Raw genomic sequence first — 143,446 nt, 5'->3', positions numbered from 1 at the left:
TCCACCTCTAATCTTTTACCGAAACTCCCTTGCCTTGACTGCCCCCTCCTTTCATCTCCTCTCTTCTTAAGATCTACATTTAAGTCATAGCTTAAGTCCCACTTCCTCTACAAAGCCTTTCCTGCCTCTTACTAATCCCTCTGTCTCAATTTATCTGGTACCTTTCCTCCATAAAAATAATTTCTAATTTTTTTAAGTATCACAAACCACCATGGGCCTTATTGAAAGGCAATATGTATGGTGGTCAATAGTGTGAGCTTTGGGCTAAGCGCTGTGGCTCACACCTGTAATCCCAGCACTTTGGAAGGCCGAGGTGGGAGAATAGCTTGAGCTCAGAAGTGTGAGATCAGCCTGAGAAACATAGTGAGACCCTGTCTCTACAGAATGTTTTCAAATAGCCAGGTGTGCTGGCAACAGCCTATGGTCCAGCTACTCAGCAGGCTGAGGTGGGAGGATTGCTTGAGCCTTGGAGTTGAGGCTGCAGTGAGCCATGACTATGCCACTGCACTGTAGCCTGGGCAACAGAGAGATAACACACTCTCCCTACCTATTTCTCTCTATATATACATATGTGTGTGTGTGTATATATATGTATATATTTAGTATTAGTTCTCACATTGCTATAAAGAACTACCTGGGACTAGGTAATTTGTTTAAAAAAAAAAAAGAGGTTTAATTCACTCACTTCTACAGGCTGCACAAGAAGCATGGCTGGGGAGGCTTCAGGAAATTTACAATTGTGGTGGAAGATGAAGAGGAAGCAGACATGTCTTACGTGGCAGCAGTAGGAGAAAGAGAGCAAAGAGGGAGGTGCTACACACTTTTAAACAACCAGATTTCTTAAGAATTCTATCACAAGATAGCACTAGGGAGATGGTGCTAAACCATTAGAAACCACCCCCATGATCCAATCACCTCCCATCAGGCCCCACCTCCAACACTGGGAATTACAATTCAACATAAGATTTGGGTAGGGACACAGAGCCAAACCATATCATATATATATGGTGTGAGCTTTGAAGTCAGTTATATTTGTGCCCCCATTTGCCTACTCATGACTCTGGAAGTGTTATATAATTTTTTAAAAATCTGTTTTCTTATTTTACAATGGAGATGATAATAGTACCTACTTCATTTGTTCAATAAATATTCTGAGCACCTATCATGTGTCTGGCACTGTGCTGAGCACTGGGGATTCCACACTGAAAAAAAGAGGTATGCTTCCTGCCATTGTGGAGCTTGCATCTCAGTGAGGGAAACAGGGCTAAATTATTACTGTGTATGTAGCTAAGTGCAATGGAAAGTAAAGTGCATATTATCAGTAATCCTATCTAGTCTGTGGGAGAGGTGCTCATAAAAGGCCTTTCCTTCACCTAAGTTGAGTTTTGAAGGATAAAGAGGAGTTAGGGAGGCAAAGAGAAAGGGTTGAAGACCATGCCGGGTAGAGGAAATGGTAAATTTGAAGAGGCATGCATGTTGAAGAAACAAAGAAAGCCCAGCGTAGCTGAGGTCTCATCAAATGTTATGGAGGTTAAGTGAAAGAGCAGATGGTTCTGGATATTAATTGGTACATAACAAACAACTTCAAAGCTTAGTGGCTTGAAAAAATAATACTTACTCTGATGATTAATTTGCAATCTGGGTGAGACTCAGTGAAGTTACCTCATCTCTGCTCCACTCCATGTCAGCTAAAGAAGTAGAGTGACAAACTCAGGCAGAAGCTCTATCACCTTTTGCAACTTAGCCTCAGAAGTCTCTTAGCATTACTTCTGCTGTAGTCACTGACATGCCCAGATTCAAAGTTGTGGCCATAGGTATTAGCTTACCATAGAGAAGTGTTAGCATCATATTATAAAAAGAACATGTTTAATGGGATATATTGGTATATTTGGTATATAATGGTATATATTGGTATATTTTTGGAAAATGCAGTCTTCTCAAAGACATACAGTATTAGTAGAATGCACATTCAGCCGGTCGCAGTGGCTCATGCCTGTAATCCCAGCACTTTAGGAGGCCGCGGCGGGATCACTTGAGGTCAGGAGTTCGAGACCAGCCTGGCCAACATGGTGAAACCCTGTCTCTACTAAAAATACATGGTGGCTCACACCTGTAGTCCCAGCTACTGGGAAGGTTGAAGCAGGAGAATGGCCTGAACCCAGGAGGTGGAGGTTGAGCTGAGATGGTACCACTATACTTCAGCCTGGGTGACGAAGTGAGACTCTGTCTCAAAGAAAAAAAAAAAAAGAAAAGAAAAGAATGCACATTTGCTGGGCGTGGTGGCTCAAGCCTGTAATTCCAGCACTTTGGGAAACCAAGGTGGGTGGATCACCTGAGGTCAGGAATTCAAGACCAGCCTGACCAACATGGTGAAACCCCCATCTCTACTAAAAAAAACAAAAAAAACAAAAAATTAGCTGGGCGTGGTGTGCGCCTGTAGTCCCAGCTACTCGGGAGGCTGAGACAGGAGAATTGCTCGAACCCAGGAGGCAGGGGTTGGAGTGAGCCAAGATCATGCCACTACACTCCAACCTGGGCGACAGAGTGAGACTTGGTCTTGAATTTTAAAAAATGCACATTCATAGTTTATATCAGAATTGTTACTTGGTATTATCACCACCATCATCACCCAACTTCCCTCATCCTCACCACATACTTAATATAGTATTTTGTTGCTTTGAGTTACACAGCATTAGTGCACATTTAAATTTTTCATATCCGTTGAAATAACATTTTATAAATTAGGAACAACAGGTTCATGCACTTACTAGACACTTGGCATATGATAGAATATATTGTTGTAGTTACTCCATATATTGTCTTTCTTACTAGTCAACCTTCAAGGTAAGGAGTTGCTGTTACATGCCTGTAACTCTGATGTCTGGGACAGTGTCCTGCCCAGAGTAGGCACTTAATAAATGTTTGTGTTTTTTATTGTTGTTGAGCTATAACTGTAAACTTGAGATTTCCTAAGCAGGTAGGTTTTCTATCCTGTATTATTTTTAGTTCAGATCATGCAATCTATGCCTAATATATATTTTCTATTTACTCTTTTTCAGTAACTGCTGTCTCAAAGTAAAAAATGGAAATCTTTGACTGAATGGACTGGTAGCAACAGATCTGAAATTCTTAGAAATGTTGGAACCAGAAGCTACTTCCCACACAATCCATGAAGTGGGGGAGAGAGAGAAAGAGAAAGAGAGAGAGAGAGAAACTGGGTCTTGCAGAGAGACAGAGACAAATACTACCCAGTTCTTGACCCTCACCAGGTTTTTGGCTTTAGGTTCTGTGCCTCTCTTCCTCATGCGTGAAATGAGGCTAATAACACAGCAGCACAGGGTTGTTGGAGGAGTAAAATGAAGCAACAAACAAGAAGATGTTAGGGATGGTAGAAAAATGCTAATAAATGTCAAATATGGATAGAAAGGAAATTGGATATGAGGTACAGGTCTGTTTAATTTTATTAATAATAAAATAATTATATATTTACCAGAAAAGAAACTGCTTGACAAAATAATTCAATATACTATAACGTTAAATTCTAAGGCTTCCTGTTGCTTTAACTTTTTTTAGTAAATGTTTTTGTTGAAGTATAATCTGATTGCATTTTGGAATAATTTAATTTACAATAATTTAATTTATCTTATAGCCTTTTAAGATCATATTCACTGCAATGGGTAAAGCAGAATGTATCCATAATTTATTGTCGGGGTTAGAGACTTGAACTGATAAGGATATCGTTATCTACTGTTTAGGGCAAAAGATGTAAAATGAGTGTGCATTAAGTGCCAAGGTTGTCTCTAAAAAGGGCCCACTGTAAAAGCCAGAAGCGTGCCAGTTCAATTCAACAAATATTTAATTAGCACTTGTGATTTCCAAGGCACCGTTTTGGGTACTGAGGAGGAAGCAAAAATGAATAGCTGCTAATGCCAGCGAAAGACAAGACATGAACCAAGCAACTAGACTGGAAAGAGTGGGGCGTCATGATGTAGAAAAGGCAAAGCACAGGAAGAACCTAGTGGCGCTTAAAATAATCCAACTTTTCCTGCCTTCCTTCTTCTTTTTAAGATTCTATTTTGGATCCCTTTTCGCACGTGCCAGGTCGCTTGTCGGCAGAGAATCCTCAACCCTGAGAAATCTCTCCTCCCTATTCTTTCTTTCCTCACAAATTCGATGAGCTCTTCTGCCATCAGCACTACTTTTGGAATGGTATCTATTGTGTGGGTGGTGAAACGATGGAAAGATATTTTTGTTCTAATTATGAGAACTGTTTTACTGGGGGAAGGAGGGAGAGGCTGATCTGAAGCGCTGATGAGATGCTCTGCGAGGATCCTCCGAGGAGGCGTTACTAAGGTTACTAGAGAGAGGACGGCAGGTGATAGGCAGGGTAAAACAAAATATATTTTCAAATGAGAGGCGTGGGCTGAGTAGCAAGCAGTGCCAGCAGTACTAGATGCCGGATTCCCTAGAGGGGAAAGGAAGGCGGTCCAGGGAAAAACTGGGAGCCGCGACTTGGCGAAAGCTGAGAGCTTCTTCGTCCCTTCCGGGCCGTTTCTCCCGCTGCCCTTGTTTCCCGGAGCTGTTCTGGCTGTAGCACAAGATCGGCGCACTCGGGCGACGGTGCCATTTAGATGTAACACATGGTCGTGTAGGACCGGAAGTAGTGCCCAGTCGGGACCCGTAGGGAGAGGCGGGTAGCGGGGGACGGCGGCGGCGGTTGTGGGGAGGCTGCGCGGCCGGGCGCTTGGGACCTGTCCTGCAGCGGCTCTCTCAGGCTGTGGGTCGTCGCTGCAGCTGCCGGGAAAGAAGGAAACGACGACTCCGGGGGCGAACTTGGCACACAGGGAGGAAGGGAAAGGGTGTGTGACGAGGGCTGTGGGTATATTTGGCATCAAGGAGAAGGACCTCAAAACTTGCTTTTCATATAGTACTAGTTGATTGTCGGGTTTTGTTTGGTTTTATTTTGGATGACAGATTCTGGAGACACCTGGCGTCTCCGTTCTTGAGTTTCTGCTGGCTCTTGTCAGTTGATTCGTAGCCTGAAGTGAGTGAGAGCTTTTTAGTTCAACCAGTGAGTTAAGAAAGGTATGGGTTGGATGGAGCGGCCAGCTAATAAAGAAATGGGAGAGTAGGAGCAAGAGTAGGAAGTGGTGTCCTGGGGCGAGGGACAAGATGATGATGATGATAGTTAACATTTACTGGGTTTCACTATAGAAGACAACGATAAAACCCTTTAGATGAGGTAACTCATTTAATCTCCATTCCTATGAGGTCAGTCATCTTACTAGCCTCTTTTTATAAATGAGGACACTGAGGCTTGGAGAGGTTAAGGAACAGGCCCAAAGAAAGACAAATGGAAAGTGCAGAGCCGGGCTGTGAGTTCTAGTAGGCTGATCTCAGAATATATCTCTAAACTCCACGCTACAGCTGTCCCCGATCAAGATGGAAAGAAAGTGAGGACATAGGACAAAGAGTGAGAGGACAATATGGCTTGAATAGATGTGATAAGACAGCTGGAGTTGACCTAAAAAAGGGTGTAAAATCCAGGTGTATAAGGCAATAACAGATGTAAGGGAGGGTAGAGTTGAAACTGTGGCTTTCTAACCTTCGTCTCCAACCTTAACTAGCATCTTCCTCTAGGATTTTAGTGGGACAGAGAAGAGAGGTATATACCCACACACCTAAGTTTGAAAGTGGAGTTACAGACTTTAAAGGTTGTTAAAGATTTAAACAACTTAAAGATTATTTCTCATAGCTACCTAATTTAATGGATGAAGTCCAGGGAGATGAAATGACTTATTCAAGGTAGCCAGGACTAGAAACGTCGTTTATCATAGATCCAATGCAATGAAGTTTAGGGAATTCTTTCCTCTTTTTCCTGCTGCACTTGCTGTCGTTATATTAGTTTTAATAATTTGATACATCATTTAACCTGGACTGCTCCTTCCAGCCATGTAAATTAGTTATTTGTGACATCAAATAGTCAAATAATCCATCCATCCATCTTAGTGTGTGTTCCAAATTCAGTGTAAAGCTGGAACCAGGAACTTCTTCCAATACAATTGAGTGACAACTGACGTCTTCCAGCATTTCTAAGAGTTTCAGTTCAAAAATGAAGTCCCAGCATTTTGGGAGGCTGAGGTGGATGGATTGCTGAAGCCCAGGAGTTCGAGACCAGCTTGGGCAACATAACGAAACCCCTTATCTACAAAAAAAAATTTTTTTAAAGTTTGACAGGTATGGTGGTGCATTCCTATAGTCTCAGCCTGGAGAGACTGAGGTGGGAGGATCAGTTGAGCCCAGGAGGTTGAGGATGTTGTGAGCCATCATGGTGCCACAGCACTCCAGCGAGGGCAACAGAGCAAGACTCTCCAAAAATAACTAGATAAATAAAATGAAACGAGAAAGTTGACTAGTCCAAAGGGAAAGGTGGTTTACCTTAAAGAAACTCAAAAGAAAATGGAAATCTCTACATATGTTGAAAAAGATTACAGGAAAATTTTCATCAATTGATGATATACTGTTCATAAGTACTGTAATTCTCCTGGAATGTAGTAAATCATATTCCAGAGAGGAAATCTGGAGTAGTTGAAATTGTGGGCACAAGAATCAAGTAGAGCAGATTAGCCACTTACTGGATTTGTAAAATAGATTTACTTTACTTTGATTACTTCTTTCCTAAATGAAGATAACTTTCTAACTTGCAGAATTAGAAGCATTGTTTGTAAAGTACTTAACACAAATGTCTGGAACAAAGTTGGTGATAAACACAGTGATTACTACTACTCTGAATCAAAAGTGAAGCATTGCTAAACCTTGTAAGCAGTCACTGCAGCTTCTAGGCCTGCTTTTCAGTGAAAAGATCAAAGAGTAGCCTTCTTTGTTCACCTAATGACAATTAAGGGTGAAAAATGTTGATGCATTTTCTGAAAGGTGTGTCTCTTATTTAAAAGTGAATGAAAGTTTTAGATGGCTAGATGGCCTGTGAACAGGAATCTGCCCACAATGATCCTTGAAAACTGTAACTTATTTTTTAATTATTCTGTTTCCTGGACAATTGGCAACCTAGATTCTAAATAGCTTTGTACTCCTTTACAGATGCATGGTCATGGAGGCTACGATTCTGATTTTAGTGATGATGAACACTGTGGAGAATCCAGCAAAAGGAAAACAAGGTAAGTAATTTTTTTTATTGATCTGTTTTTCACATCCTTTCTAGATTAATATGAAGCATAAATAACTAAGAGTGAAATTTTAGAATTGTGTTTACATGTGAAGACAATTGCTCTAGTGAAGTTTTCATTAAATTAATACATTGATTAAAAATTGGAGAACAATTGTGGGAAAAATAAAACATTAATTCTGCGAAGGGGTTTATTGAAAGGGAAAGAAGAGTTTCAGATTTCTGGAATCTTTTCAGAAATCAGTGAAACCTTTTCATTGCATATATTTTTCATTCAACTGTCAAGGACTGTTTATTTGCAAATGTAGCTCAGAAGGGGCTTGAATGGTGGTCTCTTGCCAGTACTTGCCTTCAAAGTGAAGTTAATATGGAGGATGAAAGTATAATGCAGCACAGTTCTTATGGATACATGAATGAGCAGACTAAGAGGTCATGGGAAGAAACTCAAGGAAGGTTTTATTGAATTGCAAGAAACAAGAACTCTTAGCACATAAAGCCTGTGCATTATAAGCAGGATATGTCTTGGTGGAGCTGCTGTGCGTAGGAGCATTGTTCTTAGCTTTCAGTGCATAGAAACTCAGTTTTATACTTTGACTCAGGAGTGGTTGACTGATGTATACTAACCAGACTTACACACCAGGCTGTTGACTAATTTTTGCTAAGCAAACTTAGAGAAATTGGCTTATCATTTCACACTGAGAGCAATATATTAGGCATACTCACAGTGTCTGAACATTTTTGTAGGATACTCAGTCTTTGTGATAACTCAAAGGATAGTACTAATTATAATAAATTACATTTTTGATGCTTTACATTTTCTAGATTTTTCATTCAAAAATATTACTTTGTAAGAACAGAATTTGAGCAAATCTAGTTGGATACTCTGCTCCAGGATTATATTCATTGCTGTAACTAGGGCTGATCGTCTATGGCAGGGTGTCCAATCTTTTGGCTTCCCTGAGCCACACTGGAAGAAGAAGAATTGTCTTGGGCCACACACTACAGTGGAGCACACACAATTGTGAGTCTGTTGGCTCACACTGTTGGCCTGGAGCAGTGCTGGGCCTGCATAAAATACACTAATGATAGCCAATGAGGTTAAAAAAAATTGTGAACAAATGTGTTAATGTTTACCAATTTGTGTTGGGCCACATTCAAAACTATCCTGGGCCACATGAGGCCCACAGGTTGGATGAGCTTGATCTATGGTTTGTTTTCTCTATAATCAGCCTTGCTTTTTGCTTATTATTAATTACCAGAAACTTCCTTATCACTATGTTACAGATAGAGAAATTAAGAAACAAAGAGATATATAATCGAGTCTTATTAAGATTAAAGTAGTAATTGACAGAATTAGGATTTGAATCAGGAACCTAGGTGATATGACACTAGAGTCCATGCTTTTGTTAGTTTCATCTTCCCCATGTTATGGGTATTAACGTTAACATATTAATTAAGCTATTTAAGGAAATGTAAAATATCTTGTTAAAGATCAGTGAGTCTCCTTAAAGCTAAGACTTACATTCTTTAAAGTATATTCCAATTATGAAAATATAAAGAATTAGAAAATAACCTTTGGAAAAAATGAACTCTTATTTTCTTCTTATATACCAGGACAGTTGAAGATGACTTACTGCTTCAAAAACCATTTCAGAAAGAAAAGCATGGAAAGGTGGCCCATAAACAAGTTGCAGCGGAATTGCTGGATAGGTATGGTATTTCAATGTCAATTCTATTTCTTGGTTTAAGTTGCTTCATCAACTATGGACTAAAAGATTTGATTATGTTAATTTGAATATAGACATTTTGAATTTTCTTTAAAAAATTTGTTTTAACAGGGAAGAAGCAAGAAATAGAAGGTTTCATCTCATAGCTATGGATGCTGTATCCTTTTTGTATTTCCAGATTTTTATAACTAGTAGAATATTTTAAAATCTGCTTTTTTGTTTTATAAAATTTTGTGAAGTCAAATAGGCCTTTTTATTTTTAAAGATAAGTATTTAGTGATGTAGGATTTTGCCATTTATACTTTTGGGTACAATTCTCTTTTACTAATATATAGGAAAGATTTAGAGACAAAAATGATGAAACATATTACTAGTACTCTATAAATAGGTTTATAAAGTACATGAATCTGCAAATATATTTTCCTAATTGTTTTTTCAAGCTTTCAACATTTCCTTTTCCTATACTTATCTTTAGTCTCATTTTAATTTATGCTTTTCCTACCTAGTTCTTTGCTATTTAAGGTCTCTACAAAACTTGTATTTAAAATTAGGTCTATCCAGCCTGTCCCTGGATCTAAGGAAAAAGTAGAAATAAAATGAGGCCTGCCTGTGGACTGTCCTCAGGCCTGCCATGGCTTTAATTTTTAGGCATGACTTAAAGCTATCTTTAAGATAAACCCTGCCTTCTGGTTATAGCCATTTCTCAACTCAGTTTTTTAATAAGACTGGCTAATGATGCTTCACTGCTACGCTGGCCATCCATACTGCTGTTGAGAATATTGGAGAATTAAAGAGAGACCAAGCAAGAACTGAAGTATCTTTGGGTATTTATTGCTGTGATCAGAATTGGGAGAAGGAGACAGTGTCAATTTGATACGCCCCCTACCTGTAATCATCTGTTTCACTGTGTTATTCCAATATTTTTCTTTAAGTTATAGAAGTACCATTGTGTCACTAATTGATTTATTCCTCTTATCTCCTAACCTAGTAGCTTAGCTTTTCCGTGGATCTCATCTGCCGTTTGTTCCTTTAGCATTTAAACATTTGCTCTGCCTTCTCTGACACCCACTGCATTGGGGGCACCTAGTTAGAGCCTGGTGAGAGTGAAAGTATAGACACTCCTTTTCTGGCATAGGTGGAGATGGAGCCACAGTTTTTTTGTTTGTTTTTTGTTTTGTGTTTGAGGATTTATTTTATTTTTTTTTCTTTATTTTATTTTATTACTTTAAATTCTGGTATACATGTGCAGAACATGCAGATTTGTTACATAGGGTATACATGTGCCATGGTGGTTTACTGTACCTGTCAACCTGTCACCCTCGCCCTTCCCTGCCCACAGGCTCCAGTATGTTTTGTTCCTCTCCCTGTGTCCATGTGTTCTCATTGTTCAGCTCCCATTTATGGGTGAGAACATGTGGTGTTTGGTTTTCTGTTCCTGTGTTGGTTTGCTGAGGATGGTGGCTTCCAGCTTCATCCATGTCCCTGCAAAGGACATGATGTCGTTCCTTTTTGTGGTTGCATAGTATTCCATGGTGTATATGTACCACATTTTCTTTATCTAGTCTATCATTGATGGACATTTGAATTGGTTCCATGTGTTTGCTATTGTGAATAGTGCTGCAATAAACACACAGGTGCATGTATCTTTATAATAGAATGATTTATATTCCTTTTGGTATATACCCAGTAATGGGATTGCTGGATCAAATGATATTTCTGGTTCTAGATCCTTGAGGAATTGCCACATCATCTTCCATAATGGTTGAACCATTTTACATTCCCACCAACAGTGTAAAAGCGTTCCTGTTTCTCCACAACCTTGCTAGCATCTGTTTTTTCCTGACTTTTTAGTAGTTGCGATTCTGACTGGGAGCCACAGTTTTCTTTGAGTTGTTTGACAAGAGTAAAGTAGTTATTGTCTAAAAGTTGTCTTGCTAAACTGACTCTTGGTCATTTGGTTAGAGAGAACAGGCTTTCGTTGAGGCTTTTTTAGTCCGTGCCTGTTGGTGTTTCCAGGTTGTCAGCTTCTTTACCTCCAAATCTAGGATATATGAGACAAAAAGAAAACCTAGGGAACTCGCTATCATGTCATACCATAGGTCTTCAGGAGGTCCCTAGTGGTATGCCTTCTTCCCTCTACCTTTTAGAGTCTTTTTATATTTGATATATAATGTACAAGGATTTTAGTTGTTGTTAGTATGAGGAATAGGGAGAAGTACATCTTTGCCTACTCCATCTTCCCGGAAGCAAAAGTTCCACCCGCCACCTGTTCTTGTACATAAAATTATATTGGAATACAGCCATGCTTCATTTATATGTTGTCTTTGGCTGCTTTCATGCTAAAATGGCAGAACTGAGCATTTGCAACAGAGACCATATGGCTTGCAAAGCCTGAAATATTTACCATCTGGCCCTTTGCAGAAAATGTTTGCTGACCCCAGCTCTAATAGGTTACATGACTTGCCATGGTCACGTGACCAGTTAGTGGTAGATCGAGAGCTAGAATCCAGATCTCCAGATATTTGGCTCTTCTTTCTGTCTCTCTCTCTCTCTCTTTTTTTTTCCCCCTGAAATAGTAACTGGTTTGTTACAATATGAAAATATCACTGTCTGATTAAATTGTCTATTAGTACACATTATGATGAATTAAATCACTGTATATCTTTAATGTAATAGTCACAGAGTATTGTAGGAGGCGAGGTTAGCTATTATATGCATGTTTGGCTCTAGAGAGAGAGCTGTTGAGCTTTTTAAAACAGTAAAATGCTCATATATTTTGTTACACTGCTTTGAAAGTAAACATGGCATTTTATTATTTGAATTTAAAAGACAATATAAAAACTGATTTTTTATATTTGCTTTTTTTGAAAGTTTAATGTTAGGATTTCATATTATAAAAGTTGCATCTTCTACTTAGAGGCTTTATCATTACTAAAATAGATAAATTATATTTTATGATAATGAAAGATAAATTCTCTGCTTTTAGAAACTATAATTTTTAAATTTTTCATATTGTGATTATTAGAATGAGTGGTGGTAGGAGGCTATATGCAGTTCAGCAATAGAATAAGAAGCTGTCTTTCTCCCCAGATGGAGATATATTTTTATCACAAGAGTAGTGTATGCTTGAAAAATATTCAAAAGAAAGCCTCTACTTTACAATCTTCACTTTCAACAGTTTAATATATACCCTTCTGGATTTTCTGAATGTATAAGCATGTATACTATGTGAATACTTTTATATTTTATTTTTATTTATTTGTTTACTTTTTTGAGACAGAGTCTCGCTGTGTTGCCCAGGCTGGAGCGCAGTCGCCTGATCTCGGCTCACTGCAAGCTCTGCCTCCTGTTTTAATGCCATTCTCCTGCCTCAGCCTCCTGAATAGCTGGGACCACAGGCACCCGCCACCACGCCCAGCTAATTTTTTATATTTTTAGTAGAAACGGGGTTTCACCGTGTTAGCCAGGATGGTCTCGATCTCCTGACCTCATGATCCGCCCACCTCGGCCTCCCAAAGTGCTGGGATTACAGGCATGAGCCACCGCGCCCAGCGGTGAATATTTTTTTAAAAAACTAAATAGACTCATACTATGCTTTTTTTACCCCCAATCGGCAATATATTATGACACCAAACAACTCCTGAGAGAATAAAATCCTTAATTTTTTGCATTTCAGTATCAAAGACATACAAAGTTTGTAAATGACTACATTTTATATTATGGTGGCAAAAAAGAAGATTTCAAGCGTTTGGGGTAAGTATCAGGAAGTTTACATAGAAGGGAATGTGGGTTATGGAGAACTTCAAAGACCCACAGCTACTGTGCCTTCTGATTCTGTCATTCTTCCCTGCTTTCTATTCCAGTTTGCCTTTTTTTTTTTTTTAAGATGGAGTCTCACTCTGTTGCTCAGGCTGGAGAGCAGTGGCTTGATCTCAGCTCACTGCAACCTCTGCTGCCGTGGTTCAAGCAATTCTCCTACCTCAGTCTCCCGAGTAGGGATTACAAGCTCCTGCCACCGTGCCTGGCTAATTTTTGTATTTTTAGTAGAGACGGGATTTCACCATCTTGGTCAGGCTGGTCTTGAACTCCTGACCTCGTGATCCACCCGCCTTGGCCTCCCAAAGTGCTGGGATTACAGGCATGAGCCACCGCTCCTGGCCCCAGTTTCTTTTTTATATTATAAGGTAGAGATACCATTCACAGGTACTAACTGAGTAGCTCTTCATGAATCCAATATCTTTGAACAGGCCTCAGGTAGACTCTATACATGCTGAGCCGGGCACAACCCTGGTGATAAAAGGATATGTGAGGTATACCATGTGTCTTCTTGGCAAGGATCTTTGAAATAAGGAAATTTTTAGACCTTAATGTTTGGGATTGCTTTTTAAAAAAGGTAAACAAGAAATCTCACTCTAGCATTTCTTGCACATCAAAGTCCTTCCCATGTTTGACTCTTCTGTCAGAACTTCTTGTTTTGTTTTGTTTTGTTATTGTTTTTGTGGGTTTTTTTTTTGTTTTTTTTTTTTTTTTTTGAGAAGGAGTCTCGCTCTGTCACCCAGGCTGGAGTGCAGTGGCGCGATCTCGGCTCGCTGCAAGCTCTGCCTCCCTGGTTCACGCCATTCTTCTGCCTCAGCCTCCCGAGTAGCTGGGACTATAGGCGCCTGCCACCACGCCCGGCTAATTTTTTTGTATTTTTAGTAGAGACGGGGTTTCACCATGTTAGGCAGGATGGTATCGATCTCCTGACCTGGTGATCTGCCCACCTCGGCCTCCCAAAGTGTTGGGATTACAGGCGTGAGCCACTGCCCCTGGCCTTGTTTTTGGTTTTTTAATTTTTATTTTTATTTCAATAGTTTTTGGGGTACAGGTGGTTTTTGGTTGCCTGGATAACTTCTTTAGTGGTGATTTCTGAGATTTTAGTGCACCCATCACCCGAGCACTGTATGCTATTCCTAAAATGTAGTCTTTTATCACTCACCTCCCTCCTGACCTTCCCCCGCCTTAAGTCCCTAGAGTCCATTATATGACTCTTTTGCCTTTGCATCCTCATAGCTTAGCTCCCACATGTCAATGAGAACATAGAATATTTGGTTTTCCATTCCTAAGTTACTTCACTTAGAATAATGGCCTCCAGCTCCATCCAAGTTACTGCAAAAGACAGCGTTTCGTTCCTTTCTGTGGCTGAGTAATATTCCATGGTATATATATATATATACACACACCACATTTTCTTTATCCACTCATTGGTTAATGGGCACTTTGGTCGGTTCCATAGCCTTGCAATTGCGAATTGTACTGCTATAGTGTGCACAGGTCTTAGAACTTCTTAGTTTTATGTGAGTTTTTTTTTTCCCTCTAACAATTTTCTGAGTTGGTAGCGCTCTGAGAAACTTTAGTACCATCTCATTTACCCCCAATTTATCTCCCCTGTCAATTTATCCTGTATCTCCCAATAATCACTTTTTTTTTTTTTTTTTTTTTTAACCCCCAGACTGTTAGCATTTTATTTTGAAAGATCAATCCCTTTGGCTCTTTTCCTCCTTTACTCAGTCTTCTACCTAGGAAACTGTAGTAAAATGAGATATGGAAAACTTTTCATATTTTTTAAAATTAAATCTCAGCAGAGTGGTGTTTTATAGACTTTTGGTTAGATTCTGAAACTTATTTTCATTCACTTTTCTTTATTCATTTAGTGTTTAGTCAGGTTTCTCATTCTAGCTTTGGTAACTTAGCACCATTTGTATAATTGAAACCAATGCTACAGACAGATTCCTTATCCATTTAACTTGCTTCTATAGTACTGTTTTTTATAAGTACCTTTTGAAAATACTGAAGTATTTTTATAAATATATGAACAAATATATATACTCACAAAAGAACTATATTCATGTATTATATTTTTAATAAAATTTTCCAAAACTCACAGAGCTATTTAACCTAAATTTGACTACTTTTGTTTTTGTATTAAATTGAAAAAGTTCTGTTTTCCAGGGAAAATGACAAGACAGACTTGGATGTTATACGAGAAAATCATAGATTCCTATGGAATGAGGAGGACGAAATGGACATGACTTGGTAATTAGCCATCAGAGGCATAATGCATCAAATGCTTTAGTCCTGTTTCTCCTGTTTTCTGAGTGGTTTTTTGTCACTTAGTCAAGGTGTTCAGCCCCTTCATAGAACAGTTCAGAATCAAGGACATAAAATCATACCTAGGATTATTTGATTCTTTTGGTAATTTTTGGCAGTTTTAACTGACTTCTCAGTGTTTGACTTAGTCTTCAAAAACATTATTTTTTACAGTATTGTGTGTTATCTTGTAATATGCTATTATATGCTGCTGCTTTAATTTTTAAAGTTTTGGAGAAAAGTCATACCTGAAAATGTTTTTTTAAATCCAAACATTACAAAGGGTAAACAGTGAAGAGTGATTCTCCTTCTCATTTGTGACTGTCATTCTCCAATTTCCCTCCCTGAGTGAACCACTTTTAATAGTTAGTATCCAGATATTCCATGCACATGTAAGTAATAGTTCTCTTAAAACTTTAATATTTACGTCGTATGTATTCTTTGACATCACTTGAAAGTAGCAAACCGTGGTTGAGTTTCTAAATGTATATTTATATTTTTATGGATCTAGGGAGAAGAGACTTGCTAAGAAATACTATGATAAATTATTTAAGGAATACTGCATAGCAGATCTCAGTAAATATAAAGAAAATAAGGTATGCTTTCCACATATTTATAGAAAGAGGTTCTTATTCAAGTAAAATATTAACTTTTATTATACTGTCATGTCCCCCCTCCACATTATTCTTTTAAAGATGCTAATTCTAGACTCAGTTGTCCTGCATTTATGATGTGTCATTTGGACCATTTAACCTCTGCAGCTGTGGAGTTTACAAAAGGCCTATGGAAATTTAGAAGGAAATTTATGCTTTTTTTCTTTTGTGAGCTGAGGCATGAAAAGTCTAAAATTAAACACAAGTGGGTATTGGATCCTGTTTCATCCTGACTCTAGTCTAGAGCCTCTAGTGATTGTGATGAATGATTTAACTCTACAGAATAATATCTTATTTCACAGATGATGTTTGAAATTGATAGATTTTAAAAATTGATTACCATTTATAGAGATCCAGATGTACATCTTCTATTATGTAAATGTCTATTCTAGTAAAATTAACATTTCAATCAGTGCTAATTAGTAATGTCAGATTTCCTTTCCCACTTTACATCTTACTTTAGTTAATATTTTTATTTTTGGTTGGGTATGATGGCTCATGCCTGTAATCTCAGCACTTTGGGAGGCGGAGGCAGGAAGATTGCTTGAGGCCAGGAGTTCAAGACCAGCCTGGGCAATATAGTGAGACCTTGTCTCCACAAAAACTGGAAAAAATTAGCGGGGTACCGTGGTTCATGCCTATAGTTCTAGCTACTTGGGAGGCTGAGGTTAGAGAGTTGCTTGAGTCCAGGAGTTTGAGGCTGCAGTGAGCTATGATCGTGCCACTGCATTTCAGTGTGGGTGACAGTGAGACTCTAAAAAATAAAAAGTTATTTTTATTTCTATCTCAGACGTCAAATTGTGGCTGGAAAAGGTGACCCAGGAGCAGATCTCAGTTAGAAATGTGAGAGGAGGGAAGGTTGCATAAATATGTGTTGTAGATACTGTATATTTGTATTAAGACAAAAACCTGTTTAAAAAGCTATCTTATATTTATGTATCATGAAGATTTCTTGTCATTTAAATCGTTTGATCTCATTAGAACCAGGTTGATTTAATAATTTTTTCAGTAGTGCCTTTAATAAGTGTGTTGCTTCACAGTTTCTTATAGAAAGTAGTAATAATGTTCATTTTGTATACCCTATTTATAAACCCATGCACTTAATATATCCCCAAAACTTCTGTTTCTTATAAACTAGTTGTGGACTCTAGTTCACAGCTGTCTTCTCTGTACCACATCTGATTCAAAAAGCACCACAGTAATTGGAGTTACCTAAAGTTACTATATTGTAAATCAAGTGTGAAAATTATCTCTTTCTAGGAGCATGTAACAAAGGAGCTTTTTCAGCCCTGGCTTATTCATGGATTGTTCTTAAGTTGTTGGGGTTTTTTTCTTTTTTTCTTTTATTTTTCCCCACCTCCTATTACCATCATAATTCTTCAGTATTTTGTTGTTGTTGTTCAGTATCTATTGAAACTGGACTAGGTACTGTGGATTAATAGTACTCTTAAGAAAAAACTAGTCTAGTTGAGGGGAGAAAATATACATAAATAAAAATTAAATAATTGAGTTCTCAGTTTTTTAAAAAAGAATACCACTAAAAATTGTACTTTAAAGAGAATAAGCTTGAAAAAAAATGTATTTTCCTGCTAGAACATGATGAGTGATTGTATTTGAGGGTAAATGCAGCAAGAAATCAGATATGACTCACAGCTTCTGAGCACGGATGCTGAGAAAAATACAGAATTTGAAGGGTGATTTTTTTTGCTGGGGGGGAAGATAATGAGTTTGGTTTTGGTATACCATGTTCGAGGTGTTGGAGAAAGAGTAATGCCTTTGGTTCGCTCACTAGGATGCATTTTCTCTTCCCTTTATTTATACAAAGACAGTGTATTATTCACTTAATTAAAAACAGCTCCTAATATATACAGTAGATTCTTTTAGAGCATTTTTAGTGAATTTCCATCTTTGCCTCTTACTCCTATTCCTTTCTTTATTGCATTTCCCCTTTTTAGTTGGATCAATGTATCAGTTAGGATTAGGTCCAGCTGCAGGGACAGAGAACACTCCCCGAAAAAAACCACTGGCTTGAATGAGCTGGAAAGTTTATTTTTCGTATACATAAAAGTTCAAGTCGATGGTCATAAAGTCAGAATCCTTGTTTACTGCTTGCGTACGTGACCTCATTGTGATGAGTGCAGAGTGAGAAGAAGAGGCTCAGCACCAAATCCTGAATAACTTCAACTTTAATCCAAACTAGGACATTTATGTCAGGAAAGAATATACAGTCTTTAACTAGTAGGATATAATGTAATTTGTTTTGTTACATTTATTATTTCCTCATAAGATTATAACCTTCTTGGTGACACACTATTTTAATAATCACTTTTTATCCTCAGTGGAATGCCAAGCCCATTAGGTAGTTGCTTCGTAAGTTATCTGGTGAATAGATTAATGAATGAAGAAGTTTGGAAACTATTACTGTTACACTTGGCTGTGCTTCAGTAGACATCCTCACATATGTTGGATGCAAGCAATCTCCACATACATATATAGGCTAAAAAATAGAATTAAACAGAGTTATCCTGAAATTTTATTTTTTCCCCTAGATTTGGAGGATTTTATTTTTGTTGGGTTTTAATCAGAATATTTTAAAATATTTTGAGCCTTTATTTGCATTTAAAATACAAAATTGCCAAATTCAAGTAATAGATTGATGATTTTTTAAAAAAAATAATTGAAATTGCCAGGCACAGTGGCTGTTGCCTGTAAAATCCCAGTACTTTGGGAGACTGCGGTGGGAGGATAACTTGAGGCCAGGAGTTCAAAACCAGCCTAGGCAATATAGTGAGACCTTATCTCTATAAAAAATAAAATTAGCCAGGCAGGGTAGCACATGCCTGTAGTCCTAGCTATTTGGAAGGCTGAAAACAAACAAACAAAACAAACAACCCACAACAAACTGAAGTTAGCAAGGCATTGAACACTTTATCTAAATCCTGTGTCTTACTATAGCAATCCTGTGAACTTAAGGTTGTTACTATTTCCATTTTTATACATGAAGAGGAAGTACAGAAGTTAAGTAACTTTTCCAGGGTTAAGACCTAATGAGTGACAAGAGCTTCTTGAGTTGGGTACAGGTATGCATGTTTCTAGACTTGAGTGGTTTTTTGTTTGTTTGTTTGTTTGTTTGTTTGTTTGAGACGGAGTCTCGCTCTGCCGCCCAGGCTGGAGTGCAGTGGCCGGATCTCAGCTCACTGCAAGCTCCGCCTCCCGGGTTCACGCCATTCTCCTGCCTCAGCCTCCCGAGTAGTTGGGACTACAGGCGCCCGCCACCTCGCCCGGCTAGTTTTTTGTATTTTTTAGTAGAGACGGGGTTTCACCGTGTTAGCCAGGATGGTCTCGATCTCCTGACCTCGTGATCCGCCCGTCTCGGCCTCCCAAAGTGCTGGGATTACAGGCTTGAGCCACCGCGCCCGGCCTGTTTGTTTGTTTTTGTTTGTTGTTGTTGTTGTTGTAGTTTTTGTTTGTTTTGAGACAGGATCTTGCTCAGTTGCCCAGGGTGGATGGAATGCAGTGGCATGATCATGGCTCACTGCAGCCTCCACCTCCCAGGTTCAAGTAATTTTCTTAAGTGTATTTTTTGTTTGTTTTTAATTTTTAGAGCATTTTTAGGTTTACAACAAAATTGAGCAGAAAGTACAGAGTTCCCATATACCCCCTGCCCTCATGCATGCATAGCATCTCCTACTGTCAGCATCCCACACCAGAGTGGTACATTTGTTACAATCAGTGAACCTACATTGATACATCATTATCATTTGAAGTCTGTAGCTTACATTAGGGTTCACTCTTGATATTGTACATTCTACCGCTTTGACGAATGTGTGATGATGTATGTCTACCATTACAGTATCGTAGAGAATACTTGCACTGCCCTAAAAATCCTCTGTGCTCCACCTATTCATCCCACCTTCCTAATCCCTGGCAACTACTGATCTTTCTACTTCATTCATAGTTTTGCCTTTTCCGGAATATCATATAGTTGAAATCATATATATGTAGTCTTTTCAGATTGGTTCTTTGACTTTGTAATATGCACTTAAGTTTCTCCATGTCTTCATGGTTTGATATTTCTTCTTACCACTGAATAATATTAATTGTCTGGATGTACCACAGTTGTTTATCCATTCACTTAATGAGGAACATCTTGGTTGCTTCCAAGTTTTGGCAATTAGAAATAAAGTTGCTGTAAACATCTATATTTAGGCTTTTGTGTGGACATTAGTTTTCAGCTCATTTGGGTAAATACCAAGAAGCATGATTGTTGGAGTCTACTAGTTACTATTCCAAGTGCTTCATATGTATTATCTCATTTAAACTTCTTTAAACCTCTTTGAGTACCAAGGAAGTAGGTACTCATATTTCTACTTTACATATATGAGGAAGCCGAGGCAAAAAGAGATTAAATAATTTGCCCTGTACTGTACAGCTGTTAAGTGGTAGAGCTAAAATGCAAACATAAATAATCTGACTCCAAAAGCTGTACTTTTTGTACTAGAATATACTACCTCTTTACTATACCATAACCTCTTTTTTTCATGTCAGTCTTACAGAACAGGACATCTTATTTGTTAACTTAGGTATCTTGTGGTCTGGCACCTATAACTTTTAAGCTATCTTAAAGTCGGTTGTTCTTAACAGATAAATTGCTAATTGTTCAGTGTATTTTCTTCAAATCCTATAAGAAGAGAAAAATCTGTCATGGGAATTACATTTATTTTTTAAGTTGGTGAATGTCATTGTTGGTTCCATGTTTAGATTTCTGTATAATTTAAATTTAATTTAAATTTACATTGACATAAACGTAATTTTTTTATTGTCAGTTTGGATTTAGGTGGCGAGTAGAAAAAGAAGTAATTTCAGGAAAAGGTAATTCTTTAAAATTTTTACTTTTTAATAGGATAAACTTATTTCGTTAAGCTTCTGAATTGGAGCAAGAAATTCTTATCTACAAAAGTAAAATTAGAGAAGGTGTATTCATGGTACATTATTAGCAAAGGACAGAATATAATGCTTTAATAATTATTAGCTTTATAATTTTGCCTTTAGAACATTCAGTTGAATGTTCTACAAATTTCTAAATATGTAGAAAATATTTAACAAATTAAAGATTTCATAGCAAGACAACTTTCAACAAAAAGAAAGCATTATTCTTTTCCGTTCTTTGTTAATTTTTGGAATAATGAATTGGTATTACTGTTTTCAGCCAAATCCACATTTTGAAAGTAGAAGTATCATTTTAAACCCAATAGAATTTTGGGTCAGGCTAGTACTCATTTTTGGAAGTCCCTGAGATTGAGCCCAAATACTTAGTCTAATAGCAAAAGACCAGACATTTGGTAGGCAATCAGTAAATGCTTTTTCTATGCATTATTGTAAATCTATTCATAATATTTTTCCTGGAAATTGTGTATCTCCATACTGTCTCTTGCTATAAAATTAGCTCCTTACTGAGTAATTGCATTTTAAGTGTTAAAGTACTGAAAACTTTGTAGTAGCACTAAGGAAATAATTTTAAACTTACTTTAAAAAATATTTTAAATGGAAAGATTACATTTTTAAATGATTAAATATTTATGCTATCATTGTAGCTCATATATATCTTCCATAAATTCGATATGTTAGGTGTGAAATTGGATATGCCATGAAACAACATTAAGGAAAAAGAATAAATTTAAAGCTATTTTAACTTTTCCTAAGGTTATACTTTAGTGTATGTTTTTATCTAAAATAATGAGAAATCCTGAAATGTCTATCACAATTTTAAGATGTTGTACTTTTATTGAATGAGATTTTCAGGTGAGTTTATAATGTTACCTTTTAAAAAAAATTGATGGGTAGTCTCTACATTCATATAACTGAATAAAGGACTAGTTAGGGAAGGAAAAGAAAGCTACTGTTGTGATTTCTTTTATAAAGTTATAATTTTGTTACTATTTTAACAAAGCCTTACCTACTAAAAATATAGATTTAATAAAATACTCATTTGGAATGAGTTTAAAAGGCTGATTTAGAAATCAGTCTTTTTAGGGTATAATTTTCTAAATTCATTTTGATAATTTCTTAATTTTTATGAAAAAAGATTTGCTGGTTACAGATTTGCTCCTGTTGGTGCAAATTATTGTGATATAAATTAATAAAAGTTTGTCTTGTCTTTTTGCCAAAGTAAATTACTGTTGAGTTGTTTCTCTTTTTTTCTCTCAGGTTATCAGTTAGTCTTTTTTTGGAGGTTTTAATATATTGTGGACGTGGTGATGTGGGTGATGTTAATAATAGTGTCAAGTTATACTAAAATTTAGAGTATCTGGTTTGACTACATATTGTACTTTGCCTCAAAGTGCTAGAATTTTTAATTGTGTTTTCAAGGCCATCTGTGCTAGTATTTAAATGTCATTATGCTAATACTTAAAAATATTAACTTTATTATGACCATTAAATATTGAAAGGTTTCACCCAGCTATAAGTGCGTGTACTTTGGAAAGTGTGTTTTTTTCTTTTGGGGTATTTGTGAGTACATTTTTTTGTTTGTTTGTTTGTTTGTTTCCTTCAACTTTCTGAGAAATATGTCCATTCTTTAATACTGTCTTTCCAAAGTGTAAGATTCCCTAATAGGGAGTCCCTAAAATGTCTATCTAAATACAGTCTATCAAGCAAGAATTCTGTGACTGATTTTTTTGGTAACAGTACTTTGATTCGATACTTGTTTACAAGTTGGTTGAACGTATTACTCTGGTCAGTTTTTAAAGGCTGACTATGGCTAAGTTACATACTTTAGAAGTGCATTTTAGGGATAATACTAGATCATATAGATAAATATTGTCGCCAACTACCATAGCTAATATTCCTTTCCTTTCTGCAGGTCAGTTTTTCTGTGGAAATAAATATTGTGATAAAAAAGAAGGCTTAAAGAGTTGGGAAGTTAATTTTGGTTATGTTGAGCATGGTGAAAAGAGAAATGCACTTGTTAAATTAAGTAAGTTGATTTTAGGGGGGATACGATTGATTCTTCCAAGTTTGTCTTTAATTTAAAATTAAAAATATATAGACTTTAAAATTCGAATACAATTTTTAACGTATCTTTCTGGAAGTGCTCTTTTTTCTTGGAGCTTCCCAAAGTGTCAACTTTTGAACCTCAAATTTTTACATTTTTAGCATTACAATGGTGTTTCAGTAAAAAGAATTCTAATGTCAAATGTAAACTGGTAATTTGTAGAGTGGGGCTCTGTCCCCATTCACGTGAGAATGCCACCACATTACATAGCTAAGAGGCACAATATCAGAAAAGGCAGTGTAAAATCTCACATTAGCTGATTACTCAGTGATATTGTTGTAGCACAGATAATAAATAAATTCACTCTGTTTGACAGTATTAATAAAGAAAAACTTTAGGAAAGCGTAATTGTTCTTGACCTCAGTCTTAAAACCATAGGGAATAAATACTCCAGAATATAGCAGTTTCCCTTAGGATGCATGTTTTAGAGTCTGTCATTCTTTTATTTATTTTTTAAGCTAGTCTTCATGTGTCAGCTGTTTCTCTCCCTCATCATATTATTGCCTTTAGCCTTCTCTGGGTTCTAAGTAAATGTGCCTTCAGAGTTTCCTGCTTATACCTAATAAAAGTCAAGAACGTCCCCACATGCTACTTATGCACGTCAATACAGGCTGGTTTCTGAGTTCCTTCTGGAAGTGCTCAAGAGGAAAAGTCAGCCAGTGTGAACTGAGATTAAGGCAAAAAAAAAAAAAAAATGGAACTATTTGAAACGTTCCTTTGCGTTTGAAAGTTCTTAGAATACTTCAGAGGAAATGACTATATCCACATTATTATTAGGTATCTTTGATGTGAGACACATGTTAACGTGCCTGTGGAACACAGTTTGTTTTTAGAACAAATTGACAACACATTTTTCTAAAATAGTGTTAGAATGTTTTCAATTCCTCAAGCAATCTAGTATTTTTATTGTATGTATGTGTGTATGTATTTGCATTTTTGAGGTGATGAAGGTCGGATTGTTTTCTTCAGATTGTTTCCCCTCTTATAGTAATGGAATATAAAGAAAGTGCAAATTTATGATATTAAAACTAGATTAGCAGTGTGGTTATTCAAAATCAACCATTCATTGGTGTCTTTTCTTTTTAGGGTTATGCCAAGAATGTTCCATTAAATTAAATTTTCATCACAGGTAATGTCTTTTAAAATGCCATTCTTAATATTTGGTAATCCAGGATATAGTCATTTACCTGCACTAAGTGTCTAAGTGTAGACTTGGGTGGTTGATGGTTGAATTGGTTGATCATGTAGAAAATCTGGCATTGTCGTATGGCTACATAAACCAGGAGTTTAGAAGTCCACCATGCCCTATTCTTGCCAAGCAGTTTTAAATGTAAAGGCCTATGTGGGGTGGTATATGGATGTTAGAGTTTTTAGTTTGGAGCCAATGTCCTGACACTTTAATGTTAGAAATTACGTTGTAAAGCAGACTTCATAAAGCGGTTCTTGTGTCTCATTTAGACAGTGTTTTAGCTGGAGTTTGCTGTTCTTACAAAGGATTAGACACCTCTATACTCATTTTAACGTAAAAATCAAGGACAGGCACGGTGGCTCATGCCTGTAATCCTAGCACTTGGGGAGGCCAAGTTGGGTGGATCACTTGAGGTCAGAAGTTCGAGAGCAGCCTGGCCAACATGGTAAAACCCTGTCTCTACTGAAAATACAGAAATTAACTGGGTGTGGTGGCAGGTGCCTGTAATCCCAGCTACTGGGGAGGCTGAGGCAGGAGAATTACTTGAACCTGGGAGGCGGAGGTTGCAGTGAGCCGAGATTGAGCCCCTGCATTCCAGCCTAGCAACAGAGCGAAACTCTGTCTCAAAAAAAAAAAAAAAAGAAAAGAAAAGAAAAAAAAGTTAAAATCAGGCTTTTATTGAATGAGCTTTACTGTATCTGCCACATTGAATGTGTGGGAATACCAGTGACCTGCAGTGATGGGGTTTGAAATCAGACCTGCGTTTTTAATCTCAGCTTCTCCACTTACTAGGCTTCCTCTTGGACAAACTGCTTAACCTCTGTAAGATTTAATTTTATCACCTGTAAAAATGAGGCTACTCAGGCTATTGTGGGGAATAAATGAAAGTGCATGTAAATTGCTTGCCACAGTACCTGGCATTAAAGATGTTCAGACTGATTCTTTGCAACTTGCCTTTGTGATGGTCAGGTTTTATGCCCTGAATAACAGTTAAATTAGTTCAACTTTTGCAACTTTATAAAATGTATACATAAGCATATTAATTTTAGAATAGCTTTCTTTTTTTTCAATCACATGGGTTGTCAAAAAATAACAGCTTTGTCATAAATGTGCCTATATAGTACTTTAGCTGTTAAAAATAAATGTTAAATAATACTTTTAATTCTTAAAATTAGCAGAATTATTTTTATTATTTTCATTATTCTTTATTTTTTTGAGACAAGGTCTCACTCTATTGGCTGGGCTGAAGCACAGTGGTGTGATCATGGCTCATTGCAGCCTCAGCCTCCTGAGCTCAAGTGATCCTTCCATCTCAGCCTCCAGAATTGCTGAGACTACAGGTGTACATCACCACACCTGGATAATTTTTTTTTAAGTTTTTGTAGAGATGGTGTTTCCCTATGTTGCCCATGCTGGTCTCAAACTCCTGGACTCAAGCAGTTCTGCCTCAGCCGCCCAAAGTGCTGGGATGATAGGCATAAGCCTCCACACCGAGCTGGAACTTTTTTAGATTACTAGAATAGCCTAAACCTTTATTTCCCCTTCCTATCAGTGATATTGAAAGAAACCAGAGATTTGTTTTGACCTTGACTTTTGAACTTCATTTCAAAATGGAAATGATTCTTACGAAATAGGCAAAAGTGATGACTGCATTAAATACTATTATAGCATTTGGTATATGTACTTTTAACTTGGAAAATCTACTGAACAAGTTTTTTGAAAGTAATCTTTACCTTTGTCTCTATCCTCCTTGCCAGTCCCAATTTCAGCATTATCACCTTTTCCCATTTAGTATTTCTTTTTTTAACCTATTAAAATTAAGTAATTGCTTGCCAACCTTGTAAACCTGGCCTAGAAGAGATAAAACTGCAACAATAAGAGTATAAATTATAAGTGGCCTGATGTTGATATATGAATTAACAATAAGACCTTTCCGTTTTCATTCCATTATGCTTTTACTATATTCCTTTATTCTTAAGAGAAGAAATTTCTATTTACTGGTGGCTTAGAGCTGTTCAGCAGTTTCACCTTATTTGTGCTTTTTTAACATGTAGGTGGATATGGATTGTGTGAAGAGAAATGAGATTTGTTTTTGTAATTTCGTTTTAAAAGGCTAAGTGATAGAATATAGAAAGAAGAAAACAAATACAATTATAATTTGTATTTACTATAGTTGTATACAGAACTTATAGAAAATAATTATTTGTCTCAGTGTTAAGACTTTATTGTCTTACAGAATAGTTTTAATTAATATACTAGCCTAAAATATTTACAGACTCACTTAACATTCCTTATTATATAAATCACATTTAAAAAATAAGTATTTTAACTGATTTTGGTTTTTTGTTCATATGATGGTTTTTATTTTTGAAAAGGTCAGTTGGAAAAGTTAACTTTAATTTTATATTGTTTAACATAAAGGAGAAAAGAAATCAAGTCAAAAAAAAGAAAAGATAAAACCAAAACAGATTGTGGAGAGTCATCACGTAAAAAATCCAGATTATCCTCTGCAGAAGAGGCCTCCAAGAAAAAAGATAAAGGTAAAAGGAAATTAAGATAAAGCATCTACTCACATTTATGAGCATGAAATATAATCTGCCGTATTTCATTCATCTAATTGGTGAATGCAGTTAGAATTTCATTTTATGGTAATTGAGAGGAAACTTACTGAGAATTTAGATATGAACTTAAAGTGACTTATAGGAGTTTTAAGAACTCCTCTAAATTAATTAAGAGGGTTAATTTTAGTTCATTTTTGGTAGATAGTATAATATTGCCAACAGTTTTCTAATTCCTGGCTTTGTCACCTACAGACTTGTTACTTTGGATAAGTCACTGAACTGCTTTACTTCTCTTATGTGTATAGGGGTGAGGTGAATATCTCATGCTGGTCAAGCTTGTTGTGGAAACTCAAATGAGAATGTGAAAGGCACTTTGATCAGTGCCTTTAAACAGTCTGTAATCTATAAATCAATATAAAATTATAATACTGATTTTATTTATAATGGCCTCTGTGATTTTTTCACTAGTTTATGAGGTTCTAGAAATGAGAAAGATTGTCATGTATCTGTGTTCTCAGAACCTAGCATAGTGCTGTGCACATATACTTAGAACTGCCTGCTTTTTCCTCAGCAGTCCTTAAGCTCTCTAAGACTCAATTTCTTTATGCGTAAAATGGTCATGATTCCTTTTAGAATTGTTCAGAAGTTGAAATGAGATAATTCATTAAGCAGTTTGCATAGTACTTGGCACATATTAGCTATTACGAAGGTTACTTCTAGTTGCTTTTTTTTGTCCATAATAAAGTAAAGTCAAATCAGCTGTAATTTATAGTGAATCATACTTAATCTAGATAGGTAATTGAATTAGATTCAAGCCAATGTTAATACAATATTTGGACAGGAGAGGGCTCTCTTGCTCCAGCCATGAAGATCATTAGATATGTTGCATTCTTAGAAGCATTTACTTCTTCTTGCACATCATGATATATTCATTATGTAGCAGAGTTTAAATCTACATGCCCTTGTGATACTGTCTACTCCCATAGCTTCAAGTATATGGTGTCACCAAGCTTTAGTCTTCGTAAAATTGATAGATGGTGAGAGGAAGATATTGTCATTTTATTGCTTATTGAGAGATGGCATTTGTAGCAGAATGCCTTTTTGTCTCTATGTTAATTATTTTCCCCTCTAAGGTAAATTTTAACCAATAAATGTTAAAAGTATCTTTTGAGTCTTAAAAAGTTATTTATCCTTATATGCTAGTAAAATATTTAATATGTCACTTAAGAAATTTGTTGCCCTCATTGTATTATATGTTTATTCTTATCACAACTGTGATACCATGTTAATCACTGCATATTCCAAATGAAAGAACTAGTCTCTACTTTATAAAATGTTACTCAGTACAATCAAAATAGATGAGGTAGATGAATACTAAGGTTCAGGGCTGGGATTGGACCCTTCATATTATGCATAGATATGCATGTGATCTTCCTTATAGACGTTTTTCCTTTAGTGTTCCATCAGTAGATGACACCTATGTTGACCTAAAAACTAATATCAGAAATCTGGGGATTATCCTTGATACTTTCTTTCACCTTATTATTTATGTTTAATTTGTCACCAAGTCCTGTGAATTTTACCCCCAGAGTATGTATTTCTGAAGTTCTCTCCACCCTACTACAAACCTCTATATTTTCTCTTATAGGCTACTGTTATATTCTCCTTACGGGTTCCGCCTCTGTCCTGCCATTCCACCTTCCCTCCTCTTAATCCATTCTCCATAAATCAGTTATTTCCTGTTGTTTTTAGGCTGATAACCAAAATCCTGGACAAAGCTAAAAGGTTCTGTGGGATCTAGAACTTGTGTACCATACAAGGCTTATTTCTCACCACTCCATACCTCACGTTCATACTCCCCCCATGTAGTCTTTCAGTTTCTGCAAAATGTCAAGCCTCTTTCAATTTTAGGGGTTACATGGATGCTGCATCTTCTCTTCCTAAAACCCTCAGTTCTATCCCAGCTCATCCTTCAGGTCTAAGCTTTTAAATGTCTTTTCCGATCCTTTCCTGATTTCATCCCCCACCTTGAATCTAAATTAGGACTCTCATATGTAATGCTGTCATGGCTCCTGACACTTTCCATTATTACACATATGACGATGTAAAAGCCAAAAAGAGGCAGAGATTCTTCCTACTTTTTTCATTGCTATATCCCTGGCACCCCACTAGCTCATGTTCAACATAAGTAATAGTGAGAGAGTAAAAGACTTTGAAGATTCTTCAGGGATAGAAGACCAAAGCCAGGTGGAATTGAGACATCTCTTTCCTATGTATTCTCTATTTGGAGTGCCTTTGAAAGCAAAGTCTGTAGAAATACAGCTTTTTTACCCCCAACTTCTATGGTATATAACAGAAAATAACAAAATTTTAGCAAACTTTTAGGAAAACCATGTGGAACTCTTTTATACCTTATCTGGGATCATCTAGAATTAGCTTTATCATTAATTTGATTCTTTCTTGCCAGACCACCTTAATTTGGACCAGACTTGAAGAGTAATTAATAAATGCTTAACATCTCAGCTGCGTTCGGACTGTTGGCATGCCTCAAAACAACTTCCTTTAGTTTTATTTCTATCTTGCTGGCCTCTCCTTAGCTGAAGCTTTTTTTTTTTTTGGAAGACAGAGTCTTGTTCTGTCATCCAGGCCCCAGGCTGGAGTGCTGGAATACAGTGGCATAATCTTGGCTTACTGCAGGCTTAACTTCTGAGGCCCAAGTGATCCTCCTTTCTCAGTCTCCCAAGTAACTGGGACTACAGGCCCACATTACTACACTCAGCTAATTTTTGTTTTTTGTTTTTGCATAGACAGGGTCTTGCTGTTTCCCAGACTGGTCTCAAACTCCTGACCTCAAGCAGTTCTCTCACCTTGGCCTCCCAAAGTGCTGGGATTACCAGCATGAGTCACCACACCCAACCTCCTTAGCTGCTTTTAACTGAAGTTCCTTCTCAGTCTTACATTTAGCTGTTAGAGTTCCTCGGTGCTCTTACCTAGATTTCTCTAGTTTCTCTCTGTACTCCCAGTGTAATCCCATCAACTCTCATAGCTTTAGGTTACTGTCTTAGAAAATGTTAAATAAGTAATAGATGGATGAACTAGGTAGTTGAATGAATGGAGAGAGAGAAAAAGTAAGAAAAATCAATAACTGACTTTAAGGACCAGTCCGCTTTAGCAGGTATGGAGAGAACAAGATATTGAGGTAGACTGTCTTGGCAAAATGTTCAGAATCTTATCTGTCTCACCATCACCCCTTTCCCAAAAGCTACCTCATCCTTCAGGTTTCAGCTTAGCTCAGTTCCTTGGAAAGGCCCATCCTGGCACCCTTTCACCTCACTTCTCCAAATAAGATGATGTTCCTCTTACATATTCCAATAATACCTCTCACTTCTCCTTCAGAAACACATAATATCCTTGGAATAATTTGTTTATTTTCTGTAAGGGAAGGGACTATGTGACATGTTTACTTTGTTATCTCTAATTCCTGATAGTGCTTGCTCCCATAGTAGGCATTCAATAAATGTAAGTGAGTGAATCAGTGAATTCAACCACATTTTCTCAAAGTCAAAGGAACTTCAGAGATCAGTTCTGGAATCACGACTGAAAGGATATTCTTTAGTTTTGCTTTTCAAAGTATGGTCCTCTGGGCAGCATTTGGGAACTTGTTAGCAACTCACAGTCTCAGACCCTTCCAGATCTACTAACAAGTTCCCAGGGCGAATCATATGCACTAAAGTTTGAGAGGCATTGCTGTGTATCATGCGATTGTTCTGTGTTGGTTCAACATTTCCAGGGAAAAGGAACCCACTACTACCAAAAATAATGCTTTACATTTTCAGGTAGGTGTAATTGCTAGCATGTTTCTCTTTACATTCAGCCCAAATCTATAGCTTCCTCCCTTTGGTTCTAATTATGTCCTTGGGCCTCCAAATTAAGCCTAACGTCTTTTTTACCTGTAGACCTTTGGATATTGGGAAGCAAGTATCATGTTCCTCATTAGAGGATGACAGGAAAGAATACATTTCCTATTTCCTTACCCTGTAGTTCTTATACTCTTCACCTGGTCTAAAGGGGCCAAAAACTTTGGGTTATGAGGCCTCCTATCCAGGAACATTGGAGGAATTGTTACTGTCTATCTGTCACCTGCCCTTTTTTATTTTATCATCCTTCAGAAATATTTTCCCTGAGGTCTTATTGCAGGAAGCTCTGTATCATGGTGATTTTTTAAAAAATTACACTGATAGATCTTTAGTGCCTTTCTCTCTCTCTTTCTGTCACTGGATGACCATTGTAGAGCTGAGAATTTTTGTTTTATGACATAATTGTATGTGTTCTCATCAGTTACTGAGAACTAATGCTCATCTGCGTATGACTTTAGAAAAGATACTATAAAAAGCAAATATTTATTTGTAAACTGCTTTCAAATGTTGAACATCTCTATAGATAATAAATTATTACTTATATTGCAGCTAATCTGTGAGGTTTTCTTTTTAGCAATATGAGGTTTTTTTTGCAGGTATTCATTATTTTTTAAGTTTTGTGCTGGTTATTACAGACCAATGAGAACGTAAGATATGATCCCTGCCTAAAAGAATGCAACATTTTAATTAGGGAGATAAGACTAAGGAACATGAAAGATTAGAAAACAGTGAAGTGCTTATCTGTAAGACTATAAGCAAACTAGAATATTGCTAAGAATTCTGGTTACAGCTACAATGATTGCACTACTACAGGATGATACTTAATCAATGATGTTTCCTTTTCAGGACATTCATCTTCAAAGAAATCAGAAGATTCTCTAAAGAGTAAGTAACAAGTATTTATTTAATAAAAATATGCATTTGAGGTATTTGCAATTTAGATTTCCCATGAATTGTATCTTGCTCTGATGTGAATTATTTTTTGTTTTTGTTAATTATTTTTATACATGAGAAAAACTGTAGAAAAAAGGCCAAAGGTGTATAGGATTTATTCCCCAATTAAGGGTGTTAAGAAGTTTCTTATTTTAAGTATAGAGAACATTAAAAATTTTTCCAGTAAATACAATGGATATATCTTTCAATTTCATATTATAAAATGTGAAGGAAGAAAGATAAAGGGATGAGGTTGAAATGGATTTAAATTAGTCCTATGGTTTTCCCTAGTTTGGATCAAAACAGATTGGATTTTGTTGAGTATTTACTGCAAATTTTATAATTTTTTTCCCTGAAATATTCCAAAAAGTATTCATGATGACTTATAAAAACATATACAATACATTTTTTTAAGGTTAAAAAAGTCAGAATAATGGAAAAATAAGGTAGAATAGCAATGTAAAGCTACAGTTATACACACAATTGTATTCCAAAAAGTCCTGCATAATTGCAAAGATAGATCACAGATTTGTCAGTGTTCTTCCTAACAACCAAACCTAAGAGCGAAACCAGCAGTAGAAAGATTAATTGTACCCATAAGATAATAATGAGAACTCCTAGAGTGTTCAGCTTTTTCCTGGCAGTTTTGAGAGAAGAGTCTTCTATGGGTTTATAAAAGGGTACATCCATTTGTGTCGTAACAAACAGTAGCTTTGAATCTAAACAGTAATACAGTGTTGAATTTTTTAAAGACTTGTAGTAGGCTCAAGGCCTAATAATAAGGTGTAGTTCAATAGCATATCTAATCCATTTTATACTGTCTAGACTTATTTCATAGAAATTTAGAAACTTGAGATTTCTAGGCTTACTTGATTATTTTCTTTTATGTTTTTGGAGACGGAGTCTTGCTCTGTCACCCAGGCTGGAGTGCAGTGGCACGATCTCGGCTGACTGCAACCTCCGCTTCCTAGGTTCAAGTGATTCTTCTGCCTCAGCCTCCCAAGTAGCTGGGACTGCAGGCACCCATCACCACGCCCAGCTAATTTTTGTATTTTTAGTAGAGACAGGGTTTCATCATGTTGGCCAGGCTGGTCTCGAACTCCTGACCTTGTGATCTGCCTGCCTTGGCCTCCCAAAGTGCTGGGATTACAGGTGTGAACCACCACACCTGGTCACTTGGTTATTTATAAACCTAAGAATTAAGAAAAAAATTTTTTTATGACTTTAAGATTTATTGTGGCAAACTCAGGGAAAAAAAGTTTGATAATTATTCCAAATTCCAAAACTCAAATATAAACATTATTTGCGTTTAGTATAATTCTTAAGAAATTTTAAATATTCAATTATCAGAAATTTTGCTCTGAGAAAAAATAGAAATTTTAAGATATTTCTTGTTTAAAAATTTAGTGGAGAGGGAGATGATGGAGGTATTCCTCTAGCTTAGGAATATAGTATATTCCTTATAATTATTTTGCTTGTACCAACTTTGTTTTCAATATATTTGAAGTATCTTAAAGCACTGACACTTTCTCTAATTTATCAGGAAGTAAATTCTAATTTATCAGGAAGTCCTTTCCTAAATTAGGTAAAATGTAGTGACAGTTTCAAAAATACTGCCAAGTATAAGATCAGTGGACCAATGTTATCTCAGGATGAAATCGTAGGTACATACTTCAACAAAGGTGTACACAGGCTAAAGTGGGAAGGTGTATTTTAGTTTTCATCCATTTCCAACAGTGAGAGGTGTGAATGTTTATGTAATATAGAAAAAATTCCCCTTTTTCAGTTCTAATTTTTTATTATTAAAAAATCTTTTGGGGGAAATTCTTGAATCACTGATTTATATTATTATTTTATTTCTTCTGCCTGCTTTCTCCCTCCCACTGTCTTTCACTCCTGCCCTCTGAATCCTTCCCTGCCTCCTAGAAGTAGCACTTAATGCTCTTTTACCTCTCCTCAGCCAGGTCAAATTTTACTAGTAGAAGCAGGGTGAATACTGTGAAGACTATATCCAATCTGAGAAACCTGTAGCTAGTTTGGCCTTGAAAAAGCAAATTATCCACTTCAAGCTGACCTGCTGTTTGGCAGCCAGAAAGTTATTTACCATAGTAAGCAGGAAACATACACATTGTTATGGTATGCCAACCCCAGATATCCTCTCAGGCGGTCAGTCATCTGTATTACATGGTCTTGGCAATTTCAGACCTCACATTTTGCTATTTATTTTATTTCCATTTGGACAATACTCAGTTACCTTCTTAACTCATTTGACTTCTGGATTATTAAAACCAAATCCATGGAGAAAAACTCAATTTCTGTTGGCACAGTAACAAGTGCTTTAGATATGTTACCTCATTTCATCTAATAATATGCATATAATATCCTCATTTTGTAGATGAGAAAAATCAAGACCTAGAGAATGTCTTTAAATGAATGAAGAAACTCAGTTTTTAAAAATTATATATTTAAAGTGTACAACTTGATGATTTGCTGCCCTTTTAACAAATTTCAAGTATTGTTATCTGTGGTCACCTTGCACATGAGACCGCCCAAGAACCAGAGAATTGAAGCAAAGTGTCCAAGGTCAAATAGTTAGTGGCAAAGCTGGGATTAAACAGAAGTTTATAATTCCAAAGTCTATGCCCTTTACCTGTATCATCAATCAATAACTGCTTATCAGTGAAATCAACTGTATGTCTATTCTTTATACCCCAGTTTTGGCATATGCATTGTACAGATCCACATTAAATGATTTCATCTGTCTATGTTTCACTTCTGTCTGTAAAATGAGTATAAAGAGACCTACTTTGTTGGATTATTATCAGAATCAAATGAGAAAACATATGTGTAAAGTATGTGCCTGACTCAAAGTAAGTCCTTGATAACCTATAGTTATCATCGTTATCGGAGAAAAGAAAAATACAGACATATAAATCCTGTGTTTGTTCTCTGGAATTGATGAAATCAAAAGTTAAGTCTGTAAAAATCTGACCTGTCCATTTGTTACCATGATTATTGGAGAATTTGCCATTGCTTCAGTAGGGCAAGTTACTAGTTACCATATAATATCCACAAAAACCAAGATGATAGGCCTACTCATTATTCAAAATATGTAGGGAAAATTGTGTACAATTTATTTAGGCACCACACTCTAAAGGGAACATTGAAAACTTGAAGCAGGTCAAGAAGAAAAAAACTGAGATATTGCGAGAACTTGAAATTATGTTGTAGGAAGAATGTTGGAGTAACTGCAGATGTTTACCTGGGAGAAGAGTGAAGGGATGGGAGGGAAGAGATGAGGAAGCAGACATGGAAATTACTGTATGGAAATTACTGCAAGGCTTCTACTATGTAGGAGACTTATTTTTTATGACTCTGGGTTGGCAGAACTGCCCAAAGACAGATTTTTGCCTTAATTTAAGGAAAAACTTGTCCCTTAGAACTGCCTGACAAAAGAAATGGAGAAATGGGCTGCCTCTGGAGTAGTGAGTGTTCCAGCATGAATTGAATTGGCACTTGTTAGTGGAGGTGTTGCAGTGAGAGGTTCATTCATTGGATAAGTGTTGGATTAGATGACTTCCAGGTTCCCCTTTCAACTCAGAAAGTCAGTGACTTAAATTCCGATCCCTACTTACCAATAATTACTGAATAGATTTGACAGTGATGCATTCTTTTGTGTTGCCTGTTCTTCCAATTGTTATGTCCTTAGTAACACCCCTCCCGCCCCTGGCAGGTTGTAACAGTTATGATAGCAATGATTTGTAGTGACTGCCAACCCTCAGGGAACCAGGATACTATAGATTCATAGGGTTATAAGGGACTGTAAAGGTCATTTAGTCCAGTCTTGTAGACTTGATTCTTTAGGGCTATCTGGCCACTTTTTTAATGGGTATTTTTTAAGACAGTTATTTTATAATGTTACTCTAAACTGACTTGATTTTTTAGTAAAATTGATTGACTGGTATCAGAAAGCTGGTGTAAGAAAGCTGGCATGTGGGAAGTACTCTTGGAAGAGAACAAGATAACAGCTGTCCACTTCTAAAGGCCTTGTAGGTTTTGTTCTCTGGCATCATTAACATTAGCAGAGTAATACACTAGTAATAACCTTACTAGGCCTAGTTAGTTTTTCTCTGCTTTCTTTATCTCATATTAGTGAGTTTTCATAAAAATAAGAGAAGATTTTAATTCTTCTTTTCCTTCACATTATCAATTTGGGACACTGGCCATTCCAGTGATAGCTGTCATTGAGCCAGGAATCTTGTTTTCAAGATTAAAATTTTATCATTTGTATGTAGATCATTAGAAAACAAAATGCCCTCCCCCCTTTTGCCATTTTTGCTGGAATTGGTGCCAGAATAGATTCAGTTAGGAGCAAAGTTCAGACACACATGTTGATTCAAGGATCGGAGTCCAACAGGTAAAAGGCTAGATCCACCGTAACAAATCAATGCTCTTTTATTTTTATGTTGTGTTTAACTAAAGGACATTCTGTATCGACAGGCCACATTTGTGCCACTTCTTTTTTAGACTAATAATCATTATTGGAGAGGAATTGTTTGCTAATGTAACTACTTTGTGGATTATAGTGTTACTGCATGATAATTTTGCCATATTTTTAAAATTTTAGTTGACTAATAAAGGTGATTTATTTGAAACATGTCTATTTTGTCATATTTTTATATATAAAGTGTCTTTATTGTTTTTACTGATTTTGAAGGTAATTCGTGCTCATTGTTTAAAATACAAACAATTTGAAAATGTTTAAAATAGAAAGTAAAAGTATTCCAGGCCCACAGGTAATATAATCACTGCTAAATTTGGTTGGCTTTTGCAAACTTACAATACATATATAAAATTACATGTATGTATATAATGTGCATATGTTTTTAACATATATGTTATACTATGCATACTTTTTGTAACTTTTTAAAAATTTGATATAGAGTGGACATTTTTCTATTGCAGTACATACAGATATGCTAATGTTTTTAAACAACTGTACAGTATTTATTTAACCAGTCATTAATCCCTAATTGGTGGGGAATTAGGTTTTTTTTTGTTGTTGTTCTTATACAATGTGCATCTTTGTACATATGTATCAGAGGTGCTTATTTATATATATAAATAATCAAATTCCTAAAAGCAGCATTGCTGGTCACAGGGTATGTGTTTTAAACTGATCTATATTGCCAGATTTTTCTCCAGAAGAAGGTTTACAAAATTTGACTCCCAGCAGTGTGTGAGAATGCCAGTTTCTTCACTGAAACAGGCTTCCTCTCATTATGTAATCAGCATTAGTTCTTTAAAATGTCTGACAATTTTTTTTAATAATTTAGCTTGTCTTACATACTAGCTCAGTTCTTAAGGTGCTAATCTTAATGTAAACATGTTCTCTACAAATGTAAATCTTAACTTGCATGTCTTCTGTTAACCAAGAAAAAGAAGAAACTAGATCAGAAACAACTATATTGCAAGAGATAATTCACTTATAAGAGTAAATATTGGAATTGCTACTTTAACTCAGTGTAACTTAGAGAAATTTCCATGAGACTTAAAATCCTTGGCCTTTTTGCTGTGACTGTTTGTATCCCTTGGCCTATTTATATATGTTTTAAAAGAATTTATTGTACATGTGAGAGTGAATTCCATTTTTAGAGAGCCATAAAAGTTGAAGCTGAGTTAAATAAAAAGTTAATTATTGGCGAATAGTTCAAAATGTGTTTTAAGTATAATAGATTTTTAAAAATCATCTCTTTTAAATGAACAGGAAATTCTGATGAGGAAGAAAGTGCTTCAGAATCTGAACTTTGGAAGGGTCCACTACCAGAGACAGATGAAAAATCACAGTAAGTGCTGATATTAATAGATAATATGTACCTTTTCAATCAGTTTAGGAAGCTATAACCATGGCTTTATTAATGGAAAAATACAACATCATGGTGATCTATTTAATGCCAAGGACTGCGTAGCCTGGTAAGATTAGAGCTTATTTCCAGCCATTGTCATAAGAGCCAACACGTCCAGCTTCCTCCTGGTAAATAAATCTTTAATCAGTTCACTTTAACAGATGACCCTCTGGTCCTTGCTTGGATTTCTTCAGAGATGGCTGTTTCCTAAGCTTCCAGAGAAGCCTATTCCATCATACTATGATTATCATAAACCTATGCCAGGGAGCCCCTTGCATGGGAAGTACACTTCTACATTGCTACACTACTATCACACTGGTCTTTTAAAAGTAAAATAGTATTTACTGCTACAAATACATAATATATTTACTATGCTCAGTGTAGTAAAAAAACTACAGCCTAAGGAGATTTACCCAATTCCCCTTAGTCATTCCCCGGTATATCTTAGGCTTACATTTTTCCTTAAAAAGTTTCTTTTTTATTCACTTCTTGAGCAGACTATAATTTAAAATGAGAATGAACAGAGAAGTTATAAAGTAAGCCCAAAAAGTAAAGAGAAGCAATGACATTTCAAAAGTATTTCAAAGCAAAATTTTAGGTAATACATTTAGGGAGAGGTACCAACATATGAAATATTTTTATTTTAATCAATCTGGGTATAGTTATGATTATTCTAGAAACTAAGAATTATTTGATGGCTGAATCATGGGAATATATTGATATATAGCAGAATCAGCCAATGTGTTGACTTATTTTATTTTTTTATCGATCTTAATATGTATGCTTTTTTTTTTAAATAGGGAAGAAGAATTTGATGAGTATTTTCAGGATTTGTTTCTATAAGACGAGAGAGACTTAATGTGAAACTTCATGAAGTTTTAAACTTCATGCAATTTGAAATTCCATGTAAGTTTTTATCTGCAAGTTACAGCTTGTGTGGTGTCTTTGGAAATAAAAATCCAGGTTCTCTCAGAATGTCAGATGCTTTGGAAATTCGTTAGTTCAATTAAAGACTTTCCTGTCCTTTAAATATCTTTTCAATTGCTTATCTACAATTCTGTTTTATCTAGCTCCTAGAGGACAGAGCTGGACAGTTTCCATTGCTCCTACGTTTTGTAGGTTTTTTTGCACTGCCTTCATTATTTATCTTCTCTTGCCTTCATTATTTTATTTTATTATTTTTTCTTTTTCTGTTTTTTAGAGCCACCAATACTAGATTTGTTTGTTTTTAATTTTTTTCTTTTGTAGAAACAGAGTCCTCGTGTGTTGCCCAGACTGGTATTCAAACTCCTGGCCTTATGCATTCCTCCCACCCTGGCCTCTCAAAGTGCGAGGATTGCAGGTGTGAGCCACCATGTTCTGCCAGTTATTTTAAATTACTAGGATTAAAATAGATTATGTATGTCTTTAACCTCTTTCTTTCCCATTGATAAATTGGCACCCATCTTTTAAGTACCTGCTTTCCCATTACCACCTATTTTCGGCTGCTTTTTGAGGTTTTTAGCTAGCCTGTCTCTTGCTTCCTTCTTAACCTCTACCACTTAAGAGAGTTTGTTATAATCAAATTTGACCTCCTAGTCTGTGGATAATTTGCTGTTAAGTAAATGATTACCACAGGGAGCCAGTGAGGTCCTAGTAGTCTAAAACAGTTCATGTGTTCACAAAACTGACTCCCCAGCAGAGATTATGCAATAAGATAATAATTTAACTGAATAATACGATGTGCGTGTATCTTACCTCAGATACACTCATGCAAATATGAATATAATTCTGATATAGTTTGGCTCTGTGTCCCCACCCAAATCTCATCTTGAATGTGTACTCCCATAATTCCCACATGTTATGGGAGGGATCCGGTGAGAGATAATTTGCATCAAGGGGGCAGTTTCCCCCATACTGTTCTTGTGGTAGTGAATAAGTCTCATGAGATACGATGGTTTTATCAGGGGCTTCTGCTTTTGCATCCTTCTCATTTTCTTTTGCTGCTACCAAGTAAGAAGTGCCTCTTGCCTCCCACCATGATTCTGAGGCTTTCCCAGCCATGTGGAACTGTAAGTCCAGCTAAACCCCTTTCTTCCCCAGTCTCCGGTATCTTTATCAGCTGTGTGAAAACGGACTAATAGAACTTCTATGCAGAAATATATTATAAAATGTTAACTTCTTAACATAAGATCCTACTTACAAGGGTCTATGGAGGTACTTCAGGAGATCCAAGCCTTTTTAGAATCTATGTGTAAACTTCTGTGTATGTTTTTTGGAGGAAAAGTACATAAATTTCAAATTTTCAAAAATCAGGTTTTCAAAAGGGTTTATTGATTTCTGAAAACAGGTAAAGATCTGCTTTTATAAAGAGCAAATGGATAGATATAGGAGAAGATGCTTGACTTGATGAATAACAGAAAGGACATATAGAAAATGAACTGAACATAAGCAGGTATTTTATTGAAGATATACTATTTTAAACAACATTTAAACATGGAATGATTGGCATTAAACTGCAAAATAAGTAATTTGTTATCTTATTTTAAAATGGTTATTATCAGAGATTTTCCTTTTATTAAACAGTTGTTATTCATTAATTCCACAAATATTTATCAGGCTTCTATTATGTGTGAGGCACTGAGCTGGGCATGGCTGTAAAGGAACCATCTAGGAAGTAATTAGGCAATCATTTCTGAACCTGTTTCAGAAAAGTAAATCAGTGTTGGGTTTATCAGTGTTTAACATTGATAGTCCTCTCACTTCTTGAAGAAATTGTTTTTTTTAACCTAACTACTTGTAGTGTGTAAAAATGAATCTATATTTTTGAGGAAAAAGTGTTTGAAATGTCCAGCAGCAAGACTGATATTAGTTGTATAATATATGCAGTTAAACATTCTTATGGTAAAAATATGTCCATTGTTTAGTGGTTGTCAGAAAATAAAATTCCTGCAAAATTAAAATTAAGAATTTAGGAAGAATATCTAAAGACCTTTTAAAAATAGATCAGTGTATTTGATATTTCAAGTAGGTTTATGACATCAGGCTCATTTATAAATTTATATAAAATCACAACACTTAATCCACTCGTGCACAATGACAGATAATGGGAGTCATGTTTTTAAGGAGTCTTGAAAAGGCCTCTAACACGATGAGTTTAAATAGTAATTCTCCTACCTACCTGTCTCAAACTTCGCTATAGTGCAGTCAGTAGTAGTCAGCAGACCACTTGTCTGGGGGTATTGAAGTTAGGCCTTCTTACACTCGCTCTTATACAGAGTTCATGTATTTGGCAGACATTCAGTGGTCGACATCTCTAACCTCAATACAATTTCTGGTGACTAAGGAGGGGAAGTTGTTTGAGCTGACTGATATTTTGGGGTCCAAAATTACATAGGGCTAAAGGAATAAAGTTTCTTACATGGTTTTTAAAATAATAGTGATTCTGGAAGTGGAGTTTCACAATTATTTTAAGCAGTGGAAATGAGGGAGCATGCATCACTTAGCTAAGTTGATTACTTTAATAAACAATACTCATTTAATAAAAAATACTCATTTAAGTATGACTTACTGTCATACCTTATTTATATCTGTTTGTTGTAACATTTATTCACATAGTATTCATTCATATTACTGAGTGCCTGCCTTGTGCCAGGCACTGCTCTAGGTGCCAAAATAGAGCTGTGAACAAAACAGACAAAATAGACAAAAATCTTTCCTCATAAACTTTACATTCTAATGTGAGAGAAGCTGTCTTGCAATTCTAAATACCTAACTTATAAAAATAAAACAAATGGTGATTCATTTCTTGGCTGCTCAAAATTGAACGTGGTCTTGTCTGTTACAAAATATATAGGTTCATTGATCTTCAATTCATTAGAATGTAGATAGCTTGTGACAAAAAAAAATCTACAAGAAAATATATGGCATACTATATTATTATTCTGTTTTCTAATTTTATCTATGATTATAGATAACTAAAGGAAGAAATCTTAAATTTCTCTAATATCTGGACAGACATATACCATGCAGTGGAAGTAGTTGATTGCCCTTAGTTTCCCTTAACAATTTAATATTTAGAATGTTTGGTAGGTAGTTCTATTAATCATTTTTAGAAAGTCATCTTGGTTGAAGTTTTTCCCCACTATTTTTGATAACAAGGTTCTTGCATAATCCAATCACATACTTCTTAATGCATAATATTCATTAGCTGCTTTAACTTGCATTACGATTATCCAGTTAGTATCTTGTGCATTGATACTCTTTTTAATGAAAAGAATAGTTCTGAACCATAAAAAATATTCTTAGTTACACCCAAAATAATTGATTTCAAACTTTGAAGGCGGAGTGTAGGACAAAGGCATAGTTTTAATAAACTGCCAAAAAATAGTTTGGTCATCATTCCATTCTCAAAGGTAAAAGTAGAGGAAAGAGAAAAGCATTTCAGATGGAATAACATTGAATAAAATGACTTCATTACTTTATTTTCTATACCATATTTACAACACTATATATTCTGTATTGCGGTTACTCTTTTATTAAGACATGTTGTGAGTTTTTAGTTCAGGGAGTGGCTCGAGGTGTGAATCACAGTTACAAATGTTATGGGTGAATTGTGTTTCCCCCACCCCTCACCCATTTCATATATTTTAAGTCCCAATTCCCAGTACCTCAGAATGTGACTGTATTTGGAGATAAGGCCATTAACGAGGTAATTAAGACTAAAATGAGGTCACATGGGTAGGCCCTAATCCAGTCCTACTGGAGTCCTTATAAGAAAAGGAGATTAGGACACAGACACACAGAGGGAAGACCATGTGAAGACACAGGGAGGAGATGGCCATCTGCAAACCAAGTTGAGAGACCTCCCAAGAAGCCAACCCTGCCAACTCCTTGATCTTGAACTTCCAGCCCCCAAGACTTTGAGAAAATACATTTCTATTGGTTAAGCACCCAGTCTGTGGTACTTTGTTATAGCAGCCTTAGCAAATAAATACAATTAATGTTTTAAAAAAGAATTTGTGACTAGTTTCAGGATTGCATATTTTTTAATTTAAAATAAATTGGCACGAAAAATGTACCCATTTTTGTCATATTTTGCACTTTTGTTGAACTTTATTTTGCCCTTGGGGTTTTTGGGCTAGCAATATGTATTTTCTTCATAGTCACAGGGTAGTTTTTCTGAAGATCCTCTTACTCTGTTACTTGATGATTTGTTGAAGTTCTTTTGAATATTTTCTGGTTTTCTTCAAAGGTAAAACGATATTTGAAGTTTAGACCAGTTAGATTATATTACAACATTAAACATGTTTTGGACTTTTTGTCATCACCACCTCCTGAATCTTCAGCAGCTAGTAAAATCAAGGAAAGCAATATTATTAGGAGTTAGTGGATATATAGTGTTTTTATTCTAATACTCCCATGATAGTAGTGTCAATTTTATAGACTAGTCAGTCATTTTAACCTAGCAAGTACTATGGATTTGACCATGTAAAAACTTGAATTCATATTCAGAGTTGGTCCATTCAAAAAATAGAATCTGGGTTGGGTGCAGTGGCTCCTGCCTGTAATCCCAGCACTTTGGGAGGCCGAGGCGGGCGGATCCCTTGAGGTTAGGAGTGCGAGACCAGCCTGGTCAATATGGTGAAACCCTGTCTCTACTAAAAATATAAAAATTAGCTGAGTGTGGTGGCATGCACCTGTAATCCCAGCTACTCAGGAGGCTGAGGTGGGAGGATTGCTTGAATCTGGGAGGCAGAGATTGCAATGAACTGAGATCAAGCCATTGCACTCCAGTCTGGGCGACAGAGTGAGTGAGACTCCGTCTCAAAAAAATAAATGAATAAAAAATAGAATCTGATAAATGGTTGGCCAGTTAACATCTTAGTTTCTCACTGAGACAATGCAATCTGGAAATCTGAGCTTGATCCACAAAGCTCCATGCCTGGCAATACAAAATAATGATCTTAGTCCACAAAGAATTCTCTATGTAGTAGAAAAAAACTCCGAAGTAAATTTTTATGCAAATAAAGTATAGAGCCATATCCAATGTCAGGGGTCACTTAAAGGACCTGATCATCTCTTCATAATAAAGTTGAGATAAAGGTTAAATGCAATAGTACTAAGAAATACCCTCACTTTTCACTTGCTGGGTAAAAATCACTTATCTTTTTGAAATGCAAGTCATATCTTACTTTAAATCTCTTGAATGACACATGAACATTTTTAGCCCAGCTTTCAAGGCAATACAGTATCTGGCAGCTACCTGCACTACCAGCTTCATATGTACTTTGCACTCTTTGCTCTCTAGACTCCAGCCATATCAGCTTAAAAATTTTTCAATTGCACCAAGCTTATTCCTACTCCAAGCCTTTGTACGTATTTTCTTACTTTTCCTCCCCATGCCTGTTTTCAGGAAAGCCTTCTCCATGCCCCATATACACACAAGTGCCTTCTTTGAGATCATTAATTGTGCATTGGTTCACAATGTTTAGTTCCTCCACCAAATGGTAAATTGTTCAAGATAAAGGATCCCATCTTTCCCCAGGGCCTGCCTAACATAGGGCTTTCTAGAGATAAGACGTCTGAGTCACATAAGTGAATGGATATCAAGGAGTCAGAAACTCCTGTTTTTATTCTGTTGAAGGACATCCTTAACTTTGTTAAGAAAAGTATTTTCTCCTATGAATTATTTAAAATTTCACTAAATGCAGTAGAACTACCTAAAAGGAACATGTCAGGGCCTTTCCACATAGAGATGATTTCTTTGTTAAGCAGTAACAATTGCTTACAAAACCTTTAGAGTGATTAACTTTCAAGACAGAAATTAGCATTCCACTTTCAAGATGATGTTTTGGCTATTTGATGAACTAATAGTTAATCGTAAGCATTTTAAGAATCCAAAAACAACATTAAACTTGACAAAGTGGCTTTAGGAATAGAAATTTCATGCCAGAAAAAAATGGCACAGGAATCTCATGCCAGAAAAACATCTCCCAATGTGGAGACATTTGGGAGACAGGCAATTTCAACCTTACTCTACATGTAGGGCTTCCTTAAGCTGAAGATCTATAAAACCACCTCATTACATGGAGAAGAATATTAAAGTCAGCGAGGTTAAGCAAGTTGCTCAAAGTCTCACAGCTAATGTGTAATGTTGGGACAAAAAGTTTTTTCTCACCTAACCCTAATCCCACAGATTCTGTAGTTTTCATATTATTCCTAAACACCCAGTGTTCTGTAGAGGAGCCACCTTCTAGAAGGATGAAGAAGCCTAGCTCCAACCTCTACTTCAGCTGGACCAGTCAGTTCTATCTGGAGTTATACATAAGATGTTGTTTCTGGTGGGGCTTGAGGGGTGGGGGTGGGGGGGGGAACCTGAAAACCAGTAGTCAACCTCTTAAAATTATCAGTCTGCACCAGTAAAGCAGGTTTTCTGTTTGTAGTGACTCTTTATGCCTTTGTCACGTGCCACTAAGCTCAGCCTAGCTTCTGGCTAAACTACAGGGAGCAAAAACAGCCCATCTAACCTTTTTCGGCTCCTTCTTCTTGCTTTTTTGCCTCCTCTTCAATGACCTTCATCTTTGCATCATACTCATCAGCTAGAGATTTCCATTCTACTCTGTTATTCTGAAGACCACTCAGCATAGGTGTGATTTCTTTGTGAAACCGTGAGAACTCCTAAAGAGAATTTTAGGTCAGAAACTACATAAATCATACAGTTAATTTTCAGGATCTTTCAGATGCAGAGAATGAGCTGTAAGGAATTGTTACAGCACTCAGAGCTGCTAGGATAAGTTTAACCCCAGGCCTGTGAAGTTTGGGGAAGAGACAGGTGATGTCTTTCCTGCCTGCCTAACGAAGTGTTCAATTTGCTCACATCTGAGTTCTCTCCTTTTATTCCAGCCCTTAGGGTAAAACCTCAAACTGCTTTGGAGAAACAATGACACCCCTGATGGCTTTCCATATGGGTGACTTTTAAATTTTGGTGACAGTTTGAAAGAAAAATTTTCATCCAAATGTTTATATATTTAATTCAAATAATTTGCTTACTTACCTTATATACAAAAGTACAAACAAAATCAATAAATCCAACTTGAAGTTTAGGTAGTTCATCTCTCTTGTTTCTGTCCATCATAGGCTAGAAAGAGAAATAAATCCTTTTAAGACAGGTTTCTAAGATGTAGTGAACAAAACAAACTGATTTGTCCTGATAACTTTTGTTTTTGTTTTTGTTTTTGAGACAGAGTCTTACTCTGTCTCCAAACTGGAGTGCAGTGGCACGATCTCAGCTCACTACAACCTTTGCTTCCCAGGTTCAGGCGATTCTCCTGTCTCAGCCTGCCGAGTAGCTGGGACTACAGGCACGTACCACCATGGCCAGCTAATTTTGTATTTTTAGTAGAAACGGGGTTTCACCATGTTGGCCAGGATGGTCTCAATCTCTTGACCTCATGATCCGCCCACCTCGGCCTCCCAAAGTGCTGGGATTACAGGCATGAGCCACCAAGCCCGGCCTGTCCTGATAACTTTTAATAAGTAATGCATTTTTATGTCAAGGTCTTACAATGGGTTGTTGCTGCAATACTGTTCTCTCCAGATCTCCTTGTTCCCAAAATTCATTTGCAACCATAAGTGCTACCTGCAAATGAGAAAGGCTTGGTTCACTAAATCCACTTATGAATAGAGAACTTGAATTATATTAGTACAAGTGACATTTAAGGATCAAGTTTACAGTCAGTGCTTGAGGCGCTATCAAACCATATGCTCTTAAGTTTTAAAAAGAGGTCATTTACAGATTATATTGAAATGGGAAAGGGGAGCTTTTTCTTCCTACTTCAGTGTTCTAGGCTTATTCTGGGAGTATCTATCTCCCATTTACTATTGCCGCCACTTCTCACCAATGAAAAGGAGAAATAGGAGGATTAAATATTATGCTTTAAGTTCTAATGCTTCCCAAGTTCTTCTTTGTCCTGTTAGCATCTAGTATATATCTGTGAATGCACATGTGACATACACCCATTAGTATGTAGCTTTACCTAATTACAGTGTGAGGATATTCCAGCATTAATTTATATCACTAAAAAAAAAATTTATCAAGTTCATTGAACACCTGCTAGCTGCCTTTACATTGGCATGATCCAGGCTTGCCAAGAGGAATATGGCATGATCTTTTTCTTTAAAATGTTCACAGTCTAGTGAAGACAGTCATGTATACAATGTGGTTAAGTGCTATAACAGTAATAGTGTAAGTGCTATGGGCCAGGGAGAAGGGAGTAAAGATAAGTTTCATGAAGGAAGGAGGTAGCATTTATGTTGTATTGTCAAGAATAAGAGTAGTTTTCCAGGAAAAGAAGAGGGGAAGAATATTTGCAGAGATAAAATGGAACGTACAAAGCTTCCGTGAGTACAGTGTGAAGCAATGACATGGGAGAAGGTGATGGGAAATGATTCTGGGAGTGTGAGTTAAGGACAGGCAGTGACAGTCCATGTAAATTTTGCCGGGAAGCTTGAATTTGATTCTCTAGGCCATTGCTCTTTACTCCTGGAGCCTAGGGTTCCTCTGAAGTGCTCTAGGACCCAAGAAGGTGGAGGCCAAGAGAGATGAAAGCTAAAGTAGCTTTGCTTTTTTCTCTTTTATAAAGTGATCTTTGGGCAAGTTTTGTTGGGAGAAAACAGACTTTACTTCTTTGGAGAAAAAAAAGTTGGAAACCTCTGGCAATGGGGAGTATGAGGCTTTTAAGGAGTAGAATGGCTGAGTTGAGCTCTGTGTAGAGACATGGCAGCAAGTCAGAGGATGAGTTGTGGAGTTGATGTGAGGATCTATTAGGAGGCTGCCACCACAGTTCTGATAAAAGTCTGAACTGAGGTACTAGCAAGGGTGACAGAAATGATTTTGAAATGAGGGAGATAAGCTCAAGCAAGACCTCAGGTTTCTAGCTTAGGTGACCACATCAATAAAGAACAGAGGAAGAAGAGCAGGCATGTCGAGGTGGAAGGAGAAGAAAGTGTTTAGCTTTGGACTTGATGGTGACGGAGTTCAGGACACCCTGCCCCAAAATATTTTAAGATGATGGAATTTGAGGAAACGAAAGCAGCAGGAAGATCAGTCTCACCTTCTCCCCACCTTCTCCCCTGAAGTAGGTCATAAAACCAGGTAAGGATTTTCTGACCTTCCCCTGAAGCAGATAATAAGACCTTCATTCAAGAGGTGCCCTCCCTATTCCTGGAGGAAAGGAGCCAGAGACACAAAGATGCCAAGAAGAATCTGAACAAATTGTCCTTGCTAAGCTGCCCCGTGATTAGATCATACCCTCTTTGTTGAATTCAATTTCTCCGTGACTATCTACTTCATCCAACCTAGCATAAAATATACAAGTTTAACTGTTCCTTAGGGTCTTTGTTTTCTTAGGAAGGCTCCTGTATTACATGTAAAACAAATAAATGTGTATGCTTTTCTCTTGTTAATCTGTCTTTTGTTATAGGGGCCTCAGTCATGAACCTAGGATGGGTGAGAAATAGGTATTTTTTCTCCCCTACAATGAGTTCCAATTATTCTATCTTTTTAAAAAGATACAACCCACTTTAACAGTTAAACCCATTTAATTCTGGACTCTCTTCTGCTTAGGGGTTTCCCTAGAAATTATTGGAGGAAAAAGAGATTTTTATCATCCAATTAGTAAGAAAGCAAGTGGTAGACTAGTGCCTCCCCAAGGTGGGGGAAAAACTTCTGTGGAAAGCAACCTTAGACATCATGTCACAGCCAGTGCCGCCTTATAATTCACAGCACATTGAAGAATAGTCTGTGGGAGCAAAAACACCCTTGATAGAGGAAAACACTAACGATGCATCCTGATCTTGTTCTGACATCTCATTGATACAGTTTGGCTATGTCCCCACACAAATCTCATCTTGAATTGTAGTTCCCATAATTCGCAATTCATGGGAAGGACCCAGTGGGAGGGACCCAGTGGGAGGTGATTGAATCATGGGGGCAAATCTTTCCCTTGCTGTTCTAGTGATATTAAGTAAGTCTCACAAGATCTGATGGTTTTATAAAGGGGAGTTCCCCTGCATACGCTATCTCTTACCTGCCACCACATAAGACATCCCTTTGCTCTTCCTTCATCTTCCACCATGATTGTGAGGCCTTCCCAGCCATGTGGAACTGTGAGTACATTAAAACTCTTTCCTTTATAAATTACCAGTCTTGGGTATGTCTATTAGCAGCAGCATGAGAACAGGCTAATACACTCCTCTATTTAAAAACTCAGACATTTCTTGGATAATTTTATATAAATTGTTTACAGTGTTTCAGTGTTAAAGAATTCTTTCAAGAAAGCATTTTCCTTCCAAAGTTCCTTCTCTTTGCCTTATTCCAGGGCCTAATCAAATTGCCTACTGTCTCACTAATGTTTATAATTTTTCAGAATTCTGAGGTTGCCTAAGATTTTTAGGTAGACATTTACATGGGACCTAGGCAGTACCTGACAGTGTGACAGAAAAGAAAACTTAACTAGACTCACCTGACTTTGTACTTCCCAGGGCTTGGTGATAGCAGACAAGTCACATGCAGTCATCATCATTGCCCTTAGGAAGAAAACAAAAAATTTTAAACTAGAAATAAGTACAAAATAAGTTATTTTTATTAAAAAACAGGAGAGAAATACAATTTTAACTACCTACATGATAATCTCTTTTTTGGTTGGATCAACAGTTACATATTTGATGGCTTCTTCCTCCGTTTGCATTTGTTCACAGGCATCAACAATTTTTTGAAACATGGTTCTCTTCCTAGAAAAGATACAGCTGTGAGCAACAATTTTAGCATATGAAAACAGAGAAAAAAAATACCTTAAATACATGCTTTTCAGATTTCATGTTCCCACTTTGCATTGTCATGTCCACATAGCAAAGTCTACAGGGCCAGAAGATAAGAGAGCAGAGAATGGTGGTATAACTTTGGCTCAGAAACGGCTTAAGGCAGAAAAAGCACAAACCATAAAGAGGGGGAAAAAAAAAAAAAACAGGTAACTGGGAATACATTACAACGAAAAAGTTACATATAAGGCCGGGTGCAGTGGCTCACATCTGTAATCCCAGCACCTTGGGAGACCAAGGTGGGAGGATTGCTTGAAGCCGGGAGTTTTAAACCAGCCTGGGCAATAAAGCAAGACCCTGTCTCTTTAAAAATGAAAGTAAATTTAAAAATTACATATGATAAAAGAGACCATAACCTAAAAATAAAGACCCCAAACTGTGAGAAGATACCACAACAAATAGCCAACAAAAAGTTGGAACCCAAAACACATGGATATTCAGCTGGTCTCAGTGCTTATCAAGAAACTACAAATTTGAACAATAAGCTATTATCTCACATTGATTATATTAGCAAAATAAATTTCAAATGTGCTGAGTTCAAGAGTACTTCAGATACGGTATTTTTCTCTTCTTTTTTCTTTCTTTTTTTTTTTGAAACAGAGTCTTGCTCTCCCACTCAGGCTGGAGTGGAGTGGCTTGATCCTAGCTCACTGGAGCCTTGAACTCCTAGGCTTAAGGGATCCTCCCACTTCAGCCTCCCAAGTAGCTGGGACTACAGGCATGCTCCACCATGCCTGGCTAATTTTTTAATTTTTTTGTAGAGACAGGGTGTTGCTATGTTGCCCAGGCTGGTCTCAAATTCCTGGCCTCAAATGATCCTCCTGCCTTGGCCTCCCAAAGTGCTGAGATTACAGGCATGAGCCACCTCACTTGGCTGGAACTCTTGTACACGTGGGTGGGAGTGCTAACTGGCACAACTCAGGAGTGCAGTTTTGTAATGTAGCATGAATTGAAGACATGCAAACCCTATAGCATTCTCACTTTTACATTTCTTAGAGAAACTCCCATATATATACAGGGACATACAAGGCAGCATTGTAGGTAATGATGAAAAAATAGAAACAATTAAAATGTCTATGAATAGAAGAGTGGGTAAATTATGAATATTCAAGGGTTGAATATTCAGTTAAAATGGATGCATTGGAGCTCCATTTATTATCAATGATAAGTCTTTGAAACACAATGTTGCATGAATAAAGCAAGTTGCAGAAAGGTATGTACAGACAGTACACTTAATGGACAATTTGAAAACAACAGGTCGGGCAAGGTGGCTTACGCCTGTAATCCCAACATTTTGGGAGGCCAAGGTGGGTAGATCACGAGGTCAGGAGATCGAGACCATCCTGGCCAACATGGTGAAACCCCGTCTCTAGTAAAATACAAAAAAAAAAAAAATTAGCCAGGCGTGGTGGCACGTGCCTGTAGTCCCAGCTACTTAGGAGGCTGAGGCAGGAGAATCACTTGAACCCGGGAGGCAGAGGTTACAGTAAGCCGAGATTGCGCCACTGCAATCCAGCCTGGTGACAGAGTGAGACTCCATCTCAAAAAAACCAAGAAACCAAACAAACACACAACAATACCATATAAAAACGTGGATGGAAATGGTGAATACACATCAACGTCAGATGGTGATATCTTTGTGGAAGAAGGGAAGGGGTTTTTCATAGTGGAGTAGGTGTGGAATGCCTCAATTGCATCACTAGTTTTTTTCTCCTTATAAAGCAAAATCTGAGGCAAATATGGCAAAATTTAGCATTTGTTATATCTGGGCTATGGATATTTGGATATCCATTTTATTCTTCTTAGTATTTGTCTTCACGTTGAACTATTTAATAATTAAATATTCAGGCCCAGTGCAATGGCTCACGCCTGTAATCCCAGCACTTTGGGAGGGCAAGGTGGGCAAATCACTTGAGGTCAGGAGTTTGAGACCAGCCTGGCCAACATGGTGAAACCCATCTCTACTAAAAATACAAAAATTAGCCAGACATGGTGGTGGGAGCCTGAAGTCCCAGCTACTCAAGAGGCTGAGGCAGGAGAATTGCTGGAACCTGGGAGGCCGAGGTTGCAGTGACCCAAGGTGGTGCCACTGCACTCCAGCCCAGGTGACAGAGTGAGACCTGTATAATAATATATATAATAATAATTATTATTATTATTTAATGAAGAAGGATCAGAAAGGCATAATTTGACAATGCCCAAGCCACTGAATATTTGGATCCTATAACTAGTTCATCTTGTTCTAATCTGTTTTCACCAAGCAACTTTATAGTTCACTTATGAGAAAATGTGGAGATACTGAGTATCTGGTCTCCTTGGCAATATTACTGTTGCAAATAGGCTGGCTCTCTGCTATGTATGACTCAGTTTTGTAAGTTTGGTTAATGTGTGTCAATGCCACCAAAATTTTTCAGCTCCCAGACTTTGACAGAATTAAATTTCTGAGCCCGAAACATTAAAATACCAGATTCTGGACCATAGAGAATTCATCTAGACAAAAAGCCACCTTGAGAGGTCTCTTGGCTTCACTCTTTTGGCAAGGCACAAACTTGGCTGCATATTCTTCAATTCAAACTTCTTCGGCTAGCAACCTACTTAATATTAGGAGCTTATGTTTTTAAAATGTGTTCCTGGATGTCTAGTAAGTTTACCGGCAGGCATCTGTCTTGAAGATACTCTACTTGGTAATCCAAAAGGAAAGCAAATGTGTGTGTGTGTGTGTCTGTGCATGTGTGTTTGAATAAATGCCTTTTAACATTAATGCAACAGATAATTTATGGAAGGCAAAACCACACAGAGTATAGGGCATTCCACTGTGCAGAGTTATGTACTTACTTGAAATATAAAGCCAGGTCAGTTGCTATTATTGCGACCTCGAACAAATGAATAACTGTTTCAAACTGCCGCTTATTTAGGTTCTGGAAGATGTTTAAACTCTGTAAGGTGAAAATTCACAATAAAATGCAATCAATAATTTGCTTCTGATTGAACAAACGAAACTATGCTTAACAAGAAGAAAAATCTAAAAGCCTTTCAACACTTTTTTGTTTGGTTGGTTTTTTGTTTTCCTGGTTTTTTTTTTTTTTTTGGTTTGCTTTTAGTTTTTATCTCATGGACTAAGTAAACCCCTCTACAGTACTTTGAGTAAGATAATTTAATTTAAACTATAAAAATAGATACTGTTAGCCAATATTCATGTCATCAGTATTTAAGTTTTTAGAGTAAATAAATGTTTTCTTCTAGGACCATTAAAATAAATAACAATAGATTTAAAATGTGCTTGTATTAATTGAGGAGCTTTAATAAAGAATTTCTGGGAGAAGTCCAACTGTCAGACATGTTACTTTATCTACCAGGTAATTTTAGAGTGATCATAGAAACCATTGGTCTTTCAGAAATTACAAATTACACTCATACTCATGTATATGTGGGAAAAAATAATGAAATCCTTCCATGTTATCCTTAAAATATTTTCATGCAATTCTATTTTACCAAGACTTAACTAGACCTTTCTTCAAAGAGTTTCTCTTTACCTCTCTTCACATATGGATCAGCTTCATTTCTTAGTGTTCTAGAAAATGAGAATTAGACCGAGCATGGTGGCTCATGTTTGTAATCCCAGCACTTTGGAAGGCTGAGGTGGGTAGATGGCTTGAGCTCAGGAGTTCAAGACCAGCCTGGGCAACATGGTAAGACTCCTGTCTCTACTAAAATTACAAAAATAGCTGGGTGTGGTGGTGTGTGTCTGGGGTCCCACCTATTCAGGAGGCCAAGGTGGAAGGATTGCTTAACCCTGGGAACTGGAGGTTGCAGTGAGCTGAGACTGTGCCACTGCACTCCAGCTTGGGTGACAGAGCGAGACCCTATTTCAAAAAACAAGACAGAAAGAAAATGAGAATATAAAGCTGGGGGTGGTTTCTTAAAGCCCAGTTATTCCAAATAGACCATTTTAGTCATACAGGCCAAATGACAGATATATAGTGATTTTGCCAAATTAATTTGACAGTTACAAGATAAGGAAACATTCCACTGGAAAGAAAGAGGAGATAGTCTATCAATCTATATAAAGAGAGAAGTACCATAATGCCAAAAACAATACTGGCCTGAACACCAAATAATAACAGTAAACACTTCCTTAGTGCTTGCTACCTACCAGGCTCTAAGTGCTTTGTGAATATTCTTAATCTCTTCACAACAGACCCCAGCACAGAGAGGTGAAGTAACTTGCCCGAGGTTAAACAGCTAGAATGTGGCAGAACTGGTGTCTAAACCAGTGCAGCATGGTTCCAGAGTTTGTGCTCCTAATCTCTGCACCACACTACATTACCGCTCAACAGGGAACCCAGGTTCATTTCCTGGCTTCCCCACTTTGGCAGTCGTATAATCCTAGAGACTTAACATCCGTGAGCATTTGTTTTCCATATAGGCATAATAACAGCTGCCCTGCCTAACTGCCTAGCACTTAGTCTATGCTCAGTTAATATCTGTGGAATGCTGAATCAAATGAAATGACAACTGGGAATGCATTTTAAAACTGTAAATTGCTGTTAAAATGTATTGTTGTATCATTATTATTATTATGTAAAGTCGTGAGGCTAGCTCCAGGTAAAAATAGAATTGCAAACCTAACACCAAATATGGCTATCAGTCATTTCAGAAGATTGAAATATTAGAAAGCAATAATTGGACAAGAACTCAAGTTTTAGACACTACACTGTGCCTTATATAACTCTTCACTTAAGTCATCTTTTTATAACATTTTCTAGGACAAGAAAAGTGGTGTTTTACAAAGCATACATAAGTAATAAAAAAATTGTGATTTGTTTTGTCAACATAATGAGTTCACCATAGCAACTAAACTTTTAAAATAGCTAGAATGAAACAATGGATGTGGACCAGTTTAAATTACAATAAACAAAAAGATTATCTGGATCAAAATCAATGTTTTTGTTTTTGTTTTTGTTTTGAGATGGAGTCTCACTCTGTCACCCAGGCTAGAGTGCAGTGCCACAATCTCGGCTCACTGTAGCCTCTGCCTCCTCGGTTCAAGCAATTTTCCTGCTTCAGCCTCCCGAATAGCTGGGATTACAGGCACCCACCACCACGCCCAGCTAATTTTTGTATTTTTTAGTAGAGATGGGTTTTCACCATGTTGGCCAGGCTGGTCTCAAACTCCTGATCTCAAGGGATCCGCGCATCTCGGCCTCCCAAAGTGCTGGGATTACAGGCGTGAGCCACCGTGCGCAGCCCGAAAATCAATTTCTTACTTGGGACATTTCACAGAAGCCTATTGGACATATCAGTCCAGAATCTCTGAACCAAATCTGGATACAGGTTCTTTTCAACCTGGTCTGGATTACCAGGGAGGGGAAAAGTAAGTGGGGCCATTTTGATCCCACTTAACCTGCCCCTGATTTTGGAACAATGATGGTCTTCCCTTTGGACTTGGGGTGATCCAGTGGCATACTGACATCAGGGAATCACTTTATTTGTTCACTGATGAACTCATTGCTATGTTCCCAAAGTAATGTTTATTATGTGACTCAGGTACATGCTTGGCAAATTAATAATAGTTAAAGCCAACCTTGATTGCTATACTAGGAAAAAAAGTAGGGGAGGGGGGGAATGTGTGAAAATGCATTAAACTTTTAGACAAGTTAACATTTATAGCACATTAAATCATTTTAACAAGCAAAACAGACTGCTGAATTCAAAGAAATAATTCCTTGGGACGGAGACTTCCTCGTCTCTACCAAGTGTCAGATTGTGCAGAGTATATAATCTACAACCAACCAAATAAATCAAATTTATTATGCACCAGTTGTTTTAGTGCATATTGCTTAATTTGTAAACCTGGACACTTGTTGCTATTTAATAAATGTGAAAGAAAAAGCTATATATAAAGAAATACATAGAAACATATGTGACAAATACTGTTTATTATACCTTTTTCTAATCCAAAATAATAAAACAGCTGTATTAAAGTTGACAGATTATCAAAAATTCTCTTACTTTTCAAAATGAGTCAAAACTGGATTTTTAAAAATTGATATAATGAAGCAAAAGGGTTTATAGTCACCATTTCAGCACCGCTTCCTTTGTATATAGCACTACGTATCTGCATTTCATTCATATCTTTTTCTTCTCACTCATTTTCATTTTTATCTAAAAACGTGTACAAGGCTCCTAATTGAAAAACTCTTTCTTAATTCTACATTCTTTTAGATTTTCTCTGTTCTCCCTTTCACACCTGAGGTTCTTGAAAGAAGAGCTTCTAATTGACTTATTAAGTTGCGGATATAGATTCATATAAAAGATCCCATTCCTGTTTTTGTGTTAGTTGCTAGAAAGCACTTGGCCAAATTTGTGGCCTATGTCTGATAAACGTTTTGGCCAAATTTGTGGCCCATGTCTGATAAATACAATAAGGTACATTTATGTACCTTATGATATATATTTTGGGTATGTATGGCCTCTACTATGCTTCATCTCATTTTTATTTTTCTATTAGTCCTCATTTTCTTTAGTATTGTATATATTCTTCGAAGCTCCATCAAATCCTCTTTGGAACAAAGTGGGACATACACACGCACACACACATGCACACACACACACATGCACACAAGTTGGTTTTTTTTTTGTTGCTTAGTAAGTAAACACAGACTCAATGATCCTTTAATTAGAGCAAGAGGTCTCAAGATGTGCCCAGCACACAGGAGAAGCAAGGAAGTCTTTTCAAGACCTACTTTGACAACTCAAAACAACAGTGGAAGAGAAGTTGATGGAGAAGTTATGCTGATGTACATTTGTATTGACTTCTGATATTCAATCTCCTAGACCAAAGAGATTGCCATAGGTAACAAGAAGTGAAGGAGGGAAGGCAGACAGCAATGAGCAGATCCCAAATAGAGGGCCTGGAGCTTCACGGGCTTCACTCAATATGAGCTTTACCAACTTCCAGAAAACAAAATCAAAGAGGTGTTGATATGGCTGTGTGTCCCCACCCAAATCTCATCTTGAATTGTAATCCCCAGGTGTTGAGGGAGGAACCTGGAAGGAGGTGATTGGATCATGAGGGCAGTTCCCCCACGCTGTTCTTGTGATAGTGAGAGAGTTCTCACAAGAGCTGATGGTTTTAAGTGTGCCACTTCCTCGCTCTTTCTCACACACTATTGCCTGCCACCATGTAAGACATGCCTTGCTTCCCCTTACCCTTCAGCCATGATTGTAAGTTTCCTGAGGCCTCCCCAGCAGTGCAGAACTGTGAGTCCATTAAACCTGTTATCTTTATAAATTACCCAGTCTCAGGTAGTATCTGTATAGCAGTGTGAAAACTGACTAATACAGGTGTGTTCCTTAGAATTGGTGAGAAAAGGTTTGAGCAACAAATTGGAAGCTGAGGATTTCCCCAGCTCATTCCTGCCCTTTCTCCACGGTACTCAGCAGATAGTTGGCTCCATTCAGGGATGAGTAATTTTCAGAGGGGAATAAGTGCAAAACCTATGTGTAAAATGACCACAAGAACACAAAATAATCCATAGAGCCAGTGCAATTCCAACCAGAATACCAACAAGTTTGTGTATGTGTGTTGGTAAATTGACAAATCAATTATAAAATTTATATGAAGATGTAAGTCAAGTACTGGACTCAATTAAAAGTTGAATTAAAATAAACAGTAGTGGAAATTACAGAGCAAAATGTAATTTTATAAATATCAATAATGGTAAATAAAAAAATTAATACCACATAAAACAGATATGTGGGAAAAAGTATACCAATTCCTTCATATTTCGTAGAAGGGAATTAGTAGATACTGTAAAGTTAACACATATAGCTTAAAAATGTCAAACATCTAAATGCTCAGCTACAGCTTTTTGTAATTTTTTGTAGTCATTTGTTACTCATTTTAGAGGGCTCTTTAAGAGCTGACATTTCTTGTGATAAAGACACCATTATGTGAAGTTCTGCAATTTCTTCCATTTCAAAAACATTTCTTCTGTTAAATTCAAATAAAGTCAAATGCAATACCTTTTATTTAAGATAAAGAGATTCTACTTAGTAATGAAAAAGAATGAATTGGCTGGGCACAGTGGCTCACACCTGTAATCCCAGTGCTTTGGAAGGCCAAGGAGAGAGGATTGCTTCAGCCCAGGACTTCAAGACCAGCCTAGGCAACATAGCAAGAATGCATTTCTACGAAAAATACAAAAATTTAGCCAGGTATAGAGATTCATGTCTGTTGTCCCAGCTACTTGAGAGGCAGAGGTAAGAGGATTGCTTGAGCCCAGGAGGTTGAGGCTGCAGAGAGCTTTGACTGTGCCACAGCACTCCAGTCTGGGCAATAGCGCAAGACCCCATCTCTAAAAAATAGAATGAATCATGGATATACACAACATGAATAATCTAAAAATTATTATTCTGCATGAAAGAAACCCAACGCAAGAGTGTGATTGATTGCATAATTATTCTAGTATTGTGCTAATTGTATGATTGCACTTATATAAAATCTAGAAAATGCAAACTAATCCATAGCAACTGAAAACATTTCAATGGTTGCCACCTAGGGCTGGGAGTGAGGAGTGGGATGTGCTGTGAAGGGGCATGATATGAACAATTACTTGGGTGATACAAGTGTTCTGCATCTTGATTGTGGTGCTGATTTCCCAGGTATATAAATAGTCAAAAACTCATGGAATTGGGCACTCTAGAGATGCAGTTTAGGCTAGGTGTGGTGACTCACGCCTGTAATCCCAGCACTTTGGGAGGCCAAGGTGGGTGGATCACCTGGGGTCAGGGGGTTCGAGAGCAGCCTGGCCAACATGGCAAAACTTTGCCTCTACTAAAAATACAAAAATTAACCGGTAATGGTGGTGCATGCCTGTAATCCCAGCTACTTGGGAGGCTGAGGTGCGAGAACCTCTTGAACCCAGGAGGCAGAGGTTGCAGTGAGTCGAGATCACGCTGCTGCACTCCAGCCTGGGCAACAGGGTGAGACTCCGTCTCAAAAATAAAATAAGAGATGCAGGTTATTGTACATATACTTCAATGAAGTCTATTAAAAACCAATTCTGACTTTAAAAAAATAGCTTGGGTAGTGGGATCACATTTTTCAAAAGTCCCTTCTCTCCATACTTCCTGTATATATCCACAGGGTGACTGCAATGAGGTTTATTAGATGTTAATGAAATATTGATTTCTGGATGGTAGGATTTGAAGCAATTTAAAAAATATTTGGCTTTGATGTTTTTCCTATTGTTTGAATTTTTATAATGGGCCTGTGTAACTTTTGCAACTATTAATGAATATTGAAGACATATGTAAGTTAGTAAGATTCCATTTGTTTTTGAGCATTGTGTTGAAGACATTATGTGGAGACAGGTGCACCAGACGAGAAAGGAGACCTACTTCCCAGCCCCTGGCCACGGGCCCTGACTTGCTCAGCTGCTTTCATTTGCTCACAGAAAGAGTCTATTTTATTTTCCCTGACTATTAAAATGGCAATAGAAATATGAATTCTGCATAGCACACCCCAAACAGGTAGAAATGGCTTTAATTCATTCAGATTGTGGCTCTCGAGTTAGCTGAGGCCAGGGAAAGTACAGGCCGTTCTAATCTTCAGTGTGGTGCCTATGACGCCCACAAGAGAATATTGCCAACGTGTTCTTGCTTTGCTAGTGGCAGTACACAAGGTATTTGATTTCTCCTTCACATTTCTATGTGTAAAATGGGGCAGACTGATGGGGTTAGTATGAAAAAGCATAAATAAAATTATCATACACTTTGGAAAGAGATGTTCTGAATAATAACAGGATTTTGTTATTTGTGCTGAGCAATATATTTTGTCATTTCTATAGTATATTCTAGTATTAAAATTTATACTCATGCAAATTCGGCTAACAAAGTTTCCACCCATTCATTCAGGTTAAAGCATTGATTTCTGTCTGGTTTAGAGTATAGGCAGTTCTGTTCCTCAAAGCAGTGGATCCATCTCTGCTGGGATAGAAGGACATTGCAGTTCAAAGCCTTATAATATGCAAAACAAAATGTCTGAGTAATGCCCACAAATGCTGAAATTACTGAATAAATCCCAAGGATTTCCCTTATTTAAAAAAACTAAAATTTTTAGTGTGTATATTTTCTTTAGACAGTGAAAAAAAATAGAAGGACTACTTTGTCTCCCCAAAATGTAAAAAGAATATCTGATAGTTAACAGTCTTTTTGTGTGTGTGTCCAAGTTGACTGCTCATAAACAGGCTGTGTGTGACTGCATTGCCTAGCGACTCTATTGACAAGGCTTTAAAAGTCTGCAATTAGCAGATTGAATGGTATTACAGAGAGGTCCTTGAAAAGATGGTATAGATTACTGAGATGCAATATTCCTCTTTAGAAAGAATAATAAGTCTTTATATAGCCATCAAAGCCAGTTCAGACTGCAAAGTAAATAACATTAAAATACTTCAGATGGAAAACTGTAACTCTACTCTAAACTGCAAAATCCCAGAAGGAAAAACATTTAAGATACTAGGAGCCTTCCAGTGTTAAGCATTTAGATATTTGGCTGCTGTTTTAAAACTGTATTTTGTTTTAGTAGGTAACTGTATGATTATGTGATACATGACATTTGACACTACCTCACTGTGGTATCATATAAACAGTGAGATTTACAGAAAATTCTTACTCAGAAACCGAAGATTGTCCCAACCAGCAAAACAAAGACTTTCAACAAATTAGGTAATAACAATTTACTCTTACATTCCTGAGTTACTTTCAGTTCTGCTGCTTCTTTTAATTCTCATAGAACAGATGTTACCTATGCTGTGAATTCTGCTGCAGGGAGAGATTCTGTCTGCATATCAGAATTAAAAGCGTTCTGGTTCACAATGCAGATTTCCAGGCCCAAATTCCAGAAAATCTGGTCAGTAAGTAGAGAATGGGGCCCGGGATCTGTGTCTTAACAGCCTGCCTGCCCCTTCCCTGTTAAATGAATGAGTCTGAAAGAGTTGGTCCAGGTACCCATTTCTGAGAATCACCATCTGGACTCATACAAGGTTAGCGCTTTGCCAAGAGCATTGCAGAATTAGAAATGCCACAGCAGGTTTGGGATGGCAATGGTGTTGGGTGCTGTGTCAATCACAGATTGTTAAAACAATGCAAGCAGTTTTCTTGTTTTTCCATTTGTCTGCCCAGTTGCTCTGCCTTATGAGATTTTCCTGCTTGGCTTATGAGGACCATCTTGGATTTTCATTACCTAGAAGAATTTAGTATTCTCTCTAAACTTGGATATCTTTCTGTATATTCTCCCTGAGCTTTTAATAGAAGATTATTATTAAAACTGAGAAAAGCCCACTCTCCAGAGGGCTCATGTATCCTAATGAGCGTGTGATTCTAAACAAGTTCACTGCTTGTGACAAAACAGTGCTCCCCTCAATCTAATGACTCACCTTAATCATTTTTGGTTTGGAACATTCTTAAGAAAGTGTAATGAGACAACATCCACAACTTTCCACATGCCCATATATCCCTTCAATAAAATTGATCAAGGGAAGAAGAATGACTACCCTCTCTGGAAGATTAGTAGTACAGAACATGTGCAATTCACAATGAATTCAAAGGGCTCAGAGCCGCTCCTGCAGAAAGCCATCTCTGATCCCACCCTCTTTGCCCCTTTCTGCTGCCACAGTCTTCACACAAATGTGGTTTCTCCCTTTGAAACTCTCAGAGCATGGTTCAGTGCCTCTCTGATGGTGGCTAAGTCATGCCTACCTCCATGATATAGTTTGGATCTGTGTCCCCACCCAAACCCCATGTTCAGTTGTAATCCCCAATGTTGGAAGTGGGTCCTGGTGGGAGGTGATTGGATCTTGAGAGCGGTGTTTCATATGAATGGTTTAGCCCCATCCTCCTCGGTCACAAGACTGAGTGAGTTCTCATGAGATCTGGTTGTTTAAAAGTGTGTGGTACCTCCCCGCCACCTCTCTTCCTTCTGCTCTGGCCATGTGAAGTGCTTGCTCTCCCTTCAGCTTCCACCATGATGCTAGGCTCCCTGAGGACTGCCCAGAGGTTAATGCTGCCATGCTTCCTGTACAGCCTGCAGAACCGTGAGCGAATTAAACCTCTTTTCTTTATAATTACCCAGTCTCAGGTATTTCTTCATAGCAATGCAAGAATGTGTGAATGCACTCCACTATGAAAGCTTGACTTTCTTAAAGGCATAGACCATGCCCTACAGCATATGCCCCATGAATGAATAAGAAAATCAGTGACCACGTTACCTCCTTTCCCCTTTACATTTATATATGCTTGGGGTGCACAGAGCCCTTTTGCATCCACCGTAAGCTTTTTCTTCTTTCCCTACAGACCCACAGAGATTCTGTGACTTTCCATGGCTCTCTTCACCTGTCTCAGCTACTTCCAACTTGGTTGTTCAAAAACTGTTTCAATATGGCAGTTTCTATCAATTGACTTCAATAAGGGTATACACTATCAACTGCTATAACTCAAGGCCACCCTTTTTCCAGGCATTTTGATCCAGAACTTGTGTTTAACTGTCCTAAAGAGAGGTTTACGTACCTCATCCTGCAACAGAGTCTTACTGTACTCCAGGTGGTGCCTCTCCAAAATAGAAGAACCATGAAGTCTTGCTAATGGAGACGTGGATCTAGAAGGAAAACAATATGCCATGATTCTAGCTGTTTAAAAATTACACATAGGTTCCTATAATACAGAATCTTTATTGTTTCAGGATTTTTCTTAATGTCTGTCTTCTCCCTCCCCACTCAATTATCTAAGTGGTCAAAAATAACATATTGGAAAAGATTTTCTAGATTTAGAAGATGAGAATATGCTCTTTTGGAAAAAGAAAAAACCCTAATTTGTTGAATGCATAAATGATTGAATTGTTTAAATTAAGGAGTTCAGCTCCATGTATCTAAATTCTTTAAGTTCCCTGGGGCTTATGGCGGTGGACTATGACTTATAAAACGTATGGCAAACATGTGGAAGCCCATAGATTATCTGCATAGAACCAAGATGAAAAGCACTATAAGGTAACACTTCTCTCCTCCCCCAAGACAGTGACATAAATGTAAGCTTAGAGTTCCCATTTATTAACAATTAGATCACAGTTTGATATAAGTAGGGGTCCCAGTCTTTTGTACCCTGTTTTTCTTCAGTGCCTTCAGGGTAAAAGAGGCTGACATCAAAGGTCTAGAGATTATGTGAAACCTGCCTAGTAGGCACTTTCTCTAGTGGGTTCCGCATATGTAATTTCATTTGATTCTCATAACAATCTTTGAGAGGTCAATACTTTATCCATCTCACAGCTAAGAAACTGAATCTCAAATAGATTAAATGACTTGTCCAAGATCCCCCAATCAGGAAGTAGTTGGTCCTCACAAACCCCAGACTCCAAAGACTGTTCTGTCTACAACACTTCACTACTTCTGGAGAGGGGTAGGTCATGTGTCAGAAATGAGAATGAAGTGTGGCTGAGGCAGATAGACCATCTTAAAACCCATTATCAAGAAGCTGGGCTGGCCACGAGCAATGCTGGTGAATGAAGAGTGCCAATGACATCATAACAACAATAGTAATCATAATGCCTAGTGCTTGTTTGTTTGTTTGTTTGTTTGTTTGTTTGTTTGTTTTCTGAGACGGAGTCTTGCTCTGTCACCCAGGCTGGAGTGCAGGAGTGCAGTGGCGTGACCTCAGCTCACTTCAACCTCTGCCTCCTGAGTTCAAACAATTCTCCTGCCTCAGCCTCTCAAGTAGGTGAGATTACAGGCACACACCACATTGTCCGGCTAATTTTTGTATTTTTAGTAAAGATGGGGTTTCACCATGTTGACCAGGCTGGTCTCCAACTCCTGACCTCGTGATCTGCCCGCCTCAACCTCCCAAAGTGCTAGGATTATAGGTGTGAGCCACCATGCCCGGCAATCATACCTAATATTTATTAACTGCCAAGATCCTACCTTGAGTTGAGGGCTTTATATCCATGATCGCATTTAATCTTTACAACAACCTTATGTTCTGGGTACCATTATTATAATTCTTACTTCCCAGATGAGAAAATCGCAGCTTAGAAAGCTTAAATAACTTGTGACCCAGTGAATCCAAATCTGCCTGAGCCCAGAGCCTGTACCCTTCTTATTGTACTTCGTTTCTTGGGGCAAGAGAGAAAGATGGCATCAATGTTAAGATAGAAGACCAGCTGAAGGAGAGTTTGGTAGAAGCAAAAAGACCAGGGAAGTGAAGGGTAGTGAGCCCAGGGGTAGTGTCCTCTAGCCTGAGCTGGGGAGTACTCCATAGGAGTGTACAAGTGTAAGCCTAGCATTCGTGTACCTTATGTATTTGTTTTTTATTTTTTTCAAGACAGAGTCTCGCTTTGTCGCTCCAGCTGGAGTGCAGTGGCGTAATCTTGGCTCACTACAACCTCCGCCTCCTGAGTTCAAGCATTTCTCCTACCTCAGCCTTCCAAGTAGCTGGGATTATAGACATGTGCCTATAATCCCAGGTGTGCCACACCTGGCTAATTGTTGTACTTTTAGTAGAGACAGGGTTTCGCCATGTTGGCCAGACTGCTCTTGAACTGACCTCAGGTGATCCGCCCGCCTCACTCTCCCAAAGTGCTGGGATTACAGGCGCAAGCCACCGTGCCCAGCCAGATTCATGCACTTTAATACAGGAATTCAATACTCTGATTAAACAAAGTTGAGAGAAGAAAGCCTGAAGGCCTATAGGAAGAAGGCAGAGGCACATCTGGAAATGAAAACAGAAAGGAAAGGGAGATGCAAGCACCTAGGGAGAAAGAGCAATGTTATCGTGAAGGCAGAAGCTTGGGAGGGAATAGAACCCAGCCCTGGGATTTCCAAACATGGCAAAGAGGGATTGACTGGGCCAAGGAATAGGGAGAAGCATTTTTCTCACTCTAGGTACCTTCCAATGTCCACCAATACAGGTCAACATTGCACATGTGTTCACTTACTTCATCTGGTACAAATTATTAGTGCCTCTGTGGTCAATATCATGGCAGAAAGCAGCAGCAAGCATGGCAAAGGCTTCAAGATCCGTATAGTATTTTTTTAATCTTCCTGTCTAAAAAAATAACATAAATACATATATCTATAATTTATTTGAATTAACATATCTCTATACCAAGTGCAGCAAGGCCTGCCTGCAGTAGAGAATAGGCCCACTAGTTTTTGGAGCAAGTTCACTTTATTTGTTGTGAGTATTGTAGCATTGTGGGTAATGACTGAGCTTTCCTTTAAGAAGGTAAGTATGTGAATGTCTGAGTGATCATCCCACCGGTGCTCAAGGATACCCACGTTCCCTGGAACTCATCTGCAGCAGAGAGGGGTTTGTGCCCTGAATTTTTAAATTACTGATCTAAAATGATGGACCATACCTATTTCTCACCATGCTCAAATGGGAAATCTGCAGGTTTACAAGGATTTACAACCCTCTGCACCTACCATCAGCAAAGTAAACATGGTCTGTCCCACGTTGAACCCATGCCGCCAATTGTGGTAAGTGACAGCTCGGTACCCTTTCCTCACAGTGTACATCCATCTGGTAAGAACCTAAAAGAAGACGACACCATTCAGACTTTGGAATAGAATTCTAAAGGTTAGAAGGTCTGTGGCAATCTTATCTAAAAAGATGTGTTGGTCTTGTTGACAGGGGTTAAGCTGATGTATTTAGAAAGTTAATAATAATTTAAAATTCAAACTGAGTCCATCTTTTGAACCACAGAAAACATCAGTGAAGCAGAGCCACATAATCACATAGTATTTTAAATTAAATACCATCTGACCTCTACAGGTACTTTGAATTTCTCCACCACATTTATTTCAAAAAACAGTCGTATTCCACATTGAATCAATCCGTGCTCTGTAATGGGGAAGTCACTGAAGCGGAATTCGTACAGTTCTGCAGAGCGTGGGTCTGGCAAGTCCTCTTTCTGTTGAGATAAGGATGGATTGTTTCAGATTACATTCGTCTGTTTTCCCTTTCCACTCCCATAGCCAACATTGAGTGTAAACCAAAATTACAATAACACAATGTGTGATTCACTGAGCCACCATGTGCCAGGCACTGGATGATGCAGTTTGCACAGATTATCCTCACGGCAGTCCTACACAATTGTCTCCATATTACAGGTGATGAAACTGAGACTTGGCTATCTTAAAGACTTTCTAAGTGATGGGATACCATTCCAAATCCAACTCCAGTAGCTGTTTTCTTTCTATGCTGCAAAATAAAATGTTTAGTTACAAAAGCCTTACTCATTTTCAATACTCAACTTTTTATCTGTTCAGGAAATATTCAGTAAACAGTAAACGACTGCTTAATTCAATTCTTTTGAATTTTCTTTATGTGCTTAGTGACAGTTTTTCACTAGAATGTGAGCTCCCCGAGGGTGGGGATCATCTGCTTATTTGCTGCCATATCCCAAATCCGCAGGGCCAGTCCCATGCAGGTGCTTGGGAAATGCCTGTTGAATGAGTGGATGGATAAACCAATGATTGCCCTGCAGTACAAAGATATACTTGCAGACATTTCATTTAACTCACATCTGGTTAGGATTCCGGATTATGTGAAAAAGCAGTGAAGTAGACACATGGCATTGCTGCGACTTCAGAATTAAAAATATGGATCTTGCCCTTAAGGAACTTAACTTATTAAAGTGACTATAAAATATAGATGAGTGAAAAGTAAGCACTTAGAATAATCAGAGAGTATGGCCAGTGCTCCATGCTGAGGGATAAACTGAATGTCCTTGGACAGGTGGGGAAATTTTTAAATGAGGAGAGATGCTGGAGGGACATGCATGCAGCTGAGCTGGCAGAAGGAAGCGGAGAGATTCCATGTGGGTGAGAAAGTGCCAAGAGGCAGAAGTTAGCAACGACTATGTAGGTCTACCAGACAGACCTGCAGGAGCAATTCAGTTCAATGGGTATTTATTTGAATGTGTACTATGTCCTTACTAGCGCACTGAGGAGGACACAAACATAGGGAAAGGCAGGACACTCCCCTTTGTTAAGTTTAATGTTTTTCAGGGGACGGCCATGCTCTACACAGATTTCAACACCGAATGGTATATAGCTATTTAAAACAAAATTATGGTTTCCAGTCCCCCCAGCCCCTGGGCCTGGGCTGGCCCCTCACACTCTTGCACAGAACTGTTGCTATACCCAGAAAATTGGCTGAGCCTTCCCTGGAGCTAACATTAAAGTGCAGGCCTGGAGAAAGACTCACGTACATGAAGATGGAAAAATAATTATGTAGCTGAGAAATGATGCCAGGATAATTTTGGAGAACTCCTCTGAAATATTTGTTACATTCCTCAATTTTATGCAGCAATGATATGGGATTTGCCCTGAGTAGATTTTACATTCAAAATAGGCTGTTTTTTTGTTGTTGTTTTGTTTTTTAGGAAGTCTACTGGTTCTTTGTCCACTTTATTGCTTCTACAACATGAGATCCTTCTTCCTTTATATAAGAAATTAGAGAATTTCTAGTGACACGGATGTCAGTGAATGTTTTGTTTTCCAAGAAGATGTCTGTTGTTGAGGGCAGGTGGGGAGAAGAAACGGTGATCTTCTGGGCCAGGCTGAGAGGATGGTGCTCAAAGGGAGAGCCAAGCAAAATGGGAGAAAAGGAAACCTCAGATGACATGAAAACATGGGGGTGGGAAGTAAGCCCCGAAAAGGGGTCAAAGGCCAACAGTCCTAAGGTAGCAGAGCAAAGGCCCCGGGTGGGAGGACAGAGCCCATAAAAGATGGAAAGGGAGAAGGTGAGATAGTCGATGTGTCTTAGTTTAGAAAGAACACTCGCATCACAGATTGGAAAGAGACAGTGGAAAACAGGTTATAGCAGTTAGTAAGGAAATTAAGTGTGATCTTTCCATTTCAATCAGATGGAATTCAACCCTCTGAAATTCAAGGTCTGGGGGTCTTGGTAAGTATCCCAGGATTTCATGTGATTCCAGGAGAGCCACATTCTAGAAACAAGGGCTGCACCCTAATAGGAGGAATAAAACCAAAAAAGACCATCCCAGATGAAATCTAAAACAACTCTCTCATCTGCCGGAGGAAACTCTAACCCTCTTTGCAGAAGGATAATATCACTCAGAGCCCCTACAAGTTTTTATCTATAATATCTGATTTTTTATTTTAAAAGCATGAGGCATGCTTTAAAACAGGATCAAATGACTAGAACCCAGGTGTAAAAATGAACAGTAAAATCAGATCTATAGGTGATTCTGGTATTAAGATGAGTACCTTAAAATAATACACACCAATACGTTTTTTAAAATACAGGGAAAAATAGTCAAAATAGATCAAATGATGAAAAGTTTTAACACAGAGTTAGAACCTTAACAAAAGAATTAAAAGTACCTTCTAGAACTGAAAAAAAATCTCTGAAATTAAGAATTTATTGAGCGAGTTTAACAGTTGATTGGACACAACAAAAGACAGAATTAGTGAAGTGGGAAAGTTAATTTCAACCAGAAATAATAGGGATGGCCTACTGGCAACAACAGGAAAGAATGGAGCCTTCAGACTCCAGAAGAGAAGCTAGAAATGGCAGGGGGTGCCAGTGCCTAGAAGGATCCATGCTCCATGCTAACTCTGTCATGTCCTCTGGGGTGGCCATGGTGTCATCCAAAGCTATTAAACTGTGCCTTGATATCCCTACATTCTGTGCCTGAAGTCCCGTAAGCAGTAGTCTAGCCTAGCTGCAATTGTAAATTATCTGTGGGAATTGGACCAGAGGCAACAAAGATGAAGAAAAGCAGGGAATCAAAAGGTCAATCTTCAGAAGAATTCTTTCTTTTTAGCCTTGAGAAATATCAGGAAAGAGAAAACTCAATATTTACTTGAAAAACAAGAAAGCATGTCCTAATATATTATTGATTTCTATATTATCTATTTAACAGGCATTAAGGTTAGAAAGAAAACACTTACCAAAATTGCAACAAGTTGTTTTTCTTCACAGTCGTCAATTACATCAACATTTAACTTCTCTTGAAATTTCTAAAATGTAAAAGCAATTGAGGTGTGAAATTCCTAAAGGAGAAGATTTCCATCTGATTCCTCTACTATTACAATCTTAGTTAAGATATCTTTAAAATATGCAGGAGGAAGAGGCTGGACAGATCCCTGGAGCCCAGGAGTTGCAGGATGCAGTGAGCTGTGATGGCACCACTGCACTCCAGCCTGGGTGAGAGAGTGAGACCCCATCTCTAAAAATAAGTAAATAAATAAAATATACTACAATGAGTTCCATGGCAAAGATGCGTTCTTTGTCATAGATACAAAGACCTATAGCACCTGATTATGAAGATTTTTTTTCAAGAAATAATCTAATATATTTGATTCTTAAAATTCCCTCAAAATGGTTACAGTAACGTTTTTTTTTAAAGAGGTGTGGGTTGTTTGCACGTAGGAAAGAGCAAATGAGTGGTTTACATTTATTTTTCCATTAGCTTATCACAGTTCCCTTTATTCCCCCCAGATCTTCTCATCTTTAACATCTCAGACTCTCAAACTGAGTTACACTCAAACCAGTCTGCAAAACCAAAAACGAACACGCTCACCAAAAACAACCCACTCCAGCAAAACCACACACACGTGCGCGCGCACACACACACACACACACAAAGCCAGGGAAATAAAAGAAATAGAGATGGTGGGCACATGATATTTTTCCCTTCATTTTGTGGTGATTAGAACATGGTTAGCAAATATCCACTTGCTCCCCCATCATCTATAAGGTTGGTCTTCGTAATGTGACTTTCTTTGACCAGTGAGCATTTTGGTGAATGTGATGTGAGCGAAAACTGGAAGTATGCCTGCACAATTGGGCTTGCTCTCTTGCACTTCTGTCATCTCTGTGAGAAGGATATCTATCAGGTAGCTCCTGGTCCAAAAAGGATGAGAGATACATAGAGCAAACCAAATTCACAGCTTGGAGCCAAGTCCAGCCACTGTCAATCAAAGCCTGGTCAACCCACAAATGTGAGTGAGAGATAGAGGTTCATTACTGCATGCCACTGAGGTGTCAGGGTTGTTGTTATGCAGCATTATATGACAATAGCTGACTGATACATTTCCCTTCCTAAAATATATTTTTTTTCTTGCTACAGCTCCCATAGCCCCAGGGCTATTTTGAATGAAGTGCTATTCCAGTCAAGCAGCTGTACTTCCAGTAAGGGTCTCTGTACACTGGGCCATCCATGTCTTCTTCCAACCCCTCCTTCACTGTCTCTCTCTCCCAGTCCAGGAGTAAACCATTCGCATTTGTCAGACCCATGGGTAATTAGATGACTTCTAGAATATGTGGTTAGGTAACACCTTATGTCCACAGGACTGAATTTCTCACTTACCAAAATGGACTTAATTTCTTCAGGAGTGGCTTTGGTTTGGTTCATGAGCATTTCCTGAGCAATGTCCTTTCTGTTTTCTAGCTTATTCATCTTATCATAGGTGTCAGTATTTAAAAGAGACCATCCAAGAAATTGTGTGAGAGTCTGAAACAGATAAAAGGTGATTCTAATTCTCTTCAATTAAAGCAAAATTGGTTTGGAGGCAACAATCTGCATGCTTTTCTATCAATCTCCCTTCCATCATTAACCACCCTGTTCCTTCTTTTAATTTAAGAAAAACATACTAATAATCAGCTTCAGACAATAAAACTGGCCGAGTTATTGCTTTTTAAAGTGTACCATGTACCATGAATACTTCATTAGAAGAGAGAGGGGTTACCAACACCAGTATAATCAAGCAGGACCTAAAAATTAGGCAGGGTGCTGGGAGTAAGAATAAGAATGAGAGGCAGTGGGAAGGAGGAGTGGGAGAAAGAAGAGGAAAATCGTCTTTCCCGTTTTCCGAGTATTATAACAAATTTTGTTTAAGCTAAAATTTTGTACTTTGGTAGAATATGTTGCAGTTTATAGAAGTCAGGAAATAGAAACGACAAAATAACAGCGTATTGTTTATAGCTATGTGTGACTCATGTCTTAATGGCCCTTCAAAATATCATTCCAGAATAACAAATAATGATGCGCCCTCTCGTATTTTGTGAATTGCATTGACTTCCATTATCTTATGATTGCACTTACCTCAGTAATGTATTCATCATGCTCATCGAAAGGTTTTCCATCCTTCCTGTTGTAAAATGTAGCCACTCCCACAATATCTTCTTTCTTGTTGACAATAGGCAACGACAAAACATTCTTAATGACCCAGCCGGTTTCATCTACAGGTCCTTTCTACAAATGAGAAGGGACCTCAAGTTATTTTTTTTTTTTGCCTTTTATTTTGAAATAATCATAGATTCACAGGATATTACAAAAGAAATGTACAGAGAGATTTCAGGTATCCTTCACCCAGTTTCACACAATGGTAACGATGGTTAGACAACTATAGTACATTTTCTACTGTCTTGTGTAACTATAGTACAATATCAAAAACAGAAAACAGACATTGTACAATCCAGAGCTGATTTGGATTTTACCAGATTTGTATGCACTTACTTGTACATGTATGTGTGTGTGTACATATAGTTTTATGCAAATTTATCCCTTGTGCAGATTTTCAACCACCGTTAGAATCAAGATACAACACTATTCCGTCACTACAAGACTCCCCTGTACTCCTCCTTTCTAGCTACCACCCAACCACTTGCCACTTAGTTTATTTCTAATTTAAAGAAAGAGGCTGGGCACAGTGGTTGGAGCCTGTAATCTCAGCACTTTGGGAGGCCAAGGCAGGTGGATCACCTGAGGTCAGGAGCTGGAGCCAAGCCTGGTCAACATGGTGAAACACCATCTCTACTAAAAATACAAAAATTAGCCAGGCATGATGGCGGGCACCTGTAATCCCAGCTACTCGGGAGGCTGAGGCAGGAAAATCGCTTGAACCCAGGAGACAGAGGCTGAAGTGAGCCGATATCATGCCACTGCACTCCAACCTGGGCAGCAGAATGAAATTCCGTCTCAAAAAAAAAAAAAGGAAGAATAATCTTTCGGTGTTAGATGTGCAATTCCTACTTTGTGTCAGAACATTGCTAGGGCCATTATATGTACTCTAGCACATCCAATAGAGTGAACTAGAACCAAGTGTCTGTTTTCTGACAATTCTAACCTTTTCCCTTTCTTGCCCAAGCCTGAGGGATGGGAAGTGCTTCTTACCACTATGTTACCTCACTTTTCCCTTTACACTTTTTCTATCCTCCAACACTTGTTTGGCTAATTCCTTATATAAAATTCTCCTGTTGAAATGCTAGTGTGGTTTTTATTTTTCTGACTGATCCATGAAGATAGTCTTTCATTCTGTGGTGTGTTGAGTTGAGTAAACATTTGTCAAGCCTCTATGGTATGCCAGGAACTGGGGCAGTTGCTGAAGGCACAAAGAATAAATCACAGGTCTTACCCTCAAGATGCTTAGGATCTAGTGGAGGGATACAGGCACAAAAGTTTAGGAGTGTTTCTCAAAGTGTGGTCCAAGGACGATGTGCAACTGATTTGTTTTAGCTTGTTTCATTTTCTTTTCTTTTTTCTTTTTTCTTTTTTTTTTTTTGGAGACAGGGTCTCACTATGTTGCCCAGGCTGAAGTACAATGGCACGATCTTGGCTCACTGCAACCTCTGCCTCCCAGGTTCAAGTGATTCTCCTGCCTCAGCCTCATGAGTAGCTGGGATTACAGGCACCATTATGCCTGGATAATTTTTGTATTTTTAGGAAAGATGAGGTTTTACCATGTTGACCAAGCTGGTCTTGAACGTCTGACCTCAAGTGATCCACCCGCCTCAGCCTCCCAAAGTGCTGGGATTACAGGCGTGAGTCACCACGCTTGGCCTGGTCATGCATCTTCAATAAGCTTCCCAGGTAATTCTGATGCCCTCTGAAGTATGAGAACCATGATGTAGCATTTGCACAGTATGTAGCTAAGGCAAAGGTAGACAAGCACTCAACACACCACATTGTTTGTGCTTGAAGACTTCCCGAGGCTTAGTCATCCTTACAGGCCCCTGTTAAGTCTTGACTCTCCCATGAAGCCTTTTCTAATTTTTCTAACTCATAAAGAACTTTTCTGTTTTGGAATTCCAACTGCACTTACAGCCTGAACCACAATTTAGCATTTAGACTGAGCATGTAATAAGTGCTCAGTCTAAGTAACTTGTTACTACTCTATGTAGTCATTATATGTGGAGTGAAAAGCAGAAGAACCAAATCTCAATGTCTGTGTCCTGATGGTCAAAGCTTTAGAAAAAGATGCAGTGCACAGTGCTTGCAAAGCCTGCATCTTTGGAAAACACTGAGAAATATTTATGTACTTATGCCATCATATGGACCAAGGACAAAATCAATAATAGAAAATATATCACATGCGTGCGAAAGAACTTCATGTGTATTTGTTAAAGCTTCCAAAATAAGCTTTGCTGACTGCTTCTCAGTGTTTCAGGAAATATTCATTTGCTACCAGTTCATATTCTTGTGTTTTGCCATTCACTAGAGCTTGTTGACAGACAAGTGACAGAAGGAACCTAAGGTTTAAGAAAAATTAGTAGGACAAAAAACTGAGGAAATTCTATGCACTTTTCTTCCTGTGAATTGGGATCACTTTAACTGGTGTTAAAGGAAGACCCCTTAGTCCACTTCAAGGAACACTATGGCAGGCAGAACAATGGCCCCCAAACATGTCTATATCCTAATCTCTGGAACCTGTGAATATGTTATCTTACACAACACAGGGGAACTAAAGTTGCAGATAGAAGGATGGTTGCTAATTAGCTGGCCTTAAGATGGGGAAATTAGCCTGGATGTTCCAGGTGGACCCAATGTAATTACAATGATCCTTAAAGGTAGAAAAGAGGTTGGAATCAGAATGGGAGAAGGAGCTATGATGACAGAAGCAAGGTCAGAGTGATGGTGCTGCTGGCTCTGCCAGGGGAAGGGTCACCAGGCAAAAGGTGGGCGGCCCTGAGAAGCTGGAAAATGCAAGGAGATGAATTCTCCCCAGAGCCTCCAGAAAGCAACAGAGTCCCACCGGCACCGTGATTTTAGCCCAAGAAGACTCATTTTGGAATTCTGACCTCCAGAACTGTGAGATAATACATTTCGTGTGGTTTTAAACCACTCAGTGGCAATTTGTGACAGCAGCAATAGGAAATGAACCCATTATGCCCCCAAGGAACATAGTCCGAGAACCACTGCCTTTGCAGGTTTGCTCTGATGGCAGTTCTTTTTATGTCACTGGCTTTTCCATCAAACTTCTCAGGTGCAAAAAGGAATCATAAGAATCACGGTGGGGCCTGAGCAGGGACAGAGAGAATCAGAAGATGGAGCACAAAAGGAGGGTGGTGGTTTGGGGAGGGTGGCCACCCAAGTCCGCTCTGCAGAATGATGCACAGGTGACGCCATTGAGGCGAAGTGGGGAGGGAGGCTGGGGACCTGAGAGAGACGTCAGATAGAGGTGCAGTCCCGACCCTGTGTGAAGGAGAAACAGAAGGATGGAAAGTTGAGGGGAGCCCCTTAGACTACCGTGCGGTTCTGAAACTGTTTGCAGAACTGTTAGGCATTCCTAGGGCCAAAGCTGCCTGGCAGGGGATCTGGCTGTCTTCCAGGAACAGGCCTGCTTTACTGTCCCTGCCACACTCAGTTACCAGTTGGGAGTGGCCCGTGGAGCCTGTGGCCTCGGCGCAGATGTACCATGGATTTCAGTCCAGCAGCCACTGCACAGCTACACTTCCCACAGGTGGAGATCTGAGAAGCACATTTTCGTGGGCACCACACTGATGTTTCCCAGAGAACTGGGAAATCCCTGTGGCCTGGAGGCTTATCCCACACTGGGGACTCCCCAAGGCCCCAGGCCTCCTCTCTGCCCAGGCTATCAGAGCACATCAGAGCAGTAGCTGCAGTGGAGCATGAGAGAAAGCAAAGGGCCTCAGATTTCAGAGCAACCTGCGTTCTCCTGGGCCAGCTCCATCCCCACTCCGTGTTTAGACAATGACTGCTTAAGGTTCAGACTCTAGAAAATCATTGTCCCCCTTTTGCTGGCATGCATCCTATCCTGACACCCACCTGCCACAAATATAGGGGTCAGGCCTGGGCACAGCATGTTCACAAATAAGCTTCAATTGCAAGGAGGAAGGAGCTAGAGCAGCCATATGGTGTTTACATGTTTTCCATGTCAATCAGCAAAGGGAGGAGCAGGCAGATGCACGTAACGCAGCAAGTGTGTACAGCTTTCCCCAAGGCATGGTGTGGTTCTGCAGCTAAGGAGGCACGCCAGAGCCTGGGGAAGCCTGGCTTTTCCTAAGAGGCAGAGATGGGGCTGTGTGTGTGAGAGAGACAGAAGGACCCCAACGGTACCCACCAGGGAGGGCAGCCTCTATTTCTGACTGAGATCAGAGCTCTAAGGGGATGTTTTTTTTAAACGCAGGACAGAGAATAACAAGTGCCCAGAGGCAGAAAAGAAGAGGCTGCGGAGCCAAATGCCAGTTTATCTCTAACAGTCAGGTTGGGAGGAGGTGACGGGTGGGGAGGGGGTGGCAGAGATGACAGGTGAGGAGGGATGGGCAGGTAGAGAGGGGAGTGGCAGAGATGACAGGTGGGGGGGTGACAGGTGGGGAGGGGGTGGTGAAGACGACAGGCTGGCCCTTCTGGTGGACTGGATGAACTCGCGGTGGGGAGGGATCAACAACAGGTTCCAGCAGGAAGCCCTGACGGGGAGAAGTGGGTCAGCTAGAGTAGCACATACAGAGGCTGATTACCGAGAGCATCTGGTGGTGAGTGGAGGCAGATTCCCCAGGCAGTGGGTCTCTGCACAGTGGAGAAGGAAGGATATAACCAACTCTAACAGCAGGAGAAGCTCTAAGGACTCAATCAGAATTGTTGATTTTCCTGAGAACAGTTGCAATAAGCCGCAGGGAAGGGCTGCTGAGAAAACCACCAGGAGAGCTGGATTCAGGATGTAGGATGTAGCCAGCCAATCATGCATGCAGAGAATGTTTACTGAGCATGAATACTGTGCCAGGCACCGTTGCTGCCCTTAGATCAGGGGTCCCCAACCCCTGGGCTGCAAACCAGTACTGGCCCATGACCTGTTAGGAACCAGGTTGTACAGCAGGAGGAGAGCAGTGGGCACTCAGGCGAAACTTCATCTGTATTTACAGTCACTCCCCATTGCTCGCATTACCGTCTGAGCTCAGCCTCCTGTCAGATCAGCAGCAGCATTAGGTTCTCATAGGAGTGCGAACGCTATTGTGAACTGCGCATGTGAGGGATCTGGGGTGTGCCATCCTTACGAGAATCTAACTAATGCCTGATGATCCGAGGTGGAAGTTTCATCCCAAAACCATCTCCCACCCCACCCCCATTCTGTGGAAAAACGGTCTTCCATGAAACCGGTCCCTGGTGCCAAAAAGGTTGGGGACCACTGCCCTAAATGACCAGGAGTGTGAGCAAATGGAGGAGTGGCAGGTCCCCTCCCTGGCCTTCTGTCTTATCTTTCTTTTCCTCCTTCACTGAAGAATCTGCTACTTGCTGGCCCAGCCAGGGTGAGTGGGAGATGGGCCCGTGTGTGCCTGTGGCCACACCTGAGCATCAGGCGGACTCTGGGGGTGGAGGAGAGGCCAGAGCATCCGCCCTCCTACCCCAGCCCCGAGAGGTGAGGCCTGCCCCAGAGTGCAGTTACCTGAAATGTGAAGTATTCATCCGCAGGGGCATTCATCATGTTACAGATCTGGAAGGCAAGAGGAGACAAATGTTCTGAAACATTGTATGGTGGCGCCCTCTCGACCCACAAAGCAGAATAAGAAAGGACGCATTGGAAGTGAGGATTTCCTACATGGCTCTTGACTGCTTGCAGGCAAATGGACCTCAGCTAAGCCACAGCTGCTAACAACTCATTCAAGATGGCTTCCCTGCTGCTAACTAAATTACTGGAGGACACGTGGTACCGTCTCTGCCCCTTCCCACTCCTCCAGACTCTAGGGAATCCACTCCAAATTCAAAGCAACAGGCTGCTCAGGCCAAGGAGAGGAGAAAGCTGAGAAATCCTAGCTCTGCTACAGCCAGGATGAGCAGCAGAGCTAGGATTGCTTTTTTTCTTCTTCCCAAAGTGAGATTTGGGTTAGAAGATGATGGCTAAGAGGCAGGAGGAAAAAGCCAGATAAGTTTTTAGTTACACCAAAGTAAGGATTCAGTGAGAGATATCACTTTAATTAGTGGAATTCAAAGACTATTGCTCACATCTATAAGAACAAGAAATCACTCCATTTTGGTTCATTTTAAGTTTTCTGTACCTTGGGTCATAGTCACAAATGGATCTTAATAAAAGACCATGTCTTTCCAAGAGATAATTAAAATCATAGCATTTTATTTCATTTTACTTTTTGTATTTTTTGAGACGGAGTTTTTGCTCTGTTCCCCAGGCTGGAGTGCAATGGCACAATCTCGGCTCACTGCATCCTCCACCTCCTGGGTTCAAGCAATTCTCCTGCCTCAGTCTCCCAAGTAGCTGGGATTACAGGCATCTGCCACCATGCCCAGCTAATTTTTGTATTTTTAGTAAGGACAAGGTTTCACCATGTTGGCCAGCTGGTCTCAAACTCTTGACCTCAGGTGATCCACCTGCCTTGGCCTCCCAAAGTGCTAGGATTACAGGCGTGAGCCACCACACCCAGTAATCGTAGCATTTTAAAGCCAGAAGGGATCTTAGCAATTAAGTTCACACTTAAAAAAAAATGAAGAAATGGAAGCCTAAAGAGGTTAAGTGATTTGTTTAAATCTATGGGATGGAACTAGAACTGTGATCTCCAGAACGAGTGCTGGGGAAATCAGCCCTCCTGGCTGGGAATTGGGGAAATCCTTGGCTTGTATCAGTTGCCAATATCCATGGTCCCAATTCTCCCGCCATGAGAGATTTCAAGCTGCCAACAGTTTAACAACTTGCTCACAAAAGTCCTAAAAAACTAACAATCTAACAAGATCTAAGAGGACTCCCTCCTTAAATCCCCACCTCACCAAACTCTGCCTGTCTCTCGGCCCCAAGGTAAGTGCTTTCTAAGAATGATTGAATGAACCATGTCTACTATTTTTGTAGTACGCTTACAAAGAAAATGCAAGAATATTTCAAAGTTTTTACAAGCATATATGGCCTAAGAATTTAAGGAATCTTTCATGCCACACATTAATTTCATGATCTAACTTCAATAAATTTCATAATTTGATGGGCTGAGCATGCTTCAACTGTGTTTTTGAAGAGGCAAAAAGCAGCTTATACTTCTTTTTTGAATTTTTCATCAGCAATATCTGTCTTAGTCCTTTCTTTGAAGAACATTATGTTCTAAATGTTATAAGAACATTTACAGGTGGGTCAAGACCTTAGAGGCCCAAGCTTTTAACTCAATATTGAAAAGTTCCACATACCACACCATCCCCACCCCATCCCCCTCATTTATGCTTTAAAAAATTGACTGATGTCCTTGAGATAGAATTAAACCCAGTCATTAAATCATAGTCATTGGATTCCAAAGGATATCTGAAATGTGTGTGGCTGCAGAATAAGAAATTGAGGGATGGAGGAATCTTCCTCATGCTGACTAAATATTTTTGTGTAGAGTTCAGAAGTCTCCGGTTAACCTACATTTTGATGTCAAGATTCTTCTCTCCTTTGGCCTATGCCAAAGGAAGTGATCATCTAGCTTTTTTTTGTTTTATTTTCCTATGGAGTTTTGCTTTGTTGCCCAGGCTGGAGTGCAATGGCGCAATCTCGGCTCACTGCAACCTCCACCTTCTGGGTTCAAGCGATTCTCTTGCCTCAGCCTCCCAAGTAGCTGGGATTACAGGCATGTGCCACCACACCCAGCTAATTTTGTATTTTTAGTAAAGTCGGGGTTTCATCATGTTGGTCAGGCTGGTCTTGAACTCCTGACCTCAGATGATCCACCCGCCTCAGCCTCCCAAAGTGCTGGGATTACAGGTGTGAGCCACCACACCCAGCCCATCTAGCTTTTATTGGATGCATTCTTGCTTTCACAAGTGTATCTATCTCTTAGCTAATATGAGTTTCATACAATATTATTTAAAATTTGAATTTGTTCAATAACTTACAAATCCATTTTCAGCAACATATGTTGGCAACCCACTAATGAGCGTCCAGTGGTCTGCAGGAGGCGTCCTTGGGGAAGAAAAGAAGAAAAAAAGTCATTGCAATATAGAGAAATGCAATGTGTGCAAAAATACAATGGCAACCGCGGCAGAAACTTCCTGTCAATACTCACGGAATCACTTTGATCTCTTCTTTTCCATGTAAAATGTAATCAATGATTTTATAAAAGTTGATCTCCTAAGAAAGAAAGAGGATATTATGGGAATAATGTTATTTCCCAAATAAATCATTTTTCACTGGGGAACTTGTACTTTAAAACTCTTACAAATAGAACCTTATTTCCCAACCACATTATATTATAACATAAATTATCAAACTACTTATATCCTGACTACACACTTATAATAAAACCAGAAATCTTACTGGCTATTTATCTACATGCACAAGGCCAAAATAAATTTTGTTTTCAAAAAGTTGAATTGCCCCCAGTTTTTGGGGTGGGGGGATCTCTGGCTACTAAATCATCAGATAGTCTGTTTTTATTTTCAAGTGATCCCTTTTGTTGTCCAGAAATACCTGACATTAATAGCTTCACTAGAACAAATCACGTAATTTCTCAACTGCAGTCAGTTGTACATCATATATAGTGAGCCGATAACCTCCTTTCATCAGTGGCTTATCTGAACAGGTGCCTCAGAAACAGGAGGTTACATTGCCAAAGCTGGAAGGGACTAGAGAATTATTCTCTCTGTTTCATGGGGCAGATGATGAACCTGAGGCCTGGACACATTCCATCCCCTTCTCTTTCCTGTGTGCTATGGACACAGGGGTTGCTGCCTTCATGAAGCTTGCAGTCAAGGGGGAAAGTAAACCTAACCCAACCCTTCCTTAGAGATTCTAATCCCACATATCTGAAGAAGGGCCCAGGTACTTCTTTAAAATGTTGTGCAGGTGGCTCTGATGCATCCCTCCCTGTTGAGAATCACTGGTCTACCAAGCCCTGGCTTTATAGAAGAGGAAATGGAGAGATTTAACAATGAGTTAAGGCAAGGGCCAGTAGCTCTGCCTTGGGGCAGAGCTGGGACTAGAACCTCAAACTCCTTGTCTAGTGCTGTTTCTACTACTCCAAGTCCTCCCAGGCCAGTGCTCTATGCACTGTGGCCTCTTAGTTTTAGCACCTGACACCATGCACAGACGGCATCAAGGAAGACATTTGCACGTACCCTGCCATCAGGTGTCTTTGGACCTTTATAAGGCTCTACTTCTCCCAGCTTGATTGGCCATTCATCGTAGAATTCCTGCAGGCAATTAGATTTAAGTATCATTAAACACACTGTTCCATGACCTACCACATCTTATATGAATTTTCTGTGTTTGTATATTTTATGTTAATCTACATAATTCTGGAATTTTAGTGCTGAAAGATCTATAATTCCCAGCAATACTGGTTAGGAATTTTTGACTGTGAACGTGTTACTTAACCTTTTATATCTGTAAAATAGGGATAACAATAGAATTTGTACTAAAGAATTGTTGTGAGGATTAAACGAATAATACATATGTAACATCTACCCTGACACATAGTTCAGAGTACTCAGTGTATAGCAATTCTTTCATAGCCAATTAAGCTAAATCTAGTTTGATTAAGAGGCTTGGCCAAGGTCACACAGAGTGGCCAAATGTTGGTTGTTTTACCCAACATTCATTCTTCCCCTTTTCCTTGCTAGCATAACCTGATATGATTTGAGTATCAGGTGGTAATTTTTCATCAGACCACAGCCCATGAGTGGTCTACATGAGGTGCCTAGATCAGTTTGACGGCAGGTATGTGGCCCAGCTCTGGAAAATGAAGAAAGGGGAGAAGTCTGCTCAGAGACTCTGGCCAAAGGTATTCCTCAGATGAAAGCTGATGAGAGTGACATTTGGAGAAAATACCTCCCAGTTGTGTCATGTCTATGTGCCATTATTTGAGCTGCAACAGCCATCTTTCCACCATAAGAGGAGGCCTCAGCAACATGCTGCAGGTAGCAGAGACCTTGCCAGGAAGAAAGAGAAAGCACCTGGACTTTGACGACTGCACTGATCTCTGAGTCAACCAGTACTAGCGGTGCCCTACCTTGTTAAGTGGGAGAATAAATATCATATTGTTAGAGATGCTTTTAGCTGTGTCTGATATTTCTTACAGCCAAAAGAATCCTAACCAACATACTCAGCTAGAAAGTCCCAGAACCAAGATCAGAACCCATCTCTCCTAGTGCTTCATCCTATGTTTATCCACTTAGAACAACTACTCTGAAAAAATAACTTCCAATCACACGAATATAAAGAAATATAAATAAGGCCAGGTGTGGTGGCTCATGCCTGTAATCCTAGCACTTTGAGAGGCCGAAGTGAGTTGATCACTTGAGGACAGGAGTTCAAGACCAGTCTGGCCAACATGGTGAAATCCTGTCTCTACTAAAAATACAGAAAATTAGTGGACGTGGTGGTACAGGCCTATAATCCCAGCAACTGAGACATGAGAATCGCTTGAACCTGGGAGGCTGAGGTTGCAATGAGCCAAGATCATGCCACTGCACTCCAGCCTGGTGACAGATTGAGACTCTGTCTCAAAAAAAGGAAAGAAAAGAAAAGAAAAGAAAAAATATACAAATAATATGGTATCATTAGTTATTTTGAACTAGAAGGGTAGCAACAGATTTAAAGAAGATGACATAAGGGCATTATATTGTGAATAATATTAAATGTTTCAATATTTCTACTTTAAAATAATTAAATTTTTTTAGAATACAAAAACCTAAAGTTGGTAAAGATAATATTGATTATCCACCTACTATGTAAATTCTAGACACTATATACATATAGTGTTTATATATAAAATATATCTATATATAATCTCTAATTCTTACAATTGATAAGAGAGATGTCCTCATTTTACAGATGAAGAAGCCAAGAATCAGGAAAGTTAAAAGATTTGCTGACAAGAAGAACAAAATCAAAGAGCTGACACTACCTGACTTAAGATTTGCCATAAAGCTGCAATAATCAAGACAGTGTGGTATTAGTGAAAGAATGGACAAATGAATCAATGAAACAAAATAGAGAATCCAGAAATAGACCCTCACAAATATAGTTAACTTGGACAAAGGAGCAAAGGCAATGAACAAAGGATAGTCTTTTCAACAAATTGTGTTGGAACAACTGAACATCTACATGTAAAAAAAGGTGAATCTAGAATCAGAGCTTGTACCTTTCACAAAAAACAACTCGAAACGGAGCATACACCTAAATGTAGAACACAAAAGTATAAAAATTCTCGGAGATGACATAGAAGATCTAGGTGAACTTGAGTTTGATGAGACTTCATAGATACAACATCAAAAGCACAATCCATGAGAGAGAAAATGTAGAAAAATTAGACTTAATTGAAATTAAAACCTTCTGCTCTGCAGCAGACACTGTTAAGAGAATGAAAAGATACGCCACAGACTAGGAGAACGTATTTGCAAATCACATATTTGGTAAAGGACTTGGATCCACAATATACAAATAACTCTTACAATTGAATGATAAGAAAACAACAAAATAAAACGTGGGCAAAATATCTGAGCAGATATCTCTCTAAGAAGATATACAGATGACAAGTAAACATATGAGAAGATGCTCAACATCATATGTCATTGGGGAATTAAAAATTAAAACAATGAGATACCACAACTGATACCCCAAATACTGGCATTAGCAACTGCTAATACCCAAAATACTGACATTAACAACTGCTGGTGAGAATGTGCTTCTGGTAGACATGCAAAACAGCAAAGTCACTTTGGAAGACAGTCTGCCAGTTTCTTACAAAGATCAATTAGTCTTACAATATAATCCAGCAATTGCCCTGTTCGGTATTTACCCAATTGAGTTGAAAACAGAGACACATATAAACCTACCTACAATGGTTACAGCAGCTTTATTCACAATCACTAAGTATTAGAAGCAACCAAGATACCCTTCAACAGGTAAATGGATAAACAAACCTGCCATACAGTGGAATAATATTCAGTGATAAAAAGAAATTAGCTATTGAGTCATGACAAGACATGGAGGAAACTTAAATGCATATTTCAAAGTGAAAAGCCAGTCTGAAAATGCTACATACTGTATGATTCCAACTATATGGCATTCTGGAAAAAGCCAAAACTATAGAAACAGTAAAAAAAAAAAAAAAAAAAAAAAATTGGTGGCTACCAGGAGTTTGGGGGGATGAGGGAAGGTTGAATATGTGAAGCATAGAGGGCTTTGAGGCACTGAAACTAGTCTGTCTGATACTGTAATAGCAGATATATAACATTAACATTTGTCAGAATTCAGAGAACTGCACAAAGGATAAACCTTCATGTAAACTATGGGCTTTAGTTAATAATAATATATCAATACTGATTCATCACACCACACTAATGCAAGATGTTAATAACAGAGAAACTGAGAGAAGAGATTGGGAGGGAAGAGGAAACTCTGTACTTTCTAATCAATTTTTCTGTCAATACCACTCTAAAAATAGTCTATTAATTCGTGTAAAAAAAAAACAGACTTGCTGAAAACCCATACTGCTAGGAAGTGGAAAAACCAAGATTCAAGCCTACATCTTTTTTGCTCCAAGATGTACATCTTTTTACTTCTGTTTTTGTGATCAATCATGACTAATTATTTACATAGTGTATCTGTTTTTTGAGGATCACATTTCCTGTGGTGTATGTTTTATAGGCAATGTTACATGAGACAAAATGTGTAGAATAATAAGAACCTTCTCCTTGGTCATGTCCAGCAGTCCAATGGAGTATCGTTCACAGTTCAGATATGTTCTAACTGTGTAGAGCGCTTTGTGAAACTGTCGCTCAACATCTGTGAGTTCTTCAAATACTTTATTGGCTGACCACATAAGGATCTGAAAGTAGGTATCAAAAAGAAAACAGTTAGAATAAAGTATGTTATGGAGAGAGAGAGCATTCGCCACAAGAAAACATGAGGTGCTTCAAATAAAATGAATGCATATCGTTGGAAAGTGCAATTCTGATTTTGAACATGTGTACGTCCAACAAGCTACTCAGATCCTCTAGGTGAGATGATGAGTAGACCTTTGCAAGACTGCGGGTCTATGGAGAGAGAGAAGCTATGATTGGTCCCTGTGTCTAAATGTTTTGGCTCCAAAGGGGAAGTGCCCTGAAATTGGATGCAAAGATGGTCCCTGGGCGGAGAATCCAGTATTGGTGGCTCACTGGCTCCTGCTGGCCCTCATGTGGAGAGAGCCACCTACTTCCTTCCATGCACCCTGAGCTAGTTGGAGGTAACCTTACCTGGAGAGTTGGAATGGGAAGGGTCCTCCCTCTCAACCTCTACCTGTGCATTGTACTGGTGAGGAAACTGAGGTCCAGAGAGTGGGCCAGACTCAGGTATCTTGGCTACCAATGTTGCTCTTTATCCCTCTGTCTCATGGAAGCAGGAATAATGTGCTCCTCAAATTAATAGGTTTCCGATGACCCAGGAATTGCTACAAGCTTTATGTGAGAGGTAATCGCTAATAGCCACAACAACCATCTGAAGTAGGTACCATAATTGTCATCACCATTTCATAGACAGAAATGCCAAGTCCACTTGGGATCTAGACTGAAGAAAGCCAAGCCAGTTGTGCACACAATTGGAGAGCTTGGGGTGCAGGGGAGTGTGGGTGGGGAGAGTGGCAGGAAGATCATGAGAGGACACTTGGGACTGAAGTTTGGGGGTCTGCTCCACGTGGCTTAAACCCCCAGGAGGAATAGGAGGGGTCTGAATTTGTTGTCTCTGGGCGGCTTTGTCAGAATAGGTCAGCGTGGAATGATTAATACTGCCTTCCTTTTACCTGGCTTCTTCGGGATTCAATATTGTACATGTAGCTGGTATGATGAAGCTTTAGGATGACAGACACAAAGTTGAGGTATTTGGAAAAGACCTACAGATGGCAGAGAAGAATAAGTTATAGTTGTTATATCTTTTCTTTGGTTATACAACAAATAAATTTCCTGAGCCTCCAACCAGATGCCCATGGTTAGCATTACCTCTTCATCCTGTTTGGAAAATTCAGATGCATTTACTTTGTTAACTGCCATGATCACAGCAAGAACTTCCTTGCCCATCACGATCGGGGTTGCCAGCAGGTTCTTAGTGACATATCCAGTTTGCTTGTCCATGAAGTCAGAAAAATGGCTGTTCTGAAAGAGATAGTCACACATTTGCCAAAGTGGCACAGAATCATAGAGTGGTAGATCTAGGGATGATGACAGATCATTCTCTCATTTAAATGCTACCAACAGATAACCAGGGCTCCAGTACAGTGGTCCCCAGCAAATAATCCCACTCCACCTGCCATCCTATGACTGCATAGAATGGAATTGGCGATTTCAGAATAAGCGCTTCCCACCTGAGCTATGACCTATTTAGGTTAGGCTGAGGTTGGGCCAAAAGAAAAGAGGTGATGAGACAGCCAAGTGGAAAGTGAGGTGCTAAGAGGAACAGAGGGGAAGGCACAGGGTTACAAGAGACAGCAAGTGCATGCAGGGAAGGAGAGCACAGCTAGGAATACAGACACAGTTCATAGAGCACTTCTCTCTCATTACAAAGGGAAAACATGCACTTGAAATCATCAACCCATATGTCATAACATAAAGCAAAAATTATCATTCCCCCCAATCTAGCCTACTAAAAGAAATCTGTGCTAACTGTTGGTGTGTCTCCTTCTATGCCTTTCTCTGTGCTTGAACAAAGAATTTTCTATTTTTTCTAAAATTTCCTTTTCTAATTGCTTATAATAGTTTCATCACTTAACAATGTCTTACAGACTTCCCTGAAGACCAATGCATATGGATGTGAACTCACCTCTTGGATTCGTGCACACTACTCCACCCTGGGTGCTGTACGATCCACTCAACTGTCCTCTATTGATTCTGCCTGTTTATAGTTCTCCCCACTACCAACAGTACTGCACTAATCCTTCTTACTTTTATTTTTATGTGATAGGTTCCCAAAAAAGGAAATCCCTTTTGCTGGATCAACAGGAACATACAGTTTTTATTTACATAGATTACTTTGATGAAAGGTTCACATTCCGTGGCTGGGCACGGTGGTTCACGCCTGTAATCCCAGTACTTTAGGAGGCCGAGGCAGGCGGATCACCTGAGGTCAGGAGTTCGAGACCAGCCTGGCCAACATGATGAAACCCTATCTCTACTAAAATACAAAAACTAGCAAAGCATGGTGGCGCACCCCTGTAATCCCCGCTACTCAGGAGGCTGAGGCAGGAGAGTCGCTTGAACCCGGGAGGTGGAGGTTGCAGTAAGCCAAGATTGTGCCATCATGCTCCAGCCTGAGCAACAAGAGCAAAACTCTGTCTCAAAAAAAAAAGGAAAATAAAAAGAAATGTTCACATTCTAACTTCCACTGACCCTGTGTGAAAGGACTGAGGACTACCCTTTTGCCAGCATCAGATGCTTATCAGGTTTTTAATGTTCTACCAAGCTTATGTCTTTCATTCCTATTTTTTTTCTTTCTTTGGGAGAGAGGAAAGTGGATCTTCCCAGATTCAGGCCTCTTAGATTCGAGAGACGATTCTAATCCACTGGCCACTGCAGAGGCTGAGCGATGAGTCTAGAGAAGTGCACAAATGGAAGGGCTTGAGAAAAAGGTCGCGGAAGGCAATTATCTTATTAGCTGTCATTTCAGAGAATAGCCACTCAAGGTGAGTTTAGACCCAGCCTTCCTTGGGTCATGACATTTTTCCCTTTGCACCTAGGACTGCAATGAGAACTGAACTCTCAGCCTTAACTCTGAGACTCGTTGGCCAAAATTAGTGTGGTGTTCCTTCCGCAGTTGTATTATTTTCATTTCCTTGTGTTGGCAGTGCCTCTAAAAGCAGCACAAACCTTGGAGACTGGAGTCTGTCTGGTTTCCCGGAGAAAAAAAAGATGAGAATTTTCTGTGTGCATTTCCAGGCCAGAGTTTCCACCAGGGAACAAGGGCTGGCTGGCCAATAGAACTCACAGAGCTCAAATGAGATTAGCAGTCCTGAGACATGCCTCAGAATCACCTGCAGATTAATGCAGCAGATGCACTGAATCCTAATCTCCTACAGTGGAACCTGCACTTTTACGTGGCCCAGGTAATTCTTAGGCTCAACCCAATGGGGAATCACCAGAAATGGTGCTGCTCTCAGAGGAAATGTGTGATGGAAAGGGGATAAAGGCAGCCCCTCAGCCCAGATCTCTTCTATACCTTTCCCAAAGTGGAAACACACAAACCAACTCTTTAGGCGTCAGCATTGCATCAAGGCAAGGAAGGTACTGGAGTCAGACTTGCTTGGCTGAAACTGGGCCCCAATGTACTAGCTGTATGGTCCTGGGTGTGTTACTTACCTTCCGTGTCCTCGTTTTCTAATCTGAAAATAGGGGTAACACTTCCATCTACTGCCTAGAATTCCTGATGTGAAGATAGAATAACAAAGTATAGGCTGAGCACTTAGAAAAAAAAAAAAAGTGTCTGGCACATAGTTAGATATTCAGTAAGTACTGGGAAGAGAAACTTAGTACTTTTCTAGGCTTTCCTGAATGAGAAGTAGTTCTTTTGCAATTACCATTTTGCTTCTAGCTTTAATTTTTCTAGCCAATTCAAATCACTGCAGAAATCAGATGCCCGTAGCTGGATGTAGGCCTCCCACACCGCGGAGCAGCCTTCCTCCAGAGGGCCAGCACACTCCCTCACGCCACCAAGAGCCACATTTCTTTTCTCTCCACTTTATCTGTCACTTCTCTGTTTCCCCATAGGATCTTCACCCTCAGACCAAAGTGTCTGCAGGCTTTGTTACATTCTTTCTCTTAATCCGCTGCTTGTCTAGGCCAGCTGCCATTGTTTCCCTTCCACCCTGTTATCCATGCAGATCATACCACCTTCATTTACACAGCCTGGGCACTAAAGGAATCATCAAAATACCAGAAACATGCACCATGGGATGAAGTTAGCCAGGACTGGTTTCTTTTTTTTTTTTTTTTTGAGACGGAGTTTCGCTCTTGTTGCCCAAGCTACAGTGCAATGGCGTGATCTTGGCTCACTGCAGCCTCCGCCTTCCGGGTTCAAGTGATTCTCCTGCCTCAGCCTCCTGAGTAGCTGGGATTACAGGCGCTCACCACCACACCTGGCTAATTTTTGTATTTTTAGTAGAGACAGGTTTTTGCCATGTTGGCCAGGCTGGTCTCAAACTCCTGACCTCAGGTGATCCGCCAGCCTCAGCCTCCCAAAGTGCTGAGATTACAGGTGTGAGCCACCGCGCTTGGCTGGCAGCACTTCTTTGCAAACACATTTCACTCTGCGACTTCAAACTTAACGCCATTTTATTCCAGATTCTAAACACAAGGAAATGTTCTTAAGTTCAATGGACTGTTTTGAGAAAATGGCTTGCAAGTTTCAAAATTTAATACTTGCTTATTATTGCATCTGAAAGCCCTAGATACACCAGCCATCAAGTTACAGGATGGACGTGGGGAACGGGTTTTTGTGTTTTATTTTCACTAGCTCAAAAAATCTTTAGTGAAGTTTCTTTGCATAAATCCTGTGTGTGTCCCTTGATGGTTCTTCAGAGAAGCCCTTGAAGGCAGCTGGAGAACATTGTTTAGAGCAACAGGAGGCCTGATCCCTTATCAGATGTCAGTATTGCTAAATCCTGATTAAATACCCTTAACCCCTGAGATCCATGGCAGAAGTAGAGGAAGAAAGAGGAAGGAGGACTTTTAAACCACAGTCAGAATCAGGATCACCCATAGTTTATGGACAGCTTTCCCAATAGAGAAAGAAACAACTTAAAGAGGATAGCTCTCAGTTTCCTGTTGTTAAAAGTCTTCCTCTCAGCACTTTGGGAGGCCTACGTGGGCAGACCACGAGGTCAGGAGTTTGAGACCAGCCTGGCCAACAAGGTGAAACCCTGTCTCTACTAAAAATACAAAAATTAGCTGGGCATGGTGGTGCGTGCCTGTAATCCCAGCTACTGAGGAGGCTGAGGCAGGAGAATGACTCGAACTTGGGAGGCAGAGGTTGCAGTGAGCCGAGATCGTGCCATTGCACTCCAGCCTGGTGACAGAGCGAGACCCCTTCTCAAAAAAGAAAAAGTTTTCCTGCCTTCAACTTGTTTTAAAACAGGCAATAGTCATTGACCCTTTTTTGGCCAACCATATCCAGCTCCTAAACCCCTACTGGCATAATGACAATATTATCACAGCTATCATTTATTGAGCATCTGTGTATAAAGGTCCTTTATACACTTTTAATCTGTACATTTGCTTATCTCCATTTCTTAGGGGTAGAAACTCCATCACACAGTTACTAAGTCACAGACATGGATCCGCACCCAGCTCTGTCTGATGCCAAAGCCCTCTCCCTATACCAGTGGCTTCCCTGTTACCTTCATGGACCCTCCAAGGCTGGGCGTATGTAGCTCTGTACCTTTGTCTAGGTGTGAGCAGTCTTTCCCTCACCTGCACCCACACTGCTAATCAGAGGAAAGTTGTGTGTGGTCAGGGGTGTGGTAGAAAGAGGGAGGCCTCCAAGACCTGAGTTATTGCCCCAGATCTGCCATATCCTGTCTACCTAACTTTGAACGATTCCTACTACATAGGCTGGAAATAAAAAATATGATCCTTGTCAGAGAACGGTGTTTAAATTGCCAAGTGCAATGAAAAGAGGAAGAATTAATCAGATACTTTATTGGAAACATTAGTTTCTACTTCCTTTCCCGTTGCAAATCTTAACTGCAGTGGTTAAAGCATGTGAAACTGCAAGGGTGTAAGGTAGGCAAACAGAGCACTGGACACATACTCAGCTACCTCTGTTCCAACCCTTCTCATCCACAGACACATACCGTGGATGCCGGGGAGATACAACTCCTGTGGCCTCAACTTCCTGTCCTCCATTGGACAGAGTTGGGCTAAAGACTTGATAAGCCCCTTCCATCTCTAATATTCCACAGTTGATTTGAAATTCACTTCCTCCTCCTGTATCTGCTCACCCAATAGACCAGTGGTTTTCAACATTGGCTGCATATTAGAAGTACTTGGGGGAGCTTTTTAAAAATACCAATGCCTGGACCGGGCACAGTGGCTCACAGTGGCCTGTAATTCCAGCACTTTGAGAGGCCGAGGCGGGTGGATCACCTGAGATCAGGAGTTCAGTACCAGCCTGGCCAACATGGTGAAACCCCGTTTCTGCTAAAAATACAAAAATTGGCCAGGCATGGTGGTGCACACCTGTAGTCCCAGCTACTCAGGAGGCTGGGGCAGGAGACTTGCTTGAACCCAGGAGGCAGAGGTTGCAGTGAGCCAAGATTGCACCACTGCACTCCAGCCTGGGTGATGGAGCAAGACTCTGTCTCAAAAATAAATAAATAAATAAATAATAAAATAATAAAATAAAAACACTAATGCCTGAATTCTAATTTTTGAGAGTCCACTGTAACAGTAAAGCCACCGATATGGTTTTGTGGATTGTGTCTGTTTTCTGAGACAGGATTTCATTCTGTCACCCAGACTGGAGTTCAGTGTGTGAACACAGCTCACTGCAGCCTCAGCCTCGCAGGCTCAAGCCATCCTCCCATCTCAACCTTCCAAGTAGCTGGGACTCCAGGCACACACCACCATTCCTGGTTTATTTTTGTATTTTTGGTAGAGACGGGGGTTTCCTATGTTGGCCAGGCTGGTTTCGAACTCCTGGGCTTAAGCCATTCACCTGCCTTGGCCTCCCACAGTGCTGGGATTACAGGCATGAGCCACTGCACACAGCTTAATGTGGTTTTAATGTACAGCCAGAGTTGGAAATCCCCACTCTAGAGGGAAAAAAAAAATGAAGAAGCAGTTGGAATGAAGAACCAATGAGGCCTCTGTCTTTCCCGTAAGCACAGAACCATATCTGTCTTCAACACACATTTCTCTGTGTCCCACCCAGAACAGCCAGGAGCCCTCCAGAAAAGAGAGGAGAGACTCCCCACTCCCAGATGAAGTGCTCTGTCCATGCCTTGATGCTCACCATGGACAGCCGCAGACCAAAACCACCTCCAAGCAGCTCCATGCTCTTATTTCCTTCTCACCACGGAGAACTGGGCTCATCAAAGTATAACAGCAGAAATCATTTTACCCATCTCTTCTTTAAAAGCCTTTCAAAAAAATTCCTGAATGTCACTTTTTAAAGTTTGGTGTGCTAGTGGGGATGGGCTCAGTTCAGGACCCTCAAGGAGCATCTTCCCATGAGAAAAACCTCAGGATGTGCGGACATTGCCTTCCAGTTGGTTGTCTAGAGAACTTTTCCCTAAGGACGCGCATCTGTTTAGACACCTGAGCCACAGTCAGCCTCAAAAGCAAACTTAACCCAGCTTAAACTCATTGAAAGGAGGAATTATTCAGGACTGAAGGCCCTACCAGGCCCCACGGTAACCCTTGCACCTGAGCAGTGTTCTGTGGTTGTTTGCAGAGAGTTGCTCATGTTTGACGACTTTCATACCTCTTGGGTCCGTGTGACCCTCCCCCTGTAATCAGCTTCAGGAGGCATTTAGGAGATTATCCTCCTGCCTCTCCAGCTGCGCTATTCACCCCTGCACAGAAAGCATTTCACAGGCTGTTCCCATTCAACTCTGTTCCATCATAATCCACTTCTCCCTTTTTTGTTAATGGTAAACCGTAATAATGGAACACATGTGTAGAGAAGGAGCTGCCAGGAGAATCTCCAAGCTGGTACCCTTGATTATTGCTGAGGGGAGGGATGATAGGTGATTAGCATTTCCTCCTTTGGTTTATTTGTATCTTATAATTTTTAAAAAATGAACATGTACTCTAATGGTAAGAATAAAGTTTTTCTACTTCTATAAGGGTCATCTCAATGCCTTGTATTTGTGCAGTATGCTGTTGGTCTTCAAGAGGGTCCAGATGTCCCACTTACATGATTGGAATTCATTCTTGAAAGATCTGGGTTATGGAGCAGTGGGAGTAGTCAATTGCACTTAACCATCACCTAAATTCACATATGTAATGAATTCCAAATTTGAACATCTGAACTTTCAAATGGCATCTTTTTTTTTTTTTTTTTTTTTTTTTGCACATTTGGTTGATAGATGAAAGCATTGATTTACTAGCAAATCCATCCAAAAAACCTGAATGTTTTCAAAGGACTGTGAATGAGAAGCATGGGGAGCAGCTGACAAGTTTTGGCATCTGGGCAGGTTGGCCCATCTCCCTGGTGGGGTGTTTTGCTTTGCTGGTGTTGTGAAAAGGAAAGTCCTCCAGAGCACTGGAGGAGGTGTAAGGGAGGGGGTGTGGAATGCACCAGGTCCAGGTAGGATCGCCTGATAAAATGCCCAACTTTACATGGGACATACTTACACTTCAGAAAATAATAATTCATTGTTTATCTGAAATTCAAGTTCAACTGGGCAACTTGAAATTTCATTTGCTAAATTTGGCAACACTAGGCCTGACTGATCCTCTTCCCTGCCACCCACATTCCCCCGATTATTGCCAAACTAATGCCACAAGGATAGCACTATCTCTCTTTCCCATTGGATCCTCCCTGACCCTGCCAAGACCTCTGCCCCACTGTCATAAGGCCACCTACCTTTTTCACATCTGGGACATTATGAGTTTTCTTCGTGTGAGCAGCCCAACCCACTATCCCAATGTCCAGTGGAAACACAACTTCTTTGTCAGGACCCACCAGGTTGTCGTCAAAGTTGGAGGTGGGGGTGACATCCAGCAACCTAGAGGCTACCTCAGGTATGCCGTTCCGGGACCGGCACAGGAACATGCTGCAGCGGTCAGCCTGGAGCAGGTGGGCCAGCCTCTGCAAGGCCCTGTGAACCCCCTGCTCTGGGGTGCCCCCCTCCTCCTGCACGGTCCACAGCAGCTCCAAGCACAGGGCCGACTCCTCCACCTGGGTCAGCTCAGAAAAGGACATGCTGGACTGGACTGGCACCTGGCTGTTCTTGAAAATTTCTCCCAGCACCTCCACCCGCAACTTCCTGTCAAAGTACTCCTTGGCAAACTGAGGATTCTCCTCCAGGTATTTCTCCACGGCATCTTGGTTGATCTCACCCATGGTGCGGCTTACTTTGCTGCTGTTGTTCAGAAAGGACGACCTTCAGAGCACTACCTGAGGCAGAGTGATGAGAAGGAAATACATCCTTGTGGAAATTACTGAGGAAACCGTAAATGGTCCCTCATAGGACTTCCAAAGGTCAAGCAGAAAGCAGAGCTTTCAAACTGCCTGTAACTCTTGGGATGTGACAGAAGGCCCTGGCTTAGGGTGGGATTCAGGAAGCAGAGGATTAAAGAGTTCTTCAGGACACTAAATCCCCGAGCATTAGTAGCTCATAAGTCCCCAGCGAATCTTCAGAGCATCTTAGATCAGCCCAGCAAGTAGCAAGCTGAGGTGTCTATTCCAGGAAAAAATAACTGAATGTCGGCTGCTGTCCGCAGCACGGAAGAATCACTGACATATCCATGAATGACATGACATCGGCAACAATTGGCACCTTGAATCATTCTTGTATGATAGCTATAGGAAGTAAAACTATTTAGACCTCAGAAGTGCTTGGATTTTTTTTTTTTTGTTTATATAGCAACTTCAATGAACATCTGGGGAATATGGAACCGTTTAGCATCACCACAACGTAAAGGTGAATATTAATCTTTCCTTTTCTTAAGTCTTTTGATCACCAAGGTTGCTTGGCCTGCTCTTTCTCTAAAACCCTCACCTCTCAATCCCCCTCACTTTAGAAAGCTTGACCTCAGAAGTGTTTTAAAGGAATAAACCTCAAGCTTATTACTGAAGAGGTGAACATAGCAAAACATTTGCCAATGATCCAAACCTAATCAAGTCATGAATTGAATAATAACCCTTGTCGAGAGACTGTAATTACAAAAGGTAACCTACATAGTTACTAGCTGGGTTTTTCTGCTAAGTATATTATCTAGGATTTTGTTTTCAATAGTAATAGCCAGACGTCATGCGATTTTGCTCCAACATACAGTCTACTAAATCTACTAGATGATAGATATCTTGTTTGTTGCTAGGATCCTTAACGTCTCAGGGGCTACTGGCATAGAAAGAACACTTACCACTATTTAGTTTTATTTAATGTTCACTTTACTAAGCTTTTACATCTATTAAACACATTTCCTCAAATATTTAAACACTATTATGCAACTAATAATTCAAACTATTAATTCATGAACCAATTGCCTTCGATACTTAAATGTTGGTTTCAAACTTAGCCAAGGTGTTTTAAACACTTCAATAAAACTACAAACCTAATATGACAAATTCTCTTAAGCGGAAAACACACACATGTTACAGTGACTCTAAAAATTATTGTTACACCCACATTTAAGTTTGTTTCAAAAATAGAAACCGTATGAGTTTCATTGAGTTCTCTAAGCTTTACCTCTCTAGAGAGATACTAATTTTTTTTTTTTTTTTTTTTTTTTTTGTGGAGACAGAGTCTCGCTGTGTCGCCAGGCTGGAGTACAGTGGTGTGATCTGAGCTCACTGCAACCTCCATCTCCTGAGTTCAAGTGATCCTCCTGCCTCAGCCTCCCAAGTAGCTGGGACTACAGGTGGGTGCCACCATGCCCAGCTAATTTTTGTATTTTTAGTACACACAGGGTTTCACCATGTTGACCAGGCTGGTCTCGAATTCCCAACTTCAGGTGATCCACCCGCGTCAGCTTGAGAGATAGTAATCTTATTGGTCTTAAAAGAAAAAGAGATCCGTTGAGATTGCACATTCCCTGTTGAGAATTGAGAGATTCTTGGTGGGAAACATGGTGTTCCCAGGGGTACAGAACTCAAACAGTCATTTGTTGAGTTATGCCACTTCTTATGATTGAGTTTCACCTGCTACCTCAAAGCACCTTGACAGGTGCACACATTTTCTTGGACTATCCTATGTCACACTCAACTCTAGTCTCAGGAGGTTCCTCATTGGATGACTATTTACTTCATAACATCCTATTATTATAATTAGGATAATGCAGAGGTATATTTCCCAGGAGAGAGTTGAGTCAACTGAGTCACCCCTCCTATGGGACCATCCTCCTCATCTAACAATTTTGGGCACCTTTTCTACCTATTTTGTGTGACTCATGGCACAGTTCCTACTTCTCCCAAAAGTATGTGGCATACTCACGATTTCCCGGTTTCATCCTTCCCTCCTGAAACAGAGAGGGAAAAACACATATTTGCATTTCATATACAGACTTATACTTAGAAAAAACAAAATGCCCATATAGGTTCATGTTTCATAATCTTATAAAAGTGAATATTAATTTGAAAAAGAAACATCCTATTATAGTCAGCATTCTTTTGTTTTCATAACTAGTTAGAGATTTGTTCATTTGTTCATTCTTTGTTTTTTTGTTTTTTTTTTGAGATGGAGTCTCCCTCTGTCACCCAGGGGTGATCTTGGCTCACTGCAACCTCTACTTCCCGGGTTCAAGCGATTCTCTTGCGTCAGCCTCCGAAGTAGCTGGGATTACAGGTACACACCACCACGCCTGGCTAATTTTTTTTGTATTTTTAGTAGAGACAAGGTTTCACCATGTTGGCCAGGCTGGTCTTGAACCCCTTAGGTGATCTGCCCACCTTGGCCTCCCAAAGTGCTGGGATTACAGGTGTGAGCCGCTTCACCTGGCCTCATTTGTTCCTTCTTTCAACATTTGTCTATTGATTGTTATAAGCAAGGCACCATTCTAGCTATTGTGCTAGAGACTTCAAGTTCCCTTTACATTGTATGATTGTTTCCTTCTCCCAGTTATATGGGAAGATTACTCTTTCCCCCTCGGGTACAGCCATATGACTGATTTTAACAAATGGGTTGTGGGCAGAAATATCACTTTCAGACAGAAACAATTAATTGCCAACGGGAGGCTCTCCAGGTCTCTGTTCCCTCTACTACCACATCAGTTTCAGGTGAAAGGGCTCCTGAATCCCAGAGTGAGGATGTCGTGTAACAGAGGCCCCTGCTGACCTGAGATGGATATGTAGCATGATGAGAAATCAACCCGTCTTGCTTTCAGCCTCGGAGACGTGAGGGTTGTTGTTACTGCAGCATCACCAAGACAATTCTGACAGTTACATTTCTACTGCCGGGGACCTGGGGGGATGACAAGCACTTGTGGCATGGGAAGGGAGATAAGACTAGTGCATAAAAAGCCATGAGACATAGAACAGAATGCAAGTCATGCTGGAAGTGAGGTACATGCACACGGCTATGGGAGTTCACGAAAGGGATCATATCTAGTGTGGCTGAAGACAGGGTAGAAATCGAGAGTGTTCAGAAGCAATAGCATGGGGTGTAGGGTAATACAGGGAGGACAGTGAGAGATGACCCTGGAAAGGTGGGTGGGGCCCAGATTAGCTGGAAAGGTGGGTGAGGCCCAGATTAGAAGGGCCTCAAAGGCTAGACTGAGGATTTTGAATCCTGGAAAATTTTTGAAGTGGAAGGCAACATTATTAGTGTTCTTCTTTTTTTTTTTTTTTTTTTTTTTGAGACAGAGTCTCGCTCTGTCGCCCAGGCTGGAGTGCAGTGGCTGGATCTCAGCTCACTGCAAGCTCCGCCTCCCGGGTCTACGCCATTCTCCTGCCTCAGCCTCCCGAGTAGCTGGGACTACAGGCGCCCGCCACCTCGCCCGGCTAGTTTTTTGTATTTTTTAGTAGAGACGGGGTTTCACCGTGTTAGCCAGGCTGGTCTCGATCTCCTGACCTCGTGATCCGCCCGTCTCGGCCTCCCAAAGTGCTGGGATTACAGGCTTGAGCCACCGCGCCCGGCCTAGTGTTCTTCTTTACCAACTTAATGAGGAAGATAACTTGGAGGAAAACAAAATAATAGACGTTGGGATACAGATTAAGATATTTTATTGCCTTTGGCTCATTATCAAACAACCTAAAAATGTGTATAGGCTTTGACCCTATAATTCTGCTTCTATGAATTCATCTTAGAGAAATAATTAAGAATGTATGTGATTAATACAGTTGCACGGGTGCTTCTTATGAGTGTGGGTATAAAAGTAAAAGACTAGAAATAGCCTAGACACTCAATAGTAGGAGGTTGAGTAAATAAATGGTGTTAGATCTCTAAAATAGAAAGCTACACAGCTATTAGGTTGGTACAAAAGTAATTGCAGTTTTTCCCATTACTTTTAGTGGCAAAAACCGCAATTACTTTTGCACCAACCTAATAATATTGTTAGTCTATTGATATGAAAAAATATTTATGATATGCAGTTAATTACAAACAGTATTGCAGCATGATTCCATTAATACACACAGAAAGAGGCATATATACCAAAATATTAAGTGAAATTATTTCAAGGCAGGACACAGTGGCTCATGCCTGTAATCCCAGCCCTTTGGGAGGCCGAGGCAGGCAAATCACTTGAACTCAGGAGTCTGACACCAGCCTAGGCAACATGGCAAAACCCCGCCCTACAAAAAAATGCAAAAATTAGCTGGGCTTGGTGGCACACGCCTGTAGTCCCAGCTACTTGAGAGGCTGAGATGGGGGGATGGCTTGAGCCCAGGAAGTAGAGGCTGCAGGGAGCTGTGATTGCACCACTGCACTCCAACCTGGGCGACTGAGCGAGACCCTATCTCAGAAAAAAAAAAAAAAGTTATTTCAAAGTGGTGAGATTCAAGACATTAATTTTTTTCTTCTTTTTTGCTTACCTGATTTTTGTACAGTATCGACGATGAACATACATAATTTATGTAATTAAGAAATTCAGTCATTCATCAACAAAGATTTTGACGTTATCTCTGCAGTCTATGGGTGAAGTTGCTTGGGAATGAAAAAGAAAAGGACAAATGTGAGACACGATCCAGCAAATGTGTTACGACAATTGACAGGACGAGGCAATTGATTAGTTAGTAAAAGCACACAAGACAAGGGGTCACTGTTAACAACTTTGAGTGTTGAGCAAAGTTATGTTCCCCTAAAATTCATCTGTTGAAATCCTAACCTCCAATGTGATGGTATTAGGTGATATGGCCTTCAGGACGTGACTAGGTCATGAGGATGGAACTCTCACAAGTGGCATTAGTGCCCTTATTAAAGGGTCCTCAGAGAGCTCTCTAGCCCTCTTTCTTCCATGTGAGGATACCACGAGAAGATGGCTCTCTGTGACCTGGAAGAGAAAGATGGCCATCACTGAACCTGATCATGCTGGCACCCTGACCTCCGACCTCCAGCCTCAAGAACTATGAGAAGTGAATTTCTGTTGTCTATAAGCCATTACGTCTATGACACTTTGTTATAGCCACCTGAACTAAGACAAATGACATTTTATCAAAGATTTTTAAATGGATAATATTAGAAGCCTCCTTTTAGCACACACACCAATAGCCGTTTCTTTCTTTCTTGTTCTTGACAAAGTCCTGTGATTTCCATGGCTCTTCCTCTCGGAATAGTTCTTTGCAGAGCTTCTTGCCAGTGTTAGCAAGATCTTTGTGTCTCTTATTGGCTGTCTGCTACTAGACAGTGGAAAAAACAAAATCAATTTCAGAAAATGACATACTTCTTTTTTCAAATGTCTGATTCAGGTGGTACATGTGTAGGTTTTTTATACGGATATATCGCGTGATGCTGAGGTTTGAGCTTCAGTTGAACCCATCACCCAGATAAGGATAGGGAGCATAGTACTCAATAGGTAGTTTTTCAACCCTTTCCTTTGTCCTTTTGGAGTTCCCAGTGCCTATTGTTCCCATCATTGTGTCCATGTATACTCAACGTTTAGCTCTCACTTATAAGTAAGAACATGTGGTATTTGGTTTTCTGTTCCTGCATTAATTCACTTAGGATAACAGCCTCCAGCTGCATCATGTTGCTGCATAGGACGTGATTTTGTTTTTTGTATGGCTGCATAGCATTCCATGGTGCATATGTACCACATTTTCTTTACCCGGTTCACCACTGATAGGCACCTGGGTTGATTCCATGTCTTTGCTATTGTGAGTAGTGCTGTGATAAACACATGAGTGCAGGTGTCTTTTAGGTAGCATGATTTATTTTCTTCTGGGTTTCTACTGGATAGATACCCAGTAATGGGATTGCTGGGTCAAATGGGAGTTCTATTATTAGTTCTTTGAGAAATCTCAACACTGTTTACCACAGGGGCTGAACCAATTTACAATCCCACCAACAGCATATGAGTATTCCTTTTTCTCCACAACCTTACCAACATCTGTTATTTTTTGACTTTTTAGTAATAGCCGTACTGTCTGGTGAGAAAGGTTTTGATTTGCATTTCTCTAATGATGAGTGATGTTGAGCATTGTTTCATATGTTTGTTGGCTGCTTGTATGTCTTCTTTTGATAAATGTCTGCTCCTGTCCTTTGCCCACTTTCTAGTGGGGTAATTTGTTTTCTTCTTGTTGATCTGTTCTTTATAGATTCTAGATATTAGTGCTTTGTCAGATGCTTAGTTTGCTCATATTTTCTCCCACTTTGTAAAGTGTCTGTTCACTCTGTTGATAGTTTCTTTTGCTGTGCAGAAGCTCTTTAGTTTAATTAGGTCCCACTTGTCTAGTTTTGTTTTCATTGTGTTTTCTTTTGAGGACTTAATCATAAATTCTTTGCCTAGGCTGATGTTCAGAAGAGTATTTCCTAGGTTTTCTTCTAGGATTTTTTATAGTTTGAAGTCTTACATGTAAGTCTTTAATCTATCTTGAGTCAGTTTTTGTAGATGGTGAGAGGCAGGGGTCAAGTTTCATTCCTCTGCATATAGTTAGTCAATTTTCCCAGCACCATTTGTTAAATAGGATGGAAATGACATATCTTAAAATTTAAAATTACCAAACAGATCACTTAGAATAAATTTTTAACATGACAAAATGTTGACTTCACTGTTTAATTTTTACATCAGTGCTTCTGGTTCATTCAAAGCATAGATTTGTTGTTCGGTTTTTTTGGATAGAATATTAACTGATGGAGAAAATGAGGGAAAAAGTCAAGATCTTAGATGCTAATATTTTTAAATGACAATAAATTTATTTAGATAAACTCTGAAATGATAACTAAGTCAATGTGAAAACTCCATTGCATTTACATAGAATTTTTTAAGAAATATAAACCACCTGGTAACAATAGAAGGATAATAAGAACAGATAACATACAAAATATATACTCGGTGACAGGCACCCTCGTAAGATCCTTACATATATTATCTTCTTTCTTTCTTTTTTTTTTTTTTGAGACAAAATTTTGCTCTTGTTGCCCGGGCTGGAGTGCAACGGTACAATCTCCGCTCACCACAACCTCCGCCTCCCAGGTTTGAGCGATTCTCCTGCCTCAGCCTCCCAAGTAGCTGGGATTATAGGCATGCACCACAATGCCCAGCTAATTTTGTATTTTTAGTAGAGATGGGATTTCTCCATGTTGGTCAGGCTGGTCTCGAACTACCGACCTCAGATGATCCTCCTGCCTCGGCCTCCCAAAGTGCTGGATTACAGGCGTGAGTGACCATGCCCAGCCTGTCTCATTTAATTTTTATAATAATCTTATAAGGTAGGTACTATTATTATTTTACAGGTGAGAAATTGAAGCACAGAGAAATTAAGTTAGCTTGCCCAAGTTCACAGCCAGCAAGTGATAGTAACCTACTCTAAAACTACCGGTTTAAATATGGCTAAATTTAAAAATGTGCCTGTGAGGTGAACTAGACATTGTACTTGATGCTAGAGGGGGATATACAAAGATTCTTTCTTTGAAGATTTTGAAATCTAGACAAATATCATAAAATGTTAAATACTAATACAAGAGTGAAATAAAAATTCCAGACAATCTTTTTAAAAATCTACAAAGAATGATTTAACTTCCTTAAACTTTGTTTAAACAGGTTTTCAGTAGTACTCTATATAAATGAGCACACGTAATTTCTAATTCCATCATTGTTAAAATTTTTCGCTGCAGTTAATAATTTCTACAGGAAGTTATGTTTATACAATAGCCAAAATATATGCCTATGAGCAAAAATCAACAATATCCTGGGTTAATTAAGTGTATTTCACATTATCGTACTGAACCCACTCTTCAGTTCCACCTTAGCCAGATTATCTGTTCCTATAATTACCCATCATGGAAAGGCACCCCCCGTAGGTAGGAATTTCAGGCACATCTGGCAGCCAGCTGCACAGGACCCTTCCATCTGCACATCTGCTCTCATGAAAGCCCTGTGCCTGCACTTATGTTAATGGGTATAACCAGGTATCTCAGAGACAATTCGGTTGGTGAAAATCGTATTATTTTTATCCAAATTGATGAGACGGACTGATGATTTTGCAACCACTGAGAACACCGTATTGAAAAAAATTAATTTATCTCTTTGTACCTGAAAACATGGACTGACTAACCTTTCCATTTTTCAACCAATTATTTTGACATCTTTTAAATGCAGTCAGAAGATAAATGCCGCTCCATTTCCTTGTTTTTCATTTTTCCTGGCCTCCGTCCAGATGTGGGTATAAATGTTACTTTGTATAAAATGGAGCTGGTTGGAAGTGCTTAATTTTCATGAGGGTAAGGACATAAATGTCTTGCATTAGTTCTTCCATCAGTTATAGTAAAACCTTTTTTTTTTTTTTTTTTTAGAGACCGAGTCTCGTAGTCTCGCTCTGTCGCCCAGGCTGGAATGCAGTGGCGTGATCTTGGCTCACTGCAAGCTCCGCCTCCCGCGATCACGCCATTCTCCTGCCTCAGTCTCCCAAGTAGCTGGGACCACAGGCGCCCACCACCATGCCCGGCTAATTTTTTGTATTTTTAGTAGAGACAGGATTTCACCGTGTTAGCCAAGATGGTTTTGATCTCCTGACCTCATGATCCGCCCGCCTCGGCCTCCCAAAGTGCTGGGATTACAGACTTGAGCCACCATGCCGGGCCCTTTTTCAGTCTTTTTTTGGAGTTGGTGACTTGTTTGATGCTGTTAAGGTTAAGGTAACATCAACTTCTGTTATAGGTAACCTCTCAAATCTCAGTAGCTTCATCCAGTGGAAGATTATCTCTCATTCACATAAAGTCAGTCACTGGTGGCAACCCTGGCAGATAAGACAAGACAGGATGTGAACAATTGAACAGACAGCTTTTCTGAACTCTGCCTGGGAGTGACACAGCCCCTTCCTCTGGCCAGAAGGCTCGTGACCTTACAGAGCTTCGGAAGGTGGGGACAGCAAAGGCAGGGGCTGGCAGACGTGGTCCCCAACTTTACAGCATGGAAGGGGACTGCAAATTTTTCAGTGAAAGGCCAAGTAGCCACCTCTGCTACAAGTACTAAATCCTGAGAAATTATATATTAGAAAGGGTGAACTCTGAACAGGTCTTTAAAAATAAATGTTTTATGGAGCTTGCGTAGAGCGACTAATTTCAGTAAAAGAAATTATATCTATTGATCAAGCACCTACTATGAACAAGTCTCTTGATATACCCAGTGGAAAAATGGGGACAGTGGGGACAGGTACAAAGACGAATGAAACATGGTCTGTCTCTCCATGAAGCATGGCAAGGAAATGAATGAAATTTTGTGTATGTTATATACAATCTATAAGATGTAATTTAAAACATAATTTTACCTATAGAAAAAGGAGCAAGAAAAATATTTGTAAAGGAAATATTTGCTTTATTTTCTGATTAACATTTTCACCATTGAATATTTTAAAAACACAAAAAGGCACAAAGAAACAAACTTTCAGTGTCCCTAATCTTATCACACAGAGATATTCACTGTGAACATTTTTCCTTTTGACATTACATATACACACATTTGAAAAGTTAATGTATGAGGATCTTTTTCAAAGTACTGAAGTTAAGAACATCAGTTGACCTGAATTAACTTATTTGTAATCATGAAGAAATCCTAGAAAGAAAGCCAAAATAAACTGTTTTTCTCTGCTGGTATCTGGAGCACTAAGGTCCATGATTTATCATTAAAAGAGGAGGGGCAGAGGAATGGTTACACCAACTTTCTTTTTTCACCTCAAATTTTTACTCTGAAGCAACCTTTAAACACCCAACAAATAAATGAAAACATGTTGCTGCATCAAAACCATCATCAAAATGCACTGAAATACCCTTCATTATTCAACCTACAGTGTGTGCAAGGGCCACCAGAATGTGTTGTAGGAGAAATGACTGAAAGGCCAGGGGGTATTAGGAGCACGTTTTTGGCAGGAATAACTGTCCAAAGGCAGTTGGGCTAAGCTAGGAGCTCTCCAGCACTAAAGAACTTGGAGCAAAAACTGGAAGACCTCTCCTCTGGAATGCTGAAGAGGGGATCCAAGCATTGGGCAGGAGATAGAGGGGTGCCCTACAATCCTTTCTCACCCAGGGTCCATAGATCCGTGCCCCACAGGGTCCTACAGGAGAAGGTCTGAAGCAGACCTTATTTGAGCTGTTTGGGATTACACAGTCTTCCATAAAACTGGCCAAATCAGAAGATCTCCTAGTTAGCTTGTTGTCCAGAAACAGGCTTTCCTAGCTCTGCGGAGGTTAGGAGTTAAAAGCATCACTGTTGGCTCCCCAGACACTGCTGGGACTCCAATGGGTGCAAGAGTGAAGGAGAAGGTGGGAAGCAGATGGAGAAGCAGGGAGGAAGGAAGCCACAGGTGTCATCTTTTCAGGATGCTCAGAAGTAGCCCCAGTGCCCTATAGATAAAGGGTTGGTGTGAGGACCAATCAACTCCTTATTTCTGTTTGGCAGCTACCTACCTCTTCCCTAACTTTCTCTTATTTCAGCTCTGGCTGCAGCAAAATGGCCCAAATTGATCTCGAATCTTTCTGATTTAGGCCATGGAGACACAACTGATACTGTATGGAAGGAATCTTAAGAAGAGATACTTCTTTGCCACATCATGAATTCTCATTCTGTCATTCTCATCCTTTGACTGGCTGCTTTGATCAAATGAGTGGAACTCTAACTTTGAACAGAGAAAAACAGGGTCAGTACATTGTGCCACCACACAGGCAAAATAGCTAAACTAGTCACAGTGTTTTGATTCAATTGGCTATTGACATTATAGAATGTTGTTTACTCTTCTCTCCTTTGTCTACTCCCCAGCCAACAAAACAGTCAACCTTAGCTGCTTTGAAAACAAATGAAAATTCCAATATGGGTTTGAAATAAAATTGCATCACAAACAATCGGTAGGTGTTTTTCAAAGTGGTTTCAGGGAAGTGCCACGGAGTAAGCAGGCGACCACCGAGGCCGCTAAAATATTTCCTGTCCTGACCAGGGTTGCGTTTCTGGAGAATATTTAACAGGGAGGGTTTTAATGCTTTTAAAGATGTTGAAACTAAAGAACAAATATTGACCAGAGGGCACCACAACTCTCCTGAAAGAGAGTAAAATACATCCTTTATAAAATGAAAAACTACTTGGATGAATTATTCCAAAATTCCTGCACAAGTGGACCTCAGAGGGCTGACGGAGGGGCCAATTTGGCACGGCCAGGGTCTGGGCACTCACGCACCAGGGAGCCTCGCGGGTACCCTCTCGCTCTGTGAGGCCACGGTCTTCCCGCCAGGTTGACTCGAGCCTCCTGCCAGAGCCACTGGCCCCGGAGGCCACCCCAGACCGCAGCTGGCAGCCGCTGGCACGAGTGCAGGGTAACTGAGCCAGGGCCGCTGGCGCGTTTGGCCTGCCCGAGGACAACCCGCGCGGCCGCTCCACTGTGCCCGGGGCTGTCCTGGAGGTGAGGCCGGCCCACGGGGACCCTGCCCACGCCCGGGCGCCGGTGAGTCAGGGCGCGTTATGCAAGTGCCCCCGGCGCCTCCCCTTCGGTCTTTCACCCCGCGCGGTTACGAAAGCGCGACCCCCTCCCCCCGGCGCTATAAAGCAGCGGGGCGGCCGCGGCGCGCTGGCCTCACTAGCTCCACGCGCGCCCGGACGCGGCGGCCAGGCTTGCGCGCGGTTCCCCTCCCAGTGGTGAGCCGCGGCCGGGGCCTCGGGGCCGGCGGCTGGATGGGCCGGGGTGGGGTGGGGTGGGGTGGGGTGGGATACGGCCGCCCGGGGATCGGCTGCCGGACACTGACGGAGGCGCATCTCCCGCAGGGCAGATTCCTGGGCAAGATGAAGTGGGTGTGGGCGCTCTTGCTGCTGGCGGCGCTGGGCAGCGGCCGGGCGGAGCGCGACTGCCGAGTGAGCAGCTTCCGAGTCAAGGAGAACTTCGACAAGGCTCGCGTAGGTATCGGCCCAGGGGGCCCGGGCGGCCCAGGTCCCCACCCCATCCCCGCTCTCCCCGCGGCCCGCTGTGCGCCCCCGGACACCAAACCCCTGCTGCTGTCATCCTTCTCACAGTTCTCCGGGACCTGGTACGCCATGGCCAAGAAGGACCCCGAGGGCCTCTTTCTGCAGGACAACATCGTCGCGGAGTTCTCCGTGGACGAGACCGGCCAGATGAGCGCCACGGCCAAGGGCCGAGTCCGTCTTTTGAAGTCAGTGACCTCCCGGGTAGCTGCGCCCTTTGCACTCCAGGGTCCCTTCAGGACCCTGCCTGCTGATCGCCACGTGGGGACTGTGAAGGGAAGGGAGCACGGGGTGGGTGGAGGGAGGGAGGAAGCCCTTTGCCCGGCTTGGCTGAGGATCCGCTTGGCTTTTGCAGTAACTGGGACGTGTGCGCAGACATGGTGGGCACCTTCACAGACACCGAGGACCCTGCCAAGTTCAAGATGAAGTACTGGGGCGTAGCCTCCTTTCTCCAGAAAGGAAGTGAGTAGCCAGCTCTGTGGGACTGTCTTGGGAATGGGGCCCCTACGGGGCCAAATCGCTGAGTTTCTTCTCCAGAGGCACCTACCCTTAGAAAGAATGGCCTGCGGAAAGGTCTGGAAGTGGCAGGAACCCGCAGCACCGTCTGAGGTTAGGGGGACAAGATTGGGAGCAACTACCTGCCCCCGCCCCAACCCTCAGCTCAAGAAACTTGGCCTAAGCTCAAAAGGACCTTTCGGTTTGTTAGGTGTCATTTTCCCCACCAGCCACTGTGCCAAGGTGTGTGCCTTCTCCATGCTTTCTCCTCCTGCCTTCCACATCACCACTCCACCTAGCTCTGCGTTTCCTCGGTCTCTTTGGGCTGAATCCCTGAGGCAGCTTGACTATCTGGGGCTCCCGCAGAGGCCGAGAGAGCCCTATCCAAGGTTGAAGGGAGCACTACGCATAGGGATGGATCCCTCCGAAGTGCCTGGCCTGCCGATGCTGAGGTTCTGAGCCAGGCACAGTGTGCTGTAGCAGTGGCCTCTTCCCTTTCCCCTAAGCTGTGAAATTCAGATGTGGAGGGGAGTGATGTTGAGGACTTGTAGAAGAACATCCTAAAATTTGACCTAATCATAAGGAAACAGTGTCTACATGCTTTTTTTCCCCATTATTCCCCCCATTTATCCTAAGTTTCAAATCGGGAATCTACTTGGTAGCTGGAGAATAAAGCAGGCCAGGGGGCACATATCATGGAATCTTAGAGAGGGAGAGTTAACCTTTTGGAGGGGGTTCAATATGCAGATGAATAAACTGAGGCCAAGAGAACTTTGCCCAAGGACATGCAACAAGTTTGTTAAAGCCAATGTCAGAAGCCAGGCTTCCAAATCTCAGGCCAGGATTAGGTGGCCCTGAACTACAGGGACTCCTATTCCAGACCAGCTTTTGCAGAGTATTGTTTGAGCTCTTCTGTGAGATAGGACCAAGGGTTGTTCAGGGAGACTCTCTCTGCTCAGTGATCCAGGGTAGAAGTGTCCTTTATTGTAACCCCTTGCTCGCCATATATGGCACATGCTCTTGGACTTCCTCCAAAGTTGTGTGTTGGATGAAATTGCATTTTAAATTTTTATTTCATTTTTAAGTTTTTTTGTTGTTGTTGTTTTTTGTTTTTTGTTTTTTTTTTAGAGACAAGGTCTCACTGTCACCCAGGCTGGAGTGCAGTGGTGCCATCATGGCTCACTGAAGCCTCAACCTCCTGGGCTCAAGCAATCCTACTGCCTCAGCCTCCTGAGTAGCTGGAACTGCAGGCATGGGCCACCATGCCCGGCTAATTTTTGTATTTTTTGTGGAGTCAGGGTCTCCCCAGGTTGCCCAAGCTGGTCCTGACCTCCTGAGCTCAAACCATCCTCCCATCTCGGTCTTCCCAAGTGCTGGGATTACAAGTGTGAGCCACCATACCTGGTAGAGAAAAAGCGTGGAAGCTTTATTTTTATTTATTATCATTGGAATTAATAAAAATTATTTCAAATAGTGCAGCAAAACTTCCCAAAGTGATTTATCTAGAGTAAAATGTACTTTTCTGATAATGGATTACAAAAATCAATACCAGAGGTACAAGATTACTGATTTTGAGAAAGAGGAAACACATATGCTGTATAGCCCTTTGAGATGTTCTCCTTAATGGACTAGGATTCTGTTGGCAATGCCTTTAGGGACAGGGTCAGAGAGCACCCAAGGAGAAGGGAGCATTTTGTTTCTTGCCTCCTCCCCCGGTCAAACCAGATTAGTTTGCTTTTGCCTCTTGTATATTGATATTTTATCAGGATTTCATTTGGAGGGGGAAAAAGTATTGGAATCTTGAAAGTGATTGCTGCAGATATTAAGTGAGATGACTATAATATGGAAGGCTTACGGATAAATTCCTTCTTAGGTTACGTTTCAAAAAAGAAGCTGTGCAGTGTTGTAGTTAAGCCCACCCGGTTAAAATTAGACCTCCTGAGTTCATATCCCAACTCCACCACTACCTGTTCCTTTACTTCTTTGTGCCTGTTTCCTCATCTGCAAAGTGAAGGGATCATAGAACCTACCTCATGGAGTTGTGTTACAAGATGCAATGAGTTAACAGGCAGAAAGCACTCAGAACGTTGCCTGAGACATGAGTTCTTTGTAAGTGTTTGATATGATGGCTGCCTAGTTATCTCCCTGGTCATGAAATCATAGCTTTAGATTCTGGGTCTAGAATGGAAGGTCCCACGGACACCGCTGGGTTGGGTTCAAGTCTCTTGTTTTAGAAGTGAAGAAACAGGCCCATAGAGAAGTGCCTGGCTCAAGGGCACACAGTGAATTTTTGGCACTTAGTGACACCTCTTAACCCAGGGCTTGTAAAAAGGCACAAACGATCCCTTTGTTTTCTGAGTATCTCGCAAATGGCATGACTTGATGCACCTGCCTTGCTCTGTTTTACATGCTTGTTTTGGGGTCCTCTTAACAAACTCTACTTTCATTCCTCATGCCAGTTTCTTCCCTGACCATGGTCTTGCTTTAAACACTGACTTGGACAGAGGGATGTGAAGGCCACTCCAAGAGTGGCCTGCATCCTCAGCCTCTCCCCTGCTCCACACACTGCATCTCACCAAACGGATGTGTTTAAAATGAAGTGCACTTACGGAGAGAAAGTAACTCAGGGCCAAATGATCATGAAATTTGTTGTCAAATTATTTAAAAATTAAATGTGATCAATCTCCACAGTTGAACATGAATGTCAGTGTTAACAGACTAATGTGGCTTGCTGCTCCAGCCTTGGGCATGCTCAGTACTGGTCTTCCCTTCTGGCTCCACCAGCAGCAAGCAGGATGTCTCAGGGGTTGAGGATACTACAATCAGCAGGTCTTGGTTGAATACAGGCTAGCCTCCCTGAGATTTGACTTCCTTCACTGTGAAATGGAGATACAGAATAGTTTCTATTTCATAGAATCATTGGAAGGACTAATTAAGGTAATTTGTGAAAATGCTTAGCCTAGTGCATAGTAGGTGCCCAATAAATATTAGCTATGATCATCGCTGTTTTGTGCTCTTGCAGAAAGACATGGACAAAAACTCTCCTTTTGTCCTTCTGTCAGATGAAGTCTGTCACTCTGCTGGTAAAGGGGCTCCTGTCAGGCTGAATAACAATGCAGGCCTGAGTGTTTACATTAGGGTTTCTCAAAGTCAGGGTTCCTGTTCCATCTATATCTAAATAAACTACGGTGCTTGTTAAAAAGTGCACATTTCTGGACCCAAACCCAGAATTATTGAGTCAGACATTCTAAGGGCAGGGCCCTGGAGTCTGAATTTTAAGTATGCTCCTTGGGTATGCTGTTTCTGCACAACAAAGTTTGAGAACCACTGGTCTAGATAATTCAATCTGAAGAGTTATCTTGGCTTACTCAGGTATCAAGGCCTCAGACTCCACTCACTCTTCTGGGGCCTGTTGGGGTATTTTGACAATTCATCAGAAATAGCGTTCAATCTGTTACCTGGCTGGCTCAGCTAGACTGTTAGGCCTGAGAGCCACAGGGAGCTTCCCACCCAGTCTTGCTGCTTTAGATGATTGGAGCCTGCAGGTTTAGGGAGCTGAAAGGACACATGCCAGGCCCACAGCAGTGAGCAACAGAACAGACCAATGGAGCCAGGTTGCCTGAGACAGCACCCTCTACCAAGCATTTTCTTTGGTTTTGATTTTGGGACCGGCAGTCCAAACCTCTAAACCAGTCTGTGTAGGTACAGTGTAGACACAACTGCAGCGTGACCCCGCTTCCTAGGATGGTAGAGGGAGGCAGGGGCTCCCAGCCACACAGCCACTGCTCTCTGTCCCTAGCTCCACTGCATGTGGTTAACTGCAGTCTGGAAATGGCTCAGGGTGTCTGGTTCTCCAGAGGAGCCCTGCCCAGCCGCTGGGTGTGAGGAGGTTGGAGAACCAACCTCATTCTTACAGTGCTCTGGCAGTGCATCTCTTGCAAATACTCTTTAAAGGGAGAGCCTGGTCAAGGTCGCTATGATTTAAATTCTTCGTCTTTGAATAATTCAGCCAAAAGAGCCTGGAGATTAACCAAACCAACTTAGGCCTTCTTTTAAAGTCAAGAACAGTCGCCAATTTTGCTCAATCCAAGTATTGAAAGTTATTTAATTCCTCTGTCAAAATTTACATGCTGGCGACCATTTTGGGAAAAAAGAAAAAAAGTGAAGCTGCCGATCCGCCAAGCTAATAGCTGCCTGGATCATGAGTCGAGGCAACATTTCAAAGGCAAGTGTTTTTGTGTCTGAGGGTGCCTGTGGCAGACACTGTGATCCTCGTAACCAGGGAAGGAATGACGTCATCCAAGGATGAGGAAGACCACCCAGATACTCTGGAGTCCGTGAGGGGAGTCAGCGGTTAGGGTGAGGCCCAGCAGGCAGCCCTGTGGCTTCTGTTCCCGGCCTTTCTGCTGAATAACTTTATGGTCCCTGCGGAGCAGTCATGGTTCTGGAACATCTCCTCAACCCCACCTCTGACACTGTCACCCTGGAACAGCCTCAAGGCACAGGAGTGGCTCATTCTTCTGGCAGGCCTAGGGTGAGTTGAAGAGAGGGGCTCCACACCCACTCCTGGGACAGTCCCCCTGCAGAGCCTGGGTTTGGGCTGAGCCCCATCCTAGGCTGGCACTCCGGGGGTTCTCAGAGAGGCACACCCGGAAGCGACTTAGGGCCAGCATTCCAGAAGGCCTTACACTCTCTAACGCTGGGGGATCCAGTTCCCTCTGCGCTTCTCCATCTAGAACACTGCAGAGGGAGCATCACCCCTTGCTCCAACACCTGAGCCTGAGATGGAGACACAAAACCTTTTTCTTTCTTGCCCCTCTCCCGCCAGCGTGCTGATTGTCTGGACACAGCGTGGTGTAGAGGTGAAGCAGGCGGGCTCTGGGATCAGAGCCTTCCTTGAATCCCAGTTCTGCCCTGCTCTTTGTAACCCTAGGTAAATTATTAAGTATCTCTGTGTCTCAGATATTAAGTATCTCTGTTTCCTCACCTGTAAAGAAGGGGATGATAGTGTGCACTTTTGGATCAATGTGAGAGGTAACCGAGAAAACAAATGGGAAGTGTCCATACAGTGACTGGCACATAAATTAAGTGCTCAGAAAGTCCCAATCATGGTATTATGTCAACAAGAAGGTTAAATTAAGTAGAGATGTGGCACTTTCATCTGAATATAGTGTAACACTGTTCTTTCTCTGTCGCAAATCACTCACATACATTCTTTTTTTCTTTTTCCTTTTTATTTTTTTTGAAGACATGTCTCACTCTCACTCAGGCTGGAGTGCAGTGGTGCAAACCTAGCTCACTGTAGCCTTGACCTCCTGGGCTCAAATCAATCCTCCCGCCTCAGCCCCCAAGTAGCGGGGACCACAGACACATGCCACCCCACCCAGCTAATTATTTTCATTTTTCATAGAGACCGGGTGTCACTATGTTGCCCAGGTTGGTCTCAAACTCCTGGCCTCAAGTTACCCTCCTGCCTCAGCCTCCCAAAGTGCTGGGATTACAAGCACGAGCCACGGCGCCCTGCCACGCATACATTCTAATTAACGTTCTTTCCTCTCCTGCCTTCGCTGATATTTTTACCACTTTCATTTACTCTTACTCTTCATGGCTTACATTTCAGCCTTGAGGAATATATATAAACTCAGTGGCTCAGCTCTGCCTCTGTGAGTTGTGAAGAGGACAAGGTCTGAGAAGGAATATCTGATGCCAGATGGTGGGCCTCTTGTGTCCTCAAGGCAAACCTACTCTTTGCCAGCACAAAGAAGTGAGGAGCGTTAATAAGCAGAATTAGGATGGAGCCAGAGAAGCCATGATCATGGGCGTGGCATCCTCCAGAGGACTGAGAGAGCAGGGGGCAGCGCTGTTAGTGAGTTGATTAGGAACCAGCTGATAGAGACCGAGAAAGACATAAGCCAATATTGGGGGTAACATAAGTTGGTGGCCATCAGATATTAGGCACAAAAGACACAGAGATATTATTGGAGAGTAGATGGTGAAGCGACAGTAGGACGATTTATTCTGTGGTTTTGATGAGCCCACATTCTTGGTGGTTCTTGGGAAAGATGCTGTCACATTTACAGTGACATAGTCACAGGGAGAGATGATTATTGAAGTGAATGAGGTTTCCCTGACTGCAAGATTTTTTTCGATAAAGGAGAACAAGGCCCTTTCTGTTTTGCCGAATTTTGTAAAAGCTGTCAGAATTCTCTGAAGTGTCCTGCTTCCTAAGGAAATAAAACCAGCTTCTGGAAGTCACTGTGTTCTCAGGCCTGGTTGTGGGTTTCTCTGACATCTGAGCCCATGAGGGAGAGTCTTTGATTGGCACGATGGCTTTCTGGCTTGCAGATGATGACCACTGGATCATCGACACGGACTACGACACGTATGCCGTGCAGTACTCCTGCCGCCTCCTGAACCTTGACGGCACCTGTGCTGACAGCTACTCCTTCGTGTTTTCCCGGGACCCCAACGGCCTGCCCCCAGAAGTGCAAAGGATTGTAAGGCAGCGGCAGGAGGAGCTGTGCCTGGCCAGGCAGTACAGGCTGATCGTCCACAACGGTGAGCGGGGAGCAGGGAGCAGGGAGCAGGGAGCAGGGAGCCTCCTGGCTCTTCCTGCAGGGCAGTGGGTTTGGACTTTGGGCCCATGTGCTAGTGAAATTCATTTCATCTGTACCCCAGAGAAAACAGGGGGTCTTGGGGCCAAATCCTGATCCTGCTTGCCCAGATTTTTCACTGACCTCACAGGGCTCATGCGGGTGTGGGTAAAGGCCTTTGTCCAGTTCACTGGCACTAACACTGCAGTGGGCTCTCTTTTCCTTTTACTCTGCTTCCTCAGGCCATTTCTGTGGTCACCCCTGGCTAAACTGCCCCAAACAACCATTTTGACTGAATTCAGATTGTTTGGGATTGAGCAGCCCAGTAAAGAGGTGGGCAGCTCATGTGGTCATTGGTGTAAAAACTCCACAGGGACGTCAAGGTAGTAAGCTCCAAAGAGAATGATTTCAATGCACCTTCTTTTTTCTGGATGAAACCAAATAGCCACGACATTGACTAGCTGGGTTTCCTCAGTTGGGTGTTTTGAGATTCCCTGGAACAACCATAAGATCTTTTAGGAGATATTACCCTTGTCTGATCTTGATTTTAAAACCAGAAACATTGTGGAGGAAAGAGCTCCATTTAGTTTGAATGGACACCCACTCATTGCTATGGGATACTGGGTTTCAAAATCCAAATAGAGTAATGCTAAAATGTATTAAAAAATTAAACAAAATGGGCCAGGCGCGGTGGCTTATGCCTGAAATCCCAGCACTTTGGGAGGCCGAGGTGGGCAGATCACATGAGGTCAGGAGTTCAAAACCAGCCTGGCAAAACCCAACATGGCAAAACCCCGTTTCTACTAAAAATACAAAAATTAGCCAGGCGCGGTGGCATGCACCTGTAATCCCAGCTACTCGGGAAGCTGAGGCAGGAGAATTACTTGAACCCGGGAGGCGGAGGCTGCAGTGAGTTGAGATCCTGCCACTGCACTCCAGCCTGGACAACAGAGCAAGATTCTGCCTCAAAATAATAATAATAATAATAATAATAATAAATTTAACAAAATGGAGCATTTCTGTTGGTCACGAACTGACCCACTACACCAAACAGATGGGAACTCAGACCAAAATCAAACTGATTTTGAAGCTTCACCCTTGAAAATGAAATGTAGGGCCGGCGAGGATTCCACCACAGCAGGGCACCTTAGGAAGCAGATTATGCTCACTGTACGGATGAGAAAACAGAGGTTGACAATGATGAAGAAAGTTGCCCTAAATCTTTAATAGGCAGCTGAGTTGGATGCATACCTAGAGTTTTGTGACTCTGAAGTCTCTTGTGCCACATCATCTGGTGACACATGACATGAGACATGGAACACTTTATAAAACCATCACCAGTGTGTCCCAGGTCAGGCTGCCTTGGCCCCCACTTCCTGAAAGCTGAGGATGGCCCCTGACACTTTGAAATGCAATAAGGCAGACTTAAAAGAGAAATCAAAGGAAGCCCTGTTCATCAGCAGGTCTTATTCTCCCCACCCCCTTTATGCCCAGAGAAATTCAGTGGGTTTCAGAAACAGCCTTGAAGGTGTTGATGTATTACAGCCAACTGTAACCTTAAGGGTTGCGATCTGCTGTGATGCATTTGAATTAAGAGACATTTGAATGAAGCCAGCTCCAAGGCCATCATGATGTTCATTATCTACATAAAAACTGGGTCCACTTTCTGTCGTTAATGGCTTTGTTTTGTATTTTCCAGGTTACTGTGATGGCAGATCAGAAAGAAACCTTTTGTAGCAAGATCAATAATCTAGTTTCATCTGAGAACTTCTGATTATTTCTCAGTCTTCAACTCTATTTATCTTAAGAGTTTAATTTGCCCTTCTCTTCCCATCTTCCGTCATTTCCCAGAAAACCTTCATTACACATAAGGATACACGTGGGGGTCAGTGAATCTGCTTGCAGGTAAATGTCTTTCCTGAAAGTTTCTGAGGCTTAAGATTCCAGACTCTGATTCATTAAAATATAGTCACCCATGTCATGTGATTTGAGTTTTCATTTGTGTTTGTGTCTGTGCTGCAGATGGACGGGTGGGGTGCGCTTCTTTATACCAGAAGCAAGCGGCTCTTTCTGACCTTTGGCCTGTTCTAGCGCCTAATCTCCATTATTAAATACTGGCTTCTCCCAACTTCCTGAAAAGGAGGTTTCCTCTGTCACTTAGGGAAGTCTTACCTACTAGCCTGGCTAAAGCACTGGTGCCAAAAGAGGAAGTGAGTAGGTAGGTCAGGCCAGTGAGCCCAAGGCCTCAGTCAGCCCTAGGCCTATGAGGTGGGCGGGCTGGCAGCTCACCAACGCTGGATTTGAGAGGCTGAGCCACAGGGGGCAAGGTGAGCTCTAGGAAACACTCCTTAGCCCTTTATTGTCTCTAGCATGCAACTCACCTCTCAGTTGTAGGCAAAATGTTGAGGGGGAGGACGGAGGCCTCTGGGGAAATTGGAAGATGGGGCTCTGGAATCTCATTCTATAGGAAAGATCAGAGCACCTGGAGTGCAGGGAGGGGCTGGGTGGGGGGTAAGTAGCAGGGGCTGGGACAGAACACTAACATCCTGCATCATTAGCAGCACGTGGGAACCCTAGTGTATGGGTGCAAGGCCACTTGCCTCAGTTTTTCAGGTGTTCCCAGGGCCTCCATTTCTCATGTTGAAAACAGCAGCAAGGCTTTGGTACCAGAGGGTCTTGGTTTAAGTGCACATCTGGTTCAGATACATATTAGCTGTGGATTTGGGGCTGGTTATAAGGCTTCTCTGAGCCTCACTCTTTTCTTGGGAGATAAGGGAAAATAGTCCTTGCCTGATGGGCTGCAGTGAGGATTCAATTAGGCAATGTCTGTTAGAGCTCTGGGGAGCTGTAAAACTGGTGATGCCAGGCTGACGTCTATGAAATGCACTGGGAGTGAGGAAAGGGTCACAGATCTCCACCGGGGTGTTGGGATATCCAGGGACCGTGAGAGGCTCCTGGGTGCCCCATGCTAGCGTTCTCCACCAAAGACAGAGGAGACAGGTGATGTGCATGGGAGAGCTTTGCCTTCCTCTCTCACGGAACCACGGGCTGTCAAGGCTGTCAGAGCCTTGCTCCGCAGCTTCAGTTTGACAACCTCAGGGAACCATAATGATATAGGAGTTAAAAAGAAATTACTTAGGCAGATAGCGAGGGTACGGAAGTCCTTGATAAGATTTTCCTTTTGTTGAAAAGCAGCCCCTAAATCCTTTTCTAACAAAGAGCGGCCTGTAAAATCGTGCTGCACACATAGACAAGCAAGTTGGAAGCTTGCACGGGTGAATGCCAGCAGATGTGTCCATTGGAATGTACTACCTAAGACTAAGCATGTTCAAAATGGCGGTTCCATCTTCCCTTTTTGCCAGCCATGAGTGCAGTAAGGAGCAGACAAGATGGCCAAGTGGAAAGTCCATTTGCATAATCAGATTTGGGTGGGGTGGCCAGCCTTTCTCCTGCACTATGTAAACGTCACACCTGGTCAAACCAATCTGTGAGCCCTATGTAAATCAGACACCACCTCCTCAAGCCTGCCTATAAAATATGCTGTGATCCACCACTTCTCCTTTTTCAGATGCTTCTGTCTCACGAGAGAGAGAGCTGCTCTCCTCTCTCCTTTCTTCTGCCTATTAAACATTCTGCTCCTTAACCCACCCACCTATGTCCATGTCCTTAATCCTCTTGGCACAAGATGACAAATCCCTGTTATTTACCCCAGACAGCGATGCCGCTTCAATAAGATAACCACACATCACTTCCAAAAACAGGTTTAATTGATCAAATCTATTAACTAAAGTGAGCAGAACATCTCTGTTCATTTGTCCTCGAGCTTGTGATTTCCATGAATCTGACTTCAGAAGCAAGTTGCTCCAGAGACTGCATAAGCAGTCACTACTGCTGGTGCTGATTTCCTCACCAGCAACAAAGATTGGTTGAACACCTGCTATACGCCAGGCCCTGTGCTGCTGTGCATTCCAGCCACTGGCCCAACCTCCAAGTGGTGGAGTGTCCCTGGGTTCAATCTTTGACTCTGGTTTTCTTTCTCTCTCCAAGGGAGGTTTTGTAAAACCATAGGCCTATAAACACCGTTTATAACTCCAAACAATGTGCATCTCCAGGCCCAAGCTCCACATTTCTGCATCCAACTGCCTATTCAATTTGGAAGTCTCACTGGGATTTCAAACTTATGAGCTCCAAATGAAACTCTTGGCTCCCCCACCCCTAATCTTTGCCCAGGCTCCCCCATTCTTGTTGCCTGCTTCACCATCCAACTCACGACAGGCTAAAAAATCAGGGTATTCCCCTTGAACCCTCTCTTTCCCTCGCATTCTATCAATTCCATCCTTTCCATCAATAAATCCTCTTTGTTTTACCTTCCCAAAGTATATTTACAAGTCATTTCTCACAATCCCTCCCTAATGCCACTCACCTCCAAGGTCCCATCCCCTTGTTCCACTTCAGCAGCTGCCCGACTGGTCTCCATTTTCACTCATGCTCCTCAGAGTCTATCCCCTGCACGGCAGCCAGGGTAATCTTTGCACACATTTATCAGGTTACGTCAGTCTCCAGTTGCAAACCTCCAGGGGCTTGGAGCACAGAATAAACTCCTAGGCCGTATGTGATCTAGCTCTGCAATTTCTCTGGCCTCATCTGACAGGCCCCAGCTGGGTACCCCTCGTCTCAGCATTAAAGGCAGTGCCTAGTGCAGAGGAGGCTCCATCAATAGTCGGCTTACACCACTCTCCCTGCAAGCATGTCAGCATCCTTGCACTAACATCTCTTCTGTGTCCCTTCCCCCTATTCACACAGGTGGCCCTTTCTTGTCGCTTACCTTTTGATCCAAATGTCACTCCTCAGAAAGGTCTTCTTAGGCTCCCCCCACCTGATCTAAGTTCCTATCACTGCCATAGCCCCAGCCCCATTTTCTTCACAGTGCTTATTCACTCTCTGATGCTATGCTATTTATTGATTTGTAGCCAGGCGTGGCGGCTCATACCTGTAATCCCAGCTACTTGGGAGGCTGAGGCGGGAGGACTGCTTGAGCCAAGGCATTTGAGGTTTCAGGGAGCCGTGATTGTGCCATTGCACTCCAGCCTGGGCCTTGGAGCAAGACCCTCATCTCAAATATATCTATATATCTGTATATAGATATAATTTACTGACTTTTATTTAGTTTTTCTATCCCTGACTTGAAGGTAAGCTCCCTGAGAGAGGGCCATGGCTGTCTGGTTCACCACTGAATTCCCAGCACAGAGAACACTGTCTGCCATGGCTGGTGCTTAAGCAGCATCTCTGCTGGATGGATCAGGAGTAAACCACTCCGTGAACTCACTCGCAAACATTTCAGAGTCATCCTACTTTCTCTCTGATTTTGTGACACTGATTCTCTTAAAAGAGCCCATGGCATTTTTTATAAACGAAAGAAAAAAAAAATAAGTCACCCTTAACTGTTCCTTGGAAATTCTTCAATTGCTCTTGACATCAGTGAATGATCCTAAAGTCTTGTGAGTCCAAGGTAGGGCACAGGGTGGCTGCGACCCTTCAGAGGAGAAATCTGCGTCCTGAATCGGTTCTAAGACTCACTTCAGAAACCACTATGGTGTGGCTTTATATGTAGGAGATGTGATTGCTGAACAGTCATAAATAAATATTTATTAAATTCGATCATATTACAAACACACTAAAAAAGTTCACATTTAAAAGGAACCCATAACAAATCCTTTTTTTTTTTTTTTTTTAAACGATGGAGTTTCGCTCTTGTTGCCCTGGTTGGAATGCAATGGCACGATCTCGGCTCACTGCAACCTCTGCCTGCCAGGTTCAAGCGATTCTCCTGGTTCAGCCTCCCAAGTAGCTGGGATTACAGGTGCCCACCACCACTCCCAGCTAATTTTTTTTTATTTTTAGTAGAGATAGGGGTCTCAACATGTTGGTCAGGTTGGTCTCGAACTCCTGACCTCATGTGATCCACCCATCTCAGACTCCCAAAGTGCTGGGATTACAGGCATGAACCATCACACCTGGCCAACAGATCCTTTTATAAAGGGAAAATATTGCGAAACTGGATGATCACCCCTTGATTTGCCCATGCTGTGGATGTGTATTTGCATAGGTTCATTTTCTTAAAGCAGAGTATGCTGATGGAGGGTACTGGAAACGAACTCTGTTTAAAAGCATGCCACAGCTCACCAGGTGTGAGAAACTCTGCCTATAAAGAAAAACTAATTAGCCAGAAATAACTGACAAGTCATTTCTTTTGACAGAGGTGTCTGTTAAAATGGCTCCCTTTTCTGGGAACCAGAAGCAGCAAAAAATTTTCTTCCACTCATTCCTGCACAGTGTCATGTTGTAGAGGATGGGGTTTAGGGCTGAATTAGCAAATGTGAAGGCCACCACCCAGAAGAAGAGGGACGGCCAGATGACCAGGTCTTGCTTGAAGTTCTGGATCAGGATGAGGAGGATGGTGATGATGATGGGGCTCCACATGATGAAGAAGGAGACCATGAGCAGGAAGAGGGTTCGGAACAGCCGGAAGTCCTGCTGGGACACGCGGATCTGGTGGCTCTCCGAGTAGGCCAGGCTTACTGTGAGCCTCTTCCTTGATGCCTTTGTGATCTGTGGAAAACCAAAACAGGACTGGAGCCACAGGTGACTGAGGGTTGTTGGGGGTTTTGAGTTAGGGGCCCAGGAGGTGGAATCTGCTATCCCCAAGGCACTGAGGCTGTGTGCCTCTGGGACTTTGCCTGCCCAAGCTTAGAATGTGCTGGAGAAACGGGACCCCTGGCTGGACTCCTGAGAAATAAAGCAGAAAATCACCTACCTCGTAAACAGAGTTATGAGGGGAAGTGAAAAGCCTGAATTGGGTGGTCTAGAAGAGGGACATCTTCCCCGTTATTTTTTTAAAAGGGGTGACTCTTTAATTGTTTGCAAGCACAATGTGCTCAGGGTACAAACTCAAACAATGCTATTCTGATGGGGAGCAAACGAAGAACATCAGGTCTCCAGCCTTCTGTGCCCTCCATTTCCACCCTGAGAGGTGACCAGCGTAAGTATTTTCCCATATGGCCTTCTGGAAATGCACCACCACCACACACAATATTCCTGGCTGTGGGATTGCAGGCATCTGCTCTTCTGCTGGTACACAGATGGGCCCACACCACGCACCACACTCCGGGCCTCGCTCCTTTTTCACCTAGCAATATATCATGGTGCTCGGGCCACATCTGCACAGAGAAGGCACTTTATTCTTGTTATCTTCTATAAATGGTGGTTGCAATTTATTCAGCCCCTATTGAGGAGTATTTTATTTCTTTGGCCTTGTTTGGGGAGGTAGCAGCTGAAGTAGCAGTATGCATACTCTTCCCCTCTCTCCCTATATTAGTCCGTTCTCATGCTGCTATAAGGACATACCCAAGACTGGATAATTTATAAAGGAAAGAGGTTTAATTGACTCATAGTTCTGCGGGGCTGGGGAGGCCTCAGGAAACTTACAATCATGGCAGAAGAGGAAGCAAATGTGTCCTTTTCCACATGGCGGCAGGAAGGAGAAGAATGAGAACCAAGCGAAGAGGGAAGACCCTTATAAAACCATCAGATTTTGTGCGAACTTACTATCACGAGAGCAGCTTGGGGGAAACCATCCCCATGATTCAATTACCTCCCACCGGGTTCCTCCCGTGACATATGGGGATTATGGGAACTACAATTCCAGATGAGATTTGGGTGGGGACACAGTCAAACCATATCACTCCCGTACAGGTTGTTGAGTGGGAGATGGTATACCAGTGTGGCAGGCCAGGCAGAAGGGAGCACTGGACCCCACCCTAGGTTCCTTTCCTTTTGCAGGAGCAGGAGAAAATGGATCCTAGTCTTGCCTACAGGCCCCGGAGTCAGGGGGTAAGGAAGGATGAAGTGATCAGAGGCTGCTCCTTTGCTGGAGCAGCTGCTGTCAGGAGCCAACCTGAAAATGAAGCTGAGAGTGTGGGAAGGGTCTTCCCATACCTCTTGGGAGTGGGTGTGGGAAGGGCCCGCCCATGGGTTGGAGTGGGTGCTGCTTGGGAATGATCCCCTCAACAGCAGGGCCTGTTGGCACCACCACCAGACACAGGGAAATCAGAGGCAATGACCAACAGAGGGGGCAACCACCTCATATGGGCAATCATGCAAGTTCCTTGTCTTTGTGGGAGACCAGACCACTGGCAGGGCAGCCCATCCTCCTTCTCTGTCTTCCTCCCAGCTCCAGCACCACACACCCACATCCTATGCCTCGGGCAGGGGAAGCTTTGAACTGACTGTGAGACTGACATTGTAAATAACCAAAAAGTGACTGGAAAGCGCTGTAAATCAGACACAGGTGTCATTAAAGGTGCCCCTGTCCCAGCAAGACAGAGGAGCTGGTCAGAGCACTGCTGGTGATGTTTGTGGAAAATGACCATTTTATATTTATGTCCGCTGTTGAGAGGTGGCAACTGGGGGAATGAGCCTCCTCATGCATATCCTTGCACACCTAGGTGAGCATATCGGTAGAATAAATTCCTACCAAGTGGAGCTGCTGGGACCTCTAATATTTTGTATTAATGAGCAGGGCTGGCAGTGAAGCAGAGGCATGGCAGGCAATGAAGGCAGCCCTGGTTATGTGGGCTTAGAAGGGGATTCTGGACTCTTCTTTCAGGAGATCCTACAGGTGTCCCCCAAGACTCCTGAATCTCAAGACGGGGAGTAATTAGAAGGTAATTAACATCATTCACAGTTCAGGCCAGTTTAACTGCAAGATCAGAATGGCTGAAAATATTCCCGTTAGAATACTTGTAACTAGGCCGGGCATGGTGGCTCATGCCTCGAATCCCAGCACTTTGGGAGGCTGAGGCAGGCAGATCACCTGAGGTCAGGGGTTCGAGACAACCCTGGCAACATGGTGAAACCCTGTATCTACTACAAATATACAAAAATGAGCTGGGCATGGTGGTGGGCGCCTGTAATCCCAACTACTCAGGAGGCTGAAGCATGAGAATCGCTTGAACCCAGGAGGTGGAGGTTGCAGTGAGTCGAGATTGCGCCACTGCACTCCAGCCTGGGTGACAGAGTGAGGCCCTGTCTCAAAAAAAAAAAAAAAAAAACAACAACTTGTAACTAGCTAATTAAAGGATAGTTGTTTGTTTTATGATTCAATGTGGCTGCTTGCTCTGTGCAGGAGTTTAGGTCCACTTGTTGATAGTGGAGACCAGGGCAACAGATGCTGAGTGAACAGCCTCACAGTCATACGGACCTCTAGCCTTACTGAGGGCTTCCATGTGACCGGCACTGTGCCGCACATTTGATTCTCAATCGTCACATTTAATCTTCACACCTACTCTTTAGATTTGCACTATCATTGTTCCCACTTCCCAGATGAGGAAATTGAATTTCAAGAAATTTAAGAAGCGTGTGGAAGGTCACTCCACTGATAATACAGGGTCAGAGCCCCCATCTCTGAAAATCTAGCTCAGTGGGATTAAATATGAGACAAATCACAAAAGGCTCAAAAGGGATGGCCACACTATTCAGCCCTCCCCTCCCTTCGATGGCTCTGCAGGGTGAAGGTTGCTCAGGAGACACAGGGCACCACCTCGGGCTCAAATGCTGGAGGCTGTATTGGCACATCCAAGTCTGGAAATCACTATGTAGAATCAAAGTTAGAACTTGAGTTCAGGTGAAACCTGGTTAATCTCAGGAACCTGCCTTGGCTGTCAGATCTAGGAGAATCTCAGCTGGGCAGGGTGTCAGGTGGGCGGGCTGCGGAGGAACTGGCACCGCCTCTGAGTAGGGGTGTCGCTTGAGGCCTAAGCACAGGCTGGGGGCCCACAAGGGCTGATTCTGACGGCAACTTCGTCCCTCTTGCTACCCACACCATCCTAAGAAGGGCAACGATGTACCCAGGGTCCCTGGTGTAGTGTCACAAAAATACTTTTTGATGAGTGATGTTGATTAAGGCTCACATTTATGGAGCACCTACTATGTGCCAGGCCCTTACCTATCACTTAGTTTACCTTTTTAAATTCTCCCAACAATTCTGTGACATATGTGCTGTGATGATCCCCATTTTACAAATGAGGAAGCTGAGGCTCAAAGAGCTTACCAAACTTGCCCAGCAGTACTCAGCTAAGAAGTTGCAGAGGTGGACTGCCAACTTGGCAGCCTGACGCCAGCCCATTCTCTTTATCATAAACTAGTTCTTTCCCACTCTCTACTATCTCCGCCTGTGGGAATGCTTCTGCCCAGCCTTTAACTCCAAACGCTAATGCCAGGAACTCTGAGAAGGATTCGTGTTTCATCTCCAGCCTGGCATCCTGCAGCATTGTGTTTCAGGCACTCATGCGACACTTGCCACATACACTATGTGGTAGATGTCCAGGCGTCCTTCTTACCTCTGACCCGAATACGGTTTGGATCTGTGTCCCTACCCAAATCTTATCTTGAATTGTAATTCCCGTAATCCCCACGTGTGGAGGGAGGGACCAGGTGAGAGGTGTTAGGATCATGGGGGCAGTCTCGCTCTGTCACCCAGGCTGGAGTGCAGTGGCCGGATCTCAGCTCACTGCAAGCTCCGCCTCCCGGGTTCACGCCATTCTCCGGCCTCAGCCTCCCGAGTAGCTGGGACTACAGGCGCCCGCCACCTCGCCCGGCTAGTTTTTTGTATTTCTTAATAGAGACGGGGTTTCACCGTGTTAGCCAGGATGGTCTCGATCTCCTGACCTCGTGATCCGCCCGTCTCGGCCTCCCAAAGTGCTGGGATTACAGGCTTGAGCCACCGCGCCCGGCCACCACGCTGTTCTTGTGATAGTGAATGAGTTCTCATGAGATCTGATGGTTTGATAAGAGTTTTCCCTGCTCCTGCTCACTCTCTTCTCTCTCCTGCCATCATGCAAAGAAGGTCCTTGCTTCCCCTTCTGCCGTGATTGCAAGTTTCCTGAGGCCTCCCCAGCCATGTGGAACTGAGTCAACGAAAGCTGTAAATTTTCTGTATGAATTACCCAGTCTCAGGCAGTTCTTTAAAGCAGTGTGAGAACAGACCAACACAGACCCCCACCCGACTGCCGGTTCCTTGGGGGATGGGAGCTGAAGCAAGGCACGCCTGTGTCTTCTGCGGCCCAGAGCCCTAGCAGGGGCCTGACAATGGCTGTGGGTGACAGACAAACAAACTTGGCTGACTCACGGGCCAAGTGCAAAAGTGGATGGGGTTTTTTAAAATTAATTAATTAATTAATTAATTATTTTTGAGACGGAGTTTCATTCTTGTTGCCCAGGCTGGAGAGCAATGGTGGGATCTCGGTTCACTGCAACCTCCGCCTCCCAGTTCAAGCGATTCTCCTGCCTCAGCCTCCCGAGTAGCTGGGATTACAGGCGTGTACCACCACACCCAGCTAATTTTGTATTTTTAGTAGAGATGGAGTTTCTCCATGTTGGTCAGGCTGGTCTTGACCTCCCAACCTCAGGTGATTCGCCTGCCTCGGCCACCCAAAGTGCTGGAGTTACAGGTGTGAGTCACCACGCCCGGCCTGGATCTTTTTTAGCACTGACAGATGCTACTGTCTCCTTCTCTCCACAGTTCCCACCGCTGGTAGGGGGTGAGGAAGAAAATGGGGCTCTATAACCAGATGTGGCTCCTCTCCTCCTCCTCTCCCCATGCTAGATGTCAAGGATAGTTAACATTGATCCAGGATTGCAAATGTCTCCTGCATTGGGCAGAAAGCTTGATGTGCTTTTGGATTAAACTAAATGCTCAATTAACTTTCAAGGATTAATCCTAATCCTCAAAACAAGCCTCTGGGATAGGTTCTGCAGTTGCCGCCGTTTTGGAACTCAGAGGCCCTGAGAAGGGAATTGACTTGCTTGCGGCCTCACGGTGAAGTAGAGGAGTGTACCCCATGCCAGGTGCCAGTGCTCTTCTCCGCTGAGGCACAGCGCCTCAGCAGAGGCGGACAGCTTCTGGGGAATGTGGTCCACGGCCACTGGGTACATGATGAAATGCAAACGCTGGGGGCCCCTTCAGACATTCGGATTGTGTGGGGCTGGGTGGGGCCCAGAAATCTGCAAGTTTCCTAAACTCCCCAGGTGATTCTTGCCCACGAAAGTGTTGCAGCTGCTCATCTAGGACAACAGGCTCCGTCCTTTGAAGAGAGACCTTTTTGAGACTCACTGCCTCCACACTCACATGAACTTCTGAAGATGGTGGGGAGCCTCCACCCCACCTCACACCCTTCTGCCACCCCATGCCAGCAGACCACTGCTGCCAACATGTGGGGATGGGTAGAGGGTGTTCCTACTGACAACGTTGGACCCCTGAAGGTTGAGTCTCCTCTGGGGGCTGCTTGGTCAATCAACAGCCTCCCATTTAGAATCACTGGATGGAAGATTCCATCTTTCCAGAGACTCCACCTCCCTTTTCGTGACCAGCATTCAGGCCCCCAAAGCTGGGGAATGCAGGCCAGGCGTGGAGAAAGGGCTTTGTGTTCACTGTCTAACGTCTCGTGTTCTGCAGAAACAGATTTTGTTTCTCAGTTAAGCCCTGAGACAGGCTGAGGGTTTTCCATCTGCAAGCCACAGACTCACTTATTCGACAAATATTTATAAGTTTCTGCTATGTGCTAAGCACTCATAGGTGCTGGACACACAGCAATAAGCAAGGCAGCTCCGCCCACGCTGCTCTTCCATTCTGGTGCCTATGTGGGCAATGAGAGGGGGATCAATAAACATCTACTGTTACAAAAAGGTAGAGGCATCTCAGTTGCCATGGCAACAGTTGCTGGGCGATGACGTCAAGCAAGCCCCAAACAGTGGTTACAACCTGATCTGAAGGCACTTAGGAGTTGCTGGGAGGTTATTCCCTTGGGAAAACTGTTGATTGGAAAAAATCACTGAAGATGTATGGTGTGTTTGAGTAACAAGGAAAGAGGAAGCAGGGAGGGCAGAAGGGTGAATAAGGCCACTGCCTCAAGCACATGAAGCAGCCCCTGAAGGGTGGCCAGTAGGGAAAGAGCCAGGGCGAAGCCTGCTTTGAATTCTTGCCCAGGTCAGAACCAGGAAGGAGGGTGGAGACTTTAGAGCAGGGTTTCCAAAAAGGCATTCCATGGAGCACCAGCGCAGACAGATGCTCTGTGGAGAAAAGGGGGTTCTGTAGTCACGTTTAGCAATGATACCTGGTCTATTACTGTGTGAGAGATCCTCAACGTATATTGGCATAATAAACATTCTGTGAAGTCCTGCAGCAAAGAATCCCATCTAGCCTATCCCAGCATTTCCCAAACCCTTTCTAACACCTAACATTCCCATGGCACTCTACAGAACATTCTAGAAGACATACTGCTTTAGAGCAATAGAAGACCAGGGTGATGTGAAAAAGAGACACTTCTCAAGCCTGGAGATGAGACCTGGGTTACAGGAGCTAGTGACAGGTGAGAAGTGGGACTGGAAGGGCTGTAGTTATGTATCCCATGGCTTCAAACAATTTGTGAATTGTCTGTTATTATGCCTAATTAACATTGATGTTCAATTTATTTTACAGAGTTATGTAAAACCAAGCTTCACAGAAAAAGCTTGTACAGAAAAGCTGACTCAGTATCTCTGAGTTAAGTATATCTTCACAGAGGAGGAGCTGCAAACTGAGGCCCTGCCCAGACACTCCATCCAACTGGTATAGATTGCCTGCTTCCAAGTTATCAGCCTGGCAAACTCATGGTACCAAGCAAGGACAAATGTCATAGTCCTCCTGGGAAATGGGCAACAGTAAATTTTGCTAATAAGGTGGAAAGTAATTTTTAAGTGATATTTGGATTAAAATTGTGATTTTTAAAACATTATTATATCTGCTCTTTCATTTTATTGTGTTAATCCAGAGGCATATTTGGCTCCTGCAGAAACTGAGGATCACATTACTTAAGTGACTTGCCCAAGGTCACACAGTAATACAGCCTAGATTAGAACTCCTGTCTTAGGACTCTCTGTTCAGTGATTGTCCCACTGTCCAAGAAGAGACTACCTACCCTATAGACCCTTTCAATGTGATCCAAGGCTTATGCCTCATTCATTCAACAAATATTTATTGAGCACCTACAATGAATGAGTCAGGCTCTAATCTAGGCATAGGAATATAGCAGTGAACAAACCAAAACCTCTGCTCTCATGGAGCTTGCATTGTAGTGGGCAAGACAGATGACTGTCATAAATGGAATATGACAGGTGTAGTAAGTGTTTGAAGAGAAATAAATCAGGATAAGGAATTGGAGATTGATGGGGAGACTTTTTGGTGAAGAACTTTTTGAGTAAAGACTAAATGAAGTGGGGAAGTGGCCCATGCAGAAATCTGGAGAAGACAGATCCAGGAGAACAAGTGGCAGGTGCAAAGGCCCTGGGACAGAAGTGCACAGTACAGCCTCAAGGCCAATGTGGACACAAGGGAGGGTGAAATATGAAGGTGAGAAAGGCAGCAGGGCCAGACCACACAGGGCATTAAGGTGAGTATGGTGATAGAATGTAAATTATATATTTGACCTGTTACTCTGTTACTCAGAGTGCCCTTTCACTGCACTGTGAGTCATGACAGCTCTTGCATCCAGGAGCTGTTCTGAGGTCTGTGATGGGGAGAAGTGAAGGTTGGCTGTGGGTTTAGACATAAGGTGCTTCAAGAGTAAACTGCTGTTTAGAGGTGGGTTGCTAAGAGGACACCTGCCCCAACTCCTCAGGTCTCATAGAATTTTTCCAGGTAGACCCTGGCCTTGAGAAAAAGATGGGGGTGGGTGGAAAATCATTCCTCCCTCAGCAGGCAGCTGAGAAGCGTGAGGTACGAGTGAAAAGGGGCAGACCACAGCCCTCTTGGCCCCTAAGGAACTCAGGAGTGAGACCTCCAGGAAGGAGATCAAATGCTGCTGCCCCTTCCAGCCAGCCCTGCTCTAGCGTCAATTCCTTGTTCCTGATGTGCTCCAAATCTGGGCTGTTGTTTATTCTCTTGCAAATCTTAGCAGCACCTTTTCCCAGCATGCTCTGAGACAAGGGTGGGAAGAGCAGCCTTGCCTAACAAATCACGACCGTCATAATTTATTCATCGCCTGCGACAGGCAGGCATGGCTCTCTCTGTCCCATCAGTAGCATCTCCTATATGCCTTATGACACCTCTACACTGCTGGCATTATGTTTACTATTTTGCAGATGAGGAAACCGAGGCTCAGGGATGGTAACTAACCTGGCCAAGGCCACACAGCAAGTAAGTGGCAGATTCAAGACTCAAACCCAGATTGTTAAAATAACACTGTCAAGTCTCTTTGTCTGTCTTCATGGCCTTTTGCTTTTTTTTTGAGACAGAGTCTCACTTTGTTGCCCAGACTGGAGTGCAGTGGTGCAATCTCAGCTCACTGCAACCTCCTCCTCCTGGGTTCAAGCGATTCTCCTGCCTCAGCCTCCACAGTAGCTGGGATTACAGGCGCCCACCACTACGCCAGGCTGAATTTTGCATTATTAGTAGAGACGGGCTTTCACCATGTTGGCAAGGCTGGCCTTGAACTCCTGACCCCAGGTGATCCGCCGACCTCGGCCTCCCAAAGTGCTGGGATTACAGGCATGAGCCACCACACCTGGCCTGCTCTTCTTTCTTATACCCCTTATTTGTCCCTTACGTTTGTGTAGCATTTAACAGTTTGCAAAGTGTTTGCAAAGTCTCAGTATCTTCCACCTTGTGTTCAGTTTCTGTGCTTTCAATATCAGCATCCTTGTTTGTCTCCTCCCTCTTCCCCTTCTATGACAAAGGTCCTTCTGGATAGAGAATGTGTCTTGCTCAGTTTTAGCCCACCTCCTTTCCCCCAAGCACTGTGCACAGGGCAGGCCCTTAACACATGTCTGAGGAATTAATGCATTGGGACTCTAGGGTCAGACTGCCTGAATTTAAATCCTGATTGCCACTTACAAGCTGTGTTACCTTAGGTAACTTAAGTTACTTAACCTCCCTCTGCCTGGGTTTCTTCATCTGTTATTCTTATTAGAATTAAAGAGTTAGTTCCTGGCATAGGATCAACACTATGTAAATATTTGTTAAATAAGTTCTACATTTATCTTCCTTTTTCTCTCACAAAGTTCTACATTTATCTTCTTTTTTCTCTCATTTTAACTTAATGATAATAGCTAACACTTATATAGCACTATCATATGCCTGGTCCCATCGCAAGCACTGTCCAGACCTTAACTCCAGGCCTGAATCTACCTCCTGCACTTGAACAAGCCCCAGGCTGGGTGTCACTTTAGTGGTCATTGGGTGGGCAAGAGTCTCATGAGTGACATGGAGGGGCCATCTCCCACAGGACCCAGGGATTAGCAGACCTGGATGGAGGTTGGCCTGGCTATGGGTTCTGAGCATCTAAGAAGGTTACAGACCCTCAGGTGCAAAGAAAGGGCCATAAAAGTGACCAGACGGTGAGCAGGCCCTACAGGGCACTGCTTCAATGTGCCTACTTGCCAGATGACCAACACATGAGACACTGTAAAACCAAGATTCAACAACTATAAACCTCCACGAGGGTTCAAGGGCTTTGCAGTAAACCTTCTAAAATGGGCATAAACATGAATGCACCCATGCTGTTTGCCTGGGCAGGCAACTTACTCACAAATGGGCTGCCTTAAGAGATATAAAACAGGCTGACTCGTCCTTTTTATGTCCCTGTACATATTTGTTTTGAAGGTAGAGATCATTTCCTGTTTCAGTGCACATTTGAAATGGACATTCCCTGAGGGTGGGTGGAGTAGCGACTGAGAGATAATAGGAGGGACTTCTGGTAATATTCCGTTTCTTGACCTGGGAGCTGCTTTCATGAATGCACTCAGTTAGAGCCTATACCTATGCTCAGTGTGCTTTTTATATATGTGTATAATACTTCAATAAAATGTTTTAAAATGTATGCATTCTCCAGTATTGCAGTGTTTGCGATGGGGAAACAATGGACACAGCCCAAAAGACCATAAAATAAAAGAAGTCACATCTGTAGCCACTAAAAATAATAAGCTAGAGATATAGGAATGATGTAGAAAGATGTTAAGATATAATGTTAAGTGAAAAAAAGGAGTTACAGAGCAGAGAGTATTATCTCATATCCGAAAAGAACATTGAACAGTGCCAGATAACCGTTTGACCATTTGAACCTGCAATTTCATGTGGTTCATCAAATACACACACAGTATACAAGACACATACATAAGCTTGTAAGAAAAATAACCTGAAAAAATACATCTTGAGTTGTTAAGAAGGTAGAGCAAGTTTTCAGTTTCTGTGTTATTTACATTTATGTGTCTCTTTCATTTTAATTTAATTTTTTGTAATGACCTGGTATTACTTTAGTGATGAGCAAAAACATAATCACAAAGATATAACTTTAAAAAAAACACCCTCTCCTTCCTCAGTGCTGTAGACCTGGGCAGTGAATCAAGATTGAGCGTGAACTCTTAGGTGTTCTCCGACCCCAAATTCTAAGATTCTAGCAGAAATAACCCCAAGTCTGAGTGAAGTTCAGTGGTAGCACTTGAAACAAACATACCTGTAAAATTTTGGAGTAACTGATCACAATGACCAGTCCTGGCACCAAGAAGTTCAAAGTAACAAAAGACACGTCCCACGAGATCTCTCCAGCAATGGTGGGCCAAATCAGTGTGCAAATTGAAATTTCCTGGTTACAAAAAGGAAAAGAACATCATGTAAATGCTGGCTTCTTATTGGCCTTTGGCTCAGTCTTACTGAGGGTTTCCTGACACTTACGCGGTTGCATTTCCCAGTTACACAACTAGCATGACACTGAACCCCAGAATCCCTCCAACTGCCCACCACAATTCCACTTACAAGGCACTTGCCCCTGACCCTCAGAATAGCCACGATTGTGTTTCCCGTTCTCCAGGGACAGCAGCTGAGCCTCAGGCTTACAGGGTGGTAAGAGTTAGAGTCGGTTCCCAGGTGTGGTCTTTCTATTTCCCTGGGCTGACATGCAAAGGGCTTTTGAGCCTTCTCTTCCAAGCCTGCCATTTTACAACAAAGAAAACGGACCCCTGAAAGGTTACAGAGATTGGAAAGGACATGCTACGTAACAAACACATCGAAACAGGAACTAGGTTTCCCTGTAGTCACACTGTGTAAGCCGAAGGCCACAGGGTCTGTGCTAAAGCATTAAGTGTTCATGCTGAGGGTGCTCAGGTGTCTAAAGTGTGTTGAGCTGCGTCAACCTGGCCATCTAGAGCCCCAAGGCAAAGATCAGCCTCCACTCACAAACAGTTCAAGATGTAAAACCAATGGAATATGGCAGAAGAGTGTGAAGGTTCGTGATCTTGCTGCTATCACTAGGTTGTATTGATTCAAATGTTTAACACTAACTGCGAGAACTGAAACATATGGAGACCTTACTGAATAGTTACAAATAGTTTCTGCAACAATTTCATCCAATGAATAAATAGGCCAATGAAAACAGACATATATCTGTGTGTGTGTGTGTGTGTGTGTGTGTGTGTATACTAACTCCCCACATATAAAATTCCTATGCCCAATTGACTACAGAAACAAAACTGTTTAGAAAACAAGTGGCCCTAACACATGCATATAGAACAGATTTTTAAGAGCACATGCTGTGTAAAAAGACCACGTTACTGATTTTGAAGGGCCAAGGCATCTTAACCAATGTCTAGGAGTAGCATTAGCATCTGAAATACCATTCATTCATTCATTCACTTGACCAATATTCATTGAATGCTCTACTAGGCCAAAAGCAGAGAATTTTTAACAGTGAATCAAGACTGGGCTGGTGTGAACACATGGTAGGGGGAAGTTTATTAAAGCTTCACACATTTCGGTAATTGGAAAGAAACCTGCTTTTTTTTTTTTTTTTTTTTTTTTTTTTTGAGACAGAGTCTAGCTTTGTTGCCAGTCTGGAGGTCTAGAGTGCAGTGGCGTGATCTCGGCTCACTGCAACCTCCGCCTCCGGGTTCAAGTGATTCTCCTGCCTCACCTCAGCCTCCCGAGTAGCTGGGACCACAGGCGTGCACCACCATGACCAGCTAATTTTTTTTTGTATTTTTTAGTAGACAAGGGGTTTCACCATGTTAGCCAGAATAATCTCGATTTCCTGACCTTGTGATCTACCTGCCTTGGCCCCCCAAAGTGCTGTGATTACAGGTGTGAGCCACCATACCTGGCCAGAAACCTGTTTCTTTCAAGGATCTTCTGATTACTGGCAGTGAGGCTACCACTGCTCTCTAGAACACCCACACCACCCTCTTTTGTACTCAGGCTTCTGCCCACTATGGACCCCTCGTTCCAAGACAACAGTAGCAATACATATGAGCAGATACGCTAAAGCACCAATCGGAAGAAATGGATTCCAGCCCTGAATGTGACTTGGTCTCTAATTCCTGTTCCTGCGATGGAAAAATTTTAAGGGACAGTAGAAAAACAGAGGACGCCCAGAAGCTTTTCTTAAGACCCCCAACTCTTTCCAAAAGCCTTTTCCAGAATGTCTGCCAAAATCTCTCCAGGGTTAGCAAGACTTTTGTGGAGGATATAATGATAGAGCAAGGTGTTCTCTCTACAGTAGGAATGAAAGAAAAAAAGCAGGTCCCTAAACTATGTGTTTCTCTGATCCCAGTGTGTTGAAGAGAATGTATATGTGTAAATGAGTATATAGCCATCCAACACACACACTCTTTTGCACATACACTCACATGCTTGCATGCACAGAAGAAAACATGGACGGATACAATCCAGAAAGTGAAGTGTCTATTTCTAGGTGGGACTCTCAAATTGTTTTTGTTCTTGTGGCTTATCTGAATTTCCTAATTTTCCATGATGTGCCTGTATTACTTTTATAAAAGAAAAAAGTTGATTTATAAGTGAAATGATGATCATACATGAAACACAGACCACCATGATAGTTCTGCCAACTTGACCAGCTATTTTTCTACAGAGACAATGAACCTGTCCCAGGAAGCTACCAAATGCCGTGACTTTAATAAAGACGTTCTCTCACCTTTTGATTTGTGGCTATTGCTCAGGGCAGGAAGTGTGATAAGGAAGTAAGATAAGAACTCTGCCCAACACTCTCACACATGAACTGAGAGGCAGTGCAACTGACTTGGGGGCCTAAATGATGGATTGGTATGTTCTTTAGAAGGTTTTATATGGTATTGTTGACTAAATGCACTGTCTGGTCTCATTAAAAAATAAAATAACAGGTGCCATGCCCACAGAGATCCAAGTTGGTGTCATAAGTTGGTTTCTGTGGGAAAATCCATTTGGTTTAAGTCGTTTTGATTCTAGATATTCTCCCGCAGGCTGTGACAGGTAGAGGAGTTAGGCAGTATGTCAAATCTGTAAGGTGGAGGTGTGAGTCTTATATTCTCTGTACTTTTTCTGCACATGTGAAATGTCTCCTGATTTTAAAAGGGGAACTTGGAAAACAAAAGTGGCAGGTCTGCCTTGTTACTGAGTTACAGAAGCGGAATTGGCAGAGTCAACAATAGTCTTCTTTAATTCATTTGCTCAACCACCCGACTCCAGACATGGTGGCTGACCACAGCGAAGCCACGGTGAGGAAGAGCAAGGCGCTGGCCCTATCCTCCAGCAGTGAGGGAGGCAGAGAAGCACTAGGACACTTCAGGACAGGACAAGCAGCTGGAAGTGCCCAGAGAAATTCAGAGGACCAGAGAGGGCAGAGCCACCTAGGAGGGGCTGTTTCTGCTATGCCTGGAAGGACCGCAGCCAGGGGCATAGGGAGGCCGGAGCTCAGGTGTCAGACCAGAATTCTGGAATGAAATGGGAGGCCACTCACGGTGAAGGGATAAGTGTGACTTGGATCCCCCAAATGTGTTCTGCCTCATCCCAGTCTCCACTTCTCCCTGGCTATCTCACCCATTTCCACGGCTCCTTTTGCAGATAAAGCTCCAATCTACTCTTTTCAGCTCCGTGCTTTCCTGAACCCCAGACTCACCCAGTAGCCATGAGGACATCTCAGCAGGAGGCCTCACAGGCACACTAAGCTTTGAAGGTCCCATCCCCAAATGGTTCCACCTGATTCCCGCACTTCCCGAATCAGGGCACAGGGCCGCCATTCTCCAAGCTGCCAGAAACCGTAGCACTGGCCTTCTGCCCACCTCCTCCTCCCCACTCAGAAGGAATCTCTAAGCTCCTCCTTCATCGCCATTGACTCACCCACCTATCGCATTTTCACTGACCTGCCCCCAACCCTTACCAAGACCAGGCCATCACCACTAAGTTCAAACTTCCTACCAGGACGACTCTGGCCCTTCTCCCTCTCCTCTGCCAACCCTTCTAGCACTGTCTTTTGCCCCCACTGCACCCCACGCTGTACACATGCGTGGTGGAGAACCCCTTGCAAGTTTCAGAACAGCACTCACTGTTCCTTTGGCCTCCATGTGGACTCTCCTCTGCCTATAATGCCCTCCTGGTCTCCATCCCCTTGCCTGGCTTACTTCCTCTCATCTTCACACTCACTGGGGACACCGTCATCTCCCAATAGCTTCCTGGACTCCCCACACCCAGCAGAGACCCTTCCACAGCTCTCCACAGCTTGTGCAATCATCCCCTTCCCTGTCTGGAGCCCCCGCTGAAGTGTGTTACTAAGGGTGGGGACCACGCCTGTCTTTTTCCAGCCAGCATCCCAGCACCTAGAATTCTGACTAATACATATTAGGTGTTCAGGACAAAATTGCCAAACGAGATTTTCTAAGGAGACTCCCCTTGTGGATGGGGACATCTGTCCACAGGCACCGGAAATGCTGACCCTCTCCACACTGGCTGACTTACTTGCAAACACTGCCTATTTGCAGATCAGTTCCAGCTGTTTGTTCCAGCTGTTTGCCTATCAGTCCCTCTGATGATTCTTCCTGCACTACCTCTGGAGACCCTTGATAAATCCTTGTTCCTATGCCTCACCTCTGCCATCAACATGGAAGACTTCAAGATCATTTTAGGAACCTAGGAGTCCTAGTTGGATATTTCCTCTTCTATCAGCTACCCAGCAAAAAAGAGAAAATATCAACGCAACAGATGCTTCCTTTCTTATATTTTAAAAGTATTCTCTAATCGTAACGAAGGCAAGCAAACTGTGTTTGTTTCCTCAGACAGTCCACACTCGGCAGAGACACGTGAACATTCACATGACTAGCCTGGTATTAAATTAGGGTAGGGTGGGGCAGTGGGATCAAGTGCCCCAAGGAAGTATAAACCCAAGGGTGATGGCATCCAGAGGGACCCAAAACAGTGGGGCTACATTCTGGTTCCATCTTTTGCCATTCTGTGACTTTAGGGATTTCCTCTTTTAGAATAAACAAAAGAATATGGGGTGGGGTGACTGTGAGGACCACATTAGGCCAGAATCTAGGACCATCTGTGTGCTTCTCCTTGAAGAGAAGGAGGCGGATTTACATGATTTGTGGCAGGGGCAAGAGGGAAAGGGTGCTCAGTAAATGTTTGCACAATGAATGGGCAGCACATTCTGGCCAGGACAGACAGTCTTCTCCACCTGCCGATGTGGGTCACCACCCAGCCAGGGCCACAGCACACACAGGCTGGAATCCTGTTGAGGCAGAGTGAGCTGACCTGGCTGAGATGTCAACGTTGCTAGGATGTTGACACCCTCTTAAAATGGCAGTCTGTTATTTTACAGCAATCAGAAGAATTATACTGTTTGAAGAATGTTTAAAACGTTTATGCTCAAAGATAAGGAAACTAATAATGACTAGCAATTCTTATGCGCTTAACTGTGTATGCACCAGGTGTTGGCCCGTTTACTGAATATCAGTGCGCTTGACGATCCAGTAAGGTTGGTTGATACTATAATTATGCCCATTTTGCAGAAGAGGAAAGTGAGGTACTAAGAGGTTAGACAGCTTGGATTCTGTCACAAAGCTCCCAAATGGCAGAGATGGGATTTAAACAGAACGTTTGACTCCAAAGCCCACTCCAAATACCAAGTTGTCTCACATTTATAGGATGTTTATCCCCTCATCTTCTCTTCAGGGGAGTTTTAGAGTCTGATTACCATGAACTACTGGGCACCCATAGCCCACATGGACAAGAGATTGAGTTTCTGTTTCAGGAGGGCTCTCAGGTCGGAGAAGCTCTAAGGGGCAGTTTCCTTGGCCAACGCTCCTTGAGGGGAGAGAGCCAGCATCTGCTTAGGCTTGGTTGATTCTCTCAGCGTGTGGTTTGGGTTAGGAAAATATCCCCCATTCAAAACATCCATATTTAGTCTCCAAGTGGGATGGGGCAGGCAGAATCCACAAGCAGAAAGCTGGGAATATGGCGATTGAGAAAACAAGCCTTTGCTAATTTTAAATGTGAGACTCAGTCAGTCTAGACCAGATCCTCCTGTTGCTTTTTTTTTTTCTTAATGACTACACTCCTCCTTTTTTTTCTCTCATTCTTTTCAACTTATTTCTTCAACTGCTGAACCTATAAAATGGGATGTTTCCTATGTGTTCAGGCAACAACCCTTAAGAAACTGGGGTTTTTCTGTTTGTTGGGTTCCTGGGCAGGTAGGTGCGAAAGTGTGTGTGTGTGTGTGTAAGAGAGAGAGAGAGAGAGAGAGAGATGGGGCGGGTGCGGCAGACAGGTAGGAAAGAAGACAAAGAAGATGGAGAGCCAGAAAAGATTGTCCCATTTTTAAAATTTAAAAAAAATTTTTTTTTTTTGAGATTGAGTCTTGCTTTGCTAGCCAGGCTGGAGTGCAGTGGTACCTTCTCAGCTCACTGCAACCTCCACCTTCTGGGTTCAAGCAATGCTCATGCCTCAGCCTCCCTTGTACCTGGGACTACAGGTGCATGCCACCACACCCAGCTAATTTTTGTATTTTTAATAGAGACGGGGTTTCACCACATTGGCCAGGCTTGTCTCCAATTCCTGACCTCAAGTGATCCGCCCATCTCAGCCTCCCGAAGTGCTGGGATTACAGGTGTGAGCCACTGCGCCCAGGGATTTTTTTTTTTTTAATTTCAAGCTTTCCCACCTTACCTCTACTAATTTCAGTGAGTAGGGCTCCTGTGGGTAACTAACTCACCTGGCCCCCAGTGCACACTGCAGGTTCATTCTCTCCCAGTGGCTTTGCCCAAATCCCTCAGCAAAGGCTCTTAAAACCAAGGAAGTATTTCAACATTAAAACAAGGGAGGTCTGTGTGCCCAGGCATCACAACACTGACCTCCACGGAAGCACCTTGCAGCGCAACTGTGACCACTCTGGAAGCACCACAGAGGGCTCTAACCACACCCAGATTCCCTAACAGGGGTACAGCACTAAGTGGCCAAGACACGGAAGGCCCTCGCCTATGCCAAGGCCTTCTCACCCAAACAGTCGCCTGTGTCCCTGTCAGCACACAATTTTAGTCTGGGCTTTGGCTGGGAAGTGACAAGAGTCTTATTTTTTAATGTCATTTGCCAATTAATTAGGATTATACTTGAAATCATTGAAAAAAGGGAGAGGCACAAAATACACATCAGAAAACTTAAGATACCTTCAAGATACATTCTACCTGGTCTTTCATTCCCTGAACATCATTTTCTCCCGTAAGAAAGAACATGAGGTGAAATACCTCAAGTTCTGTGAGAAATATACAAGTACTATAACTCATTGAGAGAATAACTTATTTAAAAAAAATCAAAGAAACTGACAGCAGAAGCCCAGCCCCCACCTGATCCGTGCTTTCAGAGGCATCTGCGTGGCCCACCTTGATTCTCAGGTGTGTGTGGGCTAAGAGCAAGCCTGCCCACTAAGCCACAGCCCGTGGTCTGCCTGTAAATGGCACCCAACTGCTCAGCTAATCCTGGCTTCTCTGGGCCCCTCTTGAGTGGACATGGCCACAAGCTTGCATGTTATTTGATCAAGTGCCACAGGCTTAATGGGGCTCCTGCCCGTTAATCATTCAAGGCCATAAACGAACAAACACCTCACAATGTATTTCACACAAGCATTAGAAACAAGTATTTTAAGTTTATGTTTTAAAAAAAAAAACTCGCACAGGATACAGGAGGCAGACTCCATCCATCCTACCCCATCCCCTCCATAAAGGGCTGTGTGAGAGACAGGTCTAGGAAAACCCCCAGAGAAGCACCACCTCTCTGTTCCAGGCTCTGGAGGGTCACACACCCAGGGGTGTCCCTGGTGGGCTCTGTGTATCTCCATCACTGAGTCTTCCCCTGGTGACATGTAATTTCTCCCTCCCTACTCCCCTCTCTGACCACTTAGAAGGTCCCTCTTTGGGACTGTGATTCCTGTTTGTGTCACGATTACTCAGGGCACCCCATACTCAGTCCTACGTGGAGAGGGAGCTTAAGGGCAGGGGATTCCGGGCCGGAAAACCAGCGACCCCGGTAGGGAAGGGGAGACCAAGAACCAGCCACGGCAGACGCTCCTGGAGGCTGAGCCCCCAGCGCACAGACCCAGGTCCTTTCCCTATCTCTCTCCGCGAGGCACGGAGAACCAAACACACTGGGAAGACAGCCAGACAGCGGCCACTGTCCTCCACCGCGACGCCGCGTCTAAGTCTACTCTCCCGGGTGGATTTCGGCGCACGAACCCTGCAACCACGGGACAAAGCGGCAGAAGAAAAAGACCTGAGCTCGGGATTCCGGACCGCGGGACTCGAGGGGACCCGATCCAATGTCCTGCACTATCCACAGAACCTTATTCAGATGGTGGTCACTCCCACCGCCCCCCCCCCCCCATGACCTAATAATGACAACTATGGACCCGCTACGCAAAACAGAGCTCGTCGGCCCAGCCTTTGTAATCTGCACATTTCAGGCGCCCAGGACACCTTGAAGGTCTAGTGTAATCCTTCCGTTGTGCAGCTGAAATATACTGAAGACCCCGGAAGGGAATTCCGTCACAAGTCCCCTAAAGACAGCATTGCATCTGGGGTCCCTAGGTCATACGCGCCTGCCCACGCGCTTTCAAAGCAGGACCATAACCCAACCCTGGACAGGAGCCCAACTGCTCCTTGAATTACCGATAAACTTCTGGAAGGAGCCCAACTCCTCCTCGAATTACGGGTAAAATACTCTGAGCAAGTTATTATACACTTCGGTGTGCCTCTGCTTCTCATCTGTGAAATGGGCGTGATAATAACAGTATTGTAACACCTGGCGAGGAATCATGATTCAATACAAAGTGATTGGCCACCCTGCACCCCCAAAGTTCCATCTCGCTCCTAAACTACTCGTTAATTAACCTCGGAACAGTCATTGCATTTTGCAAGAATTTGGGGGACTCCACTTTCATCATTTAGGAGGGCGTGTGCACAGCGTTGTAGTGAGATTTAAGAGATTAAACTTCACAGAGATGGGCACAAGGTTTGGCACAACGATTAAGTGCACTAAATGGCTATTGTTGTTGATCATCCTTATCCCAGCTCCCGTCGGGGCCCCGCTTCCCAGCCTGCGCAGGACACCTGCCCGGCACGCACAGAGGGGCGCTCACCTGGTCGGCGCCGGGGAGCCGTTGCGGGACGACTCGGAAGAAGACGCAGAGAGGCAGAGCGGCGACCGCCGAGTAGCCCCAGATGAGCGTCAGCAGCACTGCCCGCGCCCGCCGCCCAGGACCCCGCACGCCGCGCTGCAGGTGCACGATGCACACCATGCGCTCTAGGCTGACCGCGGCCAGCGTGAGGATGGTGACGCTGCCGCTCAGGGTCATCAAGTAGAAGAGCAGGTGGCAGGCAACGGGGCCCAGCAGCCATGCCTCGGTCCAGCGCACGGCCAGCACCAGAGGGATCGCACTGATGAAGAGCAGGTCGGCGCAGAAGAGGTTGAGCACCAGGCAGGCAGTCGTGCCGCGGCGTCGTCGGCGCGCCACCAGCACCAGGGCGCACACGTTGCCCAGCAGCGACACTGCAAAGATGAGCGCCAGCACGGTTGTCTCCACTGCGGCCAGCAGTAGCCGGTGGTCGCCCTTGACGTCGGAGAAGAAGGAGAAGCGGGTGCGGTTGGCTTGCTCCAGGCTGCGCAAGGGCGCGTCGCCCGCTGCCCGCGCGCATTCAGGGGACATTCCCGGCGCCTGGCGGCCCGCAGCGGTCTGAGAGAGTGCTCATCTGGGAGACTACTGAGTGCCAAGGCGGGGAAAGAGGGAGGGAGGCGGTTGCGAAATCTCACCTCTGGCCCCCTCCCTTCTGAGGAGCGCTAGCGCTGGGTGCAGGGAGCTGCGCCCGGGGCGCGCGGGAACGAGGAAGTGCCCGACAACACTGGCTGCAAACACCACAGCTGGGCGGGGAGGTGGCGGCCTAGCCGGAAGCCTCGCGCCCTCTGGCCATTTTAAAGTGTACTCAGAAGCCAGAAAACTCACTTAGCGAATTCCTCGAGCCCCCGCAGGGCCTGCCTAACCTCCTTCATCCTTCAGGGACACTGGATGTGCGAAGCCTTTTGTGAACGGATTTAGCTAAAATTGATTTAAAAGTGTCAGAGCTGGCCTTTGGAGATTATTTTGGCCTGTGTCGTTCAGATTTTACTAAAGAAACTCCATGGGTCTGGAGGTAGATCCTAAAGCAACTTGTAATGAGTCCATATTTTTTGTGGGGGAGAGAGGTAGTGGAGATCTTTTATCACTACTTAATAACAGATCTTTAGGTGGATTATCTACTCCCTCTACCCCAGATTTTTAATCTATAAAATGGGAATAATAATACCTCATTAGGCTATTGTGAAGCTCACCTAGAGTTTGGCACACTTGGCACACAGTAATTACTCATTAAATGTTATCAAATGTTATTGTAACTAAAATGCATATATATTTTGCATTCTGAACAATGACATAAAATGCTTTCTTGTAAAAAGGGTGAGTCCTTCCAAATTTTTTAATAAACTTGCCATCCCGGGAAGACAGATATTTCAAGGCCAGATACACACACAAGCTATGAATGTGCCCCAGGTGCCACAGTCTGAGGAGCACTGGGCAATCCAGTCCTGTTAGAGATAAGGAAACTGAGGCCCAGCCAGAGTGACTTGTCTAAGCTGTCCTCTGGTTAGTAATGAAAGTCAGTCACCTGTCCCCGTCCCACGTGTTTCCATCACACCACTGCAGTCTGGTTTTCTGTAAATGAGGAAGCTGGAGATGGAAAAGTATGCCTGTGGCCTAAGATCCAGTGGCCACTTCCCCAAGCAGCCACCCTCCTACCACCCACACCTTCACCCCCTCTCCCCTCTGCCATATTACCAGGCCTCTCCCAGTTGCCCATTCTGTCTTCTAATTGTCTTTCTTAAGGCTGGATCTTAAGAAATCTAAGTACTGACTGGGCGCAGTGGCTCATGCCTGAAATCTCAGCACTTTGGGAGGCCGAGGCGGGTGGATCACTTGAGGTCAGGAGCTCCAGATCAGCCATGGCCAACATGGTGAAACACTGTCTCTACTAAAAATACAAAAATTAGCTGGGTGTGGTGGTGGGTACCTGTAATCCCAGCTACTTGGGAGGCTGAGGCAGGAGAATTGCTTGAAACCAGGAGGTGGAGGTTGCGGTGAGTCAAGATCACGCCACTGCACTCCAGCCTGGGTGACGGAGCGAGACTGTCTCAAAAAAAAAAAGAAAAGAAACCTAAGTACTTCAGGCTGGTTGCGTCAGTTGCAAGTACTGTCTGGGGAGGGGGTCCGTTTGTGTGTCTGCTTTTCACGGTATCAAACGGGTCTGAGCTGATAGTGTGACTTCTAACCTGAGAAGTAGATGCTCAGCTTGAACACTGACTAGGTTCGAGTTGAAAAACAGAACTGGTTTGCTTCCTGAAACAGTTGAAAAAGGGCAAAAAATTGAAATAAAGGGAATTCAGACAAATGGGGTTTTGGCAATTGTCTGATTAGGGTCAGGGAATATTAGTGTTTATGTGAGGGAAAGGAAACTATATGTATATGTACGTGTGTGTGTGTGTGTGTGTGTGTGTGTGAGAGAGAGAGAGAGAGAGAGACAGAAAGCAAGAGGGAAAACACAGAGAAAGACAGAAAGAGATTGATTACATCACAGGCTGGTGTGATATAGACACAGAGAGGTTTCCCCAGAATGTACAACCAGGGTGGGCTCTCTGCACTCAAAGGCCTTCTCCAACATTAACCTCCTGGGTTCTACCAATGGCAAAATGTTGAGTGCAGAGGCTCATAAACTTTCTCCATTCACAGCACCTTCATGGTACCCCTAGGCTAAAAGAAAAACCAAACAGAAACAGTTTCTTTTTTTAAGTAGCTGGGCTCAAACAACTTAATAAGACTTTGTGTCCTAACAACTTAGTAACTATCTTGGAAAATAATAATACATATAAATTGGGGTAAAAAATTTTGTTGTTTCATTCTTTTTTTATTTTTATTTTTGAGAGGGAATCTCTGTCATCCATGCTGGAGTGCAGTGGTGCCATCTCAGCTCACTGCAACCTCCGCCTCCTGCGTTCAAGCGATTCTCCTTCCTCAGCTTCCTGAGTAGCTGAGATTACAGGCGCCCACCACCACACCCGGCTAATTTTTGTATTTTAGAGTACAGATGGGGTTTCACCATGTTGATCAGGCTGGTCTCAAACTCCTGACCTCAAATGATCCACCCACCTCAGTCTCCCAAACTGCTGCGATTACACACATCTGACCTGTTGTTTCATTCTTAAATAACCACAGTAAGGCCAGGTGCAATGGCTCACTCCTGTAATCCCAGCACTTTGGGAGGCTGAGGCTGGAGGATCACTTGAGCCCAGGAGTTCAAAACTAGCCTGGGCAACATAACCAGATCCCATCTCTACAAAAAATTAAAAAGAAAAAAAAAAGATAGCTGGGCATGGGGGCTTGTACCTATGGTCCCAGCTTCCTGGAAGGCTAAAGTGGGAGGATGACTTGAGCCTGAGAGGTCGAGGCTACAGTGAGCTATGGTCATGCCACTGTACTCCAATGTGGGCAACAGAGAAAGACCCTGTCTCAAAAAAAAAATTTTTTTTTTAACCAACAACAATAGCTTCCTGATGGGCTAGATGTACTTGTTACACTCTGCACAGGTTTTCAAAACAAAATCGTATTGAGCACTGCTATCCTCCTTTCCTGCTCCATGTTGATTTTAATGCAGTCCCTGCTTTTTATCACAGCAACTCCTAAACACTCAGCTTTGTAAAGGTACAATGTCATGAGCTGAATGCTGGAACTGTGAATTACCTAGCAGAGCTAGCAGTTCATGCAGAGCCGGATGGGTGTTGAGTAACGCCATTTCCCTGCGGTACCCGAGCACATGTGGGCACTAGCCTTTGAGGACCAGAGCCCTGGTTGGACAACTCGCTGTATGACCTTGGGCAAGTTACTGTAGCTTCTTAGAGTTTCAGTCTTCCCATATATGAAAGGGGATAGCGATAGTACTGACCTCGCAGGGTTTGGGGAAGATTAAATAAAGTTCCTTTATGTAAAGCATTTAGCATAGTGGTCACTGAGTGGACACGGTGGGTCAGGCTCTGTGGTCAACACTGTATATGGATTATGGACACAACTGTGCTGACAGTCCCAGTTTATGATACTATTATTATTATTGGAGACAAGGTCCCACTCTGTCACCCAAGTTGGGTATAGTAGCATGGGCATAGCTAATTGCAGCCTGGAACTCCTGGGCCCAAGTGATCCTCCTGCCTCAGCCTCATGAGTAGTTGGGACTACAGGTGCACACCACCACACCCAGATAATTTTTTTATTTTTTTGTGAGGTGAGGTCTCGCTATGTTGCCCAGACAGGTCTTGAACTCTTGGTCTCAAGCAATCCTCCCACCTTGGCCTCCCAAAGTGCTGTGATTATAGGCATGAGCAGCCATGGTCAGCCCCAGTTTATGAAATTATTAGAACCTTTTTCATTCTCAAATTGCCCTGGTTTGAAGGATAAAGCATATGGCCATCCTTCCTTTGCATTTGTTAACTCATTCAATTCCCCCACAAGTTGCAAACATTGGGATTTGAATTGAGACAGTCTGATTCCAGAGTCTTCGCTCTGAACCACTAGAGCGGTGCATCTTAACTGGGGGAGATTTTGCTGCAACCCCCACCCTCGGACATTTTGTCATGTCTGGAGCCGTTTTTAGTTGTCATAACTGGGAGATTGCTACTGATATCCAGTGCCAGGGACGCTGCTGCTAACATCCTACAATGCCCAAGACATTCGCCATGACAAAGAATTGTCCAGCCCAAAATGTTGATAGTGCTGAGGCTGAGAAATCCTGTGCGCTTGAGACCTCACGAGACTTTACCTCTTATTTTCAAGCCTGTCGTGGGGTCACATCTAGTGGCAAAAGCCAAAAATGTTACCATTTTTTCTCATAGAGGTTTCACCACAACCTCTGTGACCCCTTTAACCAACCCATCGGGCTCCGTTTTGTGTTCGGGCCCCAGATGTGCTCAGTTGTGAAATCCCTTTCATACACGGGGCTGGGTGTGGCATCCTCAGGGTAGACAGACTTCACATATTCCTTGGAGACTGGACAGCAGATACCCGTAGGCTGATCCATCACTGTGAAAGTCATATTTATTGCCCATGGTATTAGTTCTTTACCTCTTCCACTCTCAGATAAAACCATAGAAACCAAGACAAGGATCCACCAAGCGTAAATCTGGACAGTCTCGTTTCTAAGCTAAAGAGAAAGACAACATTGCAGATGGCTTCTGTACCTCTTTATATTTCCAACCAAACAGGAGGGGAGAGGTGCACAGGGGACTTTCTCTGTGTATGCTTTTCTTTTCTCTTTTCTTTCTTTCTTTCTTTCTTTCTTTCTTTCTTTCTTTCTTTCTTTCTTTCTTTCTTT

At 41.7% G+C, this 143,446-nt stretch overlaps 4 protein-coding genes across 13 annotated transcripts; 2 read left to right on the top strand and 2 right to left on the bottom strand.

Annotated features, from left to right (window-relative positions):
• The first annotated feature begins 4,083 nt into the window (after nt 1-4,083).
• LOC102137822 (protein FRA10AC1) lies at nt 4,084-38,227 on the top strand. Of its 8 annotated transcripts, none has more exons than XM_005565976.4 (14): nt 4,084-4,209; nt 7,099-7,175; nt 8,798-8,893; nt 9,022-9,067; nt 12,587-12,663; nt 14,902-14,985; nt 15,551-15,635; nt 20,519-20,564; nt 22,555-22,668; nt 23,833-23,875; nt 26,357-26,475; nt 31,260-31,298; nt 37,114-37,192; nt 38,053-38,227. In XM_005565976.4, the coding sequence occupies exons 1-14, from the start codon at nt 4,174-4,176 to the stop codon at nt 38,093-38,095; spliced, it is 984 nt and encodes a 327-aa protein (XP_005566033.1). In that variant the 5' UTR covers nt 4,084-4,173; the 3' UTR covers nt 38,096-38,227. The 8 variants fall into 8 exon arrangements, with proteins under 8 accessions (XP_005566033.1, XP_005566037.1, XP_005566036.1 ...); XM_005565979.4 differs by lacking the exon at nt 4,084-4,209 and adding an exon at nt 4,670-4,859; XM_005565977.4 differs by lacking the exon at nt 4,084-4,209 and adding an exon at nt 4,670-5,044.
• A 4,033-nt stretch (nt 38,228-42,260) lies between these two features.
• On the bottom strand, nt 42,261-92,448 carry PDE6C (phosphodiesterase 6C). 3 transcript variants are annotated; one of them, XM_005565975.5, is made up of 22 exons: nt 91,903-92,448; nt 84,324-84,476; nt 84,128-84,217; nt 83,036-83,176; nt 79,461-79,535; nt 78,410-78,474; nt 78,240-78,306; nt 75,820-75,867; nt 70,242-70,391; nt 69,507-69,650; nt 68,086-68,154; nt 64,929-65,075; nt 64,588-64,695; nt 64,098-64,207; nt 61,682-61,769; nt 51,947-52,047; nt 48,917-49,024; nt 48,757-48,820; nt 45,798-45,872; nt 45,288-45,371; nt 44,761-44,911; nt 42,261-42,582 (listed from the first exon to the last, which is right to left on the bottom strand). In XM_005565975.5, the coding sequence occupies exons 1-22, from the start codon at nt 92,380-92,382 to the stop codon at nt 42,524-42,526; spliced, it is 2,577 nt and encodes an 858-aa protein (XP_005566032.3). In that variant the 5' UTR covers nt 92,383-92,448; the 3' UTR covers nt 42,261-42,523. The 3 variants fall into 3 exon arrangements, with proteins under 3 accessions (XP_005566032.3, XP_073858324.1, XP_073858325.1); XM_074002223.1 differs by lacking the exons at nt 42,261-42,582; nt 44,761-44,911; nt 45,288-45,371; ... (3 more) ...; nt 51,947-52,047; nt 91,903-92,448 and adding an exon at nt 58,863-59,104 and having other exon boundaries at nt 84,324-84,472; XM_074002224.1 differs by lacking the exons at nt 42,261-42,582; nt 44,761-44,911; nt 45,288-45,371; ... (3 more) ...; nt 51,947-52,047; nt 91,903-92,448 and adding an exon at nt 58,863-59,101 and having other exon boundaries at nt 84,324-84,472.
• An 11,741-nt stretch (nt 92,449-104,189) lies between these two features.
• Nucleotides 104,190-113,640, top strand: RBP4 (retinol binding protein 4). The gene is made up of 6 exons (XM_005565974.5): nt 104,190-104,255; nt 104,382-104,510; nt 104,628-104,764; nt 104,932-105,038; nt 111,417-111,629; nt 113,364-113,640. Exons 2-6 carry the CDS (start codon nt 104,400-104,402, stop codon nt 113,399-113,401), a joined length of 606 nt encoding a protein of 201 aa, XP_005566031.2. The 5' UTR covers nt 104,190-104,255; nt 104,382-104,399; the 3' UTR covers nt 113,402-113,640.
• A 3,644-nt stretch (nt 113,641-117,284) lies between these two features.
• FFAR4 (free fatty acid receptor 4) lies at nt 117,285-138,737 on the bottom strand. Its single transcript, XM_045361210.2, has 3 exons — nt 138,142-138,737; nt 129,208-129,336; nt 117,285-118,273 (listed from the first exon to the last, which is right to left on the bottom strand). Exons 1-3 carry the CDS (start codon nt 138,706-138,708, stop codon nt 117,884-117,886), a joined length of 1,086 nt encoding a protein of 361 aa, XP_045217145.1. The 5' UTR covers nt 138,709-138,737; the 3' UTR covers nt 117,285-117,883.
• Nucleotides 138,738-143,446: the final 4,709 nt, after the last annotated feature.

This window comes from Macaca fascicularis, chromosome 9 (genome assembly GCF_037993035.2).
Source record: "Macaca fascicularis isolate 582-1 chromosome 9, T2T-MFA8v1.1".
In the NCBI taxonomy this organism is placed as follows: domain Eukaryota; kingdom Metazoa; phylum Chordata; class Mammalia; order Primates; family Cercopithecidae; genus Macaca; species Macaca fascicularis.
The sequence above is the reverse complement of the archived record's forward strand: the minus strand, read 5'-3'. Positions and strand labels throughout refer to the sequence as shown.

Excerpts from the sequence above, each read along its gene's own strand:
- LOC102137822 (XM_005565976.4), top strand. The coding sequence starts at position 4,174 with ATGAGCTCTTCTGCCATCAGCACTACTTTTGGAATG. Across the intron at positions 15,636-20,518 it reads GTAAATATAAAGAAAATAAG|TTTGGATTTAGGTGGCGAGT; the intron begins GTATGCTTTCCA and ends TTTTATTGTCAG. Across the intron at positions 37,193-38,052 it reads GAGACAGATGAAAAATCACA|GGAAGAAGAATTTGATGAGT; the intron begins GTAAGTGCTGAT and ends TTTTTTAAATAG.
- PDE6C (XM_005565975.5), bottom strand. The coding sequence starts at position 92,382 with ATGGGTGAGATCAACCAAGATGCCGTGGAGAAATACCTGGAGGAGAAT. Across the intron at positions 78,307-78,409 it reads GAAGAGATCAAAGTGATTCC|GACGCCTCCTGCAGACCACT; the intron begins GTGAGTATTGAC and ends TTCTTCCCCAAG. Across the intron at positions 49,025-51,946 it reads GACCTGGCTTTATATTTCAA|GAAGAGAACCATGTTTCAAA; the intron begins GTAAGTACATAA and ends TATCTTTTCTAG.
- RBP4 (XM_005565974.5), top strand. The coding sequence starts at position 104,400 with ATGAAGTGGGTGTGGGCGCTCTTGCTGCTGGCGGCGCTGGGCAGCGGC. Across the intron at positions 104,765-104,931 it reads GGCCGAGTCCGTCTTTTGAA|TAACTGGGACGTGTGCGCAG; the intron begins GTCAGTGACCTC and ends TGGCTTTTGCAG. Across the intron at positions 111,630-113,363 it reads CAGGCTGATCGTCCACAACG|GTTACTGTGATGGCAGATCA; the intron begins GTGAGCGGGGAG and ends TGTATTTTCCAG.
- FFAR4 (XM_045361210.2), bottom strand. The coding sequence starts at position 138,708 with ATGTCCCCTGAATGCGCGCGGGCAGCGGGCGACGCGCCCTTGCGCAGC. Across the intron at positions 129,337-138,141 it reads GGCTCCCCGGCGCCGACCAG|GAAATTTCAATTTGCACACT; the intron begins GTGAGCGCCCCT and ends TTTTGTAACCAG. Across the intron at positions 118,274-129,207 it reads GTTACTCCAAAATTTTACAG|ATCACAAAGGCATCAAGGAA; the intron begins GTATGTTTGTTT and ends GGTTTTCCACAG.